The following is a 102500-nucleotide window of genomic DNA, read 5'->3' as shown; positions in this document are numbered from 1 at the left end:
CTTCTCAGTTCGTATTTTGGGGTGAAGGTGGTAACCCCACTCCCACTTCCACCCCTACCCCCACCTCGACAGATGTTTTGATATATCTTGATAGTCTCCTAAGATATTGACCAAATTCAGTGTTGCTTAATTTTGCTAATTATGTATGTATTATAATACTACTTGGTTTCAGTTCATTGTTTTATTTAATGTGTTTATGTATTGTCTTACTGAATTCGTGTTTTCTTCTTCAGTAACTCATCTGCTTTGTTTTCATAACCAAAACAGTTCCAGCAGAAATGTTTAGTGATTACTCAGTTTTCAAAAATAAGTAGCATCATCAGCAATACCGTTACAAATATGTAGCCCTATTTTACATGATTATTGTTTAATGTTGAAAACATTTTTCGAATTTGTTTTAAAACATCAAGGCAATAGCTTTTATGGAAATGACCAGCTGACAAGACAGAGCAGACTCATTTTTAGTATGGAAACAGTTCTAAAATAAAGATATGACAGTGAGATAGGTCACAGATATTTTATGAATTACAATTCACAGTAGATGTTTGATTAATAAGTGTGGCTAAAGGCATTGGGAAGAACCTTGAGAGAATGAATAGCTGTTGTCTGGCGTGCATCCTGATCAGTTAAACTGTATAAGTGTTAAATACATCAGATATTCTCGAGACGTGAGAACATCCCTGCCTAGCGATAAGACTTTGTGAGTTCGTTTGCCGGAAATGTCCAGGTTCCGGTAAATTCATTAGTACACGTTTCTTTTGGGCAGAGTCCCAGGGTGTGAAGGGATTAGTTATCACACAAATGGTCATTTGAAGATCAACACCGAATATTAATAGAGATCTTCGGTGAAGACTCTGTGGTTCAAGACCTGTTGATTAAGAGTTGTGAACATTGCTGTTTGGATGTAGGAAACATTTTAGATTTCCCAAACTGTGGATTGTTCTTTCCATTTAACACATATCTCACATAAATTTGACCAATTTTTACATAGTGAGTACTTCATAAGTAACATGGTAGGAATTCTCATATCTGTATTTTTATGCATTTGTTTAATAAGGTTAAAACGTACTCATTGGGAATGTACTGGACTTTGACTCATTTTGACCTATTGTGGGAAAAGTGTTTAGAAGAATAATTAGTTGAATATGATGGACTGTAATATCTTTGATCATTTGGTGAACACTAGTATTCCACTAATTTCATCTCTTGTTTCTTGCAATCCAGTTATGTTAGATTTTTGTCAAATAAATTGTTATGGTTAACACTTGTTTCATTCTGTAGACTTCAAAGAGAGAGAGAGAGAGAGAGAGAGATGAGTGTGTGTGTGTGTGTGTGTGTGTGTACAGATGTGCATTGCCAGTAGCCTTTTGATGCAGTCACTATCAAGCTACCAATAGACAGGACTTCTCGACTTTTTAGAAAAAGGTAAACAGTGAGATTGACTTTCAACTGTGTAACATATTGGCTTACTGATTTTGTGTTTTCTTTATCAGTAACTCATCTGGTTTGTTTTTGTAACCAAAACAGTTCCAGCAGAAATGTTAACGATTACTCAGTTTTCAAAAATAAGTAGGCATCATCGGCAACACCATTACAAATATGTAGCCCTATTTTACATAATTATTGTTTAATGATGAAAACATTTTTTCTTATTTGTTTTAAAACATCAAGGCAATAGCTTTTATGAAAATGACCAGCTGACAACACAGAGCAGACGAAAAGTTTTAGTAGGAAACAGTCCTAAGATAAAGATATGACTCTGAGATAGAAAAGTTGAAAGATACATATAGATATAAATTTTACAGTGTACATTACATGCTTCATTATATTTTAGCTTTAATATATCCAAGGATGAATGATTTTCGGCGTAAATTATTCAACATCGAAAGCATTCAGTTTAACAGTTTCGAAAAGTTGCTGATCATCACCTCATATTGTCACGATGCATTCCAAGCACCTGGTTATTGCACAACTAATCACAGATTTCGAAAATTTATCTCACTTCAGGCCAGATACCTGAACTCTCATCACAATAAGAATTACGACTGAATACTCTAAGGGTAACAGTGATCCCTTAGAAAAGCTCATTAATCACAAGAAAAATCAAACTAAGTTTATCAAGACTAGTGTGAGGTATCAACAGTTACACAAGAAATATACTAGAGTAAAAGGGCATCACTCCATCAAACAACTTTAACTGTTTCCCTGGTCTTAATTCACTTCCAAAAAACTAAAGGAACAAAACATGATTATCACTATGCCTTATGCACACACAGTTAATCCTATTCACTGGTGGTCAATAAATGAAACACTTCTTTTAAAAACTCTAAATACAAAAATTTATTCCAAAATTTATAATTAGAATTCACAATCTGAAAAACTTACTACTACTTGAAAACAACACAAAAAATTTAATTAATTCTTGAGTTAAATTATTAAACAAAACTAAATCACAAAAACTTTATTTTACCAAGAAATTAAATTTATCAAGCAAAATTTAAACTATCAAGAATTACTCAAGACTTGAAAATTTTAATAAGTGAAAATTAAATCAAGTATGTAATGTTAAATTATCAAGAAATATTTAAAATGCTAAGTAAATAAATGTTAAATCACCAGTATATAAAATGTGAAAATCAAGAGATTGCAAACAGAAGAACACATCTAATACACAAAAGATTTATCATAATAATTTCACTAAGGCAAAAATTCTCTAATATACCTTATTATTCCATGGTAATAATAAGTAAAATTCATTTACCTTACACAAGCTTGTGAAAACCTTTGTAAAATCACTTTATGCTTCAGATTCACAAAACACTTTTATTAGGCACCATTACCAAATTTTTACACTTTTCCTACACGCAGATCTCAAGAGCCAAGACTAATACCAGTGACCACAAATATTTTACATTGAAATTTCTCTCTTTTGAAGAGAGAGAGAGAGAGAGAGAGAGAGAGAGAGAGAGAGAGAGAGAGAGAGAACCAAACTGATTGGTCTTTAAAATCAGAGTGAGCAAATTTTTTGGAAAAAATCAGATGATGTCATTAAGGCATTTTGGGAACGAGATACATGAGAAGGTTCTAGAAAAAGGAAGGTGATGTCAGTTACAGCAAAATGTTTTGAACGCAAACTGGACAATACATGGTCAGAGCAATGCAATCTTAAACATGACACAACTGCCATGAGCTTCAGTGCAACACTTGTTCGCATTTCTCAGAAGTACACATCTTTACCAGAAAATCGTATGGAATACATGTAACATTGCGAAATCATTTGCCTTCTTTTCATACAGGACAAAGCTTTTACAGAAATCTTAACATGACTCAATTGCTATTCCCAACCTGTCAACACATGAATCAAAACAAAGCACTCTTATCTTAACTGGTGACAAATGGCACATCTGGTCTAAAACTCGAATCTCTCTCTCCCGCTACTACGCTATTATCAAGAAAGATATTATTAATTCTAAATTACGCTATTAAGTTATCTAAATCACTAACTCTTTTGAGATCTGACACAACACTACAGACAATACTTCAACAATCATTATTATTACACATAACACATGATAAATAAAAGAGTAAATATATCAAAACTATGGGATGATATACATATTACAAGGCAACATCATGAAAATATATAATTTTTTGCCTTTTATAGCTAATGAATCACTGTTGATTGCCTGGTTATGATGTGGTATATTGAACACGGAAATTTCGCACATTACTCTTAAAATCATATACCATAAGTATTTTTTTAAGTTGTCAGTCACTATGTTTATCGGTATTATAGGCAAAGCTTTAAGTTATCTAGTTTTCCTTTTATTTGTGCTTGTGGAGTTGATTTAGTAAATATTTCTTGTCCACTTAATCCAAGTTTACTTATTCTCTATGTGACTGTTTTGATGGTTCTGTGTTTAAATTTTAGTTCCGTTTCCCATTTTGAACTATGTCTACATCTTGTTTACAAGACAAAAGTTCCTCAAAATCTGTAATTTTTTTCAGTAAAATCACATTTTTTCAGTACTTAATGTTAATGAATGATTATTGTGATATGACTTAATGCTTCTCCATTGTCTGTTTAGCGATTTTTAAAAATTACGTCGTGTTTTACTTTTTAGTTCAGAGTCAACTTTTACAGTTCATCGGCTTGTTTCTTTTACCAAACGTTCATGGCAAAATACATATTAAGATTTCTCACTTATGAGCAAAATGCGCTGTTACTGTGCATTTTAGTACTAAAGGATGACTTATAATAAAAATTCTTCTTCCCATATTTCGTGTACTGTATCAACAAAAATATTTTTGTATTCAAAGATTTCAAATTTTACCAATAGATGCCTATTGCAAAAGCCCGAATTATAATAGTTACTAGCCTACGTAATGTTCTCATTTTTATATATTTCAGCAATATTTGCGATATAAAACTTATAGCCTTTAGAATAAAAGAAAATAGGAAATTACTTCTAATCTGTGTTCTATCACTGACAAAATTTAACATATCTTAGGAAGGAAATTATTTCTAATACATGTGTTATATCACTTTGATAAAATTTAACTTATCTTAGAAAGAAATTATTTCTAATCCATTTGTCATATCACTTTGATAAAATTTAACATTTCCTTACGTACAATCGAACGTTAAACCTCTTGTATCAACAAATGTAGTTGTCAGTTACTACTTTTTTTGTCTAATAGTTACTATAACCCAAATATAGATGTCCATAACGGCGTTGTCCTCTAACTGTCCGAAGGATAACAAGCATAAAATTAAAAAAGAAAATGTCATTAGACCATTAAATAGTTTAGATATTTATTATACTCATGCTCTGAACATAAATCTCTTATATAATATAGCGGAAACAGAACATTTTATAGATATAATTCTAGTCCTGCTTTGAAGTGGCGGTTTCAAAATTTTTGTTATGTTTTCCTTTTAGTCTCGTTTTCCACTCAGAATTTCGTCAGTTTCTCCAACATTTACACGAAAAATCGTCGAAGACTCCTTAGTGGTAAGAAAAATCTAACGTAGTTTATTGCGGAATATTTTTTTTTATTCAATCCAACGTTTATATAACGATCTTTTATATTGTGTTGGTAAGCAACAATTTTCAACGAACGAATTTTCAGTTGTAGTCTCGTTCTATGGAACCATACGTTTTTTTTAAACTAAAACCTAAAAATGACAAATGTTAACAATGGTATTTCTGGAGATAATTATACTATCAGGTCTTTCAAAACCATCTTTAAAATGTAAAATAAATAAATAAAATGAGAAATGATCGGCAATTCAAAGCTCTCTGACATTATTGGAACCCGTGTCACGTGATTGGACGGTTTGTTTTTTTCATCCCGTCACTAACCCTGCTAAAAGGCTGCTATTTTATCGTGGAACTGATAATTGTACTTCATTATACCGATGTAAGTCTCGTCCAGGTGTGTTGGTAACTCGTAGATACGCATTCTAAGGCAGTATGTAAACGTAGCTGCAAATAGGTGTTGTAAATGCTGAAGTGCAGCAGTGATTAACTAAACTTCTATAGGATACTGAATCCCACCTTCAGTGTCAAATTGTGTTCATAGCGAAAAATGGAGACTGTGTGTTGCTCAGGTGTCTTACTGAGATTAGGCATATTTAAGTAGCTTTCACTGAAATTCTGCAGTAGATTAGAGTAGGGTAGCCTAGGTTCATAGGCAAAAACACAGACGTAAATCTATCCCATTCTTAGGTTAGGTTACCCTAGCAATGCTAGGTAGTTTTTACGCGGTAATTTCTAATAGGAAGTGTGCCTTAAGGAATATATTGGTGTTTGAAAGGAACCTCGGTGAATATTTTCAATGTTACGAGTTTAGCAAGACCAAAATAACTTTAGGAGACTGACAGTAGGTCAGAGAGCCTTACTGTAGTATTGTGGGATGAGGAAAGGGGTGTTAAATGGCAAAAGTTTTGCGAAATCATAAGCATGGATGCTACATGGAGCCATAGTAGTTTTAGCAGTTTTGTTTTGTATTTTGAACACCTGAGCCTCAGTTGTGGGATATAAAATTTATGACATAGTTGATTAACTGTGACATTTAAGTGTTGAATAGACATAACTTGATCTTTTGTCAGTTTATTAATAATAAAGTTGTTTTATTGTGGAATTATATAGGTGATGAAATATACGGTAAACGATAGTCCGCCATGTGCAATCAGAATTTCAAGTATATCATTGAAATATGTTTTTATGAACACAATATATTCAGGTCAGTCTATTTAAATGTAACTGAAACAGAAAGTTAGATTTATGTTTAAGAGGTTTTCATCAGATGGCTAATTAAGTACTGATATTGCATTTCATGTTTTAAAGGAAACAGTGCATTTGAGTTGCTGCATTTATCAATGAAGAGGCATTTTAATGTTTTCTACAGTGTTGTTACTGTAAGCTCCAGTTAGATTTATGCATATACAAAAATGTTTAGATACTGAGTGTTATGCTAACAGGAATAGGTATGGATTTTCCTGCTCCTAGTCATAGGAAGATTTTATTACTGCTACTGTCATTAAACTTGAGTTGATTTATAGTTTTCAACATTGGTTTTAAGGATGTTTTGCGTTGCTAACCATGTATATGTTTGCAAAGTATTGTGATTTTATTATGTTACCTTTATTTATTGCAAAAAGGGCATCCAGGTTTTCATAATGTTAGGTATTTTACCTTCCTAAATTAGCTTATTCGACATTTCTGTCGATGTATGTAATAACATACGAAAGTAAAAAAGATCCTGTAGCGGGAGAATATGAGAAGTGAAATTTAAGTGTGTATAGTTTTAGGTTTCTAGAGTAAATGTACGGGATATCTGCGGATCAAGTTGTTGTCTAGAAAGCATTTTACACCACAGTTATAAGTTTTATCAAACACTATTGGTCCCCCACCCCCTCCGACTCGTCTGCCACTAGTTAACTGCCTTGTTGCCAAGCTTCCACGACCGAAGCAACTTTCTCTGAAGGTGACCCACTTAAGACACAAAGATGTATATATCCAGCTGAAATACAAATTATCATTGTGAAATTTGTTCGCAGTAAATCAGTTGAAACAGTGGGTATTAAAAAGACTTACACAGTCTTCTATAATGGAAGGCAGTCTTTGCCGACAGTTCACGCAGGATTTGTTATTCATGTATAAAGAATGGACTATTAAATTATTCAAGGTGATAGTTTAATGGGAACAGAATCATTTCTGTCGGGTGCATTGAACAGACTGATAGGAATTTTAACTTTTTCGCCATTATATTAAGTGCCATTAGTGAGATGTTAAGAAGAGAAAAATTTAGGGACATTACCAAAGAAAATGTACTTCTGAAGGCTTGTTATCAGGCTTTAAGAAGTGAATTGCAAAACTTTAATACAAGAAATTACCATCAGCCTGAAAGATGGAGAAGGAAACACCTTAGTATGGATGTTGCCGTAAAACGATGCTATTTAAATTATCATCGACACTTTTAAACACAAAAAATGAAAGAGGGAGTTTCAGGGGAGGGGGCTGGTTGGGTGGGCAGTGGTGGATACAGTTTAATAGGATTTGTAAAGAAGGCTTTAATAAGTGAAATGAAACTGGCAAACCCCCATGGTCCATCAGAGGAGCAAATTAAAGTGTTAAAGGCACTTGGTAAAAAGGCCGAAGAAAGGACACGAACTGTTAAGGGCAATCAGGGTAGAGGTAATGCTATGATACCTGAGGAGATTCTGATGGTAAATGTTAAAATAGAAGGGGAGTATTATGGAGTAATTAAAAGGATTCAAATTAGGGAACATTAAGAAGGAATACCGAATGATAAATTACGAGCAATTGTGAAGAATGGTGAATTGGGGTTTTCATTAGAGGAAGAGGTACAGTGATGCAGGCTTTATAGGAAGGCGGTTAAAGGAAGAAAGGCTGGTGGTAAATGGAAGCTATACTATCATTTATAGAATACGAAGGGAGGTAGTGTTTTGGTGTCTTAGAAAGTGGAGAGTGCCAGAGAAATTGGTTAGGCTGGCTGAAGCAATGTATGTACAGTATAAAGGAAAAGGTAAATTTTTACAACAGTTCCAACTCCATTTTTCTAAAGTAATTATGTATTTTCATGTGTGTTTTAATGTGTTCTGAATGGTTATGATAGTAATACATTGGGGAATGAGTTTTTTGAGTTACTAGCCTATACACCCCTACTACATCCAACAAGGTTAGGGACCCTTTGGGAATGGGGGGTTTTCGGTTTGGTAAATCACCATCGACACAAAACAGCATTTGAATTAATGAATAAAATGAGGTAAATCATGGCAGCTTACCTACGTTGCCTAGTCAGGCAACGTAGATAATTGCAGCCTAACATTCCTTAACCGCAAAAGTGGCGGAATGGCACTTATGCCCTTATCCGCATTTATAAAGATTCTTGGCAGGCGTATATACTGGCAAGAGGTAATGTTGAGCTAAGCTGCGTTAGCCTGATTACATAAGGTAAATCATGTTACAGTATTATTTTAAAAACAATTATAAATTTACCTTATTCGGGTGGACACAAACGTTTTGATGGGTTATATCCAGAACAAGATGCTTGTGGCTCATCTACAGTGTCATCGTCGTTGTCATCAGGAAATGATTCCCTAGGTGGTGATGGTGGCTGAGTGTCACTTAAAGGTGGATATAATTTAGCAGCTTCAAGTAAAAATTGGTGTAAAACTGAACTGTACTGCTGCAGGTAACACTCCATGTTGTCTTTAAAAATCTGCATCGTGTTCCATTTTCAAAGAAATCGTGAATTAAGCGAAAATAATCAAAGTTACAAGATGAACACAGACTGGACATATCCTCACTCTATGACAGACTTGAACCAAGTGACAAGCGAAAATGTCTGACACCTGTAAGATTTTCACCAAGTCACGTGACTCCTAGACAACACGTAACTACCCAAAATGCAATTTTAGGGGGGAAAAAATTCGCATTAGAACCACAATGCAGTTCTAAACAAAAACAAACTCGCATCAGAGCACAAACTGTGTCCGTGTTAAAGTAAACAAAACACTTAGAAATTTTTTGAGGATGGGGATTATATAAACACTCATATCTCGGATATGGTGAATTTCCCCAAAAAGTGTTCAGAGACAAAGTTTAATTATTTTTTATGCAAAATGCATCTATAATACTATAATTATTATAGAATGAGTTGGAACTATTGTAAAATAATACCAGGGAAAAAGTACTGCAGTAATAACAGCCTGTGGCAAAACAGAAATGTTTGAAGTTAGAGTCGACGTACATCAAGGATCGGTGCTTTGGCCATTTCTGTTTATAGGTGTATTGAGTAAAGGAATCAAGCATGAAAATCAGTTGGAATGGTGGTTTGGTGATATGGCAGAGGCTACCAGATAATGGCAGAGACTGAAGAGGTTCAAAGAAGGATAAGAGAATGGTAGGGAATCTCTGGAATAAAGTAATATGAATGTAATATGGGTAAACTAAGGTCATTGTGTCCAGTAGGCAGGGAAGGGATAGGTTTGAAACAGGTAGAGAATTTCAAAGACTTAGGATAAACTTAAGCTTAGAGGCAGGGTTTGTAGTTTAGGTTGAAAGTAGGATAAAAGAAGCTTAGGGGAAATGGAGGGAGTTAACAGGGGTAATGTGTTGCTGAAGAATACCAAATGTACCACTATCAGACTAGTGGTGATGAATGGCTTGGAGACATTGCTGTTAAAAAGGGGTGAAAACGTAAACAGGAGCAAACAAAAATGGGATCTTGCTTCATGTGAGCTGAAAAATTAATAAATCAAAAGTGAGGGAGTGGTAAACATTTCTGATATGATGAAAGTAATGACTGAAGTGGTACTGGCGAGTGGTAGAGATGAATGCTAAGGTAGGAGGGGAGAGGACTTGAGTGAAACCTGTTACAGTTAAAAGGTCAAGTGGCAGGCAGAGGGTTTAGGTGGCAGCATAAAGTAAAGGAGGATTCGGAAAAGAAGGTTTGAGCAAAGAAAGATGCTTTCATTGGAATTGTTGTAAGGACACAGGAAGAAACAACAATTAGCTTAGGGTTAGTGGTGTGAAAGATGATGATAATGACTATTAATGATTTTCATTGTCCCTTCAATATATAACCTAGGGATTGTGTAGTCCAGTTACTTTGTGTATTTAACTATTTTCCTGATAAATAATTAATGTAGATTCTTTTCTTTCAGGCAAGGCTATAATTCGGAACCCTTCTAAAATATGTCAGTTCGTCCATAAAGATAGTTCAATACAACTCAAAAGTTATTTCAAAATATTACACAGTTCTTTAGTTATCTCAGTAAAACCAAATGTAACTCTGCAATCTTAGCAGTAGTTATATGCCACCACAGGTAACAAAGTATTACTTTCCTTTCCAGAACACTAATTCCGGATAAAGCATTTCAGCCAATAAACCCAGCCCTCTAACAGAGAACTAAGAATTGTCCTTCCACAAAGCAAAGCTATTGCAGGGTTAATTGCTAGTGCACTGGTTTGAGTTGATGGTAAAGTTAACAGGCTTCTTAAATTAAATATTTTCATCAGTGAAGTTATTAGAAAACACTGCTAAGTGTGCTGTTATATACTTTGTTTTGGCTCAAATTAGAATCACAAATCAATATGTTGGTTGATAGGATCATAACTGTATATTAACAAAATAAAAAAAAAACTAGCTTAAGTTGTTTGTGGTATAATAGACTCTCAAAATCAGTCAGGTAGCTATAGTATTTTAATGGTAAAATTGCCAGCCAAGAATCTTTTGAAATGTGCAAAACCTCAGTTTAGTTGTGAATGAATACTTTTAAACACCACTGTCTGGTAAGTGCAGCAGTTTTCATAAAAAGAAAAACTGTAAGACATTTTAAGAAATAATTAAGTGTTTAAATTATTTTTATCGAGGAGACTTGGGTTGTATTGAATTCAATTTATGGATGTACAGAGATGCCTTGAGCTTGTATCTGAATGACTTTATACTGAAACCACCGGACTTCAGCAACAAAATTGAAAAAAAGGATTCATGATAGGATGGGAGTCAACCAATATACAGTAAAATCAGTAAGTTTATGAATTTTTAATATTGATTTTTTATCTAATTTGGTAACTTTATAAAAAAATATATACATATATTGTGTCATCAGCGTATGGTGTTTTTTGAAGCAGAAGCATCAGACCCACCAAAAGTGATAAGGGTAATTAGACGTTAATCAATCTGTTCTTTGAACTGTAAAGTTTGTGAAGCACAGAATGTTAATTATTGCTTAATAATATTAGATATGTTTAGTCTTAATGTACACCTATTAGATGACTGTCAGTTTCTTCCTCTTTTAATAACTTTAAGGTCCACATATGATAACTGCAATACTAATTTGATTGACAAAAGATTTGTTAGGTCATACTTTATAGGCTACTTGTGAGCTATTTGGATGTAAATTAGTTACTAACAAGAAAGAGGTACAACAAAATGTAAAATGCCTTGAAAATTTTAAACCTCTGAATTTGAATTCAAAACCTAAAATTTTAAATTCAATTTATCTAATTAATATTCGGGAAAGTTTAAGTTTCAAAGTTATTTAGGCCCACTAATATGTGGACAATAGAAATATCTTAATGATACTCTAACTCCTGGGCAAGTTATTTGCCTTTAGACTGGGTTTCATAAATTCATTGAACAGGTGGGGTGGGTGCCAGTAAACTTGATCCCTTGATCAATCCTGTTGCTTCAGTTCAGCTTCCTCCTAGTCCTTTTATCCAGTTGCTCGGACAAATTGAGTCGTATTTGTGTCTGTCAGCAGAAGGTTCACCTTAATAGGGTCCCTTACCTGTGAATAATTTTCTAAACTATGCTCCCTACTTTAAGGGCCCTTTTGCCTCACTTAAACTTCTAATTAGGTTGTCTGACCAGCAAGGGAGTTGCTTCCTCAAATAGTTACATGTAATGTCATCCTTCATAGTCAGTCAGTAACCAGTTAATGTGTCCACAACATCAGTGGTTTTATTGTCCATGTCAGTGCCTATGACCAGCATGGGCTCAGTTTCGTCGTCTCTACCAGCCCTTAGAGCTTGGCTGTTTCTCATCTGTACTAATGGTTTCCTCTGTGATTGTGCACTGTCAGATGTCTGTACATAACTAGGTTAACATATTGACAATGGAGGAAAAGGTCTGTCAATAGATTAAATACCCATAGTGATTACAGATGAGGAATTGCAAAACCAACCAAATAAGGTGCTTTTTTGTACATAGATACCAAGAAGCCCTATAATTGCAGTACCCATTTCTTTAGGCAGAGCGGGGAGGTAGTTGTCCCGACATTAGAAATGGTATCCACACAGGAGGGCACTAAAGATTCTGAAATATCTTGGGCTTTGTGTCATTCAAATTAAAATTTGTCAGCAAGTTTTAGCTTAGACTAATAGGTATGCTGACTAATGTACAGTTTGTGAACTGGGTTCCTCAACACTTATGTTTGCAGTGTCATGTTGAGATGTTTTAATTGGGCATTTGCTGGTAGGTTGGTAGTTATGGATAGATTTTAGGTTCCTGGTTATACTCGTCACTGGTAATGGTTAAAAAAACGACCTTGGCAGGCCCTGTTCCTGATTTGCTTGGTAAATCTCTGCTACTGTAACATATATGAGCCATTTTTCTAAAGTTCTGAAATAACATGGCCTCGAGGCTCTTAGATCAAATATTCAAAAGTATGACTATATTTGAGATTTTTCAAGACTGTAATGTTATGAGAGACCTTACTAATATTGTATAGCAACACAGTGACATTGCCAGTCATTATATAGGTTCTAAAATGTGTTGACAGCAAGATAATCAAACTTTGTAGGTCTAGCTAATATATTATAAAATGCTGTTTAACTTAAGTACTGTATTTTATTTCTTTCTCTAATGAAAGAAGAAAACCCTGAGTAGGGTAAATTATTTCCAGCCTTTCAAGGTAAAGGCTTGAAAGCCTCTATATTTCATGTGCATAAGTATGATGACTTATGTTGGCAGATATGTAGGTGCAGTGAAATATTAGTGCAAACATGATTCATTTTGTTTCTTAGCCAGCACTAAGCTGTTTTAGCTAAGGTTACCGTGAAAGTCATTGGATCCTTGCTGCTCTTAAATATGAACAAAGGATGTTATTTTTAATGTTACAAATTAACATTTTGCAAGTGTTTATTTACCAGATGACAAAGAATTCACATGAAAGAGATTTGTAATATATAGTCATTCTTTTAGGTAAAGCAAGATAGCTATAACTTAGTCACCTTTCCTTGATGGGTTGGTTTAGCTTGCCATCTGTTGATACCTTTTGTCATTGATATGTCAATTCTAATATTAAACCAACCAATTATTCAGGTCATGACCACATTGAAGTGAATGATAACTTAAATACTGTGGATTGATTATGGCTCCCCATTGTGTGTGCGTTTAAGTAACTCTGCCACTAGGTAAGAGTGTCTGCTGTGCTACTTATCACATTTCTGACTAAGAGAACTATGCCCTAGGATGAATTACCTCTCAGCTGGAACTACCAAAGGCTTGCCTTTATTAACAGCAGTGCTCAAATAGCTCAAGCTATGCATAAGAAATCTGCTTACTAAATGGCTTTTTGGGTGAAAAAGTAACAGTCTGATTATGAAGACACTTATTTTTATCATAACTCTGGTATTGCAATACACTACCTGAACACCTGAATTCGCCCTTAATCCCACTAGCCTGAACATCTCTCAATTACCAATCCATAAATATGAATTTTAACAGCCAGCGTTACCAACGCTGCAGGTAAAATCTTGTCACTTGAGCTACCATAACAGAGTTGGCAACGCTGACGCAGGTGTGCGCCAACACTACTTTTTTCGTCAATTGCTTTTTGTTTTCGCTGCTAGAAGGTTGTTTCCTTCAGCAGTGCGAGGTTTTAATCCCATTTTCTGACTTCTCTTTGTGTTTTGGACCTCTAGTGATGGCCTGGATTGTATTTACTGGTTTCTTCTGGTTTTTCTGGATATCTTCGATGTGGAACGTCTTTTAGAATTGGACTTGCTGGTTCCTGGTCTCAATTGGTCATCGTAGACTCTTTCACCTTCTACTACCGCACCTTCGGCTTCAACGTTGACCTCGACTGCCCTATGACTGTGGATGCTTGATCTCATCGCTTCTTCGTGCTAGAGACGGATGAGTACCTTGAGACACGATAGACATTCTGTCAGGTATGTAGGAAGGTTAAATGTGATGTCCAGACTCATTGTGATGAATGTTCCGATTGGAAGGCACAAGAGATGGAGGATTACATTCGTCATCACAAGTCTTTGGCTAGTAAGGGTGGCAGACAACGGTCAGATTCTCGTTGCCTCAAGGGTCTCAGGCTTCTGCTACAGATCAGTTAATGGATTTGGCGAGTTCAGAGGTAGTCAAACAGATAGAGGATAGGATTGCAAGTAGTATGGAAAATTTAATAGCTAGTCTTCTTCAACATCTCTCAGATAGGGATAGTAGTAGTGTTAGGATGTCTAATCCATCCTTCTTTTCAGCTCCCCTTCCTGTTCCAGAACCAGCCCTGATGGGTGCTGAGGATAATAGCAGAACCGCAAGCCTCCAAGTGGGTAGGGTCTGCCGGCCCCCTCGGCGCGGAGCAGGCAGTGAAGGATTCCCCACCCCCACTCAACCCCCTTGTAGTATTGATAAATTTAATGTTGATAATGTTAGACGGGATCAAGATCTAGGTGTGATAAAAGAGGATAGGCTTGGGTTAGGTAGTGAGGAGAAGGTATTAAGGGTGCAGAGTCGTTCTCCTGGACGGGTTTTGGTTTCGGGTTTGAGTGGTTTTTGTGCTCTGGCAAGAGTTTCTCCTTCATCACTTCTTTTCGGTCTGACTCAGTCTCAAGTCCATGTTTCAGTTACGGTGGTGCAGAATCCTTCTGCTTTTGCTCCTAACTCACTTCCGACTGTTTCTGAATCTCCTACTGTAGTTTCCCCCTTCCCTGTGTTTTCTACTCCTCCATCTAGTAAGGCAGATTCTGGTGTGTCCTTTCTACTTTGAAGTAGTTTGCGGGACCTGCAATTGAATGTGGTGGAATAGAAGGCGGATTGCTGGGTTTTTTGACAGGTACAGACCTATGGTGAGAGGTTATTTTTCGAATGGTTTCTCTAACATTAGAGAGTATGTGACACAGTAGTGTCCAGAATTCATGTCGGATATATTTCAGGATTATTGAGGGGGGCAGATTCAGTGTACCGTCTGTCCTTTTCGCTCTAAGTTTTCTTCTGGGTTATCTGTCGCTTCATCTCTGCTCCCACATTCTCTGTTGCTCCCTTTCAGTCTCCTCCTCTTCTGCTCCGGTCTTTCCTGCAGCTTCTGCATTTTCCGTTTTCCCTCCTTCTTCGACTTTGGTTTTCCTCCTCTCAGGTAACTTCTTTTGTATGCATCTGCTATTCCTCTGCCTCCTGCCTTTCCTTCCTCAGTACAGTCTTCTGTGGTAGGAGGAGCTTCCAGACAGGTGAAAGCACAGTTTCGGCAGATTTTGGCCGCAGGCGTCTCATGTTCCATCCTTTCGGGTATGCGCAACCCCTTGCTTCCGCTTCAAGCGGCTGTTCCGGTAGTATAGGGTATTTCACAGGGTTTGCCTGTCGCTTCCAGTTCGGGTTTGTGCTCCGTGGTTTTGGCAGGGCTTGCGGTACCTTCTTCGAGAGGTGTGCAGCTTTCATCGCCTGCATTTTCCGCGGCGGTAACTCTGAGGGTAGCTTCTACCTCTTTCATTCTCCCTCCTTCTTCATCTTCTTACGTCCCTCCGCGGGCAGTTTCGTTGGCTAATCTCAATCGTCTTCCCCTTGGTAATAATGGGGAATTGACTCTGGTTTTTCTCGGTTCAGCCTTCTCCTCTTCTCGGCAGGTTCAACTATGTGGATTCAGCTCCGCGTACCTGATTAGGTCTGGGTGCATAGCATTCTGGTTAGGTTGGTCCGCTTGCAGACTCTTCATTGTTGTCGGGGCTTTGTTCAGTACCTCCTCCTTTGTCGGTCTTAGACCGTTCGGACATTGTGGAACAGGATTCTTATCCGGAGGTGCAGGAGATTCTGGCAGTAACGATTACGGACCCATGCTTTAGTATGTTACTTCTTCGTACCCTCAAGCAAGAGCTCCAGACCTCCCAATTTAGTCAATCAATTCAGTCTTTTTTTTTTTTTTTTTAGGCTTTTTATGACACTAAGCCAGCTCCTGCATCTTTTTCTTGTTGGCTGGTTGGTTTGATCGGGTTAGACAGGCTTTGGAGGAGGCGGACGATCATTTAGCATCAGTAGTGGCTTCTAATAGACAGCGCTCTTCTCTTCTCTCTCTGCGCAGGATGATTATGCAGTTCGAGGTAACCCTTTGGCAGGTGTCAGGCTGCCATTCAATGAATTGGTTGAGGCAATTCTGTCTAAGTCACCGGCGTCATCTCAGCTTGTAGGGACTTCTCTTAGGGAAGCAAGTGCTTGGAGGATGTGTTGCGCAATCAGACTGAGGCTCTTGCTCACTCTTTCTGGATGCTGTCAGGTTTACTGTAATGGGTTCTAAAGAGCTATGTCCCTACCGATCCGTGGCTGTTGGCAGCCTAATAAATATATCTCGAGGGGTCTGGCTCACTAGGCGAATGCTTTGGCTTCGTCTACGACGTTTGGAGCAGGAAAGTTGAAATTTCTATCTTGGTTATCTTCCCCCTCAGTATCCGGACGTTCATAAGAGGGATTGCTTAGAGCACCATTAGCCTTAGCTAAGTCTTGTTCAAGGATGGTGACGTAGCCAGTATGACAAACGTGGTTGCTTCTAACTCATGTCTCCGGTGTCGGCCATTATGCATCGTCGAGGATACAGTGTGTTGAGGTATCTAGACGATTGTTTGATCCTTGCCTCCTCTCTAGAGGAGCTAGTAAGAGTTAGGGAATTCTTATGGAATCTTTAACCTATTCAGGTAGGAGGATTCTCTCTTTTCCTTTGAGGGTTTTCACAACCCTGGAGAGGATCCAGTCGGTCCTTCAGCAGGTAGAAGGGTTCCCGTCCAGCAGGGAAACGGCCGGTACCAGCTTGGAGAAGCCTCTTAGGGAGAATGTCTCTCTCTCTCTCTCTTTTAATTCCCGGGTCTCGTCTCTGGATGTGCTCTCTTCAGGTATGTCTCAGGAATTGCTGGGACTTCTGCAACGAGAACGCAGTTATAGTCGGGAGCGATTCTTGCCTGTTGGATCGTCTGTGGTGGTCAGAAGTGCATCTGACACCGGGAAGGTCTATTGACTCCCCTCTTTCCAACGTTCATCAGTACACAGATGCCTCAGATCAAGGTTGGGGAACAACCTTGGAGGAAACCCAGGCCTCGGGCCTTTGGGGGTGTTCAGGAACGAGAGGAGTTATTAAATCTTCAGGAAAATCAAGGCTGTAAAGTAAGCCCTTAGTTGTTTTCAGTCCTAGTGCGCAACAGAGTAGTGGCTATGTTTAGTGACAGCGTAATTGCCGTGTCGTATCTGAAGAACTGGGGGGGTGGGAGACAGGCTCAACAGAACTCAATACTATAGCCCAGAGAGTCCTGAGAGGGTGTGAAGAACTAAAAAGTGTCTCTTCTTCCCCAATTTACATCAGGGAGTCTCAACGTATTGGCTGATTCACTAAGTCGCTCCCGTCAGGTATTAGGGGGGGAGAGTGGACTTTGGCTCTGGAAGTAATATGTCAGGTTCTCCGGAAGTGGTCAGCAACTGTGGACTTGTTCATGACGTGATTAATCCATCGTCTTACAGTTTATTTCTCACCATTGGTGGTCCCCATGTTGATAGGCACCGATGTGAAGCTACAAATTGGAATCACATGCAGGTGTATGCCTTTCCTCCATCCGATCTCATTCATCAGGTAACAGGGAAATTGCGGGAGAGTGTCAAGACATCTATGACTCTAATAGCTCCCTGTTCGCCATAACACGCTTGGTTTCCGGAACTCCTAGAGCTCCCTACGGAAGTTCTGATGTCCCTACCCATGCAAAACTTCTTCACATTCTCACTGTTATTATTCAAAGCCTCACATGCTGTACCTAGTTGCAGGGCGACTGTAGAGAGAGCCGCTAGACAGCCTGGACTCCCTAAAGCTGTGTCTAGATAGTTTTCTTTTAGCTTAAGAAAGTCAACCCGTAAGCCTTACTAGGTTCAGCTGGACAAGGTATAGAAGCTAGTGTCATAAGGAAGATCATTCCATCTCTAGACCTTCCATAGCCAAAATAGCTGATTTTCTTTTATTCCTTTGGAAAGTCAAGGGTCTTTCGTATTCGGCTATTTATGACTACTTCTCAGTGATTAGCGGTACAATTAGTTTCCACTTTCCTGAAGTCTCTAGTGGTAAGATAATCGATGATTTATTGCGTTCTTTTAAGATTGAATGTCCTTTCTTGCCGACTCGGGCCCCTCCGTGGGACTTGTTGGAAGTACTTCAATATTTTTCTTGCGTTCCCCTGCCTTTGAACTCAATGAAGCTATAACGTTAAGACACTGACTAAGAAGTTGCTTTTTCTTACGGCTTTAGCTTCAGCTAAAGGATTGGATGAGCTTTCTATTCCTATGAGAAATGATACGTATTTGTCTGTCTTCCGGAATTTGTGGCGAAGACAGAGTCGGAGGTTAAAACTCTGCCTCGTTCGTTTAAAGTTCTTTATCTGCAAGTGTTCGTTACCGGTGATCCAGTGGAGATATCTTTATGTCCGGCGTGAGCATTAAAGTCTATTTATCAAAGGTTGGGAAACTCCGTTCACTTCCGCACACACTTCTTGTCTCTCCATGGAATCCTTCCCATCCGCTGTCAAAGAATGCAATTAGTTACTTTCAGAGGAAGGTGATTTCCCAGGCTTCTCAGGGTTGTTCTTTGTCGTCTTTAGATCTGTATTTCCCCGACCGCACAGAATTCGGAATATCTCCACTTCATCTTCCTTTCTGAGGAATTATTAAGTGCCGTCAATTCTGGAAGCAGCTACTTGGACGTCCATCTCAGTGTTTACTTTCTTTACTTAAGAGACGTTCGATTCGCCTCATAGCGTGTAGCGGCGAAGCCTACTATCTAGGGTGCGTTCATGTAGCTTAGGTGGTATTCGCTTAGTGCGGAGTTTCAGAGGGTTATTCTCTTAGTCCGCGTGTAGCGGTGAAGTCTGTTATCTAAGGTGCGTTCATTTAGCTGAGGTGGTATTCACTTAGTGAGGAGATTCTTAGGTTAACCAGATAGAGGAATTCCTTTTGGTCTGTAGAATTCTTAGGCAACAGTGAGAGTATAATCACATGAACTTAGGTTTAGTACGTTTTAAGTACCTTAGTCTTTGATAGTTTCCCTACGAGAGTCCAAGAGGGTGCTCTTGTAGGCTAGGCTATTTCGTCAGTGCCGAGATACTTCTTCGATCGTCGGGCCTTATCTGGAGGATCAGCGGCATACTGCTTCATTTCCCTCTATACATGAGAGGCTATGAATAGCCACATGGGAGATCGACGGACCAAGAGTACTGACCTGACTGTCGATCAAAGTACTCTCCAACATGTCTCTTCACTGAAATCTTTGATTGATATGGTGAGCGTATGACTAAACGGATATTTTATGCAGAGCAGATTGGTGAGCTACCATCTCTGTGGTTGTCAAAAGGCATGCAATAGAATTGATCCCTCCTCCTCTAAATGTTATTAATCGGGCGAATTTAGGTGTTCAAGGGAGTGTATTGCAATATTGTTATACTTACCTGAACACCTGAATGATTCCCGCCCTCCTTTCCCCACATCAATTTTGACCTTGAATAAAGCAATTGACGAAGGTGGGAGTGTCGGCGCACACCTGTGTCAGCGTTACCAACCATTTGTTATGGTGGCTCAAGTGACAAGATTTTACCTGCAGCGTTGGTAACGCTGGCTGTTAAAATTCCCAATAGTGGATTGGTAATTGAGAGTTGTTTGGGCTAGTGGGATTAAGGGTGAATTCAGGTAAGTATTACAATATTAGTTTTATTATGAAAACTTCACAATCTCCTGCAAATTCCATGCCGTGTTCACTTTTCTGAGTAGTAGGCTGTAACAGTTCCTCATTGGGAGAGTGGGTTCCGTTCTCAGCTAGCACTCTGCTGGCCGCGAGTTCGAATCTCCAGCCGACTAATGAAGAATAAGATGAATTTATTTCTGGCGATAGAAATTCATTTCTCACTATAATGTGGTTCGGATTCCACAATAAGCTGTAGGTCCCGTTGCTAGGTAACCAAATGGTTCTTAGCCACGTAAAATAAATCTAATCCTTCGGGCCAGCCCTAGGAGAGCTGTTAATCAGCTCAGTGGTCTGGTTAAACTAAGATGTACTTTTTTTAGTAGGCTGTAATATCACAAAGACTGAGATCCATAGAACATCATGCCTTGGGTAGCCTACATCCAACTCCTTAAACCCATAAGTGGGGAATGGTCTTTTATGATCATAAGAGAGGAAATTCTGGAAAATTTTACAAGGAGACTTCAAAGGTTACTTACAACATCAGAATTAATATTATAGTAAAGACAGTTTTTCATAAGTCTCCTTTCCTGGATATATGCTGGCAGAATCAAAAGGTTGATTTCCTTAGAAGATCCTTTCTATTGATCTTTGCAGACAAGGACTGGTGGCTACAGGCACAAGTCACAGCCACATTAGTTACCTTGCAGGTTATTTTGCACAACTTCAAGAGGTCTCTTCAGTTGAGCCATGCACAATCAAAATATAATGATTTTTACACAAAAATTACGGTGATGTTTTAAAAGGGAGTCAAGTATCATTGAGAATTCTATCACTTTTCTTTCAACTTAACTTGGTTTATTCGGAAGACGTTGTTCAGCAGCTTTAGATATAAATTACAGAGTATAAATAGATTTCTATACCTTGTAGAAAGCAACACCTTAAACTGGCATCATTAGGACCTAACTTAAACGTTTTCCTTTTAAGCTTTGGATTTGGAAAAAGTCACTATGAGACTGAAGGGTGAAGACTAAAGCCTGCTCATCACCTGCATTCACGGCCTGTAAAAGTACGTAACTGACAATACTAGAAATGATTGCTGATATGGTATATCTATATTAGTCAAAGAATGCCTTTGACTGAACGAAGAAATTATAATTTGGTGAAGTATGAAATGCATTTGTTTTCAATAAATGCCAGTTAGAAATTGTAAACTGACTCAGCTGAGCAATAGGTTCAGTCAGTTACAGGATTTGACCCTTAAATGGTGCTGTCTGTTATAAAGTATAATGGTAAACAATTTGATAAAAAATTTCGTCCAAACAAGTACAGTATATTTGTTACTGACTTGTGCAAAATATAAAAAGTAGAGCTACTGGAATTTAAATGGTGGGAGGGGGTTAGGTTAAATGTTTGGAAAAATAGTTGAAAGGACGCATCCTTATGAAATTTGGAGGATTTTGTTCAATACATTTCTTCAAGATTATTGTAGTGTTGTGTGACAGCATGTGGAGGTGATTTTTCAACATGTAGTAACTACCATCATTATCACCTCGGCCTTGCTATGGTTAGATGAAGAATTTCATCCAATTAAGGGTATCTGACTTAGAATAATTAATGATCAAATGATTGAGATTGATTTTTGATGAAAAACATAAGCGATGGTATTCATGGGTTAAATGTAAAAGGTTTTTCACTTAATGTTTATCTAAATCTTCAAAGTATTGAAAAATATAATGTAAACAGCTTTGACCATGTGTAATCAACACTGAAGAGCAACATCTTATTTCAGACTGAGTAGTGAATTGCAGAGATGCCTTCCAGGTCTCCTTTTGCTTGTCCGAAATTGACGGTAAGACGCCTTAGAAATTAAAAATTGATCATGGTGTATGCAAGTTTGGGAGTTTTGGAAAAATAATGGTAATAATTTCAAGGAGTTCGTGAGTTGTAATGTATTTATATCTGTAGATTTCTTAGAACTTTAAATTGTAAGATTTAATAGACATTGTTAAGATGTAATAAGACAGTTTATTTTGGGTGTTCCAATTTCAATCATTTGAGACCAACAGACTCGCTAGACTATGATCAATGGCATACTTGCATAATAATAGTACTTTAAATGTTCCACCCCTAGCCCATAGATAGGTAGATCCTTGCTGTGGGTTGTGTACTTCAGAGTGGAGCCACCTCAATCTGAAACTTGTTTTACTAGGATTTATAAATTTCGTCTCGGTTAGCCAGGACGTGCTCACATTTGGCATCTTATAACCATCAAGTATGAGTATGGTACAGTATGAAGGGGCGACGTTGGAATTCAGTAATTTGGGAGAGACAGCTGGCCTTGATTTCTCCCGAAATCTGAGGAAGAATCGCATTCATAGCAGCAAGAGCAAATGCTACTGATGAGTTTAGGCGGTTTTCCTGGTATACTTTAGGCACTCTGAAACATTTCACCACTACAGCCGCTTGAATCTGTCCTAAATTACTGGGTGTAAAGTAAAAAATTCCGTAGTTCTTATTCTAACAAAAGTCACTTAATCTCTCTTGAAATGTATCTGAAATTTTCCCTGCGGTGTATAAGCAAGTGAGTCATTTTCATGTTGTTGAAATTTAGTAGTAAGCTTTAAATGGCTTATTCGAAAGTAGGACTACATGATGTTAATATATCATGATTTTGATTCTTAGATCTTGAAAGAGTTTGACTATCTTTGATCCAGATTAGCGTTCATGGCAAAATTGGCCAGCAACAATATCCACTGCTCAGTCTGAATAGATTGAGAGTAGTGTAAAGTTTAGGCAAATTAATGGACATTAAGGCTTTCATGCCTTAATTAAAATGTTGGTTTTTGAAAATTTACGGGTATGGCTGGACTTTTTTAAAATTGATATTAGACTCATTCAGTTCAATCAGGTAAAGGGTTTCCAAACTGGCTTATAAAAAATTGTTTGGGCTCATAAGGTACTGAAAGGCGGTGGAAACTGTCAAATCTTGTATTTGATTTATCATTTAAGTTTTGTTTGTTAGATGCTGATGGACAAAACTTCCAGATGAATGTTTATATATACAATATTGATTGATATCATATGTTGCTCAGACTAAAGCTTATTGCCTCCTTTTTTTTTTTTTTACCAGAGGCTTTCATATAATTGTAGATTGCACTGGTAACAGAACTGCCTATCTACAGGCCCCAGATACGTAGGGGAGGCCTGGACATATTTTGAGACATCACGTGACCGCTACGAATTGAAAACGGTAGCGAGGCAGGAATTTAATAAACATTAGTGGAGAAAGTTTGTATGAAATATTTAAGGCGGAACGTAATGACTTCGAGTATGAAAATGTTACTTTCACGCAACAATTTTTTTTTATTGCATAAACTCACTTTCTCTCTCGGGGTATTCATTAAACACTCTCCACCATCTTAGCACGAAAGAAATAATTGTTGAAAGCTAAACAGAGGTACAGAATTAAGTTCGAAAACAGTGCAGTCTAAGGCATTAGACCGGAGGCTGGGTCTAAATGATTGAGAGACTGAAGAAAGGTTTTTGAAATTAAAGTTGATGAATCTATCTTAGAATAGTCTTTAAAGATAAATGATTTTCCTTTCCTAAAGTAGGATGTCGGCATGTTTGGAGAATTAACAAGAGTAGGGCTTTTTGTTGTCCGTAACTTCGACAGAAAAAAAATACATTGATTATGCGGAAATCTTGTCTTTTTCACTGATTTGTGAGAGTGCTGAGTCTTCCCATGGTCATATCAGGCCAGAATAATCCTTTTAATCCTACCCCTTTTCTGTGGCTTCTCAGCAAGTACTGATGGGCTAAGTTTGCTAGTCCCACGCCGTTTCTACCTGTTTTTTTTGGCCCTCCACAATCGACTTATCATAGGGTACGTAATACACTGTATAGGTTAACAAGAGCACTGTGGATTTTTCATCTATAGACCTTGGTTTATATCCACACACGTTTCTGTCCTGTGGGATCGAACTTTGATCTCTAGCTAGTGAGGTGAGTTGAGGTGCTAAAACCATGAAATAAAGGTGTTGGTAATTTATTTGCATCGTAGACCGATTGTTTATAATAACAGTTGCCATTGCTGATAATGAATAGAGTTTCAGAAAGATGCCCTTCATAAAGGGCTACAGCTTTTTGCAGTGACAAAGACCCCATTTCTGCCCTTCGATGCCACAAGCCTGTTTAGAGTAATTGTTCTTATTTCGATAAGCAAAGGGCCTTTTTCCCATGGTTTACTTAACCTGTTTCTAGTCCTTCCCGGTGATGTACAGCTTGCAAGTTCTTGAAGGAAAAGATGACGAATCTTGGAAGAAAATAATCCACAGGTAGGAGTTTAATGAACATAAAACCGAGGTGTCTGGGGATCGATTGTTTTAGCGGGACAGAAGTAGTTGTTCAGATAGGATTTGGTTTCACAAAAATATAGAAAATGTAATGCAAATTATTTGGACCAATGCCTAGGGAGGAATTGAAATAGTGGAGTTGAAGTTTGTGGGATGTAAGTGCCAGTAGTTCATAGAATATTTCTAGAATAAAATTTTAAATTGAATAAATAATATTTGTTTCAAGAAGAAAATGACCATAAAAAGAAAATCTTAGTATCATGAAAAATTCATGTTCTGTAGACTGCTTGATACTTTCTCTGCCAGTAGTTGTTAGTTACCTCTAATATATTATATAAAATGGTATAGTATTTGTCAAGTGCCGTGAAAAATAAGTTAAAGCAGTGAAAGGCTCTCCTGCAAATGATTGAGCCAACTAGGGGAGTACTTGGAGGATCCAAGACAAATCACAGAGATAGGGGACATCTTTTGTGCTAAATATTTCAGCAAATAACGTGAAAGTGTTAAAATAGTTTCGAAGGTTGTATCTAGCCTCAGTTAGTAAAAATGATGATGATGATAATATTCAGTCAAGATACAGACTACAACCTCTAAGCACTTGACGTGCGAGTTCGACTCTTGTAGCATCTGGGTGTTCAGTCCAAGGTTAAGGAATTCGTCTTCTTCAGCTACATCAATTAAGGTGATGTATTCTCCAAACTTCTTCCATTAAGCCTCACAAGCTGCTTAAGTATGACCTTTTCCCTCCTCCAATTTTCGCCCACTAGCAGATGCATGAGAAGATTCTAAACGTATTAAATACTGTGGAAACATAATTTTATTCAGAACTGGTAATGAGACTTAATCAACGTACAGAATGTTTATCGTAATTTTCTAACGAAACTGCTAAAAACAACTTAGGTAACTTTTAGTCAAATTTTTATTAAATCCAATTTTTAATTACTTTAATATTTACAGTAGCTGTTGGTAAACAGTTCAATAACAAATCTTTGATAGACGTTTACAGGTGTACAATTCTAGTTAAAAAAAAAAAATTGTCCCATATATGTCCCTCTTAGTAAAAGGGGCCTAAGTATAGAGTGCTTAGGTCCCGTTTGTAACTAATTAAGTTTTATCATAATATATAAGCAAAAATCTCATTTTGACAAATGTTAACTTCTTCCTCACCTCCTCAGGTAAGCATCTGCATCTATAGCTTGCAAAGTAGTAATGGAACAAGTCGAATAGACACCAGTCTCACCTTGGGATACACAATAATCTTCCACAAAAGAAGAGGACGACATTTTTGTTTAAATTTGGATAATGTGCCAGAGATGAAGTAAGAAAACTGCCCCATTACCATACAAGTTGGAAAGTCATACTTTAGTATAGGGGATTATAATCATACCTCCTGTGTCAAAGTTAGGATCGATTTAAGTTTCTAGTATTGTGCCAGGGGCAGCTTATCAAGGTCATAAAAGTGCCAATTGATGCAAAAGTTGATTTGAGTTTGGCTTTGCTGCTGGTAATTTCTAAATAGGAACTGTAGCAGTCCTTATCATACGAGGTAGTTCACTGTGGTTCAGGATATATATAATTGCCCTAACCCTTCTATTGGTCTGATATCACCTCTCACGTAGCAGATATGGTTTAGGATATACATATTTTCACATTCACGTCTTGTCGGGTTAGATAAGCTAACCAGTCACTTAGCATTATTAGTTTAATTTCAAGTTTGTTTCCTCCGTGTGTTTTTAGAGTTATAGTTTTATCTCGGTTCAAAGTATTTTAATATTAACTGTTGGGTACCTCAGTTTATACAATGATACATAGTGTTTTCCAATTTTATATTTCAATTTTGAATGTTTAGTCTGCTTCAGGATACATCGTTTTACTTTCACAAGATTATTTGTTGTTTAGTGTTACTACAAGATAGTTCAGTCATATTGATTACATGTAAGTTAATCTTAAATAACATTCATATCTTTTTAAATTGGCTATATGGTGATTGACAAACTTTCAGAATACAAGATATCCAGCAAAGTTTCTGAATCCGATCAATTTTAGTTATAAGAACTCTCCACGTTTCAGGATGCACAGTTTTCTACAAATGATTTTCTTCAATCTAATAACTATCAGATAGGAAACATTGCTTCAGTTATGTATGTAAAATTCTTATCAATTTAATGTTAATTAAGAAGTAGTCATGGCAACATTTTGACTATTTTATATCTGGTAGTTTAGCGTGTTTAGGGAATTTTTTATACAACTTAGGTAATATCACTTTAACGTAATTTTCAGTATACTTGTTCACCTAAACTAATATTCATGATGTCCAAACATGATTAAGGACAGTTAATTAGTAGAGCTAGGAATAGCTTTACTGAATAAAACCCGCGAGGTATTAACCCTCATACAATAGGTAAACAGTTACTGATATATTTTACTTAGTAAGCCGAATATGTAGGCAAAGTAGCTTCCATCGTACTAGGGACTTGAGGAAACCTTATTACATAGTCCTCAAAGCCTTAAGCCATGGTTTGTATCATTTGCTGAATAATATCTTTTTCTTAATTCTTAAGTTCTTAATACCTCATAGGTCTTGCATCATTGTCGTATTACTACATAAGCACTGATACTTTTACTTAAAGACTTAGGTTATGTGGAGGCAATATCACGACCTGAAGTATTTGCACGTTTACATCCCAGGACAGGAAATATTTTGGAATTTGGTTTATTAATTTTGATCTCAAATTTGATAGCAGATGGAGAGCTTACATAATTGTCATGTGATTAAACGATACTCCTGTAAATGTGTAGTAAGTTTGCCATGATAATACTCCATCTTGGTAAACGTTAAACGTCATTGATAAAAAGTAAATACCTTAAGTGCATCTTAGTATCTTGTCAGAAACATAATTATCATGGTATCTACATATTTCAAGGTACTGCTAGCATATAAAAGCTCCAGCTCGAATGTTTTGCTTTAAACATAAGTATGTATTCTTAACAATATTCATTTAATTTAAAATGAGTTTGGAACCACTGACAATAAGATTATGGAACCACTATATAAATCCATAAGTAAACTAAGCTTCAAATGATGTTAAATTACAAGAAAAACAGAATTTCATTACTCAGCTTGTTTAAAAAGTTGAACACCTAAATAGGAAGAGAGAAAGGGAATATATTTAAAGTAAAATGAAGATATTTGGTAGTAATGGGAAACTTTTGTTAGTGCAGGCATTCTAGTTTTTCAGAAGACTGATTTTTCCAGACTTTTTTTTAAAAACGGGAATGAAGCCATATAAATAGCAATTTTTTGTAAAGGTTAGGTCATTTCAGGTTCCAAGAGTCAAGAAAACTCGGTTTAATTTGAACACCTAAATAGGAAGAGAGAATAGTAAATTTAAAGTAAGATTTTAATGGAAAAGTTCTGTCTTGACTCATGAACAAAGGTTATTTCAATAGTAATAAGTGATTTGTATTTTAGTTATATATTGTTAAGGATATTTTCTAAATTCCATTGGCTGTATAAATGGAAATGGTTTGAAAAACTCTTTCATTAATTAACTCGAATTTGTAGGTTAAGTATACTGGAGAGTTTTGAGTAGGTTAATGTATAAATCATACTGTTTCTGAGTTAACGATATACAATTCCCGTTGAATTTCAGTAATATGATGAAAATTTCCATAACGTAAAATAATGTCTTGAAAAGGGATCTTGAAAATTTGAATAATGGGAAAGCATTGTGATACCACACTGTACATATATTTTTCTTGTACAAGGACTTATGTATTTCAGCTTGTACTCAGTTTTCATCAAGTCTCTTACTTAAGCTAGGAGAGGTAAATGTGGCTATTTCTAGTAGATTCTCGTCCCAATAAAGGAAGAGTAATGAAATAAGAGTGAAACTGTAATAGTAAAAAATAATTGAATAAATTGTAACAATCTGGTCACTCCATGGTTACACAAATGTAGCAGTTACATTCTGAGTGGAAATTTTTTAATTTGTGGACGTAGAGTAATGCAAACTGTCACCTTGGCTGCCAAGTCTGCAGTAATCTGAAATAGCGATAATTTTTCGTAGTGTTGTCCAACCGTGGAAACAGCAGCTGGGAGATTTTACAAATCAGTATAGTTTAGAAATTGTTAATGCTTTCCGCACTAACTCTTCCATTTACTCTAAACATCCACTTCTGTAATATTCTACAGACACAGTACTCAGTCAAGGACATTTCTTGTATCTTGTACAAGCTTCAGTACATAAACTCGCAAATATACTATACAGCCTTGGCAGCCACAGATTCCCATGCTTTTATACTATAAAGACAGTCATGTTCATGTAATATTAAAAGCAGTTTTGACCAGTTTCAGTCTCGGCATCAGAAAACCTGAATGCTTCAGGCTTTAATGAAGCCCACAGATACACATGCACTCACATTCTCTGTCTCTTTCTCTAAGAGATTGTCTCTCTTCCTCTAATGAAGCTTCCTTTTGTGCTGTAAGAACCCTTTACACTACACATTTTGAAGCTTCCTCCGTCAGTATAACACTTTGAAGCCTCTGAGGTCGAACATGCTTTTCTGAAACAGTATTTCCCACCCGACACTGGCGAATCCTTCCTGTGCTTCAAGGTATCAGTACACACTTTGCTGGCTACGCCTTGTATCCACTACTTGCTTTGCTGAAGCCCCCTACACACGCTATTGAGGAGCTTTTGGTGTTTCATTCCGACAGAACCAAGTACTCCATTCCTAATATTCTCACTCTTAAAATTTTCACTAGGGACTTTCGTATTAGCTCAGTTAGTCCACGAATGTAAATATATTGAACTTGGATTGTCAAGCTTTGAAATTTTAGTATATCATGAGGCGTAAAGAGATTTTTGTTCGTCACATAATTCTTAATTAAATTCAGATTTAGTGAAAAATTTCTAGCCATTAATCTTTTGCAACCTGAACTTGGGTAACAGTTCCTTGCATTAGGTGATGAAGAGAACTGAAGAAGTACTGTATTGCCTTTAAACATTTATACTTAATGTAAAGAAAACTATATTTTATAGTTAATAATTAAGGGAAGTAAGTTCAAGTCCATAAGTCCTTCGGTATATTAATATAAATATATGTGTTTGTGTGTGTGTGTAGAATTAAACACTGGAAAGGTGTTTTTAAGTAGAAACATCTGGAAAGACTTAAATTAAAGGACTTTGGGGGTCAGTATTGCAGTGCCCAGAGGGGGGAGTGTCCTCAGCAGGAGGTATAATAACCGGTCAGTATTCAGCTTCGAAGCTAACTCAGAGGCTGTTTTCTAAGCTGACAAGTGATTGTGGAGATGTAATAAGCCTGCGTGTGCTTCCTTTGTGTTTCCCTAGATGTATTCCAGGTTTCTCTGTTAATGTTGAAAAGCGTTAGACTCTTAATTGTTAAAGAAAACTCTTTCATAGAGGAAGTCCAAGGAGGGTCAGGTCACCATTGACACAAGCCATCGCTATTTTCACTTCTATGGCTGTATTTGTATTTCAGCAAATGCTTGCATGACATGTGGTGTCTTACGATCTTGTGTAGTGATTCTGTAGTTTTTTACAGGCAGAGTGTTGTATTAAGGAAATCTATATTGGCTAGAAAAAACTAGTTTATTTTCTGCTTATAGTATATATAAAAATAAATGATTTTCGTACATTTCGACATTTTGTTTTTGGTTCTCTGAGATTTCACGGAGGATTTTCTTCCACGTCTTGTTACAGAAATTGAGTTTTGTATTTAATCAGGAAGAAATTTATAATAAGCAAAAAACAAATGGTTACAATATATATTTGTGATAACATTTGTATAAATGGTTTTGTAGTTGGCTAAATTCTCACCTTTAGAGCTTTGTGGATTAATTTACTTGTAAATATTTGTAAATATGTTTATTTGATCTATTTTCAGAAATATTTTTATCTTAGGCTGACTTATTTTCATAATGGTTAGTTACCTAAAATCACTTGGTATAATTATGACCAAAAGTACCCGATATGAATGACTTCAAAGTCTTTGATTATTTTTAAGAAAACTTTTCATTTCCATGAAAGTTTTATTTTGAACTGTCACGGTTTTTGGAGAAAGTAAATGTTAGACTGTCACTAAACAATTTCAGGCCAAGTTTGTGTAAATTTGGTGATGTAAATTTTAATTTGCAGATCATCATTTAATAAGTTTAAAAACATTGTTTTCTTGGGCAGGATTCCACACTTTTGTTGACGTTGTTTGTGCCAAGATTTCACACAAGATTTTTTTGTTGATGATGTTTGTGATTAAGTGTTAATACCTGCTGGTTTTCATAATGGTAATTTACATGAAACTTCTTTTCACAGAATTGTTGGAAAGTACTTAGTATGCCCCACCCGATGTCTGTAATTGTTCTAATACACTGAATTCATACCATTTAAAAGTTAAAAGTTATCCTTCTGCTCGAATATGCGACAATACTTTTAATTTTATTTCGGACACATGACGTTCTTTTGAAAGGGGGTACCAGCTTGGAGCTTAAACTCCTCCTCGTCTAAGAAGTACATTTCATTTGTGTACTTGAAATACTGGAGGTATAAATGCCATGATGGCCATATTTAGCAGATGTGTGAGAAACCTTACAAGCTGATAACACCATCAGTAATTAGAAAAAACTGATTTATAAGTAGAAATGTTGGAGGAAATATTATGGACGCATTTGTCTTAGAATGGACACACACAAACCGATTTGACAAATATACAAAAGTATACTCTGAAACAAACTGATTTGACAAATCTACAAAAGTATACCAGAGTAATGTTTAATAATGAAGTCATTGTGTGTTGGAAGGGCTATTGTACTATTTTAAGGGTGCTAAAGAAACGAGCAGGAGAAAGTTACTGCTGATTCATTGAGGACACAGGCAGTTTATATAGCGGCGGACTGACGTCACGCCGAGGAATACAATGAGAACTAGGGTGACCTGAGGTCAATAACATTTAACAATAAATACAATGAATAAATACACTTTGAGTTGCAAAAATGGACAGTAATGAAGTTGACGACATTCTGATACATGACCAAAAGAAACATATGCCATACAAGCCAGTAATAGGTAAATATTTACCTTGTTCTGTTTAAATGATTGGGTATGGCTGATCCTGCGTGACCCGTTATCCTAGGAGCGGCTCAGAAAACGGGTCGCCATCATAGAAGACCTGCTTAGCGGAGACTTTACAAATAACCCCACACACAAGACGTGGGTAACGTCTGATTAATCCTCTTATCTGCTGGGGCGTTGAAGAGTGCCACAGCTACGCTAAGTGAGCAGGGGGCTGCTCTGTGTGTGGCAGTGGCTGGCTGCAGGTGTGGGCGGATGTTTCCTCCCCTCTCAGGAGATAACTGCTGGCAGAGGGTGCTTGAGTGACGTCTGTTTCCAAGATCGATGCCCAGTCGTCTTTTTTCCGTGAAGGGCAAGACGGAAAGCCTTGTTATTCCTTTCCAGCACACGGAAGGGCCCCCTGTAGGGCCTGGTCAACGGTGGGTGGACGGCGGCATCCCTGACGAAGACGTGGGTGGCGGAGGACAAACTGGGAGGCGTGAAGGCAACTGACCTGTCGGTGTATGACCGCTGATGGGGCGAACTTGCCGACTATGTCGCGAAGCCTCTGGACTGATGGGTTGTGGCGGTCCTCTGTTACCAGTTTGCCCAGGACTACGAGGGTCTCCCCATAGATTTTCTCCGCTGCGGGCAGGTCACCGTTGGCTCTGGGGGCGGTCCTCAGCCCGAGGAGGACCCACAGCAGCTGGTATTTTCAATCATCAGCGGTGCAGCGGGCCATGAGGGACGCTTTCAGGGACCTGTGGAACCTCTCCACCAAGCCGTTGGCTGCAGGGTTGTAAGCATTGGTGGTGTGGTGAGATGTCCCCAGCAGGCGTGCCAGGGTGGAGCACAACTCGGACACAAAGGCAGGGCCCCTGTCGGTGGTTATGTGGTCTGGGGCGCCGAGCCAGCTGATCCAGCTGGAGAGGAGGGCCTTGGCACACACACTGGCGGTGGCTTCCTGCATGGGTGTCTCTTCGGGCCACCTGGTTGAGTGGTTGACCACCGTCAGGAGATATCTGGCCCCGCCTGACAGGGGAAGAGGGCCGACGACGTCGATGTGTATGTGGCCGAACCACCGGCCCGGCTGTGGAAACTCACCTACCCCGGACTCGGTGTGACAGCCTACTTTGCTGGTTTGGCACCGAAGACACTGTCTCGCCCACGTCCTCGCATCCTTCTGCATTTCGTGCCAGACGAACTTCTCTGTCAGCAGCCTGGCCGTCGTCCTGCCGGAGGGGTGGGACAGCCCGTGGATGACGTCGAATACCTGGCGGCGGCGAGTGGCGGGCACCAAGGGGCGAGGCTGCCCAGTGCCAACGTCGCAAAGGAGTTTTGGTCCCACAGGAGTGAGGGCCACATCCCTCCACTTCAGGGACGTGATGGCGGTGCGGTAGGCTGGAGTCTCTGGGTCGGCGGCCTGCTCCCGGGCAAGGTCCTTGTAGTTGATCCCGAGCTGCACCCCGTTGAGCTCGATTCTGGAGAGGGTGTCTGCTACAGGGTTCTTCCTGCCAGGGAGGTATTTGATTGAGCAGGTGAACTCCGCGAGGTGTCGCTGCTGCCTGGAAGACCATGCGTCCACTTGCTTAGTGAAGGCATGGACCAGCGGCTGGTGGTCCGTGTAGATTGTGAAGGGCGTACCCTCCAGGAGGAACTTGAAGTGCCAGACCGCCCAGTACGCTGCGCAGAGTTCCCTCTCGAAGGTGCTGTAGCGGGCCTCCGCGGGGTTGAACTTTTTGCTGAAGACGACGATGGGCTGGGGGGCGCCGTCGACGACCTGCTCCAGGACGGCTCCGCAGGAGACGCTACTGGCGTCTGCTGTCAGCTGTAGGGGAGTGCTGGGGTCCTGGTGGGCCAAGGCGGTTGCCTCGGCGAGGGCGGCCTTCATCAGGGAGAAGGCCATCTGCTGGCTGGATCCCCACACTAAGGATTTTGGTTGGCCCTTCAGGATCTCCGTCAGGGGGGCCATGGTGTGAGCGATCCCGGGGATGAACCTCCTGTAGTAATTTATCATCCCGAGGAATTCCCAGACGGCCTTGACAGAGGTGGGGATGGGGAACCTGGTGACAGCTGCGACCTTTGATGTGAGTGGGCAGACGCCATCCGGGGATACCTCGTGGCCCAGGAAGTCAGCTTTCTCTACACCGAAGGTGCACTTGTCAAATCTGACGACAAGGCTGTTCTCCTGAAGGCGCTGCAGGATTGCCCGGATGTGCCTCTGGTGCTCTTTATGGGACCTGGAAAATATAAGGATATCATCCACGTAGCAGACGCAGAACTTCAGGTCCCCCAGGATGCTGTCCATCAGCCGCTGGAAGGTCGCCACCGCGTTCCTCAGGCCGAAGGTGGAGAAGGCGAAGACATAGGACCCAAAGGGCGTGATGATGGCAGTTTTTGGGATAACCTCTGGAGCAACTGGTATCTGAAAGTAAGATTTTAAAAGATCCAGCTTAGAAAATATTTTGGCCCCATGGAAGGAGGCCGTGAGGTCCTGCATGTTCGGCAGGGGGTAATGGTCAGGTTCCGTTGCTAGGTTGAGCTGCCTGTAGTTGCCACAGGGTCACCAGGAGCCATCATGTTTCTGCACCATGTGGAGGGGAGAGGCCCACGGCCTGGAGGCCTTCTTGCATATGCCCATTTGCTCCATCTCAGCGAAGGCGTCCTTGGCCTCCTGAAGGCGCCGAGGGGGAAGCCTCCGGAACCTTGCATGTGCAGGGGGCCCTTCGTCTTTGTGTGATGGTAGATGCCATGTTTTGCTGGGGCCCCGGGTACCTGACGGAGCTCGGGCCTGAATACGTCGGGAACTCCTTCAGCAGCTGAGCATACTGGTGGGGGGACAATGGAGCAGATGGTGGGCGCGCTGGGTCCCATTGCCAACTGGAGGGACTGGCAGGAGTCAGTGTCAAGGAGACGCCTGCGACCGACGTCGACTGCCAGCCCGAAGTGGGCGAGGAAATCCGCATCCAGGAGCGGGGTCCTTACGTCTGCGATGACGAAGTTCCACGAATACCTCCTGCCAAGGATGGAGATCGACAGGAGCCTGGTGCCGTAGGAGAGGATGGGGGACCTGTTGGCGGCCGTCAGGAGGGCAGCCAGGTCCAGTGAGCGCTTGAGGTCCTCCCTGGACAGCAGAAATATTGATCTAATGGCCCCGGTGTCGACCAACATCATCCTGCCGGAGATGGTGTCGCGGACGTAGAAGCCTAGTGGCTTTGGGCTCCTGGGTTCCTCTGCTGCCATGGCAGCCTGTTCTGTTGGCCGCCGCCTCCCCCGTTTTTTGGATGGGCGAATGAGCACGGGGGTTGGCAGTTCTGGGCGTCCTTGCCGTACCACTGGTGGTAGTAGCAAGGGCCCGGTGGGTTCCTATTGTGATGATACGGTGGCTGCCGACTGGTGACAAAGCTAAGCTTATCTCCTCTGCGGCCCCCTCCTGCTGCACGGAACTGATGGGGTGTGCGGGCGCTGATGCCCGCTTCGCTACCCTTGCAGAGTCAGTCAGCTGCTGCGCTGTTCTAACCAAGTCCTCAAGCGGCATGGTGTAGGGCTCGAGGATCTGAGTCTGAACTTCCAGGAGGAACTGGCAGAGGAGGAGCTCCCGCAACAGGCTGATCTCAGACTGCCTGCCGCTGCTGTCGGTGCTGGGGAGGATGATGAGGTCCTGGATCATGCCCCACAACTCCATGACGTTCTGCTCCTGCCACGGGTTGAGATGAGGTCGAGGGCGCAGGCAGCCCTCTCAGCAACCGGCAGAGAGCAAGTCTTGATGAGGGATGTTTTCAGCTTGCAGCACCTCGTCAGTGAATTCCGCCAGCCTGAACTGGCCCTCGACCCTGAACAGCCACAATGAAGGGTTTCCCTGTGTGAACGGCGGCAGCTTTATGGCGAGGGTGGCTTTTGCTTGTCCTGCTGGGCAGGGCAGCGGTGTGGAGGAGCACGAGAATCTTGGCGCGGGAGGTAAACATCTGAGTCAGCAAGGTTCGCGGTCAACTGAACGTGGGAGGGAATGTCCGCGTCCATGCTTGCTTTAGCCCCCTTAATTGGAGTGGGATACGCGACGTCAATCGGCACTTAGGAGCGCGCCGTGTGAGTCTGTTAATGACACTGGTGATTTGCCGACGAGAGTCAGCACGCCCAAACGCTGGTTACAGCACTGTAATGAGTCCGCTAGGGGCGTGGGTAGTTCCTGGAGCCAAGACTAAGTTGCCGTGTAAGGCTGCTAATGGCTCCGGGAACCACTCTAGGGTCACCACTTTAAGGGTGCTACAGAAACGAGCAGGAGAAAGTTACTGCTGATTTATTGAGGACACAGGCAGTTTATATAGCGGCAGATTGACGTCACGCCGAGGAATACAATGAGAACTAGGGTTACCTGAGGTCAATAACATTTAACAATAGATTTAATGAATAAGTACACTTTGAGTTGCAAAAATGGACAATAATGAAGTTGACGACATTCTGATACATGAGCAAAAGAAACATATGCCATACAAGCCAGTAATAGGTAAATATTTACATAGAACAGTTTAAATGATTGGGTATGGCTGATCCTGCTTGACCCGTTATCCTATACACTATCACCAAATACCAAACAAAGTAGTGTGCTGTTAGTTTTGTGTCTGTGAAATATTCAAACTTTACGGGACGTAAAAGATGAATTTTAGAATATAGGTCTTCCCTTTCATTTAGTAGAAATATTCAAACTGTCCTGATCTTAAAAGATTTAGGATTCAGAATATAGGTCTTCCCTTTCATTTAGTAGAGTGAGGAAACTGTCCTTATCTTAGAAGCTTTAGGATTCAAACATTTGACATGAAAATTTTGGTCAAATTTGGATGATATAGAAGCTGTGGATAAATCAGCTGACCTTTCAGTGCTAATATGGAGGTGTTTAACTCGGTTTATGATAGATAGATAGTTGTTTGCTGATTTCCTGTGAAGGTTTGTTGCTAATTAAAGTCAAAAGTGGTAGAATGGGTAACTGCACTGATGTGATGTGGTTATGTAGTGGTGGTAATATTTTGAGGAATTTCATGGCTTGGAATGTGTGATACAAGATTTGGTATTCTAGCTTTGGAGATGATACGGAGCTTCCCTCCCAAACCAAGCAACATTGTTGTTGTGAAGGGGCTTCAGGGCTAAATTAAAGACCATGGCCCGATGCTGGGGTTCAACCATTTGGCCTCCACCTGGACCTTCCATCAGCCTTGGGCTTTGGTCCTTTGCTCAACCAGTTTTTGGCTTGGTTTTTTTTTTATCTTTCAGTTTATCACACTCTTCTTTCTTACTAACCTACCAATCCTCTTCCTCTGTCCCCATCCCTTAGGTTTGAGTGTCTGTGCAACTTCGGGTTGGTCATTAACGGCCTCCTGGATGCCATAGGGCACAGCATCCTTGTTTTTTCTTTTCTGCCCTAATTCCTTCATGCGGGGCTCTCAAGAAGTTGACTGTATATCTCCCTAGCATATACCCTGGCCCATATGGCCAATAATGGAAATAAAAAAATTTTAAGGGGCTGGGTGCTGACCCTGCTCACAATCAGTCCCCTGATTTTTTTTTTTTTTTTTTGGGGGGGGGGGACTTTTCTGACTTAGCTAGTTTAGAGACCACGAGCCAGACTACTCCCCCAGAAATCTCCTCATCCCTCTCCTGTTTTACCATGTCACCTGTCATTTCAGCACATGATGCCCCATGCTCCCTTTCCACCAGTTTATCTTTGGTGACTACTCTACAGCCACATGAACCACAGTGTTCTACCATGAAACAACGGGCTGACACAGCACCTCTTCCTCAAAAAAATTTTCTCAAGGCTTCAACTCCATCCTCTTCAACCCACCTTAAAATGTCCTCCAGTACCCTCCCAGCCCCTATGTCAACCCTCTTTGAACCCCAGAAGTGGGACAAGTACTTCATCATCCTCCCAACCACTCCTCACATGAACAATACTCTCCACTTTCAAAAGTGCCTGCAGAGACAGGTAGGAATGGTGAAATTCTTAACAAGACAACTGCTCATGTCTTGTTATGGTGAACACAGAGGCTCAGGCTCATGCAACATTCACCCTCAAAGACCTACATGGTAATGCCTTCCTTACCACTCCACATCCTCACCTCAACAGTTGCAGTGGAATAGTGGCGATACCCTCTGAGCAGTGCCCAATTGACAGTGTCAGGTGGAGTGGCTGCTCAACAGATCTCAAATAACTCCTAAGTGACCGCCATGAAGTTCTTCATGCTACATGCTACACTCTTGAGGACAAGAGCAACAGGAAATATCAGAAAAATTTTGCAAAGATCACATTCAAGGGGCAAGATCTCACACAAGATGCTCAAGTTACTGAGTCCATAAGTATATTCCTCCCCCACATCAATGCCAAGAGTGTTGGTGCTTCGGCCACCCAGCCAAATTTTGATCACGTGTGCTGCCCCGTTTGCAGCTCACCTGACCATGACCGAGCAAATTGCCACTCACAAGGACGCATTTGCGCCAATTGTGCTGGCAAACAATATATATTTTTTTTTTACCGTAGTTGCCCTGTCTACAAGTTTAAATCAGAGGTGGCTGCCCTCAGCTTCAAGCATGAATTGACCCTGAATGAAACTAGACAGGAGGCTTGTTGCCTTGGCTTTACCACTGTCACCTTGGCCCAGATCATGACAACATCAAAGCAAACAAGCAAAACCACTGCCAATATCATGCCACAACCAACACCTCCCCCCTCCTTCACTATAATTCCCCAACCCAACACCACCTTTAATACTTCCTTGTCCTCATCCCTTTCTTTGTCCAAACTGCTGCATACCTCTAAAGCACCATCATCCACACCACCTTTTCCCCCTCTTCTTATCTCAAGTCTGTATCTTTGTCAAGCCCTTTTGAGGTGTTAAATTCAGAAACATCTACTTCTACATCCCTAATTACCCGCCCCTTGCTCCCAAAGCTTCCTCTCCTTAATACAACCCCCAAACGAAGAAATAAACATCAATTTGGAACAACTCCAAAGACCAATAGTAAATTCTTCCCTGTCAAGTTTTCCCAGTCACCTGTTTGTCCCCTACCCAAGAAAACCCTTACAGCCAAGTCTCCTCCGGAAACCATAAAGGACATTGAGGATTACATAAATCAACCCTTTGTCATAATCCCAAACCCAACCTCATCCTCTACCTCCTCCCACACAAAATACACTACTGTCCATCATAACACTGCTGAGGTCCACAAACCTCCCGCTATGCTCCCCCTCCCCCCCTTCCTTGCCAACTTCCACAGAATCTCTGCCCGCCTCACCTTTTCCCTTGCCTGTATCCTTTCCCACCCAGACCTCTGTACAGGAAAGATGTCCTTGACCTTGCCTTACCACCAGGTTGTACCCACAAGTGTCTCTATTCCTATACCTCCTCATCTTTACTCTTCCCTTCTGCAGATGATTCACCCATTATTACTGAAGACAATCCATCCCCATCTAACAACCATACCTCAACCAGACTGACTATATATAATATCACTTCATATATCTTTCCCTTTAATGTCTGTACTCCAGAGGAACATTCAAGGATTCCGATCTCACAGACAAGATCTCAGATATCAAGAAACTTTCCTTACTCAAGCAATGAAACCTATTCCCAATTATTGTACCATTTCCATTATTCTCCTCACTCTATTTCTGCCTCTGTTTTAATTCATCACAAAATACCATACTTACCCTTAAGCATTACAACAACCTTAACTTGTGCTATTACACGAGTCTTCCCACAACGATGGATTCCTATAATATCAGTCTTTCTTTCTCCCTCCTACCCTATTGACTTTGACTGCTTTTCAAGACCTCTTTTCCCAAATACCATCCCCCTTATTTGCGATAGGTGACTTCAGTTGCTACCACACATTATGGGGCGACTTGATTATCAATTCCCATGGATGTGTCCTTGAACAGTTTTTAATATCATATAACCTTTTTATTTTAAACTCAGAACATCTGACACATTTTGAAACAAAAACAAATTCCTTTTCTTGCCAGATCTATCACTATGCTCTCCAACTAGACTTTGTTGGTCAGTGCTAGACCACTTGATAACTAGTGACCGCTCCCCTACCCTTCTTTCACCTACTTCCTATGTCTCACTTCCTAATCCTCCACGCTGTTGCTTTGATAAAGCTGGCTGGCACTTTTTTTTTTTTTTTTTTTTCTCTCCACACTTTCAGACATGTCTCTACCTCCTACATCCGTTTCATCAACCCTTGACATGCTTTCATACTTCACCATCACTTTTAAGAGTTGCATTTACAGCCATTCCATGGACCACCTGACCTTTCACATCAGTGTGTACCCTGGTGGAACAGAGACTGCACCAGAGCTCTATGCATAAAATGCCCTGCTTGGTGTAGCTTCAAACAAAAAAGAAACTCTCCTGGACACCTCACTGCCTCTATAATTTTCAAAAGAGCCACAGCCTTATTGAAACGCAAAATACATGCCTCACAAATCACAAGTTGGAAATGCTATGTCTCCTCATTAACTTCTTCCTCCTGTATTTCAGCTGTCTGGAGATGTATACATACAATATCAGGAAAACACCCACTCACAAAGCCCCAGTACTAAGCATAAATAATTTTACTGCTGACACAACAGAATTGGCCAACACTCTGTGCCAATATTTTAGTCTCAATAGTACAAGGAGAACGTCTCCCTCCCAATTCACAAACATAAAGCTCAAAACAGAAAAGAACCCAATCAACTTGGCATTATGTTCCATGGAATCATACAAAATTCCATTTTCCATTGCAGAACTCATCTTGGCACTCAAATCTTGTCAGAACACATGTGAAGGCCCTGACAGTGTCCACAACCAAATGCTCCGACACCTTTCATCAAATTCCATAACCTTTCTCCTATCATTACTGAATAGAATATGGACTCGCCTTTCCCCCTGCCTGTATCCTTTCCCACCCAACCTTCCACTCAGACCTATGTACAGGAAAGAAGTATCCTTGACCTTGCCTTACCACCAGGTTGTACCCGCTAGTCTCTATTCCTATACCTACTCATCTTTAGACTTCCCTTCCACAGATGACTCCACCGTTATTCCTGACACTCACCCATCCCTACTTCGTACTGAAGACAATCCATCCCCATTTGACAACCCTACCTCAAGACTGACTATAATATCACTTCATATATCTCATTCCCTTTAATCTCTGCACTCCAGAGGAACATTCAAGGATTCCAATCCCACAGACACGATCTCAGGAATCAAGAAACTTTCCTTACTCAAGCACCAAAACCTATTCCCAATAATATTTCCATTATTCTCCTCACTCTATTTCTGCTTCTTCTATTTTAATTCATCACAAAATACCATGCTTACCCTTAAGCATTACAACAACCTTTCCTTGTACTATTATACACGAGTCTTCCTACAACGATGGATTACAATAGTATCAGTCTACCTTTCTCCCTCCTACCCTACTGACTTGACTGCCTTCAAGACCTCTTTTTGCAATTACTGTAACATCCCCCTTACTTGTGATAGGTGACTTCAGTTGCCGCCACACACTATGGGGCGACTTGGTTATCAATTCCCATGTGTTATGAACCTCACCCAGGGATTTTGCAGGTTCTTAAACTTACATCATCAAAATAGGGCTGGAATGACCGGGACTGGCAACAAAGGAGGGACAAAACATATGCAAAAAAGTTCCTAAACCTAATTTATTATACACATATACACTGAATACAGGTTTTGAGTCTCGTTCCTTAAACCTAATTTATTATACATATATACTGTGAATACAGGTTCTGAGTCTCAAGTACAACAAAATGATCATAATTAATGATAATCAAATGGAAATATCTTAAACATTTATGTACATAAATGATAAATAACAAATCATTTTCAGCTCAAATGAACACCATAAATGTTAAATGCAGTGCAAACAAATATTACTTTAACAGTACAGTAGAACAAACCCACAGACATTTACAAACATATGTCAAGTTAAACAGCAGCAGTTATCAATAAATGAACATTAAACAACAAATATGAAATACATCATTACCAGAGCCACATTTCTGCTCAAATACAGTAAACAACAATGTTATAATAAACTTGATAAATCAAGGTTCAAATAGAAGAGGCAGCATAAAAATTATGGTGATCATTACACACCAAAACAACGCCAAGCAACAGAATCTCTCGATTTGTCAAAGTAGTCATTCATTACCAACGGGATAAAAATAAGTGATGAAACACAAATTCACGCCACAAAGAAGAATATGAAGCAGAGGAAAAATGCATTTTGGAAGAGAAACTCCAACTCCAACAGAAGAGAAAGAAAGAAGGTCCATTTTCACCACTTCCCTTCAAGTTGGCAAACAAAGTAAGTCAGGGAACCAGTTCATCTACACACACACAGGTGTCTTTTATCTACTCCCTTTGCACTTTAGCACAACCATGCATAAACCTTCAATATTTCGGTGTCCACTTTTAGTGTGAAAATTTTCTGTACCTTGTTAATATGTACTTTATAGGAAAATTTAATTTTCATCCTTAGGGTCGGGTGTCAGTGAAAGCAGCAGCAGCAGAACATAGTACGTGCAGATGTCATTACTGTAGAGGAAACCTTTGAACGCAAGAAGATATGGGAACCTTTGAACGCGAGAAGATATGGGATATCAACAGCACGCAAGCTCGGGATGTTCACTACTGTATTGGTGAGATAATAGCTGTTGATAATCAGCCATTTTCTATTGTAGAAGACAGGATTTACAAGACTCCTGAAAAAGCTTAAACCAAACTATGAGATTCCAAGCAAAAAATATTTTACAGAGAAAGTTGTCCCTGGTAACTGTTCTGCAGTTATGACTTGTGTAAAAGATTCAGTTAATGAAGCTGCTTATATCAGTTTTACAACGGATATTTGGACTAGTATCTCAAATGAATCTTTCATTAGTCTAACTGGCCACTGCCTAACTGGGGATTTTTTAAAGAAAACTTTAGTTCTTAGGGTGATGCCATTTTTAGGTTCACACTGCATTTCATATTACTAATATGATTAATGAAGGAGTTCAGGATTTTGACATCCAAGATTATAAAATTCATCTTTTTACCAGAGATAATGGAGCAAATATAGTGAAAGGAATTGAAGGTACAGAATATGATGGTCTTTCTTGTTTTTTGCACACTCTTCAGCTCTTCATAAATGACTGTATCTTTGAACAAAGCATTATAAAAGATATAATTGCAAACTGTAAAAAGATTGTAGGCCATTTTAGTCACTCTCCTGTAGCTCGCAGTAAGCTACGTGATCTACAGCGACAGAATAATCTTCCACAACACAAATTAATCCAAAATGTCTCTACACTTATTAAATGATAGACCATATCTATGAGCAAAAGAAGGTAATAGCAATGTACTGCACAGATTCTCCTAGCCTTCCTTCACTTGATGGTCACTCATGGAATCTCATCTCAAAATTGTCATTACTAAAGATTTTTCACAAGACAACTGTACAGCTTAGTGAGAGGGAATGCCTTGTGTCAGAAATAATTCCCCAAATTGAGTTCTTTACACAATTCATTTGCAAGGCTTCTACCGACCCCAAGTTCTCAGGTCTAGGTACTACACGCAATGCTCTTAAACTGTCAATGGACACTAGGTTGTAAAACTATCTTGATGATTATAATGTTATCCTTAGCACTTTCCTAGATCCAAGATATAAGATTTTTTTTTTTATAAAGATGCTGATGAATCTGCCAAAGCAAATATAATAAATATTGAGAGTTGAGTACTTTTGCTGAGAAAATAAGGCTGAGAAGGGAAATGGGAAAGGAAGGTAAGTTAGTTGCTTCCAATAGTGGCAGTAGTAATGATAATATAGAATTACTAGATTCTGAAGATCTGAATGATGACTTGCAAGAACCTGATCATATGACTGATTACTTCAATTTTGAGAAATGCTATGAACAAATGCTATGTCAGAGTAATGAAGGCAATACTGAATCTAGAACTAGTTTCTCAAATTCACCAAAACCCAAGGAAACTTCAAGTACCTCCATACAGTTACTTAAAACTGAAATTGACAGATACTTAGCTATGCAGAAACTTCCTCTAGATGGTAAGCCTTTGGATTGGTGGAAAGATAATAAGTGGTCCAGCAACTAAATATCTGTCTGCTCCTCCATCTTCTGTTGAGAGTGAGCACATATTTAGTATCGGAGGCAACATTTTCTCACCCCAAAGAAACAGGCTTACATCAAACAATGGAGAAATGTTAATGTTTCTTAACTACAATTTGAGGGTACTAAACTTTGATTACAAAAAAATATAAATCTAGAGTGCTTTTTTTTTTTTTCAATACAATTTGCAAAGTAGCTGTCTAGCTGGCATAATATTAATTTTCTGTAAACAGGCGTACATCAAACATTGGAGAAATGTTAATGTTTCTTAACTACAATTTGAGGGTACTAAACTTAGATTACAAAAAATGATTATTCTTTTCTTTTTCTCAAATACAATTTGCAAAGTAGCTGCCTAGCTGGCATAATATTAATATTCTGTACTACTTTTCATGTCTAGGATAATTATACTGAATATTCTTTAATAAAATTATAATTTTAACTTAGTTCAGATGGTCCAAGTCCAGTATGAGTTGGGATTAAAATTAAATACTAAATAGCTATACTTTGTTCTTTTTCAATAAAACTTATACCTTTGAAATTGTTTATATAACCCTATTATATGACCTTTCAACTTTTGAACCTTTAATATACAATAACCAGAGAACAAGAATGTTTTAGTAACAATCTATATTCTCCTAAATAACAGTAATATGGAGGTAACAGGTATCGGTATCAGCCAAAAATTTGGTATCAATGCATCCTTACTCAAAACAGAAAAGAACCCAATCAACTTGACATTATGTTCCATGGAATCATACAGTATTCCATTTTCCATTGAAGAACTCATCTTGGCACTCAAATCTTGTCAGAACACATGTGAAGGCCCTGACGGTATCCACAACCAAATGCTCCGACACCTTTCGTCAAATTCCATAACCTTTCTCCTATCATTACTGAATAGAATATGGACAAAAGGCAAATTTTACCAGCAGTGGCACAAAACCCTCATCCTCCCCTTTCTGAAACCAAATGAATCAGGAAATACACCCAAAGACTATCGACCTACTGTATTTCCTTAACATGCTGCTTATGTAAATTACTAGGAAAAATGATAAATTTTTGCCTATTGTGGCATTTAGCATCAAAACAACAACTTTCTTCATCTCAGTTTTGGCTACAGATGAGGCAAGAGCACAGCAAACCCTCTTGCACACACACAATCTTACATCCAAACAGTCCTGGCAGTTTTCTTTGACTTAGACAAAGCATATGATCCCACCTGGAAATACCACATCTTACACTAACTACTTCAATTTGATATAAAAGGTAATACGGGAGTTTTCACCAAATCTTTTCTTAACAACTGAACCTTCTGTGTACACATGAACTCTTCCATTTCTTTACCTTTCACTGAATATGAAGGAGTTCTCAAGGCTGCAATCTTAGCACTACCCTATTTCTTATAGCAATTAATGGTATTATAGCATCCCTGCCAGCAGGAGTTAGGTCTTCCCTAGATGTCAATGATCTCTCAATTTATGCTGCTGATTCTTCAATCCCTAAGCTCCACTCACTTATACAGTCTGCTGTTCTGGCTGCCTCTTCATGGGCTACTAGACATGTATTCCTCTTTTCCACCAATAAAACTTTTTCTATTCTTTTCTCTCGCTCCTAAACAGTATCTCCACCACCACTTTTGCTTTACAGTTCACCCATACAGTACCATACTAGTGATAAATTCCTTGGTTTAATTTTTGATTCCCACCTTACCTGGAAGGAACATATCATAGCAATTAAAAAAAAATGCTCTCCACTGTCTTTGCCTCCTTCAAATTTTATCCCACATTACCTGGGGCACTGACCACAAAACACTTTTCCATCTACATACATAGTCTTCATTCTATCTGTCCTGGATTACGGATGCCATGTGTACCCTTCAGCTTCCCTTTCTCTTCTCAGCCTTCTGGACCCTGTGCACTACTTAGGACTAAGATTGGCCCTTGGGGGCCTTTCATTCATCACCAGTAGAAAGCCTCTATGCTAAATCAGGACTAACATCACTCACCTGCCGATGTGCCCTCCTCTCTTACATATTATGCCAGATTCCACCAATTCTCTACCCTGAAGCTAACAATACCTGAACCCCTCCTTGCTAAATTTACTAACAATCCCAACCGACCCTGCCCTTTCTCTATCTGTATGAAAGCCCTTTTCTCTCACTCTTCATCACCACAATTGGAAATCCTCCCATTCTACATCCACACTTTCCCACCTTGGCTAATCCCCGCTCCCTCAGTCTGTCCATCTTTACTACACAACTTATCAAAATGGTTCTCATTTCCTAGAGCACATTTTGACACATGATGCTTGCACCCCGATTTACACAGATGGCTCTTAGTCCCCTAAAGGAACTGGGGCTGCTGTCCTCTTCCCACCAAACATTTCCAATTACTATTACCACCTGTGGCAAGCATAGTTTTAACAGAACTATATGCCCTTCTGTTTGCACTAAAACAACTTCTAATCTACCCCTCATCATCCTTTGTTATTTTCACAGACTCTGCTAATTCTTTATTCCTCATGCAGTCTACTGACTGCATCCATCCTGTAGTCCATGAAACTCAAGATTGGCTCTTTCGTGTTTCAATCCAGAAAAAATGAGTCTACTTCTGCTGGACCCCAAGCCATGTGGGCATCATAGGCAATGAACAAGAGGACTCTGCCCCCAAGCCATGTGGGCATCATAGGCAATGAACAAGAGGACTCTGCCCCGCTCTGCAGTTTTGTCAGGATGCCCACATTTCAAAACCATCCCATATTCAGATTACTTCCCATTCTTCCATAACTACTTACTAAATCGCTGGCAGTCTTTCTGGTCAGTATCTCAAACAAGCAGCTCTGCACAGTTAAACCTACCATACTACCATGGTTAAACCCATGTCACACTCCCACCTGATGAACAGATCCCCTCTAACCTCGCGTCCAACTTGTCGTGCGCCTCTTTCCATATCCCATATAATCCTTTACTGACCCCAATACACAGTAACAAGCAACAGATCTTTTAGCAGCCTAATCTCTCTTTCCCACCCACCTCGCCTTCATGATATTCTCACCAAAACAGAACACTTCTCCATAGAACGTGTACTGTAATCTGCTTCCTTCAACAAATAAATATTCTTCATCTGATATAACCTACCAACCAATAAAATTGACCATACTATATCTATAATCAGTATAAGAGCACCATGGTCTCCAAGGCCTGGTGCCTCACTGATATTAATTCAATTCAATTCAGTTTATGATGGTTTGTTGATTTTAAGTTTCTGCTGATTTCCTGTGAAGGTTTGTTGCTAACAGAAGTCAATGGTTATTAAACTTACAATAAATATTTGTATCTTGATTATTATCAATATTTTAAATTTATTATTCAAAAATATTATTATAGTCAATAGTTGTTTTTATTATTGTTGTTGTTGTTGGATACAATAGCCGTTTATACTGTAGTGTATTTAATGAAGGAAAAGTGCTCAAAGAAAAGATCAAGTTTACTATAACTGAAAACCCACGATTAAAAAGTTGAACCGCCATGCTAAGTGCCTGGAGGTTGAAATCTGTAACTTGATTAAATAATAAATATATTTTCATTATCATTACTATTGCCACTTGGGACTTGTGATAACATTTACAGTGCTAAGATATTTTTAGTTCCAAAAATGTTCCTTCCCTCTTTCTGATTTTTATTAAATCCTTCAAATACTCCCCTAGTTCATTCAGTCGTTTTCAGAAGAGAGCCACTGACTACTCTTACTCTCTCATAATATTCGTCAAATACCAAACCACTTTATATACTACAATAGAACTGGTCCATAATTACTGGAGAAATGGCATTGAAAAACTAGTCTTACAGAACTTGAAGATTCCATAACTCCAAGATTTTTTACACAATAGTTATAAGTAAAATAGCTTACTTTTCTTGCTCATATCACTATTGCACTGACCATTGTTTTATGAAATCAACTTTCATTTCAAGAATATTCTAAGAGCTACAAGCACTGAAAGTACACAGACTTCAAATTCTCTGTTTTCATTTTGTCCTAGACTCCAGTCCAAAATTTAAATTGCATTTTTTAAACATCTGTAAGACCAAAAACCTTTGATAGTTTCAGGATCATCTAGACAACTAATTGTACCCACCCAAGTAATACACCAGACACCTAGTTTTATGTTCATGAAACACACTTACCTTTGTTAAAAGTTTTACACAATTTTGGATTATTTACATCAAAATCCGTCAACAATCAAACAACTTGCAAGCTGTAGATTACCTGAAAGACAAGAAACAGGTTAATTAGCTCATGAAATATTGAGGTCTTTTTGCTTATATCAAAATAAGGACATAATTAGTTACAAGCAGGCTTCAAGCACCCTATACGCAGGTCTTATTACTAGGAGGGGCAGGGATGGAATCTTTGCCATTGGGTAGAGATGTCTTTCCAGACAAACTAAGAAGTATCTCCTAGGAAATTTAACCTTTTAATTCCTCTAAGTTCCTCTAGGTTCCTCCTGTGGTTTTTCCCAAGTCTGTATTCAGAAACCCACCCCCTAGCTCATAATGAAACACAGCCAACTGTGGAACAAAGGTGGGATCTATGCCATTTCTTGGAGTCACATTGTACCATTATAGTACTGCTTCCTGGGGAGAAATATTGCCTCCTTCAGCCATCCTCTTAATAGTGCAATGGTGTCTTTCTATAATTCCATTACCACTTGGTCTGTATGCTGCTCTGATTAGCGACTTGACCATCCACTTACTCAGTACATATCCAACTACTTCAAAATGAAAAGCCAGCGCCTTATCCACTAATACCTTCTTGCACAGGACCCCTGTCCAAAAACACTTCATCAAGTATGTTTGCAATGAACTCTGCTCTCTCACTATTCAACTCTCTCCAAATGGCATGTCTCCCAGGGCCACAATCTATAATTGACAAATAAGGAATTTGAAGACAATGGGTAACATCAATAGACAACCTTCTCCAAACTTTGGGAAAATCAAGCTTTCCACAATCATAAATGTAGGGTGCAGGGTCAATATACTAGACACTTCTCGCACAAATACACAATCTTTTTCACTGCAGCTCTAGTTACATTAGGAGAGACTTTCCTTACCAAAAACATGCAATTGATTCCCATATGGTGCATGTTATGCATCGTTCTTGAATCAAAATCTGCTGCAGCACCTATCTCAAAATTTTCTTCAAAATTATCCTTAGTGTTGGCAAACCATTCTTTGTGAAATCTTGTAAGAATATCCACTTTGTTTTCAGATGTAGAAACCAACTTGACTGAAACATTCATATTAAATTCCACAATAAGGCTTTTCAAAGTGGCCAAACATCTCTTCACTAACATTCCAGCAGCACCTTTAGTCTGCAATCTCTTTTTTTCAGCAAGAGCTGTATTTAACCAAGCCTGCTGTTGCTAAATCTGTAATTATCTCAATTTCAGGCAGTCGCCACCTTATTGCCATATTTACTCCTTTCATGACAGCCTCTAATTCTGCTACATTAATATGATTGAAGTCTCATTGTTTCCTTAACCACTACATTTCCATCAATCTCCAATGCGAATCCCAATGCAATACTGCTTGTATCACACCAAGCTTTCCCCTTGGCAACCCAAGGAACATATCACTTTCCCTTAACAGCATCATCCTCTCCCACCCTCAACAACACCTCCCGCAACATATCAACTGTCTCAGCACCAACAAACGCCTCCCATCCTGATCCTCCCGCTGTCCTCTTACTGTAGCTACATGCCACCTGCAACCAACCAGCTACTGGGTAGTGGCCCAACAGCTTTCTGCATACACTGTACTGAAAATAATTCCCTTCGACTAAGATGGGTTAAGTCTTCCAAAATTGGGAGTTTATTACTTCTAAAAAAAATTCTCCCTGTTCATTCTTCTTCAATTTCAATCCCCTTGCAGCACCACCATCTAAGGGCTCAGGAGCTTTGATAACTAACCCATAGTCATTTAAATGCTTTATAAGTTCACCCGAGGTTACTTTGCTCTCATTGAGTAGAATATCATCAATATACGACTTAGTTCCATCAAAGAAATGTTTGAGCTTGCCTAAACCAGTTTTCAAAATTTTTGCCATTATTCTTGGTGCTGAATTCAGTCCAAAATCTAGTCTTGTCAGACAATATGTTTTACGGTACCTTTGTAATTCATCGACACTTCCAAAGCTCCTCCGCAACTCCAATTTGTAAATAAGCAGATTTTTTATCAACAATGGTTCCAGCCACTGTTTGCCTCCATTCTCGAAAGGTTTCATTACAAACATCAGTTATTTCATCCCCTGTATAGCAACACACATGAGCATTCAGCTCTCTAAAATCCAATACGAGTCTTATTTTATGCTTGGTAAGCTGTTCAACAGCTAGCAAGGATATAATACCTATTTTTACATCTTTCCAAGGTACTGTACTAAAATACCTTCTCTGACCCATCGCTCAACTTCTTCTTCAAAACCTTGTTTCTTTTCAGCTTGAAAACTCTACTCATGGCAATCTATTTCATTGGTGTGAATTGGTGGACTAGATTTCCATTCCCATTCCACTATCCAATATTGTCCATCAAATGTAGCGTTAAAGTCTTTGGCTTTAATTACTTCAACAGTCTCCTCTAATTGTGAACTTTCTGTTTTGCTTCCTGGCTGCTCAGCAATTACTTCAAAGATCTCCTCTAATTGTGAACTTTGTTTTGCTTATTGATTGCTCAGCAACTGCAGCACAGCTTCTGAACCCAAATTCTACTGTCCCATCTGCAACTACACCACCACCCATATGATCAATAGCATCCATACCCAACACCACCTAAAACTGGGAAAGATTTGTTTAGTCACTACAGCTTCAACATCAATCTTAACCCCTCATCTTCCAATTTGCACCTGACGTCTCCCTTGACATCTCACTTCTGAGCCATCAAAAGCCACCATGTCACTTACTCCTTCACAGTGTCCAACAATATTTGAATTTACAATAGTGACTGAACACCATCAACCAATGTCTTAGCAATACTACTGTTCACCTCAACATCAATAATTGGTAGTGAATGTGCCCTTAGTCCTCTATTTGGGTGACTGCTGGTGTACCAGTCACCTGACGCTCGTTTCCCTGATTGCACCGTGATGTTATATGTCCGGGCTTACCACATTTATAACATATAATTTCTTTATGCCATTTTGTTACAATATTTCACCATATGTGGCCCTTCATAACTGAAGCAAAATCCTTTAAATGAACGACTACTGTTTTGTTCACTATTCTCATGTTTGACAGTGGCCTAGCCAAAAGGTCTTATTACTGCAGATACAGCCTCACCCTTACTTGCCTTTGACATCACTCATATTCATATCAAGAACACCATCAATCTGTTGTAATTCACAAGTTATTTTACCAGGAAAACCATTAACAAACAATAAAACAACCAACTTTTCCAAGCTAGTATGTACCTGAGAAACCAGCTAATACACCCTACCTTCTCAGCTCATTAGCACATACATCTGTACAAGTTCCCCAGTCCACCTCTTTTTTGATAATTTAGCAAAAGTTATGAATGCACTATTAGTAAATGCCACTAATAGCTTTCTCTCAATAGCATCAGCATCAGACTGCCCTGTACCAGTTAACTCTAAATACAATGACAATGTGTCAACCTCTATGTATAAAGGCAAAAAAACTTGCTACATCTAAAATTTTCTGCAACTTGGCTACCAATTTAACTTTCTTCAGCCATGCTACTATATCTCCCTCACTGGTAAACTGTTTCAACATTTGTCACCTTGGATGCCATAATAATGTCTATACTGTATAGCTTGTAAACTCTTACCTTATTCCCATGGAAGAAAGGCCACACAACTAACTTCACAAATAATTAGAGAAACCAATACAATACCGTGAGAGCACCCTCACAACCTACCTAACTCCATGAATCAAAAATTCTGACAGACCCACTCACCCACTAACCTCCCCATCTAGGGTTGCCACTCCACATACCTGGCAGGGTTGCCAGAAAGAAGTAACTGCCAATAATTCTAAAATCTACCACAGGGGCAAAGTCTAATGGCACATTACTTAATAGGAATTAGAATCTTCCGAAGGCCTATATCTTCATTTTTCTGGATAACTTCCTCTATTAAGAAATTACAACATTCCCAATAATTGGATTATACACTTTCATTTTAGAGTTTGCCTTTTATATGTAAGTTTTCTAAATTCAGATGACATTTTAAAATCTTATAATTCTTGCTTGTCAATGGAAATGTCTCAAAATAGAAATAGTGAAGCTGACTGCTCTGATTCACAAAGTATAATGCACAATTATGCCTGAGATATAATTGCTGCATTATACAAGGAACTTCCTCTGTCAGTTCGTTGAATATGGTGCCACAAACATCTAGTTAGCTTAGTCATGACAGGGGTTCACATACAGTTCCATTTGCAAATGAATTAGTAAGGAATAAGCAACCTGGAACTTCCTGTGGCCAACACTTCCCATACCTGATACCTGTTTAAGACATTTTTCGTAAAAAAATTTATTTTGTCATCTCATGATCTGTGAAATACTGACAGAAACCACCACTTATCAACCAACCACTGCTGAAAAATGGTTTGGAAAGCTGCACAACTGAGGTGAATGAAATATTGATAACAGTCCGCAAAACTGTAATTTTCATTATCACAATATTCTGATTTTGGTTCTTGTCCCTGTACAACTATTAAACCTTATACAGTTTCCTTTTGCAAAACCACAAACAACTCCTGATCTTACAGTCAACAAAATAAGAACTTCACATTTTCATGTTGATGTGAAGACTAAATATGTTTAATACCTGTATCAGAAGCAATAGTTAGCATATTATACTATACAATCACCTTATATCATATATATTTCTACACACTATCCAAAGCAGAGAACTGAAACCATTAAAATAATAAAAATAAACTTTTACAAAAATATATAAATTCTTCCTAAGACTTGGGGACTGACAACTCCTATAACTCAAAAGACAGAATTGACTTTTTTGCTGGACATACCTTTGCATTTGTGGTGGGTCTGATGGTTACGTTTCACAAAGTACCACTTAAGGACGAAATTAAAATGACTGTTTAATAACTTGTCTGAATGGGAGTTCATTCTACTGTAGTCTGATGTAGTTTTCTGTGATTACAGAGTATTCGAAGAATCAGAAGATAAATCAACAGATCTGTCAATGAAATTCAATTATTAATTCCTTCCAGAAACCAGTGAGTTTTTATTCTGTGCACATTACACACACAGGGTAATCCATTTTCGTAAAAAAGTTCTGATAACAAATCACACTTAAAAGCAGGGCAAAAGTGTTGCTTTACAATTATCACCCCATAAAAATGATATTTTAATGATAAAATAAAGTTTGTTCATACTTACCTGGCAGATATATATATAGCTGTATTCTCCGAAGTCCGACAGAATTCCAAAAACTCACGGCACACGCAGTGGGGCCAGGTGGTTAATACCCATTCCTGCCGCTGGGAGGCGGGTATCAGGAACCATTCCCATTTTCTATTCAGATTTTCTAGTGCCACTGTCTCCTGAGGGGAGGAGGGTGGGCACAATGATTATATATATCTGCCAGGTAAGTATGAACAAACTTTATTTTATCATTAAAATATTTTGTTCATGCAACTTACCTGTCAGATATATATATAGCTGAATCCCACCATTGGAGGTGGGAAGAGACAGAATAGGATTTAGGAAACAAATATATGTAGGCGATTGACGCCTTGGTTCCTTACTTGTTAGCATTGCTGACTTCGTGATTACAGTCACCGAAGCCTGCTTCTGCTTTACTACAGTCTCCAGCAAGGTAGTGACCTATATAGCTGGTGAGTTCTAGATGATCTGTCCACGGGGCATGACCACAATGGGACTAGATCATAAGACCATACTGTGAGAGCAAAAAATGAGCAACGACCAACCACCTGACCGAGAGCATCAACAGGACCTGCCGACTGGGACGCCAGATCGGTGGAAGTCCCAACAACTTACAGCTTTCGACATGCCCTCTCCTGGTCCTTAAAAGTCCGACAGAGGTCCAGGCCTATGTTAGCATAGCTGACTTCGTGATTACTGTCACCCAAGCCTGCTTCTGCTTTACTAGAGTCTCCAGCAAGGTAGTGACCTATATAGCTGGTGAGTTCTAGATGATCTGTCCACGGGGCGTGACCACAATGGGACTAGATCATAAGGCCATACTGTGAGGGCAAAAGGAGCAACGACCAACCACCTGACCTAGAGCGTCAAAGGTCCTGCCGAAGGGACGCCAGATCGGGAAGCCCCTGTGCAACCCTCTTGCGGCTTTCGACATGCCCTCTCCTGGTCCTGGGAGTCCGACAGAGGTCCAGGCCTAGAAGCGTTATGGGACCGATCTGACGTAAACGTAAAAAAAAAAAAAAAAAAAAAAAAAAAAAAAAATCAAGATTAAAATATACTTCCTAACCTCTAAAGGATAGGATGAGTATCGCTCCCCCCCAACACTGTGTCTGCAGAAACGACAACAGGTCCTGCAGGGACGCCAGATCGGCACAGAAGCCCCTCATAACCCTCCTGTGGCTTTTGACTTGCCCTCTCCCTGGTCCTGGGAGTCCGACAGAGGTCCAGGCCTAGAAGTGTTATGGGGCCGATCTGGAGTGCAGAAACGTATGGTCTAGCGAATAGCAGTCTTCGTATGTCGTCTTCACGTCCCGCAAATAATGTGAAGCGAACACTAATTGCTTCGCCAGAAGGTGGTACCAGAAGATCGCAAAGGGACATGTTCTTCTGGAAAGCCACCGAAAATGCAATGGCTCTAACTTCGTGAGCCTTAACTTCAAAAGACTCAAGTCACTGTCTTGAACGTCGGAAAGTGCGTCTAAAATGGTGCTTCTAAAAAGAACGCCAGTGCATTCTTAGAAAGAGGCAAATCCGCCTCTTGACAGAGCACCACAGACTGTCCGAAGGACCTCGACTTTCCCCGAGTCTTCTGCAAATAAAATTTGAGAGCCCTGACAGGACACATGACTCTTTCTGGTTCATGTCTGAGAATTTCCGTCATACCCTTAATCTCGAAGGTCCTGGGCCAAGGGGTTGGAGGAGGTTCTCGTTAGAAAGAACATACGGCTTAGAGAACATACTGCATTATGGCCTCTAAAACCTGACATGATTATTGATAGCCTGAAGTTCACTAACACTCTTCGCCGTAGCCAGAGCAGTTAGGAAAAAACCTTCCTTGTCACATTCTTGAGACGCCGAAGAAAGAGGCTCGAAGGTATTTGACATAAAAAATTTAGGACGACATCCAGGTTCCAGGGAGGCGTCCTGGAATGAGGTACCTTGACAGTCTCAAAGGATCTCAAGAGATCGTGAATATCCTTGTTGTCGGCTGATAGTCTGAATGCAGTTAGACTCAGAGCAGGGGAAGTTTTGAGGTACATTTCGAAATGGGGCTGCAAAAGATCTACCAGAGACGCCCCAGGTCCTGACATACTTCTCGTGAAGGGTCCATTCTCCAAGCTGCCGCTGCAACTGAGAAGGTCCTCTCGACTCCTGCAACGAACCTGCGTGAGAATCGTGATCCCCGCGATGGGCCCAAAGCAGGATCTCCTTTGCCAGGGCGAAACAGGGACCGGGAACGAGAGTTCCTCCTGTTTCTTGAGGTATGCCAGGGCTGTGGAGTTGTCTGAATTTACTTGAACCACTCGGCCTGACACTTGGCTCTCGAAGGATTGAAGGGCCAGCAGGATCGCCCCTAATTCCTTGAGATTGATGTGCCAGGACACCTGTTCCCCTCTCCAGGTGCCTGACACTTTCTCCCCTCTAGTGTTGCTCCCCATCCCTCCCTGGGAGCGTAGGAAAACAACACCAGGTCGGGGCTCTGAGGGCATAGAGAAACCCCTTCTGCCAACCTCGAGGGGTCGAGCCACTACCTCAGGTGAATCTTGAAAACAGGAGAGATCTTCAGGGTCTCCTCTAGATTCTCCTTGTCTATTCAGTTTTCCGCCAGGAAAAACTGGAGCGGCCTGAGATGAAGTCTTCCCAGGGAAACAAACTTCTCCAGAGAGGAAATGGTCCCCAGCAAACTCGTCCATTCCCTCACCGAGCATATTTCCTTCCCTAGGAAGGATGAGACTTTTCTAAGCATTGCTACTGACGTTCCTGGGATGGAAAAGCTTGAAAAGCCACTGAAACCATCTGAATCCCCAGATAGACGATGGACTGCGTCGGGATCAGATGGGACTTTTCTTCATTCACTAGAAGTCCTAGGGACTTTGTCAACTCTAAAAACTCGCATTCAGGTCCTCCAGACACCTTGACTGTGAAGAGGCTCGGATGAGCCAATCGGCCAAATAAAGCGAGATCCGAATACCCGCCAAGTGAAGCCATCTCGCCACATTTCTCATGATAATCGTGAAGATCATGGGAGCTGTGCTCAGCCCGAAGCAAAGAGCTCTGCATTGAAACACTCGTCCCCTAGTACAAACCTCAAATACTTCCTCGAATGGGGATGTGGGGAACGTGAAAATAAGCGTCCTGTAAGTCCAGAGCGACCATCGAATCTCCTGGTCTTAATGCTCCTAAAACAGACTGGGACGTCTCCATCGTGAACTTCTCCTTCACCATGAAGCGGTTCAGTCTACTGACATCAAGGACTGGTCTCAATCCTCCCGACTGCTTCGGAACTAGGAACAGTCGGTTGTAGAATCCTGGGGAGTCCAGCTCCAGGACTTGCTCCACAGCTCTTTCTCGAGCATTTGCTCTAATAGCTCGAAAAGGATCTGTTGCTTCTCTTGATGGAATGAGGACGACAGATCCCTGGGCGACGTGCACAGAAGTGGTGAGTCGAGAAAAGGGATCTTGTATCCTCTCTCGATAACTTCAAGGAACCAGGTGTCTGCCCCTCTTGCTCTCCAGGCTCTCGCAAACGAAAGAAGCCTGGCTCCTACAGGTGTCTGGAGGTGCTGCAAATCACTTCCTGCCCCAAGGTTTAGGCGGGGCTCCGCCTCTGAAAAGACCTCTACCTCGGGGAGAAGATCTCGAGGAAGAAGCTCCTCCACGAAAGGGCTTCTACTTCCTGGAGGTCTGACCCGACAACGACATCAAAGGGACTGCCGGGCGTCTTGACGAGTGGGCCAAGAGGTCTTGAGTGGCCTCCTTCAAGCTGGAGGAGAGATCCTTGAACAAGGACTGGGGGGAAGAGATGGCTTGAAAACGGGAGAACAGCAAAGCCCTCTGCGACGGAGAAACTGACTTTGCAAAAGTATGACGCCAAAGGCATCTGGTGTTCCCAGGCAGTCACCCATCCAAGTACTGACCAGACCCAACGTTGCTTAACTTCGCTGATCGCACGAGAGCGGTGCTCAACGTGGTATGGCCGTTGGCTGGTAGGGCCATAGGCTGTAAAGTTACAGTACAAGGCCCTCTTCTTCAAGAGGCCCGTACAAAAGAGGGAAGCCAGTTCCTCCGAGCCATCCCTGACTGCCTTGTCCATGCAGTTCAACACGCTGGACAGCTCCCCCAGGCAGATCGAGTCGGGACTCCTAATCCTGACGTCTAGAGCCCCCAAACACCAGTCCAGGAAAATGAAGACCTCCATGGTTCCTAAACAGTCCTTTCAAATGGTGATCCGTCTCCGACATAGTCCAGGACACTTTGGCAGCCGACAGGAGGGACCTTCTAGGCGCGTCGACCAAGCTAAGAAAGTCTCCTGGGACAACGAAGGAACTCTTGAGCCAACGTCCTCCCCGGTCTCTTACCACATACCTGCCTTGCCACTCAGCTTGGATGGGGGCAGGGCAAAAGAAGTCTTGCCTTGGGTCTTCCTTCCTCCATCCAGGTGTTAACCTTCTTGAAGGCCTTCTTCGTCGCCAGAGACTTCATCTTGACAAACCCCGGCGCTCTCCTCGTCTAGGACGAAGCAAACTGCGAAGGAGGAGAGAGAGTGGACGAGGGTTTGAAACTTGTCGCCAAACAAGTCCTTAAGAAAGGCCGTCTAACACCTGGTAGTCCGTAGACGAGGAAGGGGGAGGCTGCTCAAGGACTGCAGGCTCCGACTCACAAGAGACTTCTCCCTCTTCAATGGGAGAAAAGAAGGCCTTGCGGTCCAACACGCAGATGGGATCTCGCTTCCCGCAGACTTTGATTGCTCTGAAGCGTCGCCGAGCAACCAAAGAGGCGTCCTCCCGAGAGTCCATCCGAGCGTCCTGCACGGCAGCGAGAGGCGTCTGACGAGCAGCTACAGAAGCGTCCAGGATAGCTGCTGCGGGCGTCACGATGGCGGTCCAGCCGGCGTCCTGCACGGCAGCGAGAGAAGCGTCCTGACGAGCAGCTACAGAAGAGTCCAGGATAGCTGCTTGCGGAGCGTCACGCTGGTGGTCAGCCGAGCGTCCTGCACGGCAGCGAGGAGGCGTCTGACGAGCAGCTAGGAGAAGCGTCCAGGATAGCTGCTTAACGGAGCGTCACGATGGTGGTCCAGCCGAGGTGTCCTGCACGGCAGCGAGAGGAGCGTCCTGACGAGCAGCTGGAGAAGCGTCCAGGATAGCTGCTTCTCAGGCGAAGGGCGCTGCAGCAGAGCGTCACGATGGCGATCCAGCGGCGGTGAGACACGACTGGGAGACGAAGCATGCTTGACAGAAAGGCCCCCAGTCAATATATTGTGAAATAGGCTACCTGCTTGGGAAGTCTCAACTCCCGCTTAGCCTACGAGTACTAGAATTTGGCTCGCCTCGTTAGGCCGGTAGATTTAAATCAGTCTCGGCGAGATAAAACCTATTCTCGTCGTTTTAACTAAAATTATGGTAGGTTATCTCCTCACCCTGACTAAAACTAATGTTTGATACCGACCTGAGTAAATTATGGCATCTTTAACGTTTACCGTGCTACTTTGAACTCATGAAAGCGTTTGTTTCCTTTTTACTAGGAGGCAGCCATTGCCTACGTGACGTCCGATCTAGTTCTCCAAAAACAAACCTTACATTTCCTTTAATAACTCCATAAGTGTTTGATTTTGTTGTAACAACATAGTTACGAAAACTTTATTGGACATATCCTTCTTCAGCGTCCGCCTTACGAGTCCGTTTTCACGACGTGCACTTTGACTGACCCAGCGTTACTATTGTTTCTTCTTTATTATCGGTTAACAGGTGACTCAATCTATGCACCTTCTCCAATAGATAATATTTTGTTAGACCATCTTCCAGATGCAAAAAGGAGCACTACTAGTGCGAGAATGAAATCCTGAACTAATAAATTAGCAGGGTGGGAGGCAAAGTAAGCGATCATTTATCAAACAAACCTGCCCTCTACACCTCATGCATATAAAGTGAGGATCTACCGAAACTTTCAGTAGCCTCACCTTAAACTCATTCACACAACATACTCTGAAGCTAGCATAACTAGATCCAGACATCATCAAAGAGCAATCAAAAGCAAATTCCACAAAAGCGTATGCCAATCCACAATCCAAAGACAAAAACCAAAAGTCAAATAGAATACTTAAGTGGAAAAAAAACGAGTTTACGAAATCCAAAGACGGAGGTACTGAAAACAGTTGTTGACAGTACCGGCGACAGAGAAAATCTGAATAGAAAATGGGAATGGTTCCTGATACCGCCTCCCAGCGGCGGGAATGGGTATTAACCACCTGGCCCACTGCGTGTGCCGTGAGTTTTGGAATTCTGTCGGACTTCGGAGAATACAGCTATATATATATCTGACAGGTAAGTTGCATGAACAAAATGACATTTTTATGATAAAATAACGTTTCACTTATACTTACCCGGTAGTTACATATAGCTGTCGTCTTTGACGTCACGGCAGTATTCAAATTTCGCGCTAGCGCTAAGCGTTACTGAAAGGTGATCCTCTACCCCCACCCTCTATCGGGGTATCGGGAACCGTCCCAAGAACACGTCATAAGTTTTGCCCAACTGCCCAGGTGAGGGGAGGAGGGAGGTTATGATTATGTAACTACCAGGGTAAGTATAAGTGAAACGTTATTTTATCATAAAAATGTCATTTTCACTTATACAACTTACCCGGTAGTTACATATAAGCTGATTGGCACCTTGAGGAGGTGGGGCACTGGCAGCTAATAAAATTCTTGGAATTATCTACTTGCAACAAGTTAGACATAGGTTCCTTACCTTTAAAGGTAGCTGACTCAGTGGTTACTGCCTCTGTAGTCTGCTGGCCTTTATATTGTGCCGAGAGGATATAAAGGGATCCGTGTGTCGGACACAATAAAAACAGTACCTGCCGTAGAGAACATGGCTGCGTATGGACAAGTCTGATGCCCTTGATCAGGGCGCAGTACGACGAACAACAAAACAAGGGATCACCTAACATTACCATAAAACCAATACCAAAGATTAAAAACTGGAAGATACTAACACATCATGTATCTCAGGCAACCTTAAAAACAACAACCCCAACACCAAGATGAAAATGTTAGTTAAGGAGCGGACTCCTTTTCACCCTCCCCAACACCGTGTCAGTCGCAATAAAGGGCCCCAGCGTACTGCACTCTTCAAAAAAGTTTGCATACGTCCACTAAATAATGCGATGCAAACACTGACTTGCATCTCCAAAAGGTGGACTTAACCAAGTCTTTCACAGATAAGTTTCTGCTAAAGGCTAAAGAAGTCGAAACCGCTCTAATCTCATGCGCTTTTACCTTAAGAATACTCATCTCCGAGTCAGCACACTGCTCATGAGCTTCTTTTATCTGGCTTCTCAAAAAGAAGGAAAGGGCATTCTTAGAGAGAGGCCTAGAAGGATCTCTAACCGAGCACCAGAGGTGGTCACTGGGACCTCTGAGCTTCTTCGTTCTCTGAACGTTAGAACTTGAGAGCTCTCACAGGGCAGAGGTACCTCTCAGGTTCTTCGGGACCGACCAATTGGGAAAGGTCCTTAATTTCAAACTCTCTTGGCCAAGGTCTAGACGGGTCTTCGTTCTTGGCTAAGAAACCAAGAGTAGACATACATACTGCCTTCCCCTTAGCAAAGCCTACTCTTTTGTCAATCGCATGTAGCTCACTTACTCTCCTGGCCGTAGCCAGAGCTACCAAAAAATCAGTCTTTTCGTGAGATCCTTCAAGGAGATGTTCGCCATCGGTTCAAAGGACTGAGACCGTAACCATCTCAGCACTACGTCAAGATTCCACGCCACTGGTCTCTTCTGGTCCCTCTTTGACGTATTAAATGATCTAATCAGATCTGAAAGGTCTTGACTCAAAGACACTTCAAGACCCCTATGTCGAAAGAGACCGAAGCTAACATGGCTCTATACCCTTTAATGGTAGGTACAGCAAGCTTTTTCTCTCTGTGGAGGAACAAGAGAAAATCGGCCATCTGGACTATAGACGTCGAAGAAGAAGACACGCCTTCTCTTCGACACCAGGACCTAAACTGTGTCCACTTTGCCTGGTAAACATTGTCAGAGGATTCTCTTCTTGGCTTCGCGATAGCTTCCGAAGCCTCTCTTGAAAAGCCTCTCTTTCTGATGAGTCTCCTGACAGTCTGCAGGCGACAAGATGAAGAGCGGACAAGTTTTGGTGGAACCTCTGAAAGTGCGGCTGTCTGAGTAAATCTGGTCTCTGGCAGAAGTCTCGGAAAGTCTGACAGTAGGTTTAGAAGGTCCGGGAACCACTCCCTGGACGGCCAGAATGGAGCCACCAGAGTCATCCTTACGTTCCGATGGCCTGAGAACTTCGAGATGACTTGCCGCAGGATCTTGAACGGGGGAAAGGCATAAAGGTCCAGGTCCGACCAGTCCATGAACATTGCATCCACGAAAACCGCTTTGCTGTCTGGAACCGGAGAGCAGTAAAGGGGCAGCCGAGTCGTTTTGTCAGTTGCAAAGAGATCTATGAGCGGACGTCCCCATACCTTCCATAGCTCCTCGCAAACTAGGGGATGTAAAGTCCACTCGTTGGATAGAACCTGGTTCTTTCTGCTGAGAAGGTCCGCTGCTACATTTCTCTCCCCTTGAATGAATCTCGTTACTAGTCTGGTCCCGATCTCCTCTGCCCAAACTAGTAGCTCCTCGAGGTCTCGTAGAGGGACCACTAGTGAGTGCCCCCTGTTTCGAATGTATGCCAGAGCGGTCGTGTTGTCCGCCTGGACCAAGACGCATTTGCCTTCCACTTCTTTTGAAAGGCTAACAGGGCTAAGTGAACCGCTTTTAGTTCCTTTCGATTGATATGCCAGTTTCTCTCTTCTCTTTGCCACTGGCCCCGAAACTTCTTTTGTCCCCATAGTCGCTCCCCAGCCCTTGTCCGAGGCGTCGGAAAACAGAGTTAGGTCTGGGTTCGAAGCTGAAGAGGAAGTCCTTGTGACAGCCTTCCTTCTGACCTCCACCAATGGAGGCACTCCTTTATCTTTTCCGAAATGGCGAATGTGAAGGAGTCCGGGAACTGTTTCCTGGGCCACTTCTCTTACAGGTAAAACTGCAGTGGTCTCAGGTTCAAGCGCCCCAGTTTTACAAACTTCTCCACGGAAGTTAAGGTTCCCACGAGGCTCATCCATTCGTTCGCGGAACAAATCTTCCTCTGCAGAAAGTCGTCGATCTTCTGAAGGCATGAGGCTATCCGTTGGCTGGACAGAAAAGCCTGAAAAGTCTGAGAGTCCAGACTCACTCCCAAATAGACAATCTGCTGACTGGGAGTAAGGCAAGACTACTTCTCGTTGATAATGAGGCCTAGAGACTTCAGCGTTAATTGAAGAGTCTTTGATAGGTCCTCCAAACAGCTCTCCCTCGAAGCAGCTTTGAGCAGCCAATCGTCGAGGTACATGGAAACTCAAATTCCTTCCAGGTAAAGATGTCTGGCTACTGACAACAGGACCCTTGAAAACTTGCGGGGCTGTCGACAGACCGAAGCAGAGGGAACGGAACTGATAAACCTGTTCCTCGAAGACGAACCTCAGGAACTTCCTTGAATCTGGGTGTATCGGGACGTGAAAATAAGCGTCTTGGAGGTCTATCGAAACCATCCAATCCCCCTGATGTAAAGACGCCAAGACCGACTGAGTTGTCTCCATGGAGAATTTTGTCTTCTGAACGAAGCCATTCAACGCACTCACGTCCAGGACGGGTCTCCATCCCCCTGATGCTTTCGTAACCAGGAACAGACGATTGTAGAAACCTGGAGATAGAGGGGCATGAAGCAGTTCTATCGCTTCCTTCTCCAGCATGGCTCGGACTTCTGAGCGAAGGGCGTCTAGTTTCGCGGAGTTGTGCGAGTACCCCTGTAAAGAAACTGGAGCCTCCACTAAAGGAGGTTTGGAAAGGAAGGGGATGGCATATCCTTCCTTTAAAACTTGGATCGTCCAAGGGTCTGCCGAGATCCGTTGCCACTCTTGCCAGAACCTTTGCAGTCTGGCTCCTACAGCTGAATGGAGGACAAAAGGTTCATTTCTTCTCTGGGGCCGTCGAGGTTCTAGGCGTGGCTTTGCCTTTTCCTCTGGCCCTGCCAAAAAAACACGTCTAGAGGATCTTCCTTTATACTGTCCAAACGAGAAAGCGGGGACGAAACACGCAACGCACAGAAGCGGCAGAAAGCACAGGTCTCTTCGCTTTCTTGGCAGACTGCGACAAAAGATCCTGGGTTGACTTCTGGGCTAATGCCTGGGAAATTGCAGCAACCAACTCTTGCGGAAACAGATGAGCCTTGTTCAAAGGAGAAAACAAGAGAGCCGACTTCTGGTTTGAAGAAACACCTTTTGCTAAGAAGGAGCACCAAAGTTCCCTCTTTTTGAGAACCCGTCGTAAATAAAGAGGCCAGTTCTACTGCACCGTCGCAGATGCCCCTATCAATGCAGTCCACTACTCCTACCACATCATCCAAGAGCTCGGAAGGAAGATTAAAATCCTTAATCTTCCTGGCTAAGGCCGCAAATCGCCCAGTCCAGGAAGCTCACTATTTCAAGAGTCCGAAACACGCTCTTGAAAAACTTGATCCAGTTCGGAGGACGTAAAGAAGACCTTCGCAGAATTAAGTGCGGTCCTCCTACTGGCATCCATGAGACTGGAGAAGTCCCCTGTGGAGGCAGGCAGCCACACCCAGGGAAAACATTTCCCCAGTCTCGTACCAACTCCGGTTACGGAAGGAACGACGAGGAGGAGGAAGACAGAAGACGTTCTTTCCAATTTCCCTCTTCTCGGCCAGCCAAGCATCCATCTTCTTAAGGCCTTTCTTCGCCGAGACGGACAGGACAAGTTTGGTAAAGTCCGAAGAAGAAACAGAAGCCTTGTCCCTCTTGTACTGGGACCCAGGAGACGGAGGAGCCGCAGGCGAGAACGAATCAGGGAAGTTCTCAATAAAGAAATTTCAAGAGCTTCTTGTAAGAAGAGAGTTGCGGAGACTTCTCCTCCTTACACTGCTCCTCTAAGCCCGAGAGGAGTTCGTCAGAAACTGGGGATAAGTCCAGCTGGACAACGTCTTCATCCAAGTCTCCTTGAACTGAAACTTGAGTTACACGAGCGGAGGCTGGAAGGCTCGTGACATATTCTTGCTGTGTCACCGAAAGAGTTTGAGCCTGTTGAGGAGCCATCGGAGGCGCCAAAGGAGGCGCAGTTGATACAGCAACCGAAGGTGGCGCCAAAGGAGGAGCCGTCGGTACCACAACGACAGGTGGCGCCAATGAAGGCGCAAAATTTTCAAATTTCAGGAGCGGCAGACAGAGTAGTCGAGGTGGGCGCCGCTGGTATCACAGGAGGCGCCAAAGGAGGTGCAATCGGCACAGCAGCCAAAGGTGGTGCCAACGGAGGCGCAAGCGGCGGCGCTACCGGGGCGACAGAAAGAGGAGCTGAGGTGGGCGCCGCTGGCATCGTAGGAGGAGCCAAAGAAGAAACTTGACTTTTAGACAAAAGTTGTAAAATCGAGTCCAAACGGGCGTTGATTCCGTCAATCACAAGCTGTTGAGGTCCATCGAATGCTGGAGCAGGTGCCACAGGAACAGGAGTCACAGGAGTCGCTGGCGCCAAAGGAGCAGACCTCTCAGATGCAACTGTCTTATAGGGAGGCTCAGCCGAAAACGAATGAGACGAGTCCGACGAAGAAAGCCTCTCCGGTTCTGCCCAAAAGCTACAGGAAGGGGTAGGATCCTCCAGAAGAGCCTTCTTCTTAGGAATCTTCAATGGTGAAAGCAGACGAGACCTCTTCAAAGGTCTAGAAGCATCGCGAAAACGCCAACCTCTAGGCGGAGAGGAACTCAAACTGGATCCACTGACACTATCCGCTCCTCACCTTTTCGGTGGTGAGGACCAGCAGCCTGGGAAAAACAGGACTGCTTGAGGGGGCAACTGCTCGGGAGCAGGTCCCACTCACCTCCTTTCGGCTTTCGGCATGCCTTCTACCTGGAACCTGGGAGCCTGACAGGGGCCTAGGCCTGGGAGTGTGAATGGGCCGAGAAGCTACCTCCTCCACAACACTTACACAAGGCACAACACTTGCATTATCACTGTGGTCTACTAACCGCTGCAAATTGTCCCCCATTTTCTGCATGGAAGACATAAACGCATTAAGGACTGACACGGTATCAGGATTGGGAGAAACGGTGTCCGGGGCAGGTAAAACTACAGGAACTACAGGGGGAGCAGGGTTAATAGGGTTTACGAAAACCTCTTGACTACCTCCTGACCTCGAAGACCTAGAAGAGGCCTTCCTAATCCTATCTTTCTCTAGCTTCTTCATGTACTTCCCCAAAGCACTCCAGTCAGACAAAGTTAGTAGTTCACACTCGTTACAAGTCAAGTCAGCAGAACATTTTTGCCCCCTGCATGAAAAGCACGAAGTGTGCGGATCTAAACTAAGCTTAACAAGCCTGGTTTTGCAGCCTTTGCTGCAAAACCGGATACCACTAGAACCTGAATCAGACATAATAGTCTAACTAATAATAACGCTCAAGCAATAACTAGCGCCAGCAAAAAACAACAAACCGAGTACTTCACCAAAAAAGGAACTAGAAGTTCGAATTGTTGAGAAATACTACCAGCAGCAGAACCGTATTACCGGTTCGGCACGGCAAAAACTAATGACGTGTTCTTGGGACGGTTCGATACCCGATGAGGGCGAAAGGTGAGGATCACCTCAGGTGGCAGAACGCTTAGCGCTAGCGCCCCATTTGAATACTGCCGTGACGTCAAAGACGACAGCTATATGTAACTACCGGGTAAGTTGTATAAGTGAAAATAAAAATTTTACAATAAAAATGACAGTTTTATGATAAAATAAGTTTTATATATATTTTCCAACTAACTACATAGCTATTAGTTTCACTTGACCATGGCAGTTCTAAATTTGAAATTTGCGGTAACACGCTATTGTTTTAGTGTAGGTAACTAGACCCCGCCCACTACCGGGGAATAATAGGTACAACAGTGCTGAAGAGCCCAATACATTTGTACCCTACGTCCATGAGAGGGGAGGTGGGAGGGCCTTGATCATGTAGTTACTTGGTAAGTATATATAAAACTTTATTTTATCATAAAAATGTCATTTTTATATAAGTAACTTACAAGTAAACTACATAGCTGAATCCCACATTGACATGTGGTGGGAAGCATGGACATTTTCCATTCAAAAACACTTAATAAAGGAGATGAATTTGAATTAGAAAAGTGGCTAGCATTAGTGTAATGCTTGTTGTAATCTATCTGGTGAGAGAGCTGCAGTGACACAGCAGTAAAGCCGAGATTTGTCTCTACTTCAGTGGGAGAACCTTGCAGTTGAGTACTCTGAAGACTGACAAGGCCTTACAAATTAAATACCCTTGCCCAGGGTGCAGTACATTAAATACAACCAGAAATTCGTTGCCACAATATTAAAACCATCACCCAACCATTAAAAACCAAGGACTGGTTGGTACTCCTGGTACACGGCACCACTAGGCATCCCAAAACTCAGCAACCTTTAACAAGGCGAGGAGAGAGACAATTGGAAGGTATATCCCCTGTCCTTCTTCCCCCAATACCATGCCAGCCACGGCCAATGGGCTTAACGTACTTCAATTATTATAGACTGTCTCCATATCGCGCAAATAATGGGAGGCGAACACTGATTTTGACTTCCAGTAAGTTGATTGGAGAATCATGGAGAGCGACAAGTTTTTCTTAAAAGCCAATGAGGTCTTACTTTAAAAATAGAGAGATAGTCTTCTTGAATCTTCAAGTGTGACTCGGAAATAACACTATAAAATGAAGGCCAAGGTGTTCCTAGACAGTGGTTGTGAGGGTTTTTTTTTACCAAACACCATAGATTCTGAGAGGGACCTCTAATCCCTTTGGTCTTATCCAAGTACTGTAGTACTTAAGGGCTCTAACTGGGCAAAGAGTTCTCTCCTGGTCTGCTGGCCCAAGGATATATAACAAGCTCTTGATCGTAAACAAATGAGGCCAAGGGATGGACGGGATTTCTTTCTTTGCCATAAATCCAGTTGTGAATGAGCAGACCGCATCTCCTTGCAAAAAACCCACTCGCTTACTGAAGGCGTGTAATTCGCTGATCCTCTTTGCCATAGCTAAAGCAACTAAAAAGTGTCTTTCTGGTTAAGTCTCTCAGCGATAAAGCGTGAATGGGTTCAAATGTAGGGCCGGAGAGCCATTTGAGGATGACATCTAGATTCCAGGAAACTGACGTAGACTTCTCTTGCTTGGAAGTATATAGGGACTTAATTAGATGTTTATGTCTTGATTAGCAGACAACTCAAGACCTCTATGTCTAAACACAGAGTTTAGCATAGATCTATAACCTCGCATTGTAGAGGTGGCCAAGCCTTTAGAGGACCTCGGAATATTAAAAAAATCTGTGATCTGTGCTACAGAGGCTTTAAAAGATGGTACACCATGTCTTCGCCACCAGTCATGAAAGATTATTCACTTTACCTGGCAGACATTAGCAGAAGACTGATGTCTGCATTTGGCGAATGCTTCTGCGGCTTTTCTTGAAAAACCCTTTGCTCTGACAAGCCCCCTGACAGTCTGAAGCCTGTCAGAGCGAGAGCGGATAAGCCTAGATGGAAGGGATGGAAGTGAGGCTGCTTTAGAAGGATTCTCTTCTGCTTCATGCTGAACGGTGGGAAGGCATAGACATCTAAGTCCGACCAGTCCTGGAGCATGGCATCTGTCGCCCATGCCCAAGGGTCTAGGGCTGGAGAACAGTAGACGGGGAGGCGATGGTTCCTCGACATTGCAACAGGTCTACCGACGGTTTTCCCAACCATTTCCACAGGTTGGTGTACATCTGTGGATTCAGTGTGCATTCCGTTGGAAGGACCTGTTTGCAGCAACTTAACTCGTCCACCAGAATGTTTAACTTTCCCTGGATGAAGCAAGTTATTATCCTGGTAAGGTTGGTCTCTGCCAAGGGAAGAAGATCCTTGGCTGCTTCGTAAAGGGAGAAGGGATGAGTCCCTCCCTGATTTTGATGAAGGCCAATGCGGTAGTGTTGTCCGAATGGACTGTGACTGTCTTGCTGTAAGTCTCCATTGCAAAATATTGAAGGGCCATGTGAATCACCTTCAATTCCCTTCCATTTATATGTAATTACTTCTCTTCTGACAACCACTTCCCAGATATTTCCATTTCGTTCAAAAGCAGCCCCCCCCCCCAACCTATATCCGATGCGTCTGGGTACAACATTAGGTCAGGGTTCAGCAGGTGCAATGACTTTCCTATTGAGAACCTCTCCTCTGCCAGCCATCAACAAAGATAATCCTTGATCTCGGTTGTCATACAGAACATTAAGGAGTCTGGGAGAGTTTTCCTCTGCCAACTGACCTTTAGGAAGAATTGCAGAACTCTTGTATGTAACCTTCCTAAAGGCACGAACTTCTCGATGGACGAGAGAGTGCCCAGCAGACTCATCCACTCGTTGGCTGTGCACGATGGGCGAGATATGAACTTTCTTACTTTCTTCCGGCAGTCTTGAATTCTTTTGTGGGATAGAAATGCCCAAAAAGTCAGAGCATTGATCCTCATCCCCAAATAGAGAATCGACTGAGTCGGAGTAAAATGATATTTTAATGATAAAATAAAGTTTGTTCATACTTACCTGGCAGATATATATATAGCTGTATTCTCCGAAGTCCGACAGAATTTCAAAACTCGGCGGCACGCAGTGGCCGGGCAGGTGGTTAGTACCCATTCCCGCCGCTGGGAGGCGGGTATCAGGAACCATTCCCATTTTCTATTCAGATTTTCTAACGCCACTGACTCCTGAGGGGAGGAGGAGGGCAATATGAATATATATATCTGCCAGGTAAGTATGAACAAACTTTATTTTATCATTAAAATATCATTTTGTTCATGAGACTTACCTGCCAGATATATATATAGCTGAATACCACCTTTGGAGGGGTAGAGACAGCCAAGAATTAGGAAAAAACCAATTATTGGTAAAATTATTTTGGTTCCTTAACTGATAGCGTAGCTGACTGAGTGGTTACTGTCACTCTAGTCTGCTTCTGCTTTACTAGAGACCCCAGCGAGGTAGTGACCTATATAGCTGGCGACTTCTAGATGATCTGTCAACGGGGCGTGACCACAATGTGACTAGATCATAGACCATACAAAGAGGACAAAAGAGCATTACTAACCACCTAACCAACACCTAAAGCGTTAGTTTGCAAAGGATTGGGAAGACTGCCTCCAGTAGTCGACCCAACAACCATAAAAACACAATTAAAAAGGGGATAGGATCAGAGTTACCCCCTGTCCCCAAGGTTGCTGAAGCAGCAATGTATGGTCCCAGCGAAAAGCAATTTTCGTATGCTACCTAAACATCTTGCCAAGAGAGTGAGGCAAACACCGAATTGACTTCGCCAAAATGTGGCACTAAGAATGTCACTGAGTACCATATTTTTCTTGAACGCCATGGAGGTAGCAACTGCCCTCACCTCGTGAGCGTTAACTCTCAACAACTTGAAGTTGGAGTCGTCACAACTAGAGTGTACGTCCTTAATGACGTCCCTAATGAAGAATGCCAGTGCATTCTTCGACATAGGTTTAACTGGTTGCCTCACAGAACACCATAAAATATCCGAGGGACCACGAGTGTCCTGTGTTCTTTTAAGGTAGTACTTGAGAGCTCTAACTGGACATAGAACTCCCTCAGGTTCCTGTCCAATAAGGTCTGCTAAACCTTTAATTTCAAAGTGTCTAGGCCAAGGGTTAGAAGACCTATCATTCTTAGCCAAGAACTTAGGGCTTAAAGAATAGACAGCATTGTGTTCCTTGAAGCCCACATGACGGCCTCGAACTTCGCTCACTCTCTTCGCCGCCGCCAGAGCCGTGAGGAATGCCGTTTTCGAGTAACATCCTTAAGAGATGCAGAGTGGAGAGGCTCAAAAGGACTAAACATCAAAAACTTGAGCACTACGTCCAAGTTCCAAGCAGGGGGAATTAGCTGAGGAACCTTGGACGTCTTGAAAGAGCTCGTAAGATCGTGGAGGTCCTTATTGTCAGACAAATCTAATCCTCTGTGTCTGAATACAATCGAAAGCATGCTCCGATAACACTTGATAGTCGGAACTGCCATATCGAGTTTTTCTCTTAAGTAAAGGAGAAAATCCGCAACCTGGCTCACAGTGATAGAGGAAGAGGAAAAGCCCTTCTTTCTACACCAACCTTTGAAGGTTGCTCACTTCGCTAGATATATCCTTTAGATGAAGAACTTCTGGCTCTAGCGATGGCCCGTGCCACCTGGCCAGAAAAACCCCTTCGCTCTGACCAAGTTTCGATAGTCTGAAAGCAGTCAGGTTCAGAGCAGGGAGATTCAAAGATATCTCGTGAAGTGGGTTTGTATGAGCAGGTCTGCTCTCATAGGAAGGGTCCTCGGAACGTCTACCACCCAGAAGAGAAACTCCGAGAACCAGTGGTTCGAAGGCCAAAACGTGGGGATGAGAGTCATCCTCGTCCCTAGTGAGGCCGCGAACTTGCGTATGACTTCTCCCAGAATTTAGAACGGGGAAAAAGGCGTAAACATCTATTCCCGTCCAATCCCAGGGAAGAGCAACTATCGCAACTGCCCCAGGGTCGAGTACAGATGAGCTTTATAGAGGAGCCTCGCTGTTCTTGAGGTCGTGAAAATATCCACAAGATGGCGACCCCAAAATTTCCAAAAATCTTGGCAAACCTCCTGATGAAGGGTCCATTCCTTCGGCAGGAGTTGATGGCGCCAACAGAGCAGGTCTGCTCGAACATTTTCGACCCCTGCAACAAAACTTGTGAGAATCGAAATGTTGCGAGCATAGGCTCAAAGAATAATCTCTCTTGCAAGGCTGAACAGGGAACAAGTAGTATTGTCCGAGTTTGCTAGAACTACACGATTGCAAACTTGGACCTCGAAGAATTGGAGAGCTAAAAGATAGCCGCCAAATCTTTGAAGTCGATGTGCCAGGACACCTGTTCCTCTCTCCAGGTTCCTAACACTTCCTCTCCCTCTAGTGTTGCCCCCCAACCTGTTGACGACCCGTCGGAAAAACAACACTAGGTTGGGGTTCAGAAGCTTGAGGGAGATCCCTTTCTGCAATTTCGTTGGATCGAGCCACCACCACAGATCTCTTTATATAAGGAAGAATTCTCAATTCCTCTTTCAAGTCTTCCTTGCTTTACCAGTTCTCCAACAAAAAGAACTGAAGAGGCCTGAGATGCAGACTCCCCAGAAAACAAACTTCTCCAGCGAGGAAATGGTCCCCAGCAGACTCATTCCTTCCTTCACCTAGCATGTTTCCTTTTCCAAGAAGGCCGAGACTTTTTCGTACATAGAAGTTGCCGTTCTTGCGACGGAGACGCTATAAAAGCCGCTGAATACATCTGAATTCCCAGACACAATGGACAGTGAGGGGATCAGCTGCGACTTCTCCACAGACCAGAAGTCCCAGGGACTTCACGAGTTGCAGAGTCAACTGAAGGTCCTCCAGATACCTTCGCCTTCGACGACGCTCGAATCAACCAGTCGTCCAAGTAGAGTGAGATCCTGACGTGACAGGTGCAACTGCATCGCAACGTTTTTCATGAGACGACGTAAACACCCTCGGAGCAAAATGTGACGCCAACAGCATCTGGTTTCCCAGGCGGTCACCCATCCAAGTACTGACCAGACCCAACGTTGCTTAACTTCGCTGATCGGACGAGAAGCGGTGTTTTCAACGTGGTATGGTCGTTGTGCAGAGTCCAAAGCAGAGAGCCCTGAACTGGTACGTCTAGTCCCCCAAGACAACCTGAGATACTTCATCGAACGTGGATGAATTGGGGCGTGAAGATAAGTATCTTGGAGATCCAAAGATACCATCCAATCCCCGGGATGAAGGGCTCCTAGTATTGACTGCGAGGTCTCCATCTTGAACTTTTCCTTCCGGACCAAGTTGTTCGACCTGTTGACGTCCAAGACGGGTCTCCAGCCTACTGAAAGTTTTGGGACTAGAAACAATCTGTAGTAAAATCCCGGGAACACCGAGTCAAGACCTGTTCCACTGCTCTCCGCTCGAACATCTGTTCGAGCAGGTCAAACAATTTTCTGTTTGACAGGAAGGCAGTTGGGAAACAAAAACAAAGGAGGAGGAGACAGGAAGGGAATCAAGTAACCTCTCTCTAACAGTAGGAGGGACCAAACGTCTGCCCTCACTCTTTCCAGGCTTGTGCAAAAAGACGCCTGGTTGCAAAGGGAGTCTGGAGATGAAAGGAGTCACTTGCTACCTCTCTTGGAAGTGACATTCCTTCGGGAAAAAAACTCTCTCGTGGTGCGGGGTCTCGTGTTGCTTCCCATGGAAGCCCCTTTGTTAGGCAAATATTTAGCTTTCGTTTACTTTTTGTATCATTGAGATCGGTGCAATCGTTATGAAGGAGATGCAGTTTGAATGTCGATAACTTTAGTTTTGAGAAAAACGATATTTTTTGCTTCTCTGTGTATTTATTTGCTTGCTGTTACACAGTTTGATGTTTTTATGACATAATGAAAAGCCAAAAAATAAACCTGCAAAGTAATATAACCTCGCTAAATGAAGCTAAATGAAGCGAGTGTCAAAACACGGCTCAGGTTGGGCAGCGCGACGTATTACTTAGTCAAGCTCTGAGCTGCTACTGACTGACTGCCACTGACTGCCCTGCGGCATTCCTGTCTTTCGCTGATGCGTACTAGGTCCACAGGTTGCCATAGATCGCATTAGATATTATTATTTCATAGCTAAAAGGAAATTACCACCGATATACTGACAATATCATTACATTATACGAAAAATTAATTTGACTATGATAGGGTTACTGTTTTGTTTATAACTCCTAACTGTGGCGAACTTTTAAATAAAACTTTCTGAGAAGATAGTCAGGATATGTATGATGCCATATATAAAATATCCCAGAAAATTTGATTTCCGATTTTTTCGTCAAACGCTCCCCTTAAGACAAAGACAACTGCGAAGGTGGAGAGAGAGGAGCCGAAGGTTGAAAAGTCTCAGGAAACAGATCCTTAAGAAAAAAGCCAGAGTCTGAAAACCAGAGGAAGAAGAAGACGAAAGAAGTTTCTCTTCATACAAAGGCAGTGACGAAAGAGGATGTTCTTCCGCAGCTGGAGGGTCTTGAGTGAGTGGAGAAAGTAGTTCCGATTCGCCGATACGTAAGCGGGAACTCCCGCGAACGAATAAGTCGTCAACTAGAGTACGTATAGTAAACATAAAAAATGTGGAACACTTCACGATTAGCGTGTCATCCTTGCGCAGGGGCCATGCTAATCTTCTCTGTATCGTTCCAATTTTAGTATATGTACTGCCGAAGCAAGTACTGGCTAAATTAAGAAGGACATCAGATGTTGAAGCGGGTAGTTGTGCGACATGATGAACAACTGGAGCGGCGTCAACACAAGACTTGAAGCTATACGGCGAAGCGAGCGCGGAGCGTCATGGCGTGACGCACGAGAGGCTCCGTGGCAAGTACTAGAAGAGAGTCACAGCGTGGCGCGCGCGAAGCGTCATGGCTAGGCGCGCGCCGAGCGTCAAGGTGAGGCGCGCGTGAAGCGTGAGAAGCGCACGAAGAGCAAGACGCGCTCCTGGCGCGAGACAAGAGAAAAGGCCAACACCTCAACTCGGGGAAGACGAATAGGAAGCCACTAAACACTCTCTCTAGACGACAGACGAGAAGCCCCAAAACATCTAGCAGACGAGGAACACGAAGCAGGAGATGAAGGTGAAAGTCTGTACCTCTTAACAGGCAGATTCGAATCTTGAAAGGTTCATGAGAGCATCCAGCTGTTGTTGCAAACCCAACAAAATCTTACGCGTTGGAGAAGCAACTCTCTCGGGAGAAGGGCTGAACCTGAGAGAAGGAAAGGGGCGAGAGACGTATACTTCCTTCCACAGGGGAAGAAGCTCTAGCCCTTGCCTTAGCGCGACAGGGGGGTCGAGTAGCGTCATCATTCGAAAAACACTTTATTCTCTTCTGCAGAGGAATATCCACGCAACTTTCGGGGAAGAGTACAAACGTCTAGAGGAAGAGGACGTGAAGCGTCCTCTCCTCTAAGCTTCTCTTAAGAGGGCGAGAGTCCAACCGAGCTCCAACCGAGGCGGGAGGACGTGTCGGAGGACGAGAAGCAATCCTTCAGGATGCGTGCCTGAGCACGATCCCTGGCAGCCTGGGTAGCGTCATCAGGACCTGCCGAAGGGACGCCAGATCGGTGGGAAGCCCCCGTAACCCTCATGCGGCTTTCGACATGCCCCCTCCCTGGTCCTGGGAGTTCGACAGAGGTCCAGGCCTAGAGGCATTATAGGGCCGATCTGACGCCCCCTCCACAACACTAGGGGCACTAGCACTAACACTATGCGTTTGAATTGCATTCACTTTAGGTTCAAGAGCACGCATGCATTGACTCCACACGAGAGCCAGGAAATTACCTTCTGCAGCAACAAACTACAGGGTTAGTACTAAAATTTACTACAGGGTTACTAGTAGGAGAAAACCTGACTTTCCATCTAAGGATGCACTCTAGGAGGAAGATTTCCTCAGCCTATCACGCTCCAATTTAAGCATATAGGCTTCATATTTCTTCCACTCACCCTCAGACAATCCCACACATTCATTACTGATTATCATAGAGCATTGAACACCCTTACATATCATACATAAAGAGTGAGGAACTATCAAAGTCTTCGATAGCCTCACCTTACATTCACCCAAGCTACAGACTCAATAGCTAGAGGTAAGACATCTTAATTATAAGAAAAGTCAAAAGCAAAATCAAAAACGGTCCACAAAGAGCGTATGCCAAGTCACAGATCCAGTCGAATACCAAAAAACAACCAAAATACTTACGTGACAACAAATTTCGAAATCCAAATGGCGGAGGAACTGACAACAGGTGTTGACAGTCCGGCGACAGAGAAAATCTGAATAGAAAATGGGAATGGTTCCTGATACCCGCCTCCCAGCGGCGGGAATGGGTACTAACCACCTGCCCGGCCACTGCGTGTGCCGCGAATTTTGAAATTCTGTCGGACTTCGGAGAATACAGCTATATATATATCTGGCAGGTAAGTCTCATGAACAAATTGGGATTTCTGGACACTGATTAAAAGACCCAACTCTTGGGCCCGTAGTAGTCTTTTGAAGGTCCTCCGTGCATCTTTTCTTCAATGGGGAGCATAGTAGCCAGTCGTCCAGATATAAACAGACGTTGTTCCCCATGAGATGGAGCCACCTCGCTACATGGGCGAGAACACGGTGAATACTTGCAGAGCTGTCAAGAGGCCGAAACAGAGAGCCTTGAATTGAAGGACCCTGCCCTGGAATATGAACCACAGATACTTCCTTGAGTCCAGATGTACTGGGACATGGAAGTACGCATCCTCCACATCGATCGTTACTATCCAGACTCCCTGATGAATGGCTTACAGGACTGGATGGTTTGTTTCCATTTTGAACTTGGTGGTCTGCCAAAAAAGTTCAACGCACCGGTGTCTAGGACTGGTCACCAACCTCCCAACGCCTTGGGGACGATGAACAGATGGTTGTAAAACCCCCCTGTGTTTATGTCTTTGACCAACTCCACAGCTCTTTTCCTGAGTAGCAACAATACTTCTTACTTCGGGGCCAAAAACCTCTCCAAGCCTTCCGAGTAGGCTGTTAAGCTGATGGGTGAGGATGTCAAAGGAGGTTTTTCTCTGAACAGGATGGCATACCCCTCTTGTAAGACTTTTACTACCCAGGATTCTGCGTTCCTGGCTTCCCATTTGTCCCAAAACTGGATAAGCCTGGCTCCTACAGGAATACGGAGGACCAGCCCCTCACTTGCAAGAGGCTGGTTTGGAGGATGACTTCTTGGTTGGCTGGACTGATCGCAGATTCGAACGTGAGCGAGGCTGAAATTTGGTTCTCCGGGCTTGAAAGGGCTGCTGTCACAATGGGGAGGCAGTTCTTGTGCTGAACGAAACTAAAGTGCCATGGGTTGGTTCCTTGGCATGCCTTGTCAACTGCAACAAAAGGACCTGAGTCGACTTCTTCTGTAAGTTGGATGCGATCTGTTCTATTGTAGCTCTTGGGAATAAGGCTGACCGATCTAAAGGCGCAAACAAGGGAGCTCATCTTTTTGAGGGAGTAACACCTTTGGAGATAAAGGTACATCATAGTTCCCTTTTCTTAAGAACCCCCACGGATAATAAGGTAGCCAGCTCCTGGGAGCCATCCCTAATGGTCTTATCTGCCCATGAGAGTACTCCCAGCCAGTCTGCAGTGAAGTCCTCTTGAAGTGTACTACAGTCTTCTATTTTCTTGGCCAACACCCCAATTGTCCAGTCTAGGAAGCTGAATACTTCACAAAACGGTCTAATTCCGAAGCCGTGAACATAATCTTAGCAGAGTTAAGAACTGATCTCCACATTGTGTCTACAAGGCTGGAGAAGACCCCCTGGGAGGAGGCAGAAACTCCCAGCGAAGGCGCCTCCCCAGTGGAGTAAGACGAGTACCTCCTTAGCGACAGACGGGAGGGAGGTGCACTGAAAACTGCTTTACCCAGCTCCCTCTTTCCTGCTAACCAACTGTCAATGCCTGATAATGCCTTCATAAAGGATGAGAAAAGGATCATCTTCAGTAGTCTGGAGGCCTCTAATAGCTGTCTCATCATAAAGGATGAACCAGGTGATGACGGGGGCCTTGGAGAGAAGAAAGTTGGATAGCAGAAGAGGAGGTATCTCAAGGGGGCTGAATATGCTGACATAGGATGATCTTGATGAACGGCTTCTTCGCCGTCTTCCTCATTTGATGTAATGAGAGGAGGAGCTAAGTCCGCCTGATCCTGTGTAGCACCAGGTTGCTTTTGTAAAAGCCCAAGGAAAGGTTCCAATGAAGGATCCGTGATGGCAGGCGTTGGCGCCAAATGTTTGGCTTCTGGTGCCAAGCATACCGAAGGCAAAAATTCTGGCACATGGTGCTCGGGAACTGGGCATACGGACACTGGGCGCCTCTCAGCAGTTGGGCGCTCGGACACTGAGTGCTCGCACTGAGTGCCTGATTGCTCTGACACTGGGCAATCCGACACCATATACTCGGACACTGGGCGTTCGGACGCTGTGCGCTCGGAGGGTGGGCGCTTGGAAGTTGGACGTTCGGAAGTTGGGCACTCGGACACTGGGTGCTTCAACACAGAACGGTCAGACACTGCACGTTCAGAAACCAGGCACTCGGCCGCTGGACGCTTGGACAACTTGGATGAGGAATGCCGCATCATAGACTGGCTCACCGTCATCAAAGTGTCATGCACAAGTCGATCAGGACTAGAAGTTAGGCGTTCAGACACTGGGCGTTTGGACACAAAACACTTTGACACTGCACGTTCGGACACTGGGCGCTCAGGCAACTTGGATGAGGAATGCCGTGTCAAAGACTGGCTCTCCATCACCAAAGTGTTATGCACAACCCGCTCGGGATTAACCCAAAAACTGCAGGAGGGAAGAGGACTGTGCTCTTGTTCCCTGAGAGTCTTAAGTGGGAGTGGGGAAGGGCACTCAGCAGTAGCAGCATGCCTTTTCAATGGCCCTGACACTTGAAAAACGTTTACGCCCCCTGTCCACACTGGTGTCCGAATCAGTGGACGACAGAGCATGCACATCCATATGAACGCCTTTCCAATGGCGTTCTGCTGAGTCCTGGGTTTGATCAACAGGCTTGGTTGAGGGGGCAACTACCCTTAGGCAAACCCCACCAACCTCCCTTCGACTTCCAGTTTGCTTCCTCCTAGGTTTGGGGGAGTCTAACATTGGCCGTTGTCTAGGGACATTGGTGGGACAAGTAGTCACCTCCTCCACTTGCACTGCACTTGCACCAACACTAATTACGCTTACCTGTCTAGGCTGGAGATGGCATCGGGTTTGGAAAATGGGAGGCAGGTAACAGAGTTTGAGGAAACGTCGGAGGGCTGGTTGGGAAGCAATATCCGATTTCGGAGTAGAAACCTGACTAGCTAAACCTTTAGCCTTGGCTCTAGCAACAGCCTTTCTCTGTCTGTTTCTTTGGAGTCTCTCTAGATGTGCTTCCAAAACTTTCCATTTACCCTCACCCCAGTCTTTGCATTCATCATATTTAAGTTCAAACAAGCAAATCTGCCCTTGACAATGGCTACACAAAGTGTGCAAGTCATACTTAGCAGAAGTAAGTCTAGTATTACAGACTTTGCTGCAATACCTAATACTAGATACGCTAGAATCTGACTTACTAAGTCACAATAAGTCACAAGTCTGAATAATCAACTAGCTAAGCTAATAAACAGCACACTGCCAACACGAACGAATACTTCACCAATGGCGAAAGATACATCATTTGGAGAAATTCAGATCAGAGCTGCTCAACCGACTGTGTACAGTTGTTCACTGGCAGAAACAAATTGGGCTCTTCGGCACTGTTGTATCTATTCTTCCCCAGTAGTGGGCAGGGTCTAGTAATCTACACTAAAACAATAGCGCATTACCGCGATTTCAAATTTAGAACTGCCGCGGTTAAGTGAAACTAATAGCTATGTAGTTACTTGGTAAGTTACTTATATAAAATTGATTTTTTAAATATTTACCTACTATGATACCTGTAATTCTCGCCTGATGCGGGAATGTCAGCTATCATAATAGAGAAGTAAGATTGATTTTTCTTTAAATATACTTGCAACTGGGTCCCTAATCCCATTGCTTAGCTGAAGGGCATTTCTTTGTTATGTGAAAATTTGCCTGTAAAGCCAAGCACCTGGCACTTCCAACCATCTAGCACTCTAAGACAAGAGAAAGCTGCAGTTTATGGTTTCTGTCATTTTCTCTGGTAAACTAATATTCTCACCTTATTCATATTAAACTGCTGATCCTTCCAGCCCAAGATAAACTACCAGGCCATACAACTTAATAGTTTACAGCTAAAGATAAGGTATTTTAAATTCATACTAGTGCTCCCAATACAACTGTCTCCACTGACCATTACTGCCCATGATTTGCACTTAACTGGTTTTTTTTTAACACACCTTTCCCTCTTCAGCAACACCTGCCCAGACTCCCTAACCCTTCCATCTCCCAAAGATTCTTTGGTTCTGCTAGACATAATCCTGAAATTATATTCTAAACTTAAACCTAAATTTTAACCTTGTTTTCCTTCTTACTTTACTTTCACTGTAACATTGGGCTATTTGCAGACTAGAGGATAAAAGTTAGCCAAATAGCCAAATATACCGAAAAAGTTTTAGAACTGAACTTTATTGCAAGATTGCTACAACATTAGAAAAGTATTTTCCCAAGTGATCCACAGCTTCGACTGGAAACCCAATTTTTTTCTGAAATTGCCAATCTTCAAAAGTCACAATTCAATCTTACACCATGACACATGTAGCTCCTCCTTGACCACAATAATCCAAGGTTGAAGCGTGATTGATCAAAGTAGGTCATGCCCTGAATTCTGAGCTGTTTAAATTTGGCAAAAAACCAGGTTGTGGTTAAACTCTGTTAGCCAACTACAGTTATCTTTTTAATGTCAACTAACGGCATTGCTTTCACTTCTGCCTACTTTGATTCTAACAGTATCCATTGGCTGTTTCAAACTTATAGCAGCAATATGCAGAGCCTACCTGTAACCTGTGAAGAATTTCTAAGCTTAACCTAAGAATTTCTAGGTTTAACCTAAGATTCAGTGCTCGATATAGGTACTCATTTGCAGCATATACAGCTACTACGTGATTATAGAAGAATGTACACATTTTGCAAAGTGGGCCAAGTATATTACATAAAAGAGGAAGTTTTTTCCCATGGATCAGCCATGTGAATTTCGCCACTGCAGCAACAAATCTTGTCAAAATGATTTATTTCCCAGATAAGGATGGAATGGAAGATACAATTTAGGCCATGGGCCAAGCACTGGGACCTATGAGGTCATTAAGTGCTGAAAGGGAAATTGAGAGTAGAAAGGTCTGAAAGGTGCAAAAGGAGGAAAACCTTGCAGCTGCACTATGAAACATTGCTAGGAGAGGATGGAAAGAAAGATATAAGTTATGTATACCTTAGAAAGAATATGAGCAAAGATACAGTAAACGAAAATGAAGGGGGGTTGTAGCTAAGGGTCAAAGGAGACACTGCAAAGAACCTTAAGTAATGCCTACAGTGCACTGCATTACATGCACTGATGGCAATAACCCCCTATAGTGTTTCCTTGATAGGTATCATTCTTTGAGGGCTGTCATATATTGCATAGAACTATTTTTCATTTCATTTATTGCTGGGTGCAACAGTACAGAAAAGAGCAAATTTAGATTGAACTTGAAACTCTGATCTCAGCACACAGCTGTTTGGAGTAAATACTGTTGATTGCACTGACAATTTAATTAAAAATAACAAAAAGGTTGGCAAGTCAGGTCATATTAAGGAAGTCAATAACAGCAAGTTTGGAAAATTTAAAGGTTCTCAATGGAACTGACCAAGATACCTGTGACTTGTTTTCAGTGTGGTTCTTGATAGTATGGGAGAAACTTGGTGTTGCTATAAAAAATAGCTACCTACTCTGACTTTTGGAAAATGTATAGTACTGTTTGGATTATTTCTTGAGCCATCAAACCATTAACCATAGTTTGAACTTCGCCAGTCAGGATGACCTTAATGTAAATAAATACTAATTCCATAGTGTCTCAATAGCATGACCATAAAAAGGCAGTACTACCATGAAGCAGTACAAAGAAAAAAAATATGTACAATGGCTATTTTTCCACATGCTGTGTTTCAAAGTCGTAGCTAGATGGTTCAGCAATCAGGAACCTATGCTTTCAACAAGCAAGCATACCTGGCCGGAACCTGATGACTTCAGTATTTCAGCAGCTTTGAATTAGCCTATGTAAAGACTGATTTTGTGTACTTTCAGGTACCAGTCAAGAATATTGCAGGGGGGAGAAGCACAACCTCTACCCAGGTCAGGTCATGGCACCCAAAGTAAGGTTAGGTTGGGAAATAGCCCTAGAAGTTATTTATTATGTGAAAGCCATGGCCAGGACACACATCCAGTCAAAAAGTCTACATATGTTGTTGTATGTCACTTTAAGTAGTTTCTCTAAAATTCTCTCTGTTCATTTCAGGTGTTTTTATAAAATTCTTTGTTATACCACTCAAAAAAATGTGCAGTTTTTTGATTTACAGTCAATTTTTTGCAAACAGCAACCTTGGTCTACGCGATGACAGGCAGGGCAGCCGGTCGAGACTACAAAGTCTACCCCAAAGCCAAATCAAAGTCCTTCAAAAAGAAGGCATGGTGCTTACCCCATACAAACGGGAAAAAAGCACGTTAAAAGAAGAAGAAGAATACCATCTTGCTTTGAACATTTCTGACATTCTCTCATTAGCATATTCGTAGTGTTTGAGTCCTAGGCCGAACTTCATATTCATCAATTATGGGGAACCAAAGTGGGAAAGCTGGGTTCTTGTGTGGGGGTGAAAAACAAAATGAGTAAAATCCAATGATGTACTGAATCGAACCTAAACTGGGCCCCCAGGTCCTTAAATGATCAGGGACTGGACACACCCATCAAATCTACCCTGGTACACTGTAACTTGAAATATATCAGGCTTTGACCTATCTAACCAGGGTGCTGGGTACTTATCTGGGGCACTGTAAATTAAAATATGGTTGCCTTTATTCCCCTGGATTGCCCATCTAACCTATCCTGGGCACTGAAAATTAAAATATTTAATACCGTTTCAATCTAACCTAACTTTACTTATGTCTTGTCCTTACCTGATCCCTGCTAACATAGCCTAAATCACCAGTCCCTTACTTCGAAACTGTGTGGTGTATTGTTAAAAAAAACTTCAATGAAACACAATCAGAACTTGAAGAAATCATGGGGATGTTACAATACTTCTTGTCACTTCACTTACTTTGTATTTTCACCCACCTAAAAACCCAGCTTTCCAACTGTGGCCCCATAATTGCAGGATATAAGGGGTTCCAGTATCTTTAAACTACCATGTTACTGAAATGAATTTCAGAAACAGTCAAAATACACTAAATAATGCAAGTCAGCCAAAATAATCCATGGAACAAGTTACAAGTGTGTACCAAAGGAACTTTGACCAAGAACTGAAGCATCCTTTTCAAGAATATAAACTCCGTAAAACAATGAACAAAAGAACCAGTCAATTTGTGTTGTTCATACCAATAATATCTGCTAAAAATAACAAAATTCCAAATATATGTATTAGCCATCCTTCCCACACCCCAGTGATCTAAATAAAATCTGGTCAGAAATATGAACAAAGAACTTTGAAAATTCCAAGTGGGTAACAACTTTTGTTGGTAAACTGGTAAAAATAAATTTTTTGGTAGATATTTATGATTTTCTTATTAAGCATATTATAGGGACTTACAACCACAGCATGAAAACTCAATACTGGCCACACATTTTTTGGTAATTTGTTTTAATATCAAAACCATTCCTATGAGCAACACATTTAGTACCAGCCCCTTGGGATGAATGCTAAAAAATAATAAAAATACGGTAAATATCTCAGTATATTTGCAATAAATCTTAACATGAATTTCTTACGAAGTTTATTAAGGAGGCTTAAACACACAGCATTAAAGTCATATGATACCCATTCCTTACTGTATATGTAAATACCATGTACTTTTCAAATATTACCCTTTTCGGTAGAACTATATAGTAGCTCCGCAGGGCAACTGCCTTCTAACTTAACTTTTTCTACAGTTTTTTGGTTGCTAATTATGAATTTACCTTTAATTTTTGGTGCTCGAGTGTAATTACTGTAATTAACCCCTGAAGTCCATCCAACAAGGGGTTTCCATACGCGATCTTTACAAGACAGAGCACAGGTACGTCTGTTTCGAATGGTTCCTATCCAGTCCGGGAAGTGCAATAACTTGTTAACATATGGGTACCCAACCCCACACCCGGGCCAGTACTAAACACAGCGAAGGGACATTCCATTTGGACGACAACAAACAGATGCACCGCTAGTACCAGAACCCCTAAAAGTGTAGAAAAAACCAGTTGAAAAGTTAAAAAAGTTAACTTAAAAACAGGTGTGGAGCTAATATAAAGAATTACCCCCTTTTCTATTCTATTACCATGGAAACTAACACTAATTTTGCATTACAATTAAAATGCCTAGCATCAGTAGGATAGCCTACCACAGGAGTGAAATATTCTTAGGACAGAGGCTACTCAAGCTTAGCCCTCTGCTTGAAGACGCACTCTAGGCTACCCAAGGATAATCTACAATTTCAATGGGCAGTTTCGTCAAATGTGTCTTACCTCCTCAATACAATACATTAGAGAACATGAAGTTTTGCTATAAAGGCAACTTGTTACTTGAAAGGGAGGAAATGTAGGTTAATCCTACAGTTTTGGGGTCCAAATTCATTGCACTAGAAATGGGGGTTAATCCTACAATTTAGGGGTCCAAATTCACTGGACTACGTAAAGTCAAGAACAGCACACTGATTTATCAAATATTTGCTGTATCATGGAAAACAAAGAAAGAATGAGCAGTTTCTCTGCTTACAGTAGCAGAAATTGTAAAACAAAAGGGGGGGGGGGATTATGGGAAACATCAAACAAATACATGTCTTAGGGGATATGGACCCATAGAATTTTGAAAATAAGCCGCATTTATCTATGTATTAATGAACTTCAAATGTATCTGGAAGAGACTTACTTGCAGTGGAATGAAGAATTGTGAATTATGCAACAAAAGAACACAGGTGACGACGGTACACTCTTACCAAAGGAGTCACTGACTTGAAGTTTTGAACTGAAAGTGTGTACCAACTATCGAGGGAGGGGCAGTGTTGCCAACTAAACTGACCTAAAAGATTTTCTGGAAAGCACCCGCAACACTAAGTTAAGGGGCCCACACGAACTATTGGGACGCGTCAACAATCAGGTTCAGCATGGAGAGTCTTAATTTTTGGTAACTAATGCGCATAGCCAACTGTATCCTCTAAGGTTTTGTAATATTACAGTCAGCTAAATATTTAACTGAGTAAGGATCACAGAGAAACAAAATCACCAAATAATGAGCATGGAATACAGTGAAAATAAAAGTAGATTAAAACTAAAGTATACTGAAGTGGCGATATCACATTGTAAAAACTTAATTTCATATTTTTTCAGGACTTCATATGATTGATGTCTCTTTATTTTAGGTCTGTTTCTCTACAAAAGAATTCTCTACTTTGTGTTGTCAGCTGAGCATTTTCACGAAAGTACTACTGTCTTTATTTAAAAACCCCAACCGAAAATTTACAGTTTTATTTTCAAACAATACTCATATAAATTATACCCGTAAATACTAATTGCAACGCCAATTTGTCGAAAAATCAGTAATTTCTTAGCATTTCTGCTAGGAACGTTTTGCCGATACAAAACAGCAAACGAACTACCGTAACAGAAAACAAGAATGTTCGACTTTTTAAAAATATAAAAATTTAAAAAAATTCATGAACTATTAATAGATAATGAAACACTATTTTAGGGTTTCATTTCATACATACATACATTCATATGTACGTACATGCATACGAGCAGAAAATAAGCAACACTGGGTCAAGCAAGTATCTTAGGAGACTAGTGAGATATACATCATCCGTGGGAGTGGGTGTATGACTAGGAATCTCATCACAAAAAACTTGCAGAGAACTGAGAAGCTACCATCTTCTTGAGCCATCCCTTAGACGAGAAAAGGGCATCGTATTAAGCAGTACGTTGTGGGCATTGCCCCCCTAGGAAGAACCACTAATGGTTTGGAGTACAGCATGTATTTAGAGCAGAGTACCTTGTGAAGGCTTGTGTATCCTGTGGTGAAGGAAATGCACCCTAAATGGTAAATAAACCACTTCTGAAGACACTAGCGGATCCAGAAAAATTTCATGGGGACACCAATTTTCATATTATGTATGTATGTATGTATGTATGTATGTATGTATGTATGTATGTATGTATGTGTATATATATATATATACATATATATATATATATATATATATATATATATATATATATATATATATATATATATATATATCTATATATTTACTGTAATATGTCTGTATGCATGTATATGTAAATATATATATACGTATATATGTATATATATGTATATATACATATATATCTATACTATACAAATATATAAAGAGAGAAAAAAAGAGCGAGAGGGATAATGCAAGCATTTTACTTAGAATTCAGTAGTTAATATTTGAAGTATTTATTGTTAATCCTATAATAGATATTACATTTTTTCCCATATATATTTGTCATTTATGTTATTATTATCTAAATCTTCAATATTATTATTTTGTCATTATGTTTGATGGATCCGCTAGTTTCTGAAGACAATGAGAACCACTCTTTTCACTCCTGTGGAATCCCTTAAAAAAAAAAAAAAAAAAACACTCTTGCGACTCCCTATGGTGAGAAAACCACCAAATGGCTGGGGCAAAGGTTGTCAGACCCATTCCCTGTAACGATAAAAAAAAAAAAAAAAAAAAAAAAACAAAGGGTACAAAATAAAGTCTTGGTGTTAGAATGTGCATGGATCTGTTGCAAATTTAAATAACACAGAACAGTTGTTTGAGTTGTGATTTTAAAATTTAGGCAATAAATATTTGTTATAAACAGTGAAAGATGACACGTAAGACTTGTTTATTTTGATGTACATTCTTTTAAAAGTGGTTTTTCACTGACGGTTAATCTTCTACTCATAAAGAGCCCAGTATATATTTTATTGCACAATAATGACAACAATATGAATACTAAAGTAATAATTATATTGAAGCTTAAATAATAATAATAATAATAATAATAATAATAATGAGACAGGATACACATACCTGGGAATAATGGATGGAGGTGATATAAAACACCAAGAGATGACGGACACGATCAGGAGAAATACAAATGTTGTTAATACAAAGCATATTATATTTTACTGAATAACATTGTTCCATATTGTGTTACTGAAAATGTCCATGTTAACATTACTCAGTACAAATGATGGAGACTTTCCCATGCCCTTTCCAACAGTTTGAAAGTCATATTTTGCGAAAAATTCAAATTTCCAGTATCTTGCACAAAACAGTCAGTTTTATAAAAATGTTCCTGTCTGATATCCATGGTATCAGATACGATTTATAACTTATCACTAATAGGTACTTCAATAAATAGTGATACTACAGTGAGACTCACAAGAATTAAAATTAATCTGTACATTATTTAAAACCTCACACGTCTCGAACTGTCGACCTAACCGCTCAACTCTCCTCACTGCTGGGAGAAAGGGAGCTGGTGATTTGGTACGATACATGTACATGTGCTACCGGTGTCTAAGCGATGTCAGGCAGGGCAGCCGATCGAGACTACGGTCTTCCCCAAAGCCAAATCAAAGTCCTTCAAAAGAAGGCATCGTGCTTGTCCCATACAAAAAAATGGGAAAAAGCACGTTAAAAGAAGAAGAACTTGAAACTACAGCCAATGATCATCCGGGGTCTGATCGCGGATATTGGAATGAACAAGATATTTTATGGTCATTGATAGCGAAAAAATCAAGCAGGATGTGGAAAACTTTTAAATTATCAAAATTTCACCAGCTTTGTAGAAAACATCGATAAGAGCATGGTGTAGGCTAAGTGGTATATCGAAATTTATTAGCAAAGCGAGAAAGATATCTCTGAAAAATTGTTATACCAGTCAGAAATATGGATTGATTGAACTTGTGCATCTAACCAGCTTGTTCATGAGCTGGGTATCTTCTGCACATACGTGTTCAAGTTATTGTACCTTTGTATAAGCAGGGGAAAAGGAGGCACCATCATCATTTGACAATATCCTTTAACATATTTAAATGCAAAGAAATATTAGCCTCTCTCTATGAAATTCTCGCCCCCCAAAAACAAAAATGATCAAACGATAATATTAACGAACTGTATTCCATACATAATGTTATACTATTTATAATATTAACGAACTATATTCCCTACATACTGTAATGTTATACTATTTAGCGTATCTCAAAAATGAAATATAAAATCATTCAGGTGCTTCAAGGCTTTTTCCATTTTTTCTTCTCATCAGTCATCATTCACGATTCCCTCCCCAACCTCGGAAAATGCCTAATTTTTTTCTATTCGCCTCCCTACCTCATTTCAGGTCATATTCATAATTACTGCCATTGAGGAACTTTCATGATCTCTGTGAAAACCACTCTTATGATTATGGAATTTTTAGCAGCCATTGCATCAGAGGAAATGTCTTACCTTCTGATTTTTCAAATGTACCTCATATACAGAAAATTTTCAAATACACAAAATACACACAGAAATATATATATATATATATATATATATATATATATATATATATATATATATATATATATATATATATATATATATATATATATATATATATATATATATATATATATATATATATATATATATGCATATAATAGTTATCATCACACTAAAATGAGAGTCAGAAGACTCCAAGAGAAAAAGTAAATAGAGTATGTAAGTTCCTTACACCAAAGCTTCTTAAAGTTTGAACCTCGACAAGCTTTTTTCAATTGAATGTCAAAACAGATTTGTAGTTTTAGAGAGCATGCGTGAAGAGATGCAGCCAAACAGTGAGCATTAGGTCAACCTCAGAAAGTATGTCGATTAGCTGGAAACGAAATGTTGGGATATGAGGCAACAAGACCGAAGCCACGGATATCGAATGACACCTGGGGTACAATAAAGAATAGCCAAAAAGCAAAAGGAACTGCTGAGAATTTTCGAGGATATGTATAACACAAAAAACAATGTACTAAGTACTCTAGTCTTGAGAGCGAAGTAAAACAAAGAGCTAACAAAGCCTGATGCTTGAGAATTGTAAACCATACCACAGATAGCAAAGAAGAGTGACCAGACAGATGAAAATATTCAGTATTTTTTCCTTAACAGGCTGGAGAAAAATGACATAAATAATGCTTATATGAGCCAGCTGGTTTTAGTAAAGTTAGAAGTTACAGACTATAAACTATGCAGCAGTTTCTGGAACTGACTAACTCCATGCAAATGTCTCTTAATTACAAGAATTTTGTAGTACGGAATGATTCATTTCACAAAAACATTCACGTTAACCGTGTAATACTGTTGGAAGCTATCCATGACAAATGATGAAGGGGAGATGGTGATAGTTTAGATATGTACTTTGCACCCACCAGGGAAATAGTGTTTGATAGTGCCAGCTGGTCTTCTCTAGGCCAGTAGAATTGGAAGACCCATATCTACGAGGAAAAGAACTATGAGATGGAAGAAAGGAGACGGATGGAAATTTGTGGATATGAAAGCAAGGGAAAGACATGAGTGCGGTATTTCATAAATGCCCTCTACGCCACGTTGTGTCGGAAGGTGATGATAATGATCAAATTAGAACATAATTAGTCACATTACTCAAGCTTCCAGTTTTTTTGGTGGGAAAATTGACACAGCTTTTATATACATACATACATACATACATACATACATACATACATACATACATACATACATACATACAAATATATGTGTGTATATATATATGTATATATATACAAACTGTGTCAAGTAGAAACTTTCTTTGGTGGAGTAGTATCTCAGAGTTTTACTCTTCCCGATAACAGATTTGTCTGGTTTGATTTAGAGGTACACACACACACAATGTATGTATATATATATATATATATATATATATATATATATATATATATATATATATATATATATATATATATATGTGTGTGTGTGTGTGTGTGTGTGTGTCTTACAAATTAAACCAGACAAACCTGTTATCGGGAAGAGTAAAACTCTGAGAGACTACTCCACCGAGAAGTTTCCACTCAAACATGTTACTCTTCTTTGAATTCTGATTATAAGAGCATTTCATTGCTTTAAATAACATTTGCTTGGTAAAGGGTAAACCAGAATATACTATTACATCAATGGAAAGGGCCATCAATCATTTGAACTCTCTAGGAACCAGCTTAAACAAGCTATGTAACAAACATATCGTCCTTCGGATCAGAAAAAATAAGTATATCTTAGTTTTACCAGACCCCTGAGCTGATTAACAGCTCTCCTAGGGCTGGCCCGAAGGATTAGGCTTATTTTACGTGGCTAAGAACCAATTGGTTACTTAGCAACGGGACCTACAACTCATTGTGGAATCCGAACCACATTATAGCGAGAAATGAATTTCTAACACCAGAAATAAACTCCTCTAACTCTTCATCAGCCGGCCGGGGAATCGAACTCCGGCCCAGCGAGTGCCAGTCAAAATAGGCATGCAAGCTCAAAGATGATGAAATTGAGTGGCCCTCGACTCCGTCTAAATAGTTCAGAGAGCGAGCTAGTAGCAAATACGCGAAGGATGTTGGAGGAATTTTTAATTAAAAAGAAATGCACATAGCTATCATGGCAGGAATAACAGGCTTATTTTTCAAGCATTTCGCCTCCATTTGTGCCCTTTTGACTGCACACTCATATTTGCATCATGTTTTCATGTATCATCTCAGCACTCAAGTACGTTAAATCTCTGAAGAATTGCAGTGCTTACCAGTATAAAGGGAGCCTTCATTACAACCAAACTTGTTCCATTTTTTTTTTTTTCATATTTCTTGCCTCAACCTCAGTCATGGCATTTTTCCTGAGGAGGAAAGGTGCTTCAACCATTTAAAAGTATCTTAGCCCAGCTCTCCTATCCGACATCAAGATGCTCTCATTTCTCATCACGCCTCTAAAGGCTTTGATAGGCATACAGCCTGTTATTGATACTTCTCAATTAATGGCATTATGACTCTTCGTAAATTTGCCTCTTTTTATGGAATGAGTCAGTTCCTGTTGTATGAGAAAGTACGACATTTGCTTTTCCCCCAAAACACCTTCCATTTTTTCCACTAATTTCATTCAAACCTACATGCGAATAGTTCATGTGAAGGAGATATACTACTTCATCTATCATCTTGCTTTACCTTTCTATAATTTTCATAACTGTATTAATTTTTCAGGTCTGCATTAATCAGACTGAAAAAATAACAGTTGTGACTAGGAATAGCTTCAACTATTTTATTTAAGACTTTTGGCCTTGATTTAAATATTCTATTTAATAATAGCAACAATTATCCCGTGATGATCCTATAGTGTTTCACGAACACTAATCCTTTAGAATGAAGTTATTAAAAATGTATACTTTATAATATAGCTTCAAATTTAAATTAATCTAATGATGACATACATGTCTGGTTTTGCAGTTCCTTAATATCAGTCACCCTTTACTCTATCAACGCTCGAGAAAGCGAATATGGATGTAATTCCGGCTCCCCCCGACTGTCAAGTCTTGTCAATAGTTGCTAGATAGTCCCGGGAGAGTTGGCAGTCCAATGGTCGTTTGAAGAATGATCTAAGTTTAAGTCATTATATATCGGAGCTATTCGTGTTGAACGCTGATTGAGAGGAGTAGCAGAAAGTGTGTGTTTTTTTTTTTTTAAGCTAGCTTACGTCACTCCGATAAAACTAGCACTTTTCGCTTCATTTTCATTTCTGATGTCGAGACAAAACTAAAAGCAATATCAACTGTTTTCGTTCCATTCCTCCCCCCACCCCCAACCCCCAACGACACTTGGGGTGCCGTAACAACGTACCTTATAGATGTCCCTTGCTTGTTAAATAAGCCTCAGATGGGGCCAACGTAAATATACATTTGCTAAACATGATCTATCTCCGATGTGCTTGTTTGAATGTTAAAAAAGATAGTGAATCTAAAAAAAATAAGTTTTCGATACTTTTCCCTTTCTCTATTATTTAAAGATATGATAATCTTCGATGCTATATCAATGTACTTACGTGAAAAAGAAAATGCTATTTGTGAATTTTAAATGTTTTGCCTTAACAAATCAACTTAGTTTTAACAAATATTCTTCTTAGCAGATGGCATATGCTGTAAAAATATCATAAACGTTTTTACTGCTGTTCCTGTAACGCAACTCCGAAAAATATACTTTCCCGAGATAAACATTTACAAATACTACAGGCAGCGGGTGATTAATAAATTTGGAGAAATTGCAAACCAATTTTTTTCTAACATACCGGCACTGATGGACACCAGAGGAAAACATTTTAACAGTATAAGAAAATAAATTAAAAAAACCACTAATCAAATTTAGGGAAAAATGTAACGAATGTTGAACGGCAGTAGTGAGTTAAACATAACACGAATAGACAAACATATAATATATATATATATATATATATATATATATATATATATATATATATATATATATATATATATATATATTTCTATTTATATATTTATAAATATATATGTATATATATTGTTATGGGCCTTCAAACATACACAAGTCTCTTAAAATACAAATAAAGTCACTAACGACCAAGTCCACAATAGGTGGAATGGCTGCAACAGAGTGTACAGAGATGGAATCAAGGAGGATAAAGAAAAACTGAAAATAAAACCTTAATATTTAATACAAACTTTTAGAAAGAAATGACCACTGAGCCTCTTACAAAATACATAAAATAAACACAAAAAATCAACCACACACTGAAAACATCGAATAACAAACACCCTTACACCAAATTAAGACAGACTATGCAATTTCACTTTAAAGAGAGGGCCCTGAAAGTAATAGAATGTCGAAAAGTCAGAATAACCTAACTTATTACACTAAATATTTATCACTAACAAAAAATAAATTGCTTCCCTTAAGTGAGCTCTAAACGGTGGTAGTGGCTAACACAGCCTTCAAATCACGGGTCGAGGGGAATAATATATAGTCTTAAGACCTTACCAAACGTAAAAGAGGTCCCCTTGGCAAAATAACTGGGCCAAGGGTGCAGACTGAAGAGTAAATCACTTTAATGTCGCAAGACAATCAATGGACACGGTCGTCCGACAGGTAATCACACCCTTGGCAAAATAACTGAACCAAGGGCGCAGACTGTAGAACAATCAATCTCTCAAAGGAGGACAGCAGCAGTAACTGAAGAAAGGCAGATCTCGTAATCCCAAAATAAGTCAAGCCCTCACAATGTTAATGGACCAGAAACGACTGACTCAGTCCTGGCGAGACAGCGCCGAATACAGCTCCAGATGAGAAGCCAACACCACACGTGAAAATAAAACAAGCTCATTGAAATTAAAACTATACAACAAGTCAGAAATGTCGGGGAGGAGGAAACAGGGTCATTACGTTCCAAAAAAAATAATTAATGCCAAAGTGACTTATTCAAAACAAATTAATTTATGTTAAATTAAACACATACTGACAATATATACATATATACATACATATACAAATGTATCAGAGAAGAGAAAATTTCAATCTCATCTAAACAGGCTAACTGGCAACCTGCGTTGAGGAAAATTTCTTTACCATGAGCAAGATTGTTCACTCTCTCTCTCTCTCTCTCTCTCTCTCTCTCTCTCTCTCTCCCGAGTGTTTTGATATGCATCTTTTTTGCGCTTTCTCTCGATTTTGAGAATTTATTTCTACATCTCGGAACTACAAAAATTATTTTGCGATATTGGAACAATTAAAGAAATAAAACAACACTACTTAATATTCTGACTAAAATCTATATAAAATTGGCCATCTTTGCGTGGAATGTTTCTAGCAGAAAAGAAGGGTGATGCAATACACTAGGATTGCGCACCTGGAAAAACCACAAGCAATTTTGATAACAGACAACGCACTTTCTACCTCAGGAGTGGCAGACATGGGGATCCCGGTCTTGACACCGAAGCATGTATGAATTTTCTGTATACATGCTTGTGCATATACAATAATGCTAGATTTCGCCATTTCAGATCTATTCCTAAGACTATGAACATCTTTGCCGGATCTGTTCCTAAGACTATAAACAGCTTTTTCAAATCTATTCCTAAGACTATAAACAGTTTTTTCAAATCTATTCCTAAGACTATAAACAGCCTTTTCACATCTATTCCTGAGACTATAAACAGCTTTTTCAAATCTATTCCTAAGACTATAAACAGCTTTTTCAAATCTGTTCCTAAGACTATAAACAGCTATAACGAATTCGCAGCCATAAAATCACAAAGTCTTCGCCTAATGAAAATGTAAAGTCCCATCCCCCGAGACTTGTCTGGGTGTTTGTTTCCGCCTCTTGTCCCCGGATATGAAACACAGCTTGCAAATGGCTTTGCAAATTGTCGTCGTTTCTGCTGCTCTTCCCATCTCTCTCTCTCTCTCTCTCCTCTCCTCTTCGCCATACCAAATTCCCCTCCTGTATCTAAATCAGGCTAAGGATCTGTAAATAGTTGCCAGGATGTAGGGTAATTTCCCATCGACAACATTCAGAGTGTGTGTCTGGTATTTGTTTCTTAAAATTATCTGTTAAGGTAACTCTCTCTCTCTCTTTCTCTCGCTTACTTGTGAACATAGCATTCTCATCTAATAATTGCGCTGCCATGTACAATTGCATATTAATTCTAATTTCATCTCTCTAGCTGATATATGGACTGAATTACCACTCTTAGAAACATTTGGACAAAGACGCTATTTTCTTTGCAACGGATGGCTGAAATTGTGAGAATTCAATGTATTGGTAAATTAGCTAACAGTTTCCCTTCTCTCCCATTTTGCAAGAGAACTCAAGAATAACTGCACATTGCTTCCTGCCAATTGATTGTCAAGTCAGGTGAATGCCATTTCTCTGCCCTCTATACCAACGCGCTCTCTACAATTAACATCTTTAAAGTCTAAACGATTCTTACTTGCAGAGCAATAACAACAAATGCTAGCGCTGATTCTCGTCTCTTTTCAAGTAGCTAATTTATTTAAATCTTTCATCCCGTTTTCCCAGTGTAAAAAGTTCATCATTATCTCTCTCTCTCTCTCTCTGAGAAATTTGTGAAACTACTTTCATGACCATAACGCTGAGGGCTTGCTTATTAGAGGGATCCTACAATAATTATTGAATTCCCTCGGACCCTCGTAAACATATTGTAGCTTCCCTTGCCCGCTCATTTGATCTTTGCCTGTTTTTATTCCATTCACATGTAAGCCTCAACTCTAGTAAACTTGATTTAGCAAGATATGGACACTTGTACAGAATTTACTCTAACAAACGTTTACTCTACCTGCTTCGTCATTCCTTCGAGAATTTTACTTTCGTTAGTGAAACTTACTTGTATCATCTAATAAGATTTACCCTACTATCTTGCCCTGTCGTCTTTTTATGCTTCTTAACCAGTGCTTCCTGCGATGAGTGGCTTTTTTAACTAGCTCATACAGCTGTCTTTACTGACCAGTTCCAATTCTTTCATTTGATCTATTTCTACCGCGGGTTTACTTTTATCTCAAATGAAACGTAAATTTTATGTCAAATGTACTTCGAAAAATTTCGCCCTACTTTTCCTTGCGTCTCATCTATTTGTCAAACCCTGGAAAAATGTCGCATTTAACAGAAGTAAAGAAAATTTATCCAATGTCAAATTGATTTATCCCAGACGTCACTGAATGCACAAGAATGGAATCATAAGTGTTATTTATAAGTGACAATGTATGACTAAAAAAAAAAAAAACTAGAGCAAAGAAGAATAATGAATAGAGAAGCTAAAATATTTCGCTGCATATCCTCCAAGGCGTCAGTGACTTACACTGTCTTCCTTTTTCCTTTCTTATTGCTCAGTTTTATTTTATTTTATTGCTGTCCTCTTTCTTTAGCGTTCATGGTTTGGTGTCATTTAATGTTCATCAATAATCAGTTTCATTCGTATTATTTACGGTTAAGCATCCCTTATATAAAATTTATATTTCATTTTACTGATGTGATAAAACCTATGGATATATATGAGATTTCTTGTATTTTATTGAATAAATCAATAGATTTATTATTAGCATAATATGATTAAACTTTTCTTGTAATAACTACTCTTATGCACAGTAGGATGAAAATTATAATTCTTTCTTTCTAAATAAACGGGATATTTAGGGTCTTTAAAATTATCTATTATTGGTATTTTTTTCTTTTACTTAATATCATTTAAAAATACCTGTCTCTTTGCATGGAAAAATCACAATTTTATGTATGATTTTTATATGGGAAATATTTTCCTTAATTTTTCTGTAAATATGCATCCCTACACTTCTACATTCCTGCACTCACATACATCACACACACACACACACATACACACACACACACATATATATATATATATATATATATATATATATATATATATATATATATATATATATATATATATATATATATATATATATATATATATATATATATATATATATATATATATATATATATATATATATATATGATATATATATATATCTACTGAATACGAAATATATGTAAGACACATCCCTTTGTCCCACTAAGAAACGGGCACGAAATGGGTTCTGGTCATAAATACCATGTGCCCATGTATAATATTGAAATAAATTCCTGAAGATTAATATGTTAAGTCAAAGTATGGTGTGACATGATTTTTACTAACTGGCAACCAATGTATTAACAAGTACTAAGGAACCGTTAAGGCATTACGAGTAACGTTCACGTCTAAATCACTAAATAAGTACAGAATGCCTCCTTGTCTAAAAATTGTAATGGTTCTCCAAAAGGAGACCGCAGCGGAATTTACATTCCCATACTACTTTTTCACTGTTAACATGCAAAACATCAAAATTTTTCCAGACCTTTGGGTATGGGTATGATTAGCCCGAGGCTACTTTGCATTTCCCATAATCTTGTGTATAGCAATTTCTGTTTCTTTTTAAAGTAACCCGCATTCTAATCCCATCCCGGGTATAAAACGCTTTTTGAAGCAACGCATCTTCCATAAGCACCACAAGTTTTCTGGATGGAAAATTATACTTCTCCTTCAACGACGAAACAATTCTTGCTTATACAGTTGAAGTTTCTGAAGGCCAATTACAAAGCATAAATAAAAGTTCCTTTGGGATTCCGCCAGACAACTCAAAAATAGCTGACGGTGGAGTCCACAGGAAGGGCTGGAGATTCACGCTCTGGGAGGAGGGGAGGAGGAGGAGGAGGAGGAGGAGGAGGAGGAGGAAGGAGGAGGAGGGAAGGAGAGGAAGACTTCTCAAAGGGGGAAAATGCAGCAGCCGCTTTTCAGATGGTTAACTGACCGTGTAAAAGAATACGCTTGGATCAGCTTTGGTATTCACAGGTGAAAAATAAGCTGTCCCGGGTGATCTTACATGAAAGCACAAAAGAAATGAACAGAGAGAGAGAGAGAGAGAGAGAGAGAGAGAGAGAGAGAGAAACTGGCTAACTGCCAATTCTTTTAGAACTGGTTGAAAGGATGGATATCAGTTACTTTTTTCTGGCAGTCACTTACATTATAACCTTTGGTCAGCTTTTAAAGCTGGAATCCACATTTGTCCATGTAATCATAAACAAATTTTCCAAAAACCAAACCATATTCAGTTTCAATGAGAGAGATAATCATATTCACCCTTTGAAATATTCATCTGTAAGTCCAAAATCTACACATAAATAGGCAGAAAATAACGAATTTGGGAGTCTGTGTATACCTCTTATGCATTTTTAAAAATGCAAATAAGTATCAGAAACAGGAGAGATATAAACTGGGGAAAAAATAAATGAAACCTAAGAGGTGTTGGTTATATCGGGTGGGAGAGATATTAGGACGGAAGGGTGATAAAAACGAACTTGGTTAAAAGGTAGTAATTAACGCTTAGTGTTAACCAGAGCACTTTGTAGCTGATTAAAGCTCCTTAACCTATTTGCACTGGGAGTTTAGCCTCACTTCTGATTTAGCCAGACTTGAAATATACCGATTTCTTGGTATATTCTGAGTCAACTAATAAATAAATAAAGCTTATTATATATTACAATATATATACCACATTATAATATAAAATTAATATTCTATCATATAAATAGATTCCTAATTTTCAAAACCCAAACCGGTCGGAGAATCAAACGTCTCTCTCCTAGTAAACAGAGTGATGCTTTGCCAGAAAACGATATTTATACCAGAAGTCCAACAAGGAACTTCACTCCAGTTGAACTTTAGTTAAAAATCGTAAAAATTTTATGCTATGTACCAGCGAAGAGCCTCCTTTGTAGATTCATATTTCTTTGTTTAATCAAGGCTGATGTTAACCATCCTGCAACTGGGAGTTTGGTATAAATTATGAGATTCTAGTCAGATTTGAAATTATGGTTATTTCTTGGTATATTCTGAGTCAACCAATAAATGATGTATCACTTCTAAGCATTTGCCTGTACACACACAAACAAAAATATATATAAACATATTATATATTTTTATTATATTAATATGGTGTGTGTGTGTGTGTGTGCGTGGGTGTGTTTGTGTGTGTGTGGGTAATACTACAAACTGAGTAAACCGTTTGTACACTACTCACTTAAAACATAACAAAATATCAGTCTGTCAACGCAATACAAAAGGTATTGTTGTCGGTATCAGCAATATGAAACATTGAAAGAAACAGCAGAATAACTAATGGAAGGCCTCCCTTGAATTATGAGACACCATTTTAAGTCAAATGTACTTCGAAAAATTTCGCCCTACTTTTCCTTGTGTCTCATCTATTTGTCAAAGCCTGGAAAAATGTCGCAGTCAACAAACAGCAGGAAAGAAAATTTATCGTACAATGTCAAGATTGTGTTCTTACCAAAAGAATATCCCAGACGTCACTGAATACACAAGAATGGAATCATGAGTGTTATTTATAGGTGACAATGTATGACTAAAAAAAATAAAAATAAAAAATAAAACTAGAGCAAAGAAGAATAATAAATAGAGAAGCAAAATAGTGAATGAAGATACATAACAGGTAACCACACTTAACCTCTACTTGAAAAACCGCTCACAAAATGGCATGCATTAGTTATTCTGTCGAATGGTAAAAACATTCATTCTTTTGCAGGTTATGAATATATATATATATATATATAATATATATATATATATATATATAAAATATATATATATATATATATATATATATATATATATATATATATATAGTGGTATATGAGAGAGAGAGAGAGAGAGATCTTAGAGAGAGAGAGAGAGAGAGAGAAGAAAGAGGAGAAAATGCGGATTAGCTTTCAGGAAAGAGTTGTATAGAAAATATTTAATATTTACACAAATTTTTACTAGTAACGTGTTGCCCTTTCATATTACAATCTATTTCAAAATGTTTCTTTTATAAGTAGTTATCACTTTCTTTTCAATACTGTGAGTGCATTAAGAGCTCTCTCTCTCTCTCTCTCTCTCTCTCTCTCTCTCTCTCTCTCTCTCTCTCTCTCTCTCTCTCTCTCTCTTTTTCCTTCAAGTTTTCTATCGTGGTAGAACTGACTAAATGGATAAAAGACCAAACAGCAACATAAGTAAATGAAAGGTTTAATTAGTTTTAAATCTATTTTTGACTATAAACCGCTGAGATCGTAGAAACAAAGAATAATGTCATCAAATTTTAAAAAAAGAGAGGTTCGGGGAAAGGACGTGATTAGGTTCAGAAATAAACAAGAGAAAAATACGACGAAGTTTCTTCGGCGCAATCGATTTTTTTTGTACAGCGTATAATGCTGTATGAAACTCTAAGCCACGGCCCATGAAACTCTCAGCCACGGCCCGGTGATGGCCTGTGTTATTGGCACCTACGGCGGTGACAGACGCACGATCATGGCTAACTTTAACCTTAGATAAAATAAAGACTACTCAGGCTAGAGGGCTGCAATTTGGTACGTTTGATGATGGGAGGGTGGATGATCAACGTACCACAACGCAGTCCTCTAGCCTCAGTAGTTTTTAAGATCTGAGGGCGGACAGAAAAGTGCGGACGGACAGACAAATAGCCATCTCAACAGCTTTCTTTTACAGAAAACTAAGAGGCGATATGATTTCAGGAAGCCTATTTTTTCGCATACGAAACCTAACTGTTGCTTTCTGTTACAATATCCCTCCTGGCTTTCGCTTTTCAATAAGCGCGTTCTTTGACAAAGACCTGTGGTGGAAGGTGTTGGACAAAAAAAAAAAATAAATAATAAATAAATAAATAAATAAGTTGGGAAGCGAATGATTTTAATGATATATGAAATAAAAAAAAATGCTATAAATAAGATGGAAATTGAGAACTAACTGACTCCAGACACTGGAAGATCACTCGATTTACATTAAAAGAAACAAATAAAAAAGAAGAAATAAGTAAGGCTTGTTATAAGAGTGAATATCTCAATATTCATTATTTTCTTATAAAACCAATATTGTAAAAAGATATGCCGTAAAGGCAACTTTACCTTAGACGAATAAAGTATGAAACGCATCTTTATAACTTTATCATAAGAATAAAATATGATTTACATGAAAGATCAGAAATCATGAAAGGAATACCAACTTGACCTAGGGACAACTAGCCAAAAAGTGAGATCAGTGACCTTTAAATATGTGCCCAGGAGGAGAGACTGTGAAAAGCAATTAACTGACTGCGGAAGATATTGTAAAAACTCAAGTGAATTACACAGAGGATGGCCATTAGTGAAATTCAGTGTAATTTTTCAAAAACTAAGCAATAAAGAAAATAAAACCCTAGTGATGATCAAAACCAGTAAATGTTCAAAATTTAACATCCGTTTTTATTTGTATTTTTACGACCTCATTTATCATACGAAGGAAATGCTTTGTTGTAGAATTGGATGGTTAATAAAAAAAAAAAGGAGATAAAATAGAGAAGAATGAACTGTTTAATTGGCAACGCGTACAAACCCTCCCATTAACTGGACAGAAAAATACAGACACCAATCGTAAACACCACATGTATATCCATCCTCCGTTATTTTTCATTCAAGGTTACACGCAACCAATAATAATCATTTCCGGCTAAAATGAACTTTTTGCGCTCACAGTAATTGCAGTTGGGTTTGTGTTGTTCGAGATAAAAGTCTGAATAACATGGAAATATATTATTGGTGCTCGAAGACCTGGTTAACACGGGAATACCTATTTCCACTATGGTATAAATGGCCTCCATTTGATGTTGAGGATGTTAAAGTTAAGTATACCTTAGTTTTACCAGACCACTGAGCTGATTAACGGCTCTCCTAGGGCTGGTCCGAAGGATTATACTTATCTTACGTGGCTAAGAACCAATTGGTTACTTAGCAACGGGACCTACAACTTATTGTGGAATCCAAACCACATTATAGCGAGAAATGAATTTCTATCACTAGAAATAAATTCCTCCAATTCTTCATTAGACGGCCTGAGACTCGAACTCGGGCCTAGCTGTTGAGGACGTGTGCTTAAGATAATAATGTTCAGCATATGATGACAAATTATGAAATGTTTTTTATTTAATCATTCAAAAATACAGAATAAACTAAATACTGAAACTTACTTCAATTACATTTAAAAAGTGATTCAGTTATCACTTTACCAGTCAGGCACATATCTTACTAATAGCGTTAGTTTCATTACTATTGATACATGCTCAATCTAACACAATTTAAGTAATGCAAACTGTAAAACATTCAGAACAGTTACATAACGAATGTTGCGGCTTAACTTTCATACTTTCGTATATGTTTCAAAAATCATACCTATTTGATCTTTAGAAGGGAAAAAGGCCAGAGTTCAATGAAGTATTCTAATGATATTTATTCAGGACATTCCTTATGTTCCCAAATTACAGATCATGTATAAAGATAAAGATTCTCTCTCTCTCTCTCTCTCTCTCTCTCTCTCTCTCTCTCTCTCTCTCTCCATCTGAAATCAAACGCAAACGAATATATACATGTATGCATACATACATACACACATATATGTGTGTGTGTGTTGATGGTCAAGTTCAGCGGGCCCTGCACTAATGGGGGGTTTTAAATACATTTCTTTCATGCCCCTGAAAAACACTTATTAAAATTTTCCGCTATTGCATGTAAGACTGATACTCAAGTTTCCTCAATTACTTTTGATATTTGTTCGCTATTCAAATAGATCTCACTGTATGCGTAGCTACTGACGTGTCATTTACCGTTAATTTTGTTATCATCGCAGCTATAGTTTTGTGTGTGTGTGTGTGTGTGTGGTGAATCTATTTGTGTCTAAGATGAGGGACGAAATGACATTCCAAGAATTAAAACAGGAACTGATAAAAAAAATACCGGCAAGAAGAAAAGGGTCCAGAATAAATGAAAAATTAAGCATAAACCAACTCATTTACTTTACTAAGCGTCACGAAACCCAAACGCCATTCGCTCATCTGGTTCATGCTTCCATAGATGAAGGAGGAGTAAAGCGTGAATGTCGCTTCCTTGACATATTAAAAAACTTATCATTAAAAGTGGCTTGACGCTACGTTATAAATGCTCTGTTGTTATTTTAAAATATATACGTCGATGTGCACACTAACAGACATAATGTGTTTCAGTCTGTTTTCAATTGAATTATGTTTTATAGGGAAAACAGTGTTCGAGTTAGGGTGTTTTTTAAGATCGACCAAGGTGTTGTAACAAAGAGTATCAAATAGTAAGCTCGCAATGTTTTTTCCCCAGTGGAAAACCATCCAGAGTTAACGGTCATATAAAAAAGACGCTCTTTCCCCGTGTCTACAAAATATACAGAAATATCAACAAATTCATGAAAGGTAAATGGTTAATCCATTTCGTAAATATTCTTACTTAGGGAGCATAACCGATCAGTAGCGACCGTTCGATCAAACAGAAGATTCGAGATTCTAGATTCCGCTCCAGCAATTATCCTAGTGATAAGAATCTACCCGGTGACCCATAAAGAAAAACTGATGAAAGGTGACGAGATAATTTTACGACCTGTTCTGAAGCATGTATCAACGGATCCAACTACCAGAATTGGCCAAAGTGCAAGGCAATGATGGCTAAACCGGATTTGCTACTTGATTCAATTAAAAAAAAAAAAAAGATGTTTGCCAAGTATATTCCAGCCAAAACTGTCATTCCACATCCTATATAATCATATAACCAATTTTTCAATAACCTGGTTTCTACATACACTAATAATCCAACAGTATATTATGAAGATAAAAACCCAAAACACTATTTACACGTTGCAACCATATATTTCGGAAACTTCCTCTCTGTCCCTGTTCACTGGTAAAATATAGACAAATGATTTTTGACAAGAGTATGTACACTCGGCAAGAAAAGTGAGGATACAGTTTTCATTAGATTTCGTTCATCGAATTTTAATTTTTTTCTTACAGAAAACACATAATCTCGGTAAATTTACTCTAGAATATGAAAATACAATGCAAATTACATCATATATGTTAAATCTGCAAAACAAAAACGTTCAGATACTTTAAAACACCATGCATGTCC

General features: G+C 40.4%; 2 long non-coding RNA genes, 2 other non-coding genes and 1 pseudogene across 6 annotated transcripts; 1 reads left to right on the top strand and 4 right to left on the bottom strand.

Annotated features, from left to right (window-relative positions):
* Positions 1-10198: 10198 nt before the first annotated feature.
* Positions 10199-42062, top strand: LOC136840627 (uncharacterized). 3 transcript variants are annotated; one of them, XR_010853674.1, is made up of 5 exons: positions 10235-11063; positions 20948-21029; positions 21753-21812; positions 25494-25636; positions 41937-42062. It is a non-coding gene; the product is annotated as an uncharacterized lncRNA (long non-coding RNA). The 3 variants fall into 3 exon arrangements; XR_010853672.1 differs by lacking the exon at positions 41937-42062 and having other exon boundaries at positions 10199-11063; positions 25494-27289; XR_010853673.1 differs by lacking the exons at positions 20948-21029; positions 41937-42062 and having other exon boundaries at positions 10199-11063; positions 25494-27289.
* On the bottom strand, positions 41083-84018 carry LOC136840626 (uncharacterized). The gene is made up of 4 exons (XR_010853671.1): positions 83756-84018; positions 52609-52778; positions 47747-47828; positions 41083-43569 (listed from the first exon to the last, which is right to left on the bottom strand). It is a non-coding gene; the product is annotated as an uncharacterized lncRNA (long non-coding RNA).
* LOC136841325 (5S ribosomal RNA) lies at positions 56856-56971 on the bottom strand (annotated as a pseudogene).
* Positions 71639-71756, bottom strand: LOC136841345 (5S ribosomal RNA). Its single transcript, XR_010853896.1, has one exon. It is a non-coding gene; the product is annotated as a 5S ribosomal RNA (ribosomal RNA).
* Positions 73260-73365, bottom strand: LOC136841329 (U6 spliceosomal RNA). The gene has a single exon (XR_010853883.1). It is a non-coding gene; the product is annotated as a U6 spliceosomal RNA (small nuclear RNA).
* Positions 84019-102500: the final 18482 nt, after the last annotated feature.

This window comes from Macrobrachium rosenbergii, chromosome 8 (genome assembly GCF_040412425.1).
Source record: "Macrobrachium rosenbergii isolate ZJJX-2024 chromosome 8, ASM4041242v1, whole genome shotgun sequence".
Lineage (NCBI taxonomy): Eukaryota > Metazoa > Arthropoda > Malacostraca > Decapoda > Palaemonidae > Macrobrachium > Macrobrachium rosenbergii.
Note: the sequence above shows the minus strand (reverse complement) of the source record. Positions and strands in the feature narration are given on the sequence as shown.